Raw genomic sequence first — 144,179 nt, forward strand, 5'->3', positions numbered from 1 at the left:
ACCAGTTTGTGTGTTTTTACATATGATTTTGTCTAAATACACTTGTATAATTATTTTCATGCTAATAGAATTATACCATAAATACTTTATAAATATTTCTAAGCCTACTTGATGTCATCTTCTTCCAGAGAATATTAACAGCCACCTCCAGAGGTGACTAGTAATCACCTAACTCTGGTGACAAGGATTGAAAAGATTTGAAACCAGACTTCCATCTAATGACTGAACTATTTCTTTTCCTAGGGTGAAGCCCCTGAAATTTCAAACAAGAGAACATTATTTAATTAGAATAAATCGTGTCCACTTTTTGTCTCCCTAAACTTGTGAGGGTAGGAAAGCTACCACTCAGCTTCTCAGATGTTCTTTCTGAATGGGAAGATGCCGCTTGCAGAAAAAACTGAGTGGATGCCTCCTCATCTCTTTGTTTTCTTCTCCCAAATCTTTGTTTTGCAATTTTTCACTGAATGGCAAACAGATTGAAAAAGTTTTATAACTTTAGTAGCTGTTATTAGTAGTAGTGTTCATCTTTTTTACCTCATAGTTGGTTTTTGAAGCAAAGAACCTGGACAGGAACAACAGTATCATCACAGTAAAAGGTTAGCTCCATTTGTTTTCCTCTCTTGTCCCTAGACATCAGAGTAGAAATTCTAGGACATATTCTATTCTATACCCATTCTTACTTTCAGTGCCATAGACATTATTGTCTTGCTTTCACTCCTTAAATGCCTTAGTTATCACTTGCCAGTGTAAATCTTTCCTACATATCAAGTCCCTATCCTTCCAGAGCTGGAATTATGGATTCGTGTTCAACAGTGGATGCAACCTTGAGTGGTATTAAAATGTTGGGTCTGAGGAAATACTTTCCCATCCTGATTTTTGGCTTCATGCAGAGGACAATGAGGTGAGTACACCCAAGCCCTGACTTGAGGTCTCATAAACTTTCAGATTATTTTATTCATCCTCAGAATACAAAAATACTAACACATTTCTTGGCCCTTGAGGGTTGTTCAAGTTCATCTCTAAGTAGTTCTCCAGGAAGTTCATTACTGCTAATGATTCCACAGTATTGCCTGCAATAGGAAAAATGTTAGGATAACTTTAAAAGTCAATAGGAAAATTGTTATGTACTTTATAGTATAGCCACATGATGCCCATTTTGAAGCTATAGTTTTCAAAATTTTTAATGACATTTTATCAAGAACAATGCTTAATCCTTAGCAGGTTCTTATTTTTTGATCAAATGTGCCCATAGGCAGATATGATTACGACAAAAACAAATAAATTTCTACTTCCTTATACTCATTGAGGAGGAACAGAAGTCTAGGAAAGAGTGAGGATGATACTTTTCCCATGTAAGACAGAGTATTGCTTTTGATGATGGGCAAATGCATGGTCTCCATGTGTGTGCACATGTGTATGTTTAGGAGGGGATGAATAGGGAGAGGGCAATGATCCATACTAACTTGAAGCTGTGTGTCTCCAGGGTAACCTGTTGAGTCACATCCAACTGGAGATGGAACAGAAATTTGTTGTTTGACTCAGATACTTCTGACAGCAAATGTAAAACAAAGTCCTCTGTGTCTTATTCCTCCTTGGTCATGCAGCAGAGTTAAGACTCTTACAGGTATTACTGAGATTTGCCTCATGTTCATGAGTAACTCGAACAAATATCAAATGGCACCATTGGAAACCAATCATATTCTTAAACACAAAACTTAGCATTTGGCCTAAGTTCAAACCATTTTCTTATTTAAAATCTTCGCATCATATTAAACATAATCAAATGTTTGTTTATTTGATTTTAATGTGAAATGACACTACTGTGGTTCCACAATATTAATTTTCTTTTAAAGAGAGAAATGATGTGTGTAATCAAAATACACTGGTAACCATTAATTAATCCAAGATACTAATTCTTTAGTTACAAAATTACTTGCAAAAATATCATTGGTGAGGCATGATGGGGGAGAAGGATAGAAACAATTCATAATAACTGGAATTCCATGAGTGAGTATTCTAAATCATATGGGGCTATTTTTTAAAATTTAAGATTTTTTACTCTCCAAAACTATAGTTTTTTCTTTGACTTTTTTCTCTCAAAGTATAGTAGTATGAAATATAAACAAGCTCTTATAAGTATATAATTAAAATATTATGTAGTTCTCTACATACTGAAAAATTCTATGAAATCTGGGATAATTCGATAATATACAAAATATCAGGATACAAAAAGAACTAAAACTAGCTTCTATAGTTACACATAAGATTCAAATATTCAGTGTAAAGAACAGCATTTAATCATACTGACTTCTCCTACATCTCCATGTTTATATACTTATGACACTATAGATATAAATTCATGTTTCTGTCTTACTGTTTCAAGCCAGATTCAAAACTTCAAAAAGAGTAATTGAAACAAAATAGGTAATCAGAAAGATTATTTCTTTTCTGCCTCTCTAATCTCAATGACTACGAAGACAATTTTTGCTATGACTTCAAACACTGGATTTTGAAAACAAATACTAGGTCCATTTTTATAATCTCTCCGTGTGTCAGAATCAAGCATCAATACTCCAAACTACCATATAAATTCTTACCAAATCAGCTAGAGTAACCATATTCACATCAGACAATAGACTTTAAACAGAAAGTATTATTACGTATAGAGGTGTCATAGTTCATTTTCTGTCACTATTATAATAAAATACCTGAGACCAAGCACTTCATTAAGTTCATTTGTTTCATTAAATTGGCTTGTTTGTTTGTTTTGTATCTCACATTTCTGTGACACATGACAACAGAATCTATGTCACAATACAGCTGGTGGCATTATGGTGGGAAGTGCAGGTAAGAAGGAGAGGTCAGATATTGAAACCAAAAACAATAGTGATATGGGAGCCATGCTCACTCTTTTTAAAATGACTCACTCTCAGGAATACTAACCAGTGTCCTGTGAGGACTATGTTAATTCCTTCTTTTTGTTTGTTTGTTTGTTTATTGATTGGTACCAGGAATTGAACCTAGGAGCATTCAATCACTGAGCCACACCCCCAGCCCTATTTTGTATTTTATTTAGAGACAGGGTCTCATGGAATTTCTTAGGGCCTCACTAAGTTGCTGCAGCTGGCTTTGAACTTGTGATCCTCCTGCTTCACACTCCTGAGTTGCTGGGATTACAGGTGTGCACATCTGTGCCCGGCTACATTAATTCCTTCTAAAGCCAACACCTACAGTGACCTAGTAACCTCTAATTGGGCTCCACCTCTTAAAGATTTCACCACCTCAACTTTACCACACCAAGGACCAAGCTTTCAGGGCATGCAACTCATATCCAAACTATAGAAAGAGGATTACTAATAATAATGAAAATTCATGAGAAAAATACAAGAATTTTAGGCATGAATGTTCCTAAAAAATCATGCTTAAAATATATAATGCAAATATTTGCATAACCATATGTATAAAGAAACAAATAGAAATACTTTTTGCTTGAGAAAAGTTTGTTCTATTTTTAAATATGGAGATATGATTCATATACTATACAATATATGAATTCATATACATTTGTGAATTGTAAACTTTTAAAGCTTATTATTTGGTAGTTTTTAATACAGTACATTCACAAAGTTCTACAACCATCATTACTATCCAATTCCAAAACATTTTTATCACTCCAAAAGAAACCCATAATTCTAGCAATCACTTTTCATCTCTTCTTTCCCCTAAGCCCTGGCAACCACTAGTCTACTTATTATCTCAATGGAGTTGCTCTTCTAAACACTTTGTGTGCACGAAATCATGTAAGATATGGCTCTTTGGATGTGGCTTCTTTCACTTAGAATAATGTTTTCAAGGTTTATCAGTGTCGTAGCATGCATCAGCACTTCATTCCTTTTTTTAGCTGAATAATGTTCTATGTATGGATATACATTCTGTTTATGTATTCATTGGTTGATGGATTTTTCAGCTGTTTTTACTTTCTGATTATTATGAATAATGCTACCATGAACATTCAATGCACAAGTTTTTGTGTGGACATGTTTTTCAAAAAATTTTTCCAGTTAATCTATTTACATTTATTAACAATGCAAAAACAAAGTGGAACACAAGTTATTGTATTCCTAACTGGCCAAAGGAAAATAAAATGTTACATCTCCTTAAAAATCAAGACCAACTCTTGTATTTCTTACAGTATTTCTTAACATCTTACACATATGGATATCTGAGTTGAATTTCTCATATTTTCAATTCTATTGAGTATATACCTGGAAGAGGAATTGCTGGGCCATATGACAACGCTGTGTTTAACTTTCTGAGGAACCATCACACTATTTCCAAAGTGGCTATACCACTTTCTATTCCTACCAACAAGGCCATGAGTGTTCCATTCCTACATTCTCATTAGCACTTGTTTTTAATATTTCTCTCTCTGTATATATCTGTTTCTCGGCACTGTGAATCAAATCCAGGGCCTTATTACCACTGAGCTACCTACATCTGCAACCCTAATCTCTGTTTTTTATTATAGCCATCTTAATGAATGTGAAATGCTATCTCTAGGAGGTTTAGATTTGTATTCTCCTGAAAATATGTTCTCTTGAACATTGAATCTAAAAATATAGTAATGGAGTAATGTAATTGGATTTTAGGATACCAAAAATCATCCTAAGATTTCATGTGCATGTCAACTTTCATTTCCACCAAAGAGTGGTAGTGACTTTCATCAGGATTCATGGAAGGGTAGCTTTGTATCTCAATGTGTTTTCTTCTCCAGAAGGTTCAAGCAACTAAACCATTAGTAGCTTCTTAGGCCTTAATGTTATTATTATCTGCAAAGTATGGTGTTAATACTTTCTTTTTCTGAGGCTTTTTAAAAAAAATGTATTAGTCGTCATTCAATATTTAAGAACATTTTAGAAAAATCTGAAAGGACAGGAGAGTTCAAAAATATCTTATAGGTCACAGGTTTTTTGTTGTTTTTGTTTGTTTGTTGTTTGTTTTTAAGTGCAAGTGCTTACCTTATGCTGTGCTGAAATTACTTTCAAATACAGAACCAAAGATACCAAGTAAAGTATTTTACGTTTGTAATTCCTATACCACTTTATGACTTTAGCCATATTTATTTTTCACCAATGCAAATTGAATGGCACCTTTATTTTCTAAGTTATTGTTTTATAAATATTTCTTAATTGTCTGCATTTGACCAAAAAATCATGGCAACAAAATAATGCAGAAGCAGCATAGTTAAATTCATCATTAACCTGCCATACCATCAATTTTTAAGGTAACTTTTTTCTTTCTGCATGTTCATATATCTGATATAAAAGTTCATATACCTGATATTGGCCCACTGATAAGCCCAAAGGAAAACAGTTTTAGCAATGTGCCTTGTAGAAGAAATTTTGCACTGGAATTCATAGCTTTGGAAGATTTTTAAAATTCTTCAACTGCATCCCCCCTCCCTGAAAAAAAAAAAAAAAAAAGAAAGAAAAGGAAAGAAAAAAAATACCAAAAATGGGATATAGTGATTATGATTACTTGGTTAAACTTATTTTTATTTAGTCTTCACAGACTCAAAGTTACATTGTCTTCTCAAAGAGTTATTATGTCTGTCCTTTGACATTTGATTCCAGAGAATACAGTGTGTTTAATTTCTGTCTAATGATTTCATCTTTTCTTCATATATTGTCTATTATTTATTCTATCTGGATAATGGTTTATCAAAGATGTAGCTGAACATAGTTTTGATTTTTATATATGAAATGTTATGGTGGCAAAAAATAATTCTTGGAAGACTCATGACTTGAGTGAAATTAAATGACAAAAAATTACATTCAGTTTTATAAAAACATGTTGTTTACTGTTATGAATGGTAGGAGACAGTTTTCCATCACTACAATGAAATATGTGAGGTAATTAACTCAATGAAGAGAAAGGTTTATTTGGTTCACAATTTTGAAGATTCAAAGTCCAAATAGCCTAGCATATGCTCAGCAGTCCCCTTTGGCTCCATCATCTCACGCCACAGATGCCAATGGTAGGGTGTGTGCTGGGAGCAAACAAATGATTACATCACAAACCTAAGCAGAGAGAGCTCGGCTCTTTTGAGAACTACCCTTGGAGAACATGTCCCCACAGACCAATGACCCTCCCCAGGGGTCCTCACTCTCTCTCTCTCTCTTTTTTTTTTTTTTTTTTTTGGTACCAGGGTTTGAACCTCAGGGGCACTCAACCACTGAGCCACATCCCCAGCCCTTTTTTGTATTTTTTAATTCAGAGACAGCGTCTCACTGAGTTCTTTAGTGCCTCACTGTTGCTGAGGGTTGCTTTTTGAACACAAGATCCTCCTGCCTCAGCCTGTATAGCCACTGGGATTATAAATGGTGCCACTGCAATCGGCCCTGCCTCTTAAAGGTCCAATAGCATCTCTTAATAGTTTCACCCTGGGGAGCAAGTCTTTAACATATGGACTTCGGGGACATTACCTATTCAAACAATAGCAAATAGTATACATCAAATAATTCTAAAATAATAAAAAATCTGACATAACACAATCTTTACTAATATACTTTCATTAGTATTTATATTTTAAAATTTATGGATTATACAATATATAATTTCTACATACTTTTATACTTTCGTGTTTGTGTGTGTGTGTGTGTGTGTGTGTATGTGTGTGTGTGGTACTGGGGATTGAGTCCAGGACCTTGCGCATGGCAGGCAGTGGGTGCTATACCATTGAGCTACATACCCAACCCTTTTCATTTTTTATTTTGATACAAAGTCTTGGCAACTTGCCCATGCTGGCTTCCAACTTGCAATCCCCTGCCTTAGTCTTCTGAGTAGCTAGGATTATAGGCGTGCACTACCATACCCAGCCTACAATACACATTCTATAGTTTTAACATTAAATATTTTATATGCATTGTTTTGTTCAAAGAGGATATAGAAGTCTTCCTGAAGTTATAAAACTATCATACTCTCCTAATAATCATATAAACTGTCAGTCTATTTCTCTGTGTGTTTAAGTATTTGGAAGTTTTTAATAATAGTTTTGGAAATTGCATTAACAGTTTTCATAATGATCATTAATCATCATAGTCTGCCAATAAAATTAGCATATTTTGCCAGGCACGGTGCCTGCAGTCTCAGCAGCTCAGGAGACTGAGGCAGGAGGATTGAAAGTTCAAAGCCAGCCTCAGCAAAGGTGAGGCACTAAGCAACTCAGTGAGACCTGTCTCTAAATCAAATACAAAGTAGGACTGGGGATCTGGCTCAGTGGTTGAGTGCCCCTGAGTTCAATCCCCAGTACTCCATCAAAAAAAATTAGCATGTTTTATTTATAATCACATCCCAAATTCATGCCTGTTTGAAAGTGAATATACAGATATTAAAAACATATTCCAATGATGTGTACTTTTCATTTCTGAATTACTCTATCATTCAAAATGCAGTAATGCCCTAAATGGTCCCAAGTGCTTCCCCTAAAGTTTTTTGCTTTGCTTATCACCAGGTTGCCTCCATTTCTCCTTAAGTTTATTTAGAAGTTCTCCACAGTCTCTCCTACCTCAATTATTTTCACTCTACTAATCAAGATCACTATCAGCATGCTAGCATGGTATAGTTCCTCCCGTATAAACAAAAATGAAAATAGAACACTGTTCTTGGCTCAGTTTCCTCTTCCACCCCCACCCACCATCCCACGTCTTTGTTTCCTTTTTGAGGCCACAGATCCTTGAATGAATAATCTATATTTGTCATTTTAGTTTCCTCTTCACCCTTCATTTCTAAACCCATTCCACTCTGCTTCCCTAACTCCATAACCCCTATTCCACCAAAACTATCAATGTCCAATTCACTACTATATGCTACATCCATTGGTCCATTCTCATTCTTTCTTTAACTTGGCTCTCCAGAGGAATTAACTGTCGAATGTTGTTTCTTCCTTCCTGTAACTTTCTCTCTTGATGTTCAGGTTATCCCAATTTCTGAGTGTTCTCTCTCTCTCACTGCTGTTCCATGCAGCCCATCCACCAGTCCCTCCTCTTTAATCACCAGGTGTGCCAGGGCTTGATGCTCACTCTCTATCACACTGAGTTCATGGGCGATCTCATTCAGGGTATTGCCTTATATACCAAATCTCTGAGAGGTCCTGAATTGATATCTCCATCCTAGACTCTTTTCTGATCATCAGGCTTATATATTTGATAGCCTATGTGATAGCCCCACTTGAATGCCCCATACCCATCTTAAATTTAGCAAATCCATAAACCCAGTCCTGACACTCCCATACAAACCCTTTTCCCTCACAGCCTTCCCCACTTCGATTAATGACAACTCCAATTGTCATTTTGGTTTTTAAGGCCCAACATTATATAGTCACTTTTGAGACCTTTATTTCTCTCACCCCACAAACGATGCATGAATTATAACAATCCTCTTGTCTCTGCTTTCCAAATATTTCCAGGAGTGTAACACTTCACACTACCTCACCACCTCCTCTTTGAGTCAGCATCATTTCTCACATGGTGCTATAATCTGTATTTTTAATGTCCTCCAAGGGCCCATGTGTTTAAAGTCTTGGTCTCAGGATGGTTCTATTGGGAGGTGGTGCAACTTTCCAATACTGGGTCTTCGCCGGAAGTCTTTAAGTCATCGGAAGCACACCTTCAGAGGGGATTGAGGGATAGTGGCCCTTCCTCATTCTGTTTTACTTTCTCGCCATGAGATGAGTGGTTTTGTCCTGCCACACACTCCCTGCCATGAATGTTTCTTCTCCATAGACTCAAAGAAAGTATCATGGTATGGTACTTTCAAAATTGTGAGCCAAAATAAATTTTTTTGTCTTATAAGTTGATTATCTAAGGTATTTGGTCATTATATCAGGAAACTGACTAACATACATACATTACTGCAATTGTCTCCTAAGTGATCTTTTTTCCACTCTCGCCCACTCCTGGAAATTCTTAAATCAGCAGTTGGAGTGATCCTTCTAAGTCATACCTATATCATATCCAAAGCCTGCCATGACTCCCATTTCATTCAGAGTCAAAGCCCTACTCCTAAACGTCCCGCATGACCAGGCCCCTATATTTCTCTGATCTCATCTCCTCCCTCCTGGCCATCACCCTTCTCCTCCCACACTGACCTCCTTGTGTTTTCTGGAACACCTGTTCATGTTCCTTTGTACTGACTGTTCTCTCTGCTTGGGCAGTCTCTCTTCCAAGTGACAACAGCTAAATGCCACCACTTTCAGATCTTTGCTGAGTTGGCATTTTCCCTGGGAGACTTCTATGTGCCCCTCCTACCACACTCCCAATCCTCCTTCCCTTATCTACTTTTCATTTTTGCTATGGAGTTTATTACCATTGAATGTATTCTACAGTTTATTTATTCGTTATTTTTAATTTTTGTTGTTTTTCTTCTCTGGCTAGAATAAGTTTCAAAGGGAAGGGATCTTTGCTTGTTTTGTTTACCAATATATCTCAAGCACCTATGGCAGTGTTTGGTACATTACACAAGGTCATTTCTTAATCAATAAGATGGCATTGAACTGGATCTTTGATTATATGGTCATTCAAAGACTGAGTCTACAAAGTGTTACTTTTGGACTACTGAAAGTAGTTCAGACCATCCTTACAGAATGTATGCTGGTCCCTTCCAGTCCCACTAAGACATATTTTGGACTTTGAAGCTTTGTCTACCTCTGTTAACTTAGATCTGTCCTCCCTTTTCCTTTTCTAAGACCAAAATCTGAGTCCTGGGATTTTCTACTTCCTTTTTGAAATGGTCTTCATTTATTCACAGAAAATTCCCCCATAGTCTTAATTTCTTTGCTCAAGACCCCTCACAACTTGATCTCATAACTGGACTTTGCTCCCCTGAGCAAAGGAGTTAATAGGAAGGGTGGGAAAAATTGACCAGAGGTATCTGTTTATAGGACAAGGGTGTTACATCTTGGTCAAGGGCCCAAATGACTGAGCTATTAAACAAACCAAATTTTGTGTCTTATCTTTATGTCTGTAAGAGAGACCTTGTCAAGTGTTTTCCTTAAGTTTAGATATACTATATTTAAATCATTATCACAGTATTCTAAAAAGGCAATTATGTGAATGAATGAATAACCAATCTATACATGTTACCTACCAAATATCTAAAATAAAACAGTAAATGAAATTAGTTTAATATGTTTTTTTCTCTTTTATGACTCCATGCTACTATCCTGTGTTACCACAACTTTTATTATCCTGTGTGCTGCTCTGTGTATATTTATATTTCCCATTGATTATGTGGAACGTGGGGATTCTCAATGAGGGTGCTGTGCTCCCTGGGTCTGGTATGTTGGAGCAATGAATTAGAAAAGTGAACTGAGAATACCAATAGGACTTCATTTTTTTTAAAGTATTTCTTATATTTTCTTAATACTTGACACAAGAAAGATAGCTTGAGAAGATTATGATTTCTGTGTATCGAGGATTCATTACAACCCAAGCACCTTACCAGACCTCTTGTTCATATCACTCTCATGCCAATCAATTGATACTGTAGACTATATCCCTAGAGAACTAAATTTAACTATTTTAATTGTCAGTTTTGAGCCAAGATCATTAGACATTTTGGAAAGGGGAAACTAAAGCAGTAACATACTAATATTTTATAAAACAAAAGTCTTGGTCCCTCAGCAAAACAGCAAAACACTTCTTAGGTTAGTGCTATTTTTGTAGCATTCCGTTATAATTAAATTAGGTAAAATTGTTCTTAAACTGTGTGTAGGGTGTGTCTGTAGTTCTGGACTTGGGAATTTCCATAGGGCTAAGGGGTGATTATTTTTAAGCAATGAGTTGTATACTTTTGTTTGTTTGTTTCTCACAAAAATAAAAACCAGAGGAACAGGGGTGGGTTAAGAAGTCCAGGCTTATTATTATTATTATTTTTTTTGACGCTGCTGGTCTCAAACCCAGGGTTTTGCACAAGTGTTCTACCCCTGAGCTGCACCCCTAGCCTGAGTTCAAGGTTTCTATAGCTCATGATAACAATATTTTACTAATATCTAGAAAAATTAGAGATGATGGTATTGTTTAAACAACTTGAGAATATCCCAGTGTTTAATAGGTTCTGCTACTGCTCAGTAACATGAGGGAATGAATGTGGGGTGGGCATCTTTGGGAAGGTTTTCTGTAGGTAAAAGGGGCTAATCTTGGACATTTTCTCCATGTGCTATTATCCCCATTAAACCAAAATGTTTTTATTATAGTCTTAACAAGCATCAAAAATCACATACTTTAAAAATGGAGAAAAGGCATTGATTTTAGAGTGTGTTTAGGGTATCTCCTGTCCTCCTCACATGCATGTAGGGATGATCCTACATCCCTACAGTTATTGTCATAACTGTGGTACTCAAAGCCCAATCTATCTTCTCTAGTTCTGGCAGCTCCCCCACCTTATTTATTGGTTTGTTTTTGCCTTTCCTCTGTTTAACTTTTGTTACTAGACTAAAACATTTGCTCAATGTTCAAAAACAACCTTTCACACCAAACTGTCTTTGTAATAAAAACTGAAATGTCATTTTGTTCTTCTCAGATTTACAAGTTAAAATATGTAATATATAGGAAATGAATTTGAAACACCCAACAGGGGAAGATATTTTAGAATCCTTGATGCACTGAAAAATCATTTTCCTCCCTAGAATTTCCTCCAGTAAAATCTGAATTTTGTTTATGGAAGCCTTGGTTTGTGATTGTTAGAAAGCAGAAATTTCACCCAAATATTACATAATGTCCTTTGGAACATGATTTTGTGCCACGATAGTTATAATTGTCCTTTCCTAAAACGTAAGCATCTTAAAAAATTAAAATTTAAAAAAGTTTTTAAAAAATTTTAAATTTAAAATTAAAAAAAGTCTTAAAAATATTTTAAATTTAAAATAAAAAAAAAATGAAGTGCTAGGAGTTAGGTAAGAATCAACCCATGGAAATGAAAGCTAGAATATTTTTTTCTCTCTGGTCAACTCACAGCTATTCCAACATGAACCATATTAAACCATAAAATATGTATTAAAAACATTCTACAATGTCCTGGCTTTTCACATAATGAATTATTACTTAAACATTTTTTTTTTCTTCCAAGTTTGAATTGTTGGTTGTCCCTCTTGGCAGGAGCCTTTAATACATGCTTTCTAGGGCTGGGGAGATGGCTCAGTCGGTAGAGTGCTTGCCTTGCAAGCACAAGGCCATGGGTTTGATACCCAGCACCTTAAAAAAATAAAATAAACAAATAAGAAAATAAATGCATGCTTTCTAGTGCCGCGCTGTGGGAGGGCCTTTATTCCAGTGCCAAAGGTATTCAGAACCCGGCTACACTTGCCCAGTATTTCCGCTCCTGCATTTCACGTGCAGGCAAAGACCTTTTGAAACTGCCTTCGGTGGCTCGGTGGGAGACCCAGAGGTCGTCACCTGAACCTCTCGGGAGCAGGGGACACCCTGGGTCCCGCCTCCTCCCTCCGTAGCCCCGCCCCGCTCACGCGTGCCTGTCGCACCGGGGCGGGGCCGCGGACTGCAGCCAACAGGCAGCCCTGGGCCCCGCGGGCTGCGGCCGGTTGCCCAGGCTGCCAGGGCGCGGCTGCTCCCTCAGTTCCAAGGCTCCCGCGCGCCGCAGTGCTGGCCGAGTGGGACCTGCTCCGGGTTTGCAGCATGAGAGCAAAGACCACGTGGATCCTCCGGCGGAAGCCTGGCCGCACGCTGGGATTCCTGGTACTGGTCATCTTGAGCTTCCTGGTGCTCCGCAGGTGAGAGAGAGTCCCGCCCAGCACCTGCGGAACTGCGTTCATCCCAGCCCTCTACACCTCGGGTTCTCGCCTCCTGCAAAGCGCGAATCCCGATCTCCCATGGAAGCGTGCCTTGACTCCTGTTTCTTGGAGCTCAATATCCTGGAGTCCCTCTGCGCCTCTAGGCGCTCCGATTCTGCCTGAAGATTCAGGTCTCTGGGCAACACCAGGCGCTGCCCTCTTATTCCCCAGGCGCCTGTGCATTGAGCTTCTCATCCCCTCACAAATTTGCGGGGTTCTGCTCCGCGTGGTCGTTCCCATCAGCAGAACTAGTCTACATACCTCTCAGATGTTCTGCACCACTGCTCCACCCAAACCCTCCAACTCTTCCCCAATTCCCCACATTTCCATTTAAGCCTGCGGGGAGTCTCCTCTGTTCCCAGAGGCTAGCGCCACGATGCCAACAGCATAGCAAGATTTAGCTCAGTCAGCACAGTCATAAGGACGTTTCCCACTGTGCCTCCTAGATCCTCGGATCATATCTACAGGTGACTCTCCCACTTTCCTTCGTTCACCAGCTAACTCCCCCTCCCTTCCCATTTAGAAAGTGTTTGTGGCTTGGACTCACTGATAGAATCACTCACCCAGCATCTGTGTAAAATTTTTCTGCGTTCTCTACCCCCAAATTTTTCTAAACTGTATTTGCTCATGGGCTTGGCCATCTTTCAGGTCTTGCCAGCCACTTTCCATATTCAAAACCCTCCGTGTGCCATGGTTTGGCACTGGAGGTTGGTGACTATTTTCTGAGCTGAGGGATATCATAATGATGTTTGAAATCAGAAAACAGCTGTACGCGGGCGCGGAGAACACTCAAAAGGCATTTCATTTCACCATTTGTTCCAAGACTTTTCCCATGTTGGCCGCGATCACTCAGTCATCCTCTCTGAAGATTGGCCCTGGCTTTTGAAGGATGTTCAGGCTTTCCTGCAGGTGCCGAGGCTGATGCAACCCCCAGAGGAATTGCTCAGAACAGTGGCAGCAGGAGTGTCTTATATACAGCATGTGTCAAGGGTCCTGGGCTCCAGAGAGAATGGGTTAGCTGTGTGCATATAGCCTGTTGTTGATCAGGAGTACAGTCGTCTTTGCATCAGATCCAAGTAGGGAGAGCACTAAAGGGCTTGAGACAGGTCATACAGCATACTAATAGCCTCCAGGAAAGGGTATAAGGAGACTGGGCATTTATTGTATCCTGGCTAGAGAGGTGTCAGGCAGCTGACTGGACTGTGAGGAAGCCTGACCTCACAGGTGTGTTAACCATGTTCCCGCCCACATGGGGTGGTGAAAGAAGAAGTCAGGCTGGGGCCTATGGTGTGGCCTCGGAATGGCAATAGAGAATAAATAGCTGTGACTCAAGCCTGGGGAATAGTTTGAGATGCTTAGGAAACATGTTGTTTCTGCTACCCCCTCTTACTTAGTAGGTAAGACAGGCCAGAGAAGCTCTGAACTGTGTTCAAGACCATCTCTTAGGATCCTTTAGAATACTCAACTTGTTTATCTCTTTGATTGTCTCACCCTCCTAGACACTTCCTGCCCAATTCCTTTTGTCTGACTTGGGCTGGATATCAGTGATTGCGAATTACTCTCCTAGCCCTGGAGGCTGGAGGAGAATAGACTCTTTGTCTCTGTCTCTTCCTGCCTTATCCCAGCTTTGACTGGGTCATTAAATGAGTGGGAGGTGGGGGCCTCTCCCAGCTGTTAATGGGGAATGTTGGTGTGGCCAGTGGAATACAGGTCACATGGAAACTGGCTTCTTGGTTCTCAGCATTGTGGAGCCCAGCTGTCAGGATACTCCCTTTTCCTGGACCCCAGAAGGCAGGTATGTGGATGGCAGTGGTGATAATGGCAGCAGAAAAGAGTTTAATGGCAGTATTTCTTTTCTTTTTTTTTTTTTTTTTACCCCCACAGACTTTTCCTTGGTTTGGTTCTTGGTTAATCATAGTTTTTTTTAATTACATGATACCTAAGAAATAGGAGGACTGTATTGACTTGAGGAGGATTTAAACCTTAGGTTTGTTTTTTTTTTTTTTTTTTTTTTTTTTTAGCTTGAACAATGGTCATTCTTAAAAACTATCTTTATTGAAGTATAATTGTCATGCAACAAGGTGGATGTAGTTAGCATATAGTTTGATAAACTGATATATGTATATATCTCCATCTCTATATGTATGTGAGTATATATATGTGCACATATATATGTGCATATATATAAATAAATATATTATGGAGATATGTATGTTCACCCATTTGGGAAAATACCATAACAATTGAGAAAGTAAAAATATCCCTCACCCCTCAAAATGTCTTAGTACCCCTTTGTTATCCTTCTCCCCAGCCCTAAGCACCATATATTGGTTTGCATTTTCTAGAGTTTTATAGAAATGTAATGCAGAATGCATACCCTTTTGTTGCTTGGTTCTTTTTACTTAGCTTATTATCTTGAGATCTACGATGCTGTATCACTGTGAACCGGGCCTTTGAGCCAATTGCCTTCCTCTTTCTTCCATTCTTTTTGTGAACATAAGAATGCCTACTTGATATGGTCAAGGTATGGTTCCCACTAAGATTGGTTTTTCCTTAATATAAAAGCATTACTGAACAATAACAATGATTACAATTACTGAACAATAATTCAATCAACTCTATATATCTCATACCTTTTAGCTAGCAAAGATTCAGAGAAAGGAAAGCTTCCAGTAGGTAGCCAGCACTGGGCTCCTGAAAGATGTTGATTTCTCCTCTCATCCCTATCATTCACTGTTCCTGCACTGTCATTATTTGGATTCTGGACATCAAGCACTTCCTGTAAAAAAGAATAGGGGTGAGGGAAGCTCATTCAACTCCTTCCCCTTGGTAAAGGTGTACAACTTAGTTATGTAGGTCACTTTCTTTGATCCAAATGATAGCCTGTCTCCAAAGGTATGTGAATAGATTGTGTCTCTTCCTGTGCTTCCGTGAGGTCATTGATTTTATGAGCTTTGCCTAGTCTAGGACTCAACTCTGCTGGAGGCCTGACTCAGAGTCCCTGGAATATTCAAACCTTTGAATTCTGTCCCTTTCATCCCTAGAGGTAAAGTTTTCAGCATTTGGGAAGTGTCTCTCTCAGCAGGTAATCACCTGTTTGACACAGGAGGTGAAGCAAAGCTACCTGTGCAGTATCTATCTCATAGTGCAGGAGAGGTGGGATATTTGAGTCACCTTGTGCTGGCAAGATGGCACCAGGATTCTTGCAGGACCATGCTAGCTAATGACTGAAGGAGGCCAGAGTTTTCTTGGAGCATTGACATCATCAGTGATTTTGTGATTTAGGAGTTGGGGATATCTAGAAAAGAGGGGGCAAAGAGCTAGGCATCAGAAATATCAAGAAGCAGAATTATCTGAAAGGTTCTCCCCCACCAGGAAGGAGCAAATGAAATAATGCATCATGCCACCTCAAATGCTCCCCTAGAGAAGAATTCAGGAGATTCTGGAGCTTGAAGATAAAGAGTTTTCAAAACATCTAGTACCTGAAAAGGACCCTGGAGCCTGGTTGCTCCCTCCCACCCTTCTAACCTGCCATCTCCAGCAAAAGCAGTGTTCTTTTGATGTGGGGATATTTACTGCTTCCTCTCTACTCAGTTTTAACTTCTCTTAAATCAATTTCTCTGAATATTAAAGACCATTTTTAAAAACAGTGCTCCTGTATGGGACTTCTTCTGGGATGAAAGGGGATGGGTTGTGTTTAGAGACTTATGGTAAGGAAGCAAATATTTTTTGACTGGTGTTTGTTTATTGGAGACTGTTGGTGTATACTCACTCTTCTGTACTCTGACACTTAATAGAATTTTTTACTTCTAGTAACAAATTGTGTTTATCTTAAAATTTCTATTTATGGGTAGATAATAAATAAATATGGTGACTATTCGGAGGATGAAGGGGACTCATGAAAGGAAGCTCCCATTCTTGTCCCTTAGAGACCCTTTCCCTTCCCTCCCACCAGAGACTATTTCTGAAAATGTTTTTTCTTGGAGGTATTGTATGCTTATATAAGAAGATATCTATCTATCTATCTATCTATCTATCTATACTTCAATTTGTTCATTGGACACATAATTTATTTAAATAGTTCTTTATTGATGAATATTGATTGTGATATTTTATTTATTTATTAATATTGTTTGTAATATTTTGGCTACTAAAGTAAACCAAGTTGCAACAAATATCTGTTCAATACATTTCTATAAGTAGAACTGTTGACCAAAACATTCATTTTAAATCTTCATAGTCATTTACAAAATAGTACATGTCATTTCTCTTGGATTAGTGTAAAGGAGATGCTAAGCTCAACCCTACAGCCTAAGGGGAGGAAATTCTGTTTAATGTATGTGTGGAAGACAATGTGGATTCCTTGGGTCTTATAAGAACTAACCCATCTTTTATGGATCTTTTTCAGTAAGTACCATGTGATAGATTTAAAAAAAATATTTAACACATTTGTGTTGTTTCCTATTTCATGAGGTCATTGCATTTAGATTCTTAGTCCAACTCTAGCTGCTCAGAACTTTTCTCTGCTGTGTCTAATTGTATGGATCCTGGCTCATTCATGTCTGATCAGACTCTGCATACCGAACAGATGCCTAAAGGAGATGACCGTGATTCAAGTGAGGCCTCTCAATTCCAATAAGTGAGGCTTATTATTGACAGTAGAGTCCTTTTGAGTTTTCTAATAGAATTTTCACTTCTCTCTAGGCTGAGATAATTTACACACACACACACACACATACACATATATATATATATTTTTTTTGGTGGGGCTGGAGATTGAACTCAGGGCCTTGTGCTTATAAGTCAAGCACTCTACCGACTGAGCTATCTCCCCAGCCCTAATATACCTATTTTATTTTATCTATCTATGAAAAAAAATTCTCACAGCTAATGTAGAGTGTCAGCTAACACTAGGGCAACTTATTGCTGTTATTATGTGGTAGGTTACTAATGGACGTTTTTGTTATATTGGATCTCAAGGTTTTGGTTTAGCACACACTTCATTTTGAAAATCTTGCTCTCCAAACCACAGTATTATTTCTGGTCAGGTCAGTCACCTGGTGTGATTTGCAGGAGCCTGGGTATCAGCCAGTCCTGGCTCCCTGAACCTCATCAGGGAGAAGGGCAGAGGTAATGGGATTGCATTCATGCCTTGGACCTTGTGTCCCTGCATAATGCACATACTTGCTTTGGGTTTGGCATTGTCCAAGTCCTTTGGAGTATTTGATTCTTCTCCTAGCAAAACAAGAACCCAAAGTATTGGACTCAGATCACATCTAAGTTGGCCAGGCACAGGGAGTGAATTCTATTTCCCTAGGGCTACAATGTTTCATGCCCCAAGGATTGATTCAAGAGGCAGTATTTTGGTAAAAACTCCCTTCCTTACATCCTTGAACTTTACTGCTGAGGGCAGAGAGAACAGAGTTGATATCTGTTGGGGACAAATGGACAGTTTAGAGGAACAGGATGGCCAAGGAAAGTGGACCTCATGGGAGCCTATAACTGAAGCAGATTCTTGACAGTGATAAAGAGAAATTAAAAATTTTCATTGTAGACTCAAGTGAGGAAATTTCTACAGGTCATGATGTCTTTGGGGCAGTTTAACATGCATACCATCTAAAATCACAGTCTCTGGCTTGAATGAATGAAAAAGGGAGTGTTTTCTTTGTTAACATGTAAATATGATGCCCTGAACTCAGTGTCAGTTGAATTTGTTTCAGGAGGACCAAGTAGGGGCATAGAGCATCTGGAAATTGAACTTATAAGCCATTATCTCAGATAACCAAGTGCATACTTTTTATATCAAAATAATCAGTAGTTGGGATCAGCAAAGATGTGCTTTCTGGGAATCGAAGGACTGTTATTGCAGACACCTTGCTGCAGGTGTCCAGCTTGGCCATGCCCTTGGCCAGCCTCAGACTGCTCATGCCCCTGATCTCTGCCTCAAGCCATCCAACTCTAGCTGCTCAGAACTTTTCTTTGCTGTGTCTAATAGTTTGGATCCTGGCTCATTCAGGATCAGATTCTGCATACTGAACAGATGCCAAAAGGAGATGACCGTGATTCAAGTGAGGCCTCCCTGTCCTATCACTAGCCTGGGTACTGATCAAAGTTTATAGGATTTATGAGTGACTTGGGGATGTGCACTGGGATGACAAGAAGCATTTCAAGATTGTCCTCATTAGCATGCCTCATTCAAGGAGATTGTTCCAAGGAGTTGACTGGATCTGGCTATCTTCTTACTGCAGCCACCCTGCAAGACCTGCTTTGAAAACTTGAGAATCCATTCATGGTTGCATTCAAAGTGAAAGAGGTGGAAACCTGTCCACCTGTTTCTCAGCCCTTTTCTATTCAAACTCATTAACCCAGCACTTCTTCTCATTCCCAGGAACACCTTACCTGCTAGAGCCTGCCCTGTACCTTTTGTCCTCGTGTCTCAATTCAATGATTCAGAATGAAGTATCTACTCTGCTTTCTCACCAGGAACAGTCTGATGAGAATTCTCCTTCCTAGGGTGTAGCAGAACTCAATCAACTTCATGTGCTCTTCATGTCTCATGACTCCATCAAGAATACTGACACACCATGCAATCTTCCAGGGACCTGGCTTTAGACTATGAACATGGCCACCCCCTTTTATAGGTGGAAAAACAGAACATGACTGAGTGAAAACTCAAGGGCAGATTGCAGGGTGGAAGCTGAAGCCTACTATCTGGTGTCTGGTGTGTTCTAGGACTGAAAAGTGGCTTCCCTAAAATGAAGCCAAGATACTAAAGCAGCAGAAATCCCAGAAGAAAGTATCACTATAAGCTCTAGCTACAAAGAATGCAAGTGCCTTTGGTTTTGTTACTGGCAGCTAAGCCAGGGAGCCTGCCTGGATTCCAGCTGGCCCAATTCACCTACCCACTCATAAGCAAATGATGTAAAAAGGAAACATGAACTTAATGCAATCTGATGGAACTGGGGAGGAGCAGCTAGATTGTTTCTCTGTAGGTCTTACAGAGGGGTTACAATTTTTAGAAACAAAAGCCAGGCAACATACATACCTATATCTAGGTAAGCAGTGCTAGCCAGGGAACATGTCAATTTTAGTTTCATTGGTGCCAGCCTGGTCAGGTGATAGTTGTTTAGTTTGCAATATCAGCACAAGGATGCTCTCTTTTTCAGTTTCTGCCAAGAAATTTTTTTCATGAATTTCCAACTCACTAGGAAAAGCAATAGAAATAGGGCTTCCTCAGGATTTGGTTAGCTCCTTGGTAATAAGCCTAACTTTAAATTCACTCTGCCCTTTAAATCAGCCAGACATAACCACACGGTTGATACTTCCTTTATTATCACAGAGTTAATTGCTTAGGAAATTATGGGGCTATTCTTAATATGATGATCATTAGTATTAATGATCATGATTAGTGTTAATTACCACTTGCATGGTGCTTTCTCGTTTGATACATGACACTGTGAATTGTATCATCCATTTTCTCATAGTGAATTCCTTTGAGAAACCCAACATTTATCATCCTCATTTTCTCACTGAATACATTTTTGTTTTTTAGAAAGGAGTTGAGGACCTACTAGTTACCTATCAGAAAATTTCCAGGGGAAAAATAGTTGAATTCTCTGGAATTTGAAATTTGGTATCAGCTAGCTTTTTTTTGCATGTGATGTTTATTTCCTACTTTTTGATAAGAACTTGAGAAGAATTTTTTTTTTAACAAAGTCTAGAATGGCAGAACATAAACACAGAAGCAAAGGAGAAGCTCTAGCTAGAGAGAAACTGTGTGTGTACACACACACACACACACACACACACACACACACACACACACACACACATACACACACACACATACACACACACATACACACACACACATACACACACACACATACACACACACACACACACATACACACACATACACACACACACATACATACACACACACACACATACACACACACATACATACACACACACACACATATAATATATACATATATACATATATGTAATATATACATATATATATTTCTCAAAGGAGAAAGTGTTAGATTGGTACTTTTCAAGCTTTAACTGTAGGATCTGGTTCAAATGCAGATTTTGATTCAGCAGTTCTCAGATAAAGCACAATTTTGGACTTTTCTAACAAGCTGCAGTTGAAGATACTCTGCTATCTACAGACCACACCTGGCTAAGTCAGCTGATTGGTCATCCACAAGGTCATAGATTTAGGATGTTTGGTTTTGGCAGGGCCTATATTAAAAGTGTAAAGTTTGAAAAGAGCCCACCTCCAACCTTATTGACTTCTCTGCACTTAACAGGGTAGGAAGGGGAGGTTCTCAAGCCTGTAAACAAACTTTAGAATCAGTGATACTTTAGTGTGCTTTAGTTAAGAATTGACTAAAGCGAGTAAGTTCTGGCCAGAGAATAAGTTTGCTCCCTGCTGAAGTGATTGCTAAATTGTATCATCCTTATCTTTGAAAACAATGACATTGCAAGTGTAGGGCCATTTTTCCTAACAGACTGTAGGAACCCTGCCCAGCAATATGTCAAGAACTGTACTGAAAAGAGAAAGCACACTAGTTACAATTTGCTTTCACCTAAAACTCACTTTTGTTTTCTGTCCCCTACTTTTCTAAAATTCACAGCCACACATTTCTGGCTTCTCAGGTGCTCTGACCAGCTTCCTCTCCTGGTCTCTAGGAGTCTAGGTGGAGGAAAGGGGAAATTCTAAGAACTTTGGTGTCACTGGGAGTAATTGAAAGAACTCCTTTTGGCCAACCCCAGAGATACCAAGAGGTGCTTTTCCATGGACTGTAACGGTCCAATAGTCTTCCAGGTAGGACTGTGTTGTACTGGATTGTTTCTTGACTGATGCTTCATCTTCAAAAAGTAACTTAACACCTAAAGTCTGATGGATAAATAGATGCTGTTTAACGCGGATGCCTCTTTCCAGGTATCTGCACCTCGAGTCAGGTGGCGGTGGCTGTGAGGAGGCTCAGAGGACTGTTTCTCGTAGCTGCTGCTTCACTTTAGTCAGGTGGCCTAGAACAGCTGGCCGTGGTAGGAGCCTGTGAGCTACAACTGCTCTCTAGTCCCTGATGCTAGAGAGCAGCCCCTTCCTATGTAGCATGACCCTGCTTCGTCCTCTCTCCTTCTAGCTACACATCTTCATGTTGAACATTGTGTTTGCCTTGTTCCTGACTGCAGTGTCACCTTGCTCTCCTGCAGTGGGGCCCAGCCCTGTGAGTGTTGCGGAAGAAAGACGCCTTCCAAGGTTTGACCAAGTTGGAGGGTGGGAGCGTGGCCTGAGTCCCTGGGAGCAGGCCGTTTTCAGAGAGAGGCTGAGGGCCTGTGAAAGAGGCAAGGAAGCCAGTTGCCTCTCTGCATTCCTCCTCACTGCTGCTAGTGAGCTCTAAGTCTCCATCAGAGGATTTTCTCTTTCCAGGTTGGAATGGAGTACTCTGATCCCTGCATGGCTCCAACATCGGCAGTTAGGGCTGCAGGCAAAAGGCAAACACTTTATGCTGGAGGATTCCATCTTCTGGATCTTTGGAGGCTCCATACACTATTTTCGTGTGCCCAGGGAATACTGGAGGGACCGCTTGCTCAAGATGAAAGCCTGTGGCTTGAATACCCTCACCACGTGAGTGCTATGCCCCATCCCCTGCCACCAAGCCTGGTTACCAAATAAGGATTCCTAAGAGAAGGATTCAGTCCAAGCCCTCTACTTAGGTCTATAGGGAAGGAGTCTCCCTTCTTCTTAATCTCTACAGAACTCCAGGCACAAAAAGTTGTGAAATGAATACAAAGTCTAGAATGACAAGGTAGCAATGTTGAACAAAAGAATATAGTGAGAAAGGTAGGTAAGTTTATATGTAGGATGTTATTTTTTCCTTTTTTTTTCTTGTGTGTGTGGGGAGTGTTGATGGGGGACAGGGAGAGGGGATAGTTGAACAACTGAAATTTATTTTCTCACAGTTTTGGATGCTAGAAGTCCAAGATCAAGGTGTTAACATGTTTGGCTTAGCCTGTGGCCATCTCCTTGGCTTGTAGAGAGCCTTCTTCTTGTGTCCTTGCATGTCCTTTCCTCTGTGGGTACACACTTTGGGTGTCTCTTCCTCTTCTTATAAGGACACAATAAATAATTTTTTAAGGAAGCAAACTACCTATCCTCAATTCGTACAGCAAACGAACAGAGTCTTCTTCAGGGGAGCTATCTGAGAAGCAATTTCCAACATTCTTCTTTAGGAATGATCCTGATGGCTGCCATTTGTGTATGGAGTGTGATGATTGACACATGGCAGGCATGTAATACAATGCTGAATGTGAAAATCATTTTAAAAATACTTCATTTGTGAATAATCTTCATCTTTTCATGGATTTTTTCCCCAAACTTCCAACAGATACTTGAATGTATGTCTATAAATAAAGTGAGTTGATCAGGCTGAATTGTTCCATTTTCAGGGAAAAATATGTTTTTGTAAATAAAAAAGATGGATTTTCTTGGATGGTTTATGAACTGGCTTTGAAGATAATTCCTAAGAGTTGTAGGAGTGTTCTGAGATGTGACAGCATTGTTGAAAGAAATGTGAATAGCTTCTCAGAACTCCAGAAGATTATGGGAATACTGCAGGGTAAGCATTTTGCTTTACCAGAGCAGGACAATCTACATTTGCTGCAACATGAAACTCTTGAGAATGAATAGGAAGCCACAAAGCCTCTCTTTCCTTTGCCTGTGAACATTTTTTGCAATGGGAGAGGGTTCTGCTAGGCCAGTGATGGGATATAGGTCAAGGAGGAGAGTGGCTTTCATAACTATTATCATACGTGATTCCTACCTCCCATCTCTTGAGTTGGCCTCCTTTAACAGCTTATGGAGTGTCCTTATCTTCCCATTAGAAGCCCCATTTTGTGGCAAGTTTTGGGAACATGGATGCTTCAGTTAAATAGGACTAATAAGTGATGTTTCTTCCTGCCCTACTTTTATCTCTTTTTCCAATGAACTTCTTTCTTTCTTACTGACAAGGGGTGGGGATGGGAAGCTGACCTGTGCTCATTGAACCTGACCTTTTACTCTGCATGTCTCATGCTTTACCTAAATCTTGTTGAACTCTTTCTTCTCCTAAGGAGATGCAGTGTCGGTCCCCTGGGGCTTGCCTTGGATTTTCTTCTGTCCCCAGATCTGTTCAATTAGTTCTTGGTTCTGGTCCTGAATCCATTAAGAAGCATATCTTCAACCATTATAAAAGAAGCATATCTTCTTTTAGGACAAGAAAGGTAATCTAGGAGGTGAAGTGGAATGATTGACAAACTCTTTTCTATAATTATCTTTTCTATTACAGCTATGTTCCATGGAACCTTCATGAGCCAGAAAGAGGCAAATTCAACTTCTCTGGGAATCTGGACCTGGAGTATGTGGTATTGCTGCTTCTGTGGCCTGGCGCAGAGTGGGTGACAGAGACATGGCCCCTTAGACTGGGAACCCTAGTGTTATCTGGGCTGTGCTTTGAGAACTAAAGAGGAACCAAGGTCTGGAATCTTGTTCTTAGGATGTTATGAGCGGCTCTGTACCCAGGACCCAATTGTGACTCAGCAGACCTGTTACCTGGGGGGACTGGGCTGCAGCCTTCAACCCTCCTCTCCATTGTAGCCCAGAGGGGCCAAGATCCTTGGTGATGACTCTAAGTGGGGTCCAGCCACCTAACTGGGGTCAGGGCTGCTCTTTGAGTTCACAGGGGTGTTGCTGGGTTAGAGTCCCTGCACCTTGATGCCTTTATCCTTATGTTCCCAGTGGGGCAGAGCTGATCCTGATGCTGGGAGCCAGCACAAATGTAGTTCCCAGGCCACTGGCCTCTGACATGGTGTAGGGATTTCCTTCCTCTGCTGGGCTGGGCTGACCCCTTCTCACCCCTTAACCACTTCCTGGGTAAGAGAAGAAAGGGAACAAGAATGAAGATAACTCTGACACACTGTCCGGAGTGAGGACTCCCTCTTCATGCAGCCTCCCTTCTGCACTGTCATGACTTTGTTTATCTTCCCAGGGCCTTTGTCCTGATGGCTGCAGAGATTGGGCTGTGGGTGATTTTGCGTCCGGGCCCCTACATCTGCAGTGAGATTGACCTCGGAGGCTTGCCCAGGTAAGCCTGACTGTGAGAGGCCAATGTGACTTGAGCTATCTCTGTGCTGATGCAAAATACTCATAGATATGATTTCATTTTGTTTTTAAAGTATAGTTTCTATTCTGTGCTGAATATTCTTTTCAGGATAAGTAGCATCCACAAGGGGTCATTTTGAATGACGTTGCAGTTATTGACTTTGTAAAATTGGATCATGTTATGTGGCAAACAGCAGCAAGATGATTGGACATTCTGGAGCTTTTCATTCTTCTGGGCCTAACTGTGAAGTTAAAACCCAAGCAGATCATTTGTCTGCTCTGGACCTTACATTCCCTCACTACAAATGGAAAAATCAAATCTGCTCTATTTTTTAAGGATATTACCAATCATTTGTAAAAGTTCAGTATTTTGGTGAAGTATAAGAGAAGCTTTTGTTTCTGTTTTGTCTTCAAGTTTCCTAGTGTCTGGTCTTGCTAAGTGTTACCTCTGCTGAAGCTAGTAGAGTATTCTGTAGTTGAACTACAAATCTGGACAGGAATCAGCTGGGATCCCATTTATTACTTATTCTAGTCATTATTGCCATTATTTTCCAGTAAAAAGATTTTCTTTGTTATAATATCCATAATTGTTCCTAGCCTCATACTGTACCAGATGGTTAGACTTAGGCTCCCCGACCCCGCGTGCTGCCCCAAGGGAAAAGGCTGATCTCATTTTCCAAAGTCTCCTGGGGAACTTTTCTTCCCACAGCACAAGCCCCAAGGCCCCACTTTGTTTTCTCTCTAGTTTCCAGCTCGGCCAGCCATTCCCTCAGGGGTTCAGCCTTTGTCTCCTTCTCTCTATTACTCAGGCTCACTTCTCCGTCTCTGAGTTGGCATTCTGAGCAAGGCTGTGAACACAACCAGAGTGGAGTCCCAAGTCCCTGTGGACTACAGAGCTGTATGCCATGGTCAACAATTTCCTGGGGCTCAGCTGGAGGAGCATAGGGTTTAGCATTCTTAACTTAGAAGCAGCAGAAAGCTCTGGCCCTCAGACCTCCTGACAGCCCCTATGTGGCACTTCTCCATTCACTAGGGTGTCCCTTGGGGCACAGCAGGGGAGTGTGGAGCCCTAGTGCAGATGATAAACTAGACCTTCTTTGATGTGGCAGAAAATGTGGAGGTTAGGCACTAGGAGATCCCTGTCTCCATTTTTTAACCAACATTAACTGATACTTTTCTGACCTTATTCAGGGCTTTGGAATCAGGACAAGGGATGCCTCAGAGCCTTTTATTAGAAAAAATGTTTTTTTCAGAACTTCAAATGGGAGGGAAGTACTTTGACTCCTGTTTTGGAACCAAGCCATAGTGCTGCATTCCTCAGGGGAATCTGTCATCACAGCAGTCAGGTTACAGAAAGAAATTGGATCTACTGCTGCTGCCACTGGCCAAGATCTGCAGGGTTGATGTGGCTTATGCAAAGGAGTCTGTGGTTAGCAGGGACACAGCCAAACGGCAGTCACCTTTCACAGGCTATGCTGATTCATTTTCCTGGATGACCCTGGAAGACTGCAGGTGTGTCCTTCTCTGGCTCCAGTGATTCCTACCCCTTTTGACTTCATCTTTTTGTTGGGGGATAATAATGGAAATGCTTGAAACCTGGGTCTTGGGTCCCATGAAAAGCTTTTCTCACTGTGTGGTGGTGATAGGTAGAGGCCTGTAGCTGGAAAGCTGGAAATGACCTTCCTCTAGGTTGTGCTGGTTAGGGAAACAGTGGAGGGTGCAGGCCGACTTTGTTGCTCGCCCCTGAATCTGCCTGCATAGTCTCCTAATATCCTGACTGAGTGAAGTGATGAGATAGGAATGCATTTCAGCTCATCCTGGTCTCCAGAATCATCCCTGAGCTCTCTGAAGCTACTACTACTGTCAGCTTGCCCCAGGAAAACTCACAGATCCAGATTCTAATGATCCACTCCTTTCCCTTTTCTTCCTAAGCTGGCTACTCCAGGACTCTGGCATGAAACTGAGAACAACTTACAGGGGCTTCACCCAGGCAGTGGACCTTTATTTTGATCACCTAATGTCCAGGGTGGTGCCACTCCAGGTAAAAGCAAACAGACTCTTTGATCTTTTGCCTGTCTTTCTTCTAGGTAGTAGATTAGTTCAAAGACCAAGTTCTTTGCAATACAGGAACACACTCTTGCTGACTACCTGAGATGTAGAATCAGAAGAACTCATGATAGTTGTCTTTTCAAAGAACTGTGTGTTTCAGTGTGGTCTCAGACAAAGCTAAATGGACAGACAGGTGTTAGGACTCACATTTCTCTGTATAGTGCCAGAGTCAAGACTCATGATGGGTAAGTAGGATGTCTTAATAGCTGAAAACACCCGTCTTCCAGTGTCCCAATAGCACTATGGCTCAATTCTGCAAGAGGAGCACACATGAATAGGCCCTTGAATACTAGACAACAGATTTTTTGGAATTTAAAAATTTTAAGTACTTTTCAAGGTATTTCCCTCTGCTAACCAAAAACATACTGCTTGGGACACATTTACTATTTAAACAAATATGTTAAAATGAGTCTTGGAGGGGAAATATTTTAATATTTTATGTAATAATTAGAAGCAATAAAAAAGGAGAATGGGAATAATTAAAGTTGCTTATGTAAAACCATGAAGAATGACATTGAGAAATTAGTACATCAATAAGAAATTAGTGTATCAATAGAAATTTGCTCTTGAGTTAATCATTTGGAATGTTCACAGCACACATAAATCAAAGGGAACAGCCAGCTAAAAAAACAGGATGTCAATTAAATATGAATTTCAGGGAAGCAAGGAATTTTTTCCTAGTGAAATATACCCCAAATAGCATATAAGTTTTTACATTAAAAAAACTTGTTGTTAATATGAAAAAGTCTCATTTTAAAATGCATCGTATACTTTTATTTACTAAATCTGGCAGCCCTAATCATGAAAGAAGGAAGAAACTTGGAAATTATTAGCCTAGATTTTTGCAGGAAAATGGAGTTACTGAGGAGATTCAGCAGGTGGTGCTAATAGATTGTGTTGTAGAGGAGGGTGGGGCTACTAGCAAAGGCCATTCTGGGAACATAGTTCAGAGGCATTCATGGAAGTGACATAACCAAGGTGTTTTTTTTCCCCTGGTTACAGTTGTTTTATTCCTTTTTTATTGTGGCAAATGTATATAATAAAATTTTCCATTCTAGCCATTTTTAAATGTATTAGTTCAATGGCATTAAATATATAATGGTTCCCTCTTATAAAAGTGAGGGGTTTATCTCAAGATCCCCCAATGATGCCTAAAACCACAGGAAGGATCAAACCCTATATATAGTATTTTTTCCTGTACATACATACCTACAATAAAGTGTAATTTATAAATCAGGTATAGTGGAAAATCACACAATAGCAACTGATCATAATCGCCAAACTTACTAATCTTGTACTTGAGTCCTTTTTTTTTTTGCAGTACTGGGGATTGAACCCAGGGCCTTGTGCTTGCAAGGCAAGCACTCTACCAACTGAGCCATATCCCCAGCCCACTTGTGTCCATTTTTAAGTAAAGTCAGGGTTACTTGAACAAAACATGTGATACCATGACAAGTTGATTTGATAACTGCAATGACTACTAAAAGAGGCACATAGCATGCATAAACCCTATGAGTACACTGGACCATCCGATTTATGTCCTGCACTGGACAGGGTGGGATGTGTGAGTATCACACTACTTATGCTAAACTGTATGCAATTTAAATCTTTTGAATTGTTTACTTATGGAATTTTTCAGTTAATATTTTCATATCATAATTGGTCATGGGTAACTGAAACCCAGAAAGCAAAACTGCAGATAAGAGGGAACTATTTGCATTTCCCTTATTGTGTAACTATCATCACTATCTTAATTGAGGTTTCTAAAACAAAGTACCTCAAATGGATGGCTTAAAAACAACAGGAATTTATTTCTCACGGTTCTGGAAGCTGGCAGTCTAAGATCAGGATGTCAGCATTGTCGTGTTCTTTTGTGGGTCCTCTTCCATGTTGCAGACACAGGGCCGAAAGAGAGTGAGGGAGCTTGCTGGGATCTTTTTATGAGATTACTAATCCTACTCCTGAGGGCTCCATCCTTATGACCTAATTGGTTTCACTTTTTAATACCATTGCATTGGGGGTAGCATTTCAATATATGAATTTGGGGGTAACACAAACATTTAAGACGTTGGAGCCGTTGTCCAATTCCAGAACTTTCTCATCTTGATCAAATGAAACTCTACACCCAACTGTCATTCTACTATGTCTCTACAAATATGTTTATTCTATCTTTGTAAGTAGAATCATTCAGTATTATGACTGACTTATTTCAATTAACATAATGTTCTCAAGATTCATTCATGTTGTAGCATGTGTCATAATTTCCTTCCTTTCTAAGGCTAAATAGTATTCCATTGTATGAATGTACTGTTTTGTTTATTCATTCATCCATTGATGAATATTTGGATTGTTTTCACATTTTGGCTACTGTGAATGATGTTGATTTAAATGTGGGTGTACAAATATTGTTTTTGAGTACATGCTTTCGCTTCTTTGGGGTTTACGTTTAATAGTGACATTTATGGGTTGAATTACAATTCTGTTTCTTTCATTTTTGTTTTGTTTTGTTCTGCCCTACTGGGGATTGAACCCAGGGCTTCATGCTTGCTAGAGTATAGACTCCTAGCTCCTCTGTTTATTTTTTGAGTAACTGCCATACTGTTTTCCATGGAAACTTCACCATGTTATGTTCCCACCATCAATGTACAAGCATTTGTTTCTCCGTATCCTCGCCCACACTTGTTATTTTCTGTTTATTTGGTAAGAGGCATCCTAATGAATGAGAAGAGCTATCTCTTTGTAGTTTTGAGTCATATTTGTCTAATGATGCCTATTGATGTTGAACATCTTTTCATTTGCTCATTGACCATTTGTTGCCTTTGAAGAAATGTTTATTCAAGTTCCTTGCCCATTTTTTAATCCAGTCGTTTGGGTTTTTTTGTTGTTATTGTTGTTGAGTTGTGATGTTCATATATTCTGGATATCAGTTCACTGTTAGATATATGATTTGCAATATTTTCTTCCATATCACAATGTAACCTTTTTACTCTGTAGATGGTGTCCTTTTACTCACAAAAGCTTTGTGCTGAGGTTATAGCTTAGTGGAAGAGCAGTTGCTAAGCCAGCTTGAGGCTCAGGTTAGATCCCCAGCACCAAAAAACAAAACAAATGAGAGAGAGAGAGAGAGAGAGAGAGAGAGAGAGAGAGAGAGAGAGAGAGAGAGAGAGAGAGAAAAAAAGAAAGAAAAAAATTTTAAAACATTTGGTAGAGGGCAACTAGGGAGTAAATCCAGGGTGCTTTACCACTGAACCATATCCCCTTTTTATATTTGATTTTGAAACAGGGTCTCACCAAGTTGCTTAGGGCGTTAGATTGCTGAAGCTGACCTTGAACTTGGAATCCTCCTGCCTCAGTCTCCCAAGTCACTAGGATTACAAGTGTGTACCATCGCACCCAGCTAAAAATTTTAAATTTTACTTCCAAATTTTATGTTGTTTTGTTGTGCCTTTGCTTTTGCTCTTGCTATATCTAAGAACTCATTGCCAAATCCAGTGTCGAGGATTTCCTTTTATGTTTTCTTCTATTGCTTTCAAATCTTACATTTAGATTTTTGGTTCATTTGAGTTAACTTTTGTATATGGTGTAAGGTAAGGGTCTAAATTTCACTATTTTGCATGTGGATATTCCATTTTCTCACCATTTGTTGAAAAGACTGTCCTTTCCCAATTGAAAAGGGAACTCTTTTCAAAAATCAAATGCTTTTTGTTTTTTTTTTTTTTTTTTGACAGACCATGTCTTTATGCCATGTTTTGATTACTGTGACTCTTTGGGATAAGTTTTGAAATCAGAAACTGTGAGATCACTAACTTCTCAACATTGTTTTGGCTATTTGCTGTTTCTTAAGAGCCCATATACATTTTAGGATGTCTTTTTCTATTTCATAAAAAAAAAAAAAAAAAAAGAAAGAAAAAACCATGAGATTTTGATAGGGATTGTATTGAGTATGTAAATCATGTTAGGTGATAGTAACATCTTAATAATGTTGAGTCTTCCAATACCTAAATAGAAAAATGTATTTATTTCACTAATTTTTGTTTTTACTTTCTTAAGCATCATTTTGTAATTTTCAGAGTCCGAGTATTTTACTTCCTTGATTAAATGTATTCCTATTCTTTTCTGTTTGATGGTACTATAAATGGAGTTGTTTGTTCATTGGTAACATAAAAATAGAAGAGATTTTTGTGCTTTGATCTTGTACCCTGAAAATCTGTGTATTTGTTATTAGTTGCAGTGGGGGTTTTATGGAATCTATATGAATTTCTACCTTAAAGGTGATGTTATCTATGAACAGAGATAATTTTACTTTCTCCTTTTCAATTTGGATGCCTTTCATTTCTTTTTCTTGACCAATTGCTATGCTAGGATTTGTAGTACTATGTTGAATAGAAGTGGTGGAAGCAAAAGTAATTGTCTTTTCCGAGATCTTAGAGGAAAAGCTTTTGGCTATTCACTATTGAGTGTATTTCTTTGGGCCTTTCATATTTGGCCTTTATTATATTGAGGTAGTCTCTTACTGTTTCTAGTTTCTTGAGTGATTTTATAACTAAAGTATATTGAATTTTTAAAAATGGTTTTTCTACATATTTGAAATTATGATTTTTTTCCCCTTAAGTTTTAAGATGTGGTGTATTACATTGATTATTATATGTAGGCTCCTCCTTGAATTCCAAGAATAAATTCCTGGTCCATGCCCCTTTTTAAATGCTGCTGAATTTAATTTTATAGTATTTTGTTGGGGAATTTTGCATAAATTCAGATTGGGGATATTAGTTTGTAGTTTTCTTTTTCTTTGCCTTTTTTTTTTTTTTTTCTTGTAGTGTCTTTGGTTTGGTAATACTGACTTTACAGAATAGGTTAAGAAGTAGTCTCTCCTCTTCAATTACTGGGATGAGTTTGACAAAAATCGTTGTTAATTATTTTTGTGAATATTTGGTGGAACTCATTCATGAAGCCATATGGTCCTGAGTTTTTCTGTTTAAATCACTGATTTAATCTCCTTACTACTTATAGGTCTATTCTGATTTTCTTTTTCTTTATGGTACAAACTTGGCCCATTATATGTTTCTAGTAATTCATCTGTTTCATCTAGGTTATTCAGTTTGTTGATGTACAGTTGTTCAAATTATATTTGGTATATATATGTTTGTAATTGTTATGTCTTCTTGGTGAATTAATTCTGTCCTCCTTTATTTCTTGTAACATTTTTTGACATGAAAATCTATTTTGTTTGTTATTGGTAAGGCCGCCCTACTCTCTTTTGGTTACTATTTGTATTGAATATTTTTCCATCCTTTTGCTTTAAGCCTGTGTATATATAGTTTTTGATCTACAGTGAGCATTTTATAGACTTCATCTACTTGAGTATATTTTATACATTTTGCCAATGTGTGTCTTTTAATTGAGGAGTTTACCTTTACATTTAAAGTAATGACTGATGAGAAACACTTTTGTCTTTTTGTTGTGTTCTGTGTATCTTGGAGTTTTTTTTTGGCCCTCATTTCCTCCACTACTGTCTTCCTTTGTGTCTGGTTGATTTTTTATAGTGATACCTGTTTATGGTGATTTTTGTTCTCATTTTATTTTGTACGTATTCTACAGATTTTTCATGGTTACCACAGGATTATATCTAAAATCCTAAAGTTATGATATTTGATCTTAAAATGATAATGACTGAACTTTAATTACATACAAAAACTACTTTTTTTTTTTTTTTTTTTTTTTTTTGTGGTGCTGGGAATTGAACCTAGGTCCTCATCCTTGTGACGCCAGCACTCTACCAACTGAGCTGTCTCCCCAGCCCTCAAAAACTACTTCTTCATATTTCTATTCCCCCACTTAATCGAGATTACAAATTATATCTTTAAATATGTTGTACTCATTAATTCATATTATTTTTATGTTTTAAAACTTGTAGAAAATAAAGTGTCATTGTAAACTAAAATCACAATAATATCACTTTACTTTTTTTTCACATTTTTACCTTTCTGGCAAACATTCTATTTTTATATGACTTCAAGTTATAGTCTAATATCCTTTTATTTCAATTTGTGGCATTTATCACAGAAAAAGTTCAGTGGTAGTGAACTCCCTCAGCTTTTCTTTGTCTGGGAATGTCTTAATTTCTCTCTCATTTTTGAAAAATATTATCTCAAATACAAAATTTTAAGTTGAAACTTTTTTTTTTTTTTCCAACACTGAATATAACATTCCTTCAAGGTTTCTGCTGAGATGTACCTGATAATATTATTCAGGATCTCTTCTATGTGACAAGTCACTTTTCTCTTTCTGCGTTCAAGAATCTTTGTCTTTGTATTTTAACAATTTTGTTATATAAAATGTCTCTGTGTAGTTTTCTGGGTTAACCTATTTGGAATTTATTGAGCTTCTTGAATTTGCATATTCATGTCTCTTCCTGGATTTGAGAAATTTTTATCCATTATTTCTTTCAAATGCTCTGTTTTCAAGTTCATTTAATTATTTCTGCTGCCTGTGTGAATATGCTGTTAAACTTCTCTAGTGAATTTTTTGTTAGATACTGAATTTTTCAGCACCAGAATTTCTGTTTTATTTCTTTTAAAAAATTTCCATTTCTTTATTTATATTCTTATTTTGTTCATATGTCATTTTCTTTATTTCCTTTGGTTCTTTGTCTAGTTTTTCTTTAGGTCTTTAAATGTATTTTTGACAGTTCTTAAAACATCTTTATCTAGTATATCTAGTTGTGTGTGCTTAGAAGCTATTCTAGAGTTTTACTTTGTTCCTTTGAATAAGCCACCTTTCTCTGTAATTTTTTTATAAGCCTGTTTTTTTGTGAATCACTGGGCATTTGAAAAAAAAACTCATCTCACCCTGTCTTTGCAAACTGGTTAGGAAGATTTTCACTAATTAATGGGCTACTGAACCTGGAGATCAGGCCAGATCGAAGACACAAGATTCCAGATATTTTCTGAGAATATCTTCTGTTTGCACCTGTGTATACACTTTCCCCACACCCTGATTCTTTTCACTTTTACATGTCTTCATTTCCCAAAGAGTCTCATCATAGTTTCTTGGGTGTTCTGTCATATCCTTATGCCCATAACTCCTTGTCCACGGGCATTCCACAAGTTTGTAGTCTTCTGCAGTTTTCACATGCTGTAGTATCTCACGCTGCCTTCTGAAGCTTCCAGACTATGCTGATGTTTCCTGTCTTTGAGACAGAAACCAGGCCCCTGAGCAGCCCCCAGACAAGCCAGAGAATTACAAACAAGTTCCCTTCTTCCCCCTCCATCCTAGTAGAGGGAACTGGAAATTTGGGACACTTTATCCCCTCCACATTATGTTACACTGAGAGGGGTGGGATGAGGGGGCAAGGTTTACTAAAAACATCACAAAATATCCTATTCTTTTGCATGTGACCGTATCTTCATTGGTTGGTCACTTGCTTGCTTTGACATTTGACTATAAACTTATTTGGTCAGTCTGTAGTTATTTGATGTTTGCATGGAGAACAAGGGCCTGATGCTTCTTCTACCATCTTGATTACATCACTCTTAATTACATTCCAAACCTTTTGAGACTTTTGCTTTTAAATGGGATACATTGCTAGTAATTGGAGATAGGTATGATGAAGTTAAATTATATGATTCTTGCTACAAACTCAGCTTCTGATTATCTCTTTTTCCCAGTATAAGCATGGAGGACCCATCATTGCTGTGCAAGTAGAAAATGAATATGGTTCCTATTACAGAGACCCTGCTTACATGCCTTACATCAAGAAGGTAAGAGTCAGCTTGGTTCACTTCTTCATGTTCCTTCCTCTGGAATGTCTTACGAGCTGTGGTGTTTGTATCTAATATTTTCCTCAGATTAGTACTCTGTCACCTAATTCCATTTATCAATTAATGAATTTGTCTTCCTTGTTTTTTTTCAACAGGGTTGTCACTTATTTCCCCTTTATTGAGTAAGATTTATTTGGGGATTGTGGTACATACATGTGCTGCAGGAGCTGAGAATAATGGAATTGATTTAATTGTGTAGTGGTGATTAGGGAAGGTTTCCTCAAGAGACTGCCTTCATTCCAGTGCTCAAAGCCATGGCTCCTAGCCCTAGCTACAGATTGGCTTTATCTTGGGAGTTTTTGAATACCCCAGTCACATATATAAGAACCTCTGAGGTGATTCTCCGATATCTGATCCCATTGTATGGGGGAGGATAAGAACTACTGATTTAATACACAGCAGATCAGGAAAGGGAAGGACTAAGGTAACATAAAATAACAGGCTAATATTAAAATCCAGTTTCTGTCAAATAGTAGCTGAGACCTTGAGCAAATGCCTTCATTTTTCTAGACCTCTTTTTTCTCTTATATAAAGTAGGAATACAAAGAGTGTCTGCCTCTTAATTGTATTATCTGAGATCATACAGCTCAGTGCTGTTCTCAGCAAACAGTAAATTGTCAGTAAATAAGACTTAGATGGGATCTTTGGCATTTGTTTCAGAGTACTTTGAAGGGTCAGTCATGTGTGACTTGAAATGTTAAATGGCCTCTGTGCATCTAATTGAAAGCTGGATGGCTTTGGCCTTTGATGGACTCTGCAGCGTCTCTTCTGCTGTCACACACAGATTCACTTTTTATCTGGGTCCCCTGTAGCGTGGGGACCAAGGCTTAAGCACCTCAGCTTGTAGATTCTTACAGACTTCCACTTCTTGCCTTCAGAAAGCTGTCTTAGTAGAGTCCAAGCCTGTCCAGGAAGGGCAACATTTCTCAAGATGGAAAGGGGCAAGTTCGGATCTGATGGTCAAGGCCAGTCACAACTCGAAATAGAGTCACAGATAGCTTCCTTTTCACCTTTGAATTACCTAGGAAGATCCTACTCCAAACACAGGCTTTGAGAGCTTTCTCTGCTTCTCCTCATTCCCTTAGACTTCCTCTTACAACACGCGGCTTCTCTGCAATTGTTTACTTGATTCAGCTGCAGAGAAGCAGCATTCCGTGAGCCGCAAGACAGTGTAGCTTCCTCAGGGACTGCATCTGTTCAGTCGTGCTTTACTGGTGCACAGCACCCAGCCTCTGTCATCCTAAAGCTCTTGGGAAGATCCCCTTCTGAACTGCCATGCAACTTTCCCTTGGGGGAGGTGTGGGAGGCAATTGCTGAGGTGTGGATATTGCCAACATCGCTTGACTGTGGGTGAGACCCTTTTCTCCTTTCTGAGTCTCTTTTCATCATGTGCAAAATGGAGACATAAATGGCTGTTGTATGGGGACTCTGACCCAGGAAACAGAATCGGGATTCAGCAGGTGGAAAAGATGCAGTTAGTATAGTAGATATGCATTCTTTAGTAGCCATTAGGCAGCCCCCAACCTCAGCTCCAGCCCCCAGCCAGTTTTTTGTTTTTTTGTTTTTTTTTTTAGCTCCTCCCTTTTGCCTATTTCCTTAGGCCCTTTTTATATGCAGGGCAAACAAAGAAGGTTATATAAAGAGAGGGCACATGCTCACAAGTTAATGTTTATGACCTTGAATCCATACGTGTTTCTGACCTTGACCAATCATAACATAGCCAGTTCCAACCTCTGGCTACACACTAAAAACACAACATAGCTGGCTGGAAGTCTTGGCAAGGGAGCCTGACTATAGCCATTTTGGGGCCTGCCCCCTGCACCGCTTTTTCTAAGACTGAGTTCTTTCTCTAAGAATCTGGGAGAAGACCAAAGCTCCTCACTACATGGCCTATGACTGGTGTCAGGAAATTAAAATCATATTTTACTAGGTAAAGTCAATAAATTAATGACCATGAAAAGTTAAGCTTGTACATATTGTGGAACTTTGAGTAAATGTTTGTTGTATACAGTGAATGACTGAGTGGATAATTGAAGGTGGTTGATCCAGTGTTTTTGGTAAAGATCCCACCTGGCTTCATGGATTAAACTCTTCAGCTTTTTTTTTTTTTTTTTTTTTGGTGGGGCTGGGGATTAGAACCCAGGGTCTTGTGCACCCAAGGTAAGCACTCTACCAACTGAGCTATATCCCCAGCCCAAACTCTTCAACTTGTGTCATCCCTGAGAACTGTATCCCTGTTCTGTTCTTTCCTTACCAGCCTGTGGGATTTGACCTTGGAGGTCAGATCCACTTTATTCACTGACTAGATAATTTCTCTGCCTCCCCTACTTAAAAAAAATCAGTTGAAATATACAGTCTTGTTATACTGTAGATAAAATGATAGGAAGATCACCTTTTTTACATTGGTTTCTGGTCCCAGTGAACCCAGAATCCCAGAGGAGAATCTTTGAAAGTGGGCAGATTCTGGGTTTAGCCATACTCTTTCATTATAGTTTATTCAGTCTATGTGAGTCTCTTGGTCTCTACTGCTAAGATATTAATTCTGAAGAAATTACAAAGTGCTTAACAGAAGGCCCAGTACAATAATAAATACTGTGTAAATGTTAGCAGTTGTCTGAGTGGTAACAATCCTTATTGTCCCTCACTGCGTCCTCTTATCTCCACTTCGTCATTCTCTGGTCTATAAACTCCAGGACTGCTTCCTGCTGTGCTCAGTGTAGGCAGTGCACCACAGGCGTATCACTGAGGCACTGCTGGGCCATCATGCTCTCGCTTTTGATCACACCCACACTGGCTCAGTATGGGAAAGAGACAGGATGCTTGTTCATGGTGTGGGTGAAGTAAAAGACATAGCGTTGTCCTGGGGGTCTGATCTACTTGCTGGAGCCCCACAGGTTCCCAAGCCATAGCCGGCCCCTGAGTAGGTCCATCTGAGAACCTACTCAGCAAACTGGCCAGACCTTCAGAAACATCTGAGGGCTGCCAAAGATCAACAGCCCTGTCCTCTGCTACAATTGGAAGTCAAGTTTATTGGAACTTTGCTGAATCTGACAGGTGTAGACAAAATGGACTTTCCTCTGTTTTCTGTAGAGAAATGCTCCTTTAAATTTTTCCCTCTTGCTCTTCAGGCTACCTCGTCCTCAGCGGTGTTAGACTGCAGAAGCTTTGAAGAATGAGGATAGACTTTGACTTTTCCTTTATTCCCAACAGGCCTTAGAGGACCGTGGTATCATAGAACTGCTCTTGACGTCAGACAACAAAGAGGGCCTGAAGAAGGGAATGGTCCATGGAGGTACTTGCAAGAAGGCTGTGTGGGTGGCCCTACTATTCATATTCTTCCAGGCAAGACTGAGACACAAGCAGGAGTTTTTCTGCCGAGACATGGTGTATCCCTCCTTCCAGTTGTGGTGGGACCCTTTCTCTAGGCCCCTACAACTGTGCTTACCTTTGCTATGTATAGCTTGTACTCCACTATTTTTTTTTTTTTGCATTTTCTTCCATAGGCTGATCGTTTGAAGGTAGGGATTTTTATCTCTGTATCACTCCAGTAGCACCTGGAAGGTGTTGAGCTCAGGGTATGACTACTTAGCTGCATGGAGAGGAGAGTGAGTAGGTAAGAGAGGTCCTGAGCCCTGGGTGTGACCAGGATCCGTAGCGATTCCCGCTGTTTCCACGCGGTGGCGCTGTCTCCTCATGTCTGCTGCTGGGGTCCCCAGGGCTTCTTGTGATCTGATCACTGTCCCTGGGAGGAGCTCTGGTTCCTCTGATGCTTCTCAGTCTACGATTGAAGGTCTTGGGAAGACGATGGGGAATCAGTGCTCTCTCCATTTCCTCCCTTTGCAGGCCCCATCCCTCATGCCCCTAGCGACTCTTGCTACCAGGAAAGATGCTTTTTAGTTTAAAAAAATGAATTAAAACAATTCTTTCACACAGGCTAAAAGTTAAAATAATAGAAAATGTTTATCTAAAAATACAGCATTGCCTGCTTTCCCATCCTGTTCCCCAGAAATGTCCATTTTGAACTCTTCAGTTTTTTTCTTCCAGTACATTTCTTCCTGTGCCTAAATAACATGTATATGGAACTCTATATTAATTGACTTAAGATTCTGTCTCTCACCTCTTGTTCTAGTGGATGACTGAGTTTTCTCCGCCTCTTTCACCCAGTTTTGATTGTGTCATGGGTATGCAGGCCCCTTCCTGCGTGCCTGCTGGGCTGGTATTGTGCTGCTCCACATAATCTGTGAATTCTTCAGTTGTGAATCAACTGGCTGTTCAATGTACTTAGTTTTCACTGTCAAGGGTGTACTTATCCTATTTGTCTTTTCATTTCATTTTTCTCTTTTATTCCTTCTGCCATCCCCAACCCCTGCACCCTTTTTATTTTTATTTTTTTTAACAAAGTCTTTATCTAAAATCTTCCAGACACCTATCACTGGTGTTTTTCAAATGCCTGTGCATAGCGGATCCCACATCAGGGCCAGTATGGCTGTCTGGAGGCCTGGCTCTGTGTTTCTCATCTGCCGGTAGCCTACGCTACAGCTTTTATCTGAGACTCTGACCTGTGTTCTCTCTTGTGTCTTGATCACTGGAGTTCTGGATACTGTTCTATCATTTTCTAGCAACCACTGCTGCACTGAAGCCCAGGAACATTCTGGCTAATGATCTTTTAGTATATCCCATTTCCTTTCTCACCCCCCATTTCTAAAACATTTTAGAATTTTCTTTTTATTTTTGCTATTCTGGTATTTCATAATAATGCTTTTGGTTGTGACATTTATTTTTGTGGCATTTCTAAAGCATATTTGAATGAGCACAGTTACATCCATCGAGCTTGAGACATTCATTCGGGTATTGTGTTTCTTTGATAATGCTTTACCATCTTTTTTCCTGATCTTTTGTTGATTCCTGTTGTTTCTACATGAACTCTCATTTTGACCCTCTCTGTCTTGATCTTTTCCATTTCTTGTCTCTTTATTTAGTTCTACTTCTTTCTAGTTATGGGTATTTCCTCAACATTTTTTTTCCTTTTCCCAATCCTTGTATTACTTCCTAGATCACATTTTCTCTTAGCATACTTTAAAAATGCTTACTGTCTTTCTTGACTGTTTCTGAGAATATTTTCCTCTTTTTATTTTTAAACATTTTATTTGTTTCTTTTCTTGGTTCTGCTTACCCTGATTTCCTTTTATCTGCTCTGCCCAGTCTTCCGGGTGAGGGGAGGTTCTCAATTATCTGGCTCTTACAGAGAGAGAGAGAAAAAAAAAAGAAGGCCCTAAACAGCCTCTTGGAGCTCAGAGGGTGGGGAGAGACTTCAGACACACATCTTCCCTACAGGGCAATGATGGGGCTGTAGTGGCCTGTTCAAAAGACCATGGCTCTGTCTTTTGTACTCTTGGTGTTTCTACAGAAGCAACCTTTGGTCCTCCCTTCTACCTCTCACCGCCCCCAACCCTTGAGAACAGTTTTCCAAGAGCACATGAGCCCCACTGAGCTCATGGGCATGGGTGCTCCAGCAGACTTGAGGACAAGGATGTGGTGTTGCAATGTTTCAGACAGGGCTTTTTTCCCCCTGCATGGAACTTAAGACTTGGGGCTCAGTGGGGTGAGACCTGAGGAACTGGTGGAAATTCCTTCCATTCTCCTGGGCCATTTACTGTTCCACTGTCCTTTTTCAGTTTTCCAAGATTTTATTGGCACTTTCCATCTACTAATATTTCTGCATTTTTTTTTTTAAGTACTAGGGATTGAACCAAAGGTTTTTACCACCAAGCTACAACTCCAGCCCTTTTTACATTTTTATTTTTTTGAGGCAGAGTTTCACTAAATTGCCAAGGCTCGTCTCAAAATAGTGATCCTCCTGCCTCAGCCTCTGGAGTCACTGGGATTACAGGTGTGCAACACTATGCCTGGCTTCCTCTATATTCTTAGTCTTTGTGGTCATCTATCTGTTCATTGCTTTACTTATATTCAGTGAGGGTCTGGAAAATAGGACCCAGCTGCTTGGGTATTAGCTGTGTGCATCTCAGTGACTTTTGAGAGTTCTGCCTCAGTAGTTGGAGACAGGCCGCCTAGAGAGAGATTGTAACTTTAGATGAGGAGAGACTTGGGTGTGCAGTCTTACCCAGTGGTTGTCCCATGACATCACAAGGCAATAGATTGGTGTCAGAGGGGCTTGAGTTTGCAGCCCTATTCTTCTGCTCACTGATTGTGTGACCTTGAGGTAAGTTATTATACCTCCCAGAGCTGCAGCTTTTGTCCTGCAGGAGAGACTTGGGTGTGCAGTCTTACCCAGTGGTTGTCCCATGACATCACAAGGCAATAGATTGGTGTCAGAGGGGCTTGAGTTTGCAGCCCTATTCTTCTGCTCACTGATTGTGTGACCTTGAGGTAAGTTATTATACCTCCCAGAGCTGCAGCTTTTGTCCTGCAGGAGAGACTTGGGTGTGCAGTCTTACCCAGTGGTTGTCCCATGACATCACAAGGCAATAGATTGGTGTCAGAGGGGCTTGAGTTTGCAGCCCTATTCTTCTGCTCACTGATTGTGTGACCTTGAGGTAAGTTATTATACCTCCCAGAGCTGCAGCTTTTGTCCTGCAGGATGGCTGTTCTTGATAGGACACCTCAGGCTATACTATCATCAATGCTGAGCCTTCTGGAGTCCAGGCCACAGTTCATGCATGAGGCCAACTATGCAGGCAGACAGCAAGCAGGCAGGAACCCTCAGAGTGAAGTTCTGCAATGGGTGTAGGTCAAGGGATTCCATGGCCATCAGCCAGCTATAGTGCATCTTTCTAGAACATATATTTCATGGATGGAAAACCATATAACATGTCATTTAAAAATTTTAAATGAACACATTGTGGACTAGAATAGAAAATGAGGCAGCATCAAAAAATAAAGCAAGAGTCTTTGTTAAGATCATTACCCTGCACTACATGTTTTGGGTGTAAAGTTCAGACTGTGGTTCCTACAAAAGAATATTAACAGAAGTGAATAACTCTGGTTGTAAGAATCACAGTTAATCAAGAGTGGATGTCTAGAGTGTTACTACTATGTCAGCTTATGCTGAATGGAAGAACTTCCAAGATAAAAGAGCTAGGTCTCCTGCCATCAGAGGAGCTAACTTCTAATTGGAGATGGGAAACAATGTCCAGACTAGTTAATTTGTTGTTCTGGTAGATGAAGAAGGGTCTGGAGTAATTCAGAAAATCTTCCTGACTTTAAGAATGTTTTCTCCCTTCTCCTTTCCCTTCACAGTGCTGGCCACCATTAACGTACAGACACGACAGGAGCTGCATTTACTGAACACCTTTCTTTTGAGTGTCCAGGTAAGCCTAGCCCAGGGAAAGCTGTACAGACTGCTCAGCAAGTTCAGGGATTCTGTGCCTGCCACTTTTCTCAGGCTGCCCTGAAGTGGGGAGAAGGACCTGGACTGTCCCAGTCTTTCAGCTTATGGCTCTGCTGCTGCACACTTTAGGGGAAGTAGCTTAGAAGCTACTCCAAAGTGTTGCTGTGCAGATAGATAAGGCATGAGTGAGATCTGCTGCCTTAAGAAAGGGAACTTTGTGAAGCCCTTGAATTTGTGGACTCTGTGAGCCCCAGACTGCTCTAGTTAAGGGGGAAGAGAAACTTTTTCCCATGCTGTGACATATGAGGTGTCTGACCTTAACCTAGAAAGATTATTGTCATTTACAAGGGAGGAAGCCTGATCCATTCCAGGTAGGGAAGAGAGAGAGGAGTTTCTGGCAGTATCTGAGCATCATCAGATTGATGGGCACGTACAGCTCAATCTGGTACAGTTGCTCTCTCAAGTTTGTCTCTCCCCTAAGGAGACAGATGTGATCCTGTCCAAAGCATAGCCTGTCTCTAAAATTGAGAGGCTGCGTCTTTCACTCCGACCTACTAGAAGTTGTGAATACCCCCATCTGTTGCATATCCACATTGATCCCCAGACTTAGAGTGGAGCTATTGGAGTGTTTGTATCAACACTGAGGAGATGTGAAACATTTTCAATTTCAGCTGATCAAGCACATTCACATGACATGGTGATGGCAGGGTGAGCCCTGTAGGATGAGGACCACATATGTGTGTAGTATGGCTATTCTGGAGCATAAATGATAGCCAGAATGGGTGAGAAGTTTCCTTGGGGGAGATGGATGATCCCAGGTGGACTTCTGCTGGGAGAAATAATGGATGAAAGATGGGTTCAGGTCAGATTCCTTCCTTCCTTCAGTGTTTCCTAAGTGCCTGCTCTGTGCTTGGGATGTTGTTAGGGTTTATTGCACTCTGTGACAGACAACAGGGTCTTTTCTCATGGAATTTACACTTTGGAGGAGAGAGATATATGAAATACACAATCTCATGATGACTGAGTAGAAGTGTTCTTGAGTGCAGGGTACTGTGAGCTACTTGCCTACTTGGCCATTCTAATATGTGACTTTGGGCAAGTCACTTAACCTCTGTGCTTCTCTTTCTTCTTTGGTTAAGTAGGAATAATTAGAGTCCCAACTCACAGGGTTGTTTGTGGATTCAGTGAGATTGTTTTTGAAAAGTACCTCATACGGCAGCTGCTGGAAGTGTGCACCTTCTGCCAGTCATCCTGGAAATGTAGGCATGCCTGTGCCATTCACACCAAGTTGTCCTGTCAACAGAATGGCACTGCTAATGAACTTTGTTCTGCATATTTGAAAGGAAGTGGTCTTGGGTGCTTTCTTGTTTAAGTCAAGGGCTCCCTTGAATGAACACCAGCTCTGTCTATCTGGAGCATACAGTAGCATTTCAATCATCTCATAGGTTCATGGCCACTGATGAAGGTATTTAAAATGTTTCTTGAACATTTCCTATTGTTCCAGGCACTGTGTACTAAGGACTTTATGTGTGCTGTCTCTTTCAGTTCTCCTAAAAGTCATAGGTGGTAGTTGCTATTATTACTGTTTTATGGTTAAGGAGATAGAACTAGAATGAATAAAAAAAAAAAAACCCTATTAAATGATTGGTTAGGGGTTACACCATGGTCTGATGAAGATCTCTAGCTCTTAACTACATTTACAGTATAGTGACCTGCGTCATGCTGGATCCCTCCCTCCTTGCCCCTAGCACTTGCGAATCAAGGAGGCTACTCTTGACACTAGAGACTCCTGAGTTGTAGAACTTAGAATCTGCTTATTCCTTTTGGGTAACTTAAATATAGTACAGTATATGTTCTCTTCTTGGGAGGTAGATGGCTTATAAAGAAACCAAGTCAGCAATCTTGCTTTAAAAAAATGAATAAATAAATAATGTGACTACTTTGGCTTTTATCTGGGAATGGCTGTTATCTTGTGTACAGTGGATTGTAAGTTTGCTTCGTTGCCCTGGATCCGATTTCATTGCTCTAAAACTCCCGTGCCATCACTGACAGAGAGGATACTTGATCAGTTGTCACTGAATGAGTAATGAGGGCTCCTTAGTACAGAGCCTAAAATCCTAGCAAATCAGTCCTTATATCTCCCCTGGGCACTCCAGGGTTTCTGCAAACATGGCAGAGTACAGCATGGTCCTGGGAAAGATCTCTGCATGCTTAAGGCAATCAGATGTCAAAGTCAGTATTCTAAAATAATATTTAAGACTTGCTGAATGTCCCACCCAAGGTATGAATATACACTGTGACTTGTACCATGACTAGCTATGCTGTAAGGCTCTAATTTTCTGATCTAGCTTTGCCAACTACTGTTTAAATAAGCTAAACCTTAAAGAGTGCTCACACTGCAGCCCCCTGACTCTTCTGGCTAAAAAGTAGCAGCAACACAGAGGGGTCTGGACTCATGGTGTGCCTCTCAGATATGAAGTCATAATGGATACAACATTCTTCTTTCCTGGAAGGGGATGGGCAAAGATTGGCATGATCCAGAAAGCAACCCCAAGCTCTTCTTTTTTTTCTTTGGTTAAGTAGGCTTCCAAAACAAATGCTGAATTCTAATGAGACTTAATTTGAACATATACCAATGTTTTCTTACTGGATCCACTGTACGCATCATCCTAAGCACATTAAGTACTGTATCAACTTTGGTTGTCTATTCTACTCTACAAAAGTGTGGAGGCCAGATATGGTGGGTGAATAACCCTCATCTGTGCTGTGCTACAACTGGCTTCTCAGGCAAGGGGTGTGAAGCCAGGGAAGAGGTGGGAGGACAGAGGTCCTGGGCTCCTCTCCAGGAATGATGTTTCTCTTTTCCTTTTGGCCTGCTTGCTTGGCTAACTCTCATTTTGTGGTGCCCAGGGGATTCAGCCTAAGATGGTGATGGAATACTGGACAGGGTGGTTTGACTCATGGGGAGACCCACACAATATCTTGGATTCCTCTGGTGAGTACTTGGCATTGCCTATGTCCAACATGTTTGTTAACCTAAGAAGGAAGAATGAGTTTTAAATAAACTGCTAGTTGATGTATGGAGCTGTCGTGTGCAAGGTTCCTAGGATCACTTGTGTTAATAGTCAGCTATTGATATTTCAGTCTTGACATCTAAAATCAAAAGTAGGACTTTCAACATTGCTTTTGTATGTTTTATGTTTTTGTACTTAGAAAAATAATGCATACTTATTTCAAACATGCAGAAACTATAGAAAAGTAATAAAGAAGTAAAAGTCCCAGAGCCCAGAGAAAACATTGTGATGTATACATTGCAGTGGTTTTTTAGTCGATTGAGCTTTAAGACAATGCAGTCAGATCCTGCTGACCCTGTCACCTACTTATGCCAGTTAATGACACAAATTGACAGCTTTCTATAATACTGAACGTAGATTTACATCACTATCTTAAAGAATGCAAAGAACCCTGTTGCATTAATAACTGTACAACCATTTATTGACCTAGTCTCTTATGGATACACCCTAGGTTGTTTTCAGTGCCTTTGGTTAATTGAACACTATATCATTGATCATCCTTGAACATACAGTTTTGTATACCTAGTATATTATTTCCCTATGATAATCAATAGATTTATTATATTAATGCAGTTTTAATGTGTATTTGTCAAACTGACTTGAAGAGTAGCAATTTTTACTCGCCATTATTAAATGATAGTACTTATTTCCTACAGATTCATCAATATTCATATTAAAATAATTTTTAGTATTTGCCAGTCTGACATGTTGGTTTGCATTTCTTTTATTTATATTAATAAAATATATATTAATCATTTATTTGTTTTCTTCCAATATTATCTCTTTATGTCACTGGTTCATTTCCTAATTAGGGTAGGATTGGGGGATGTGGTCATAACTGTATCTCTGATGATAAGCACCATCATTTTGCATTTTACCAAAAGAGTAACTTCTGGGAAGCATGCCGGCTGGCAAGGGATGCAGGCCTGTGTTATAAGTTGTTGATGTGGTAGTTCATAGACTTGACTAGAAATTAAATACAAATAGAAGCCCGAACTCTGGGCTATGAATTCAGGCCCACTTCTCTTCCTCGTTTCCTGATCTTCTGTAGTTGGAGTTTTAGTGAAAACTAAAGGACAGAGTGATGAAATGGACTTTGAGGAGGCCTTGGGAGTAAGAGTACCAAAGGGAGTACTTAGGACTTGTCTTACATTCTAACTCACACATCCCTCTTTCTCTCTCCTTTTGTAGAGGTCCTAGAAACAGTGTCTGCCATCGTTGACGCTGGCTCGTCCTTCAACCTCTACATGTTCCATGGAGGCACCAATTTTGGCTTCATAAATGGAGCCATGCATTTTCATGAATATAAGTCTGATGTCACCAGCTATGGCAAGTGTTCTCGAATACTGGTCCTCTCCAGCATCTTCAGGGCTGGGGCTTTTTATGCAGAGTCCTTTAGGGACAACATCTGGCACCTTTAATGGTTTTGATTATAAAGTGCCTGGGGAAGGTAGAGGCATTGTTCAAATTGTCACTTTTAAGGTTCCAGAGCAGCAGGAGACTCAAGATGCTTGGTGCTTGTGAGCCAGCTAATCTGCTGAGAGAGCTCTTTGGAGGAAATGTACTAGAGGAAGGGAAGGGATGGTATACCTGTGATGATGGGCAGCCTCTCCTCACTACTCAGGCTTTTGAGAATGTGTAACTGAAGTATCCCCCCTTTAGATTGAGAGTCCCCAAAGGACAGGAAAGATGCCTCATTTTTATCTACCTGCAATTAGAAATTTAGGTTCATGCTGTGATAATGGGAAATTTTTGTATTGTTTTATAAGGTGTAGAATTTATAGTATTTTGACTGAGTAATTCATACTAAAGGTGATTGCCTTCAAAATTGCTGGGCCAAGGAGCCTACTACCCTATCCCAACCTCTCCCTTCTTTGCTGCTGTGTGTATTGTTCCAGGGACTGAAATAAGCATGACCAGTTCATGAATGTCTTTCAGACTATGATGCTGTGCTGACAGAAGCCGGAGATTACACAGCCAAATATTCAAAGCTTCGAGAATTCTTTGGCTCCCTCTCAGGTACCAGCTTACAGTTCAATACCAGCAAGAAGCAGAATGAAGTATCCACTTAGCAAATTGCTTTTGTTCTTGTTACCCTCTCACAATCCCATCTCAATCCTAGTTGTCCTATATGCAAGAACATTCTAGACAAAGAGAATTTGAGAGGCTGTTTTCATATAATGTGCATCTTGCCAGTTTCGCCTTTGTATTGTAGAGACATTAAGACTCCTTATCTAATATGGAGGACATAAGAAAGCCCCACCCTGCCCCTAGGCATTGCCTCCTAGAATGATCTAAGCATATGCTGAAATTAGCCTGTTATTCCTACTGGTACCAGGATAAAGGAGCATATCGGACACATGGATAGAAGACCGTAGGATGCAGTGACAATATGGGTCTTTTAGGGATGGCTGTGTTGTCTGTCTGTTGTAGATGCCCCTCTACCTCCCCCTCCTAAACCTCTTCCCAAGATGACCTTTGAGCCATTGATGCCGTCTTTCTACGTATCACTGTGGGATGTCCTCAGTTTCATAGGGGAGGTGAGTACTGCAAGCCACGGAAGCAGGGACAATCACTGGGAAGGTGAGCAGGACCCAGAAACTCTCCAGAGGGGTTGGGGGTTGCTGGGAAGAGCAAAGCCAATTCTAGATGGCTTTGAGGTCTGTTCTCCAACTCCAGAACTCAGAGTAAAGAAAACAAACTGGTGCTAGAGTGTGCAGGGGGAAGGAACAAAAGAAATTGAAAACAATGGGGGTCTTCCTCCAGCCTGGGGCTAGAGCTGCCTTTCCCTGGGGCAGGAGGAGGGGGAAGAGGCAGAGGAATAGACTGACCCCTCCTTTGTGAAGAGGTGTCACCTCCTGCAGCTTACTAAGGGATGCTGTAATGCAAAAATGACAGTGTGTCTAACTAGATTGCAAGGCTCCTTTCTCTTATGGCATTCCCTTTCCTTGTTTTCTCATCCCTATAACTCTAGAGAGCTATAGGTTTAATGCAATAAGTCCAAATGGAAAAAGGGGGTTAGAGCTCCCCTTACCGCTCCACCTTCAGTGTGCTCCCTCCCAGGCCGGACCTGTCTGCTACTCCATGTGCCAGGTGGTTCAGGGTGAGGCAGTGAGCCTGGCCCCTGTGCTTTTCCCCTATTTTCTGTTGTAGCCAATCGAGTCTGAAAAACCCATCAACATGGAGAACCTTCCAGTAAATGATGGAAATGGACAGGCCTTTGGGTACATTCTGTATGAGACCATCATTGCTTCATCTGGCACCCTTAGTGGTCTTGTACGTGATCGGGGGCAGGTAGGAGCATCTCTTCTTGATTTCTGGACCTTTTTAGTGACCAAGCTCTACATTATACATCTTATTCTCTCTGCCCTCAGAATTAGCTATTGCCAATATGTAAAGTTGCCCATCCCTGTCATCTCAGTGACACTTTCCAGCTGTGACCATGTGCATTCATTCTTCCATGCCCTCCTAAGCATCCACATACATAGTGTTAACTCTTTGTTTCATAGCAAGGCCCCTCTCATACTCCCTTCTGTTGACCATGGATGCTTTTCATCTGCTCTCTTTGGCAGGTATTTTTGGACACAGTATCCATAGGATTCATGGACTATAAAACAACAAAGATTGTTATCCCCTTGATTCAGGTTTGTTATCCTAGGGAGTTGTGTGATGGCTAGCCCCAGCTGCTTCCAAGGAAGTTTTGTGGGAGTCAAAGAGGAAGACCTGGAAGACAGTAGCCTCCTTAACCACAAGCTGCGGATGGAGGGGGCAAATATGTCTTTCTTACCAGCTGGGGCTCTCACTCCCATACTCAGAGCATAGGGAAGAAATGTGGTCCACAAACAGCCCCAGGTGCAGCAGTGACCTCATAGCTGGGTATCAGGTGATTATCATCAGCCACTATGTTCCTGGCAGGGTTACACCTTACTGAGGATCTTGGTGGAGAATCGTGGGCGAGTCAACTACGGGAATAATATTGATGATCAGCGCAAAGGTGGGTCATGGAAGCCCATTGCAGGGAAGTGGGTAATGGAGGCACCCTGCAGGGAGGCGGGTCATGGAGAGCCATTGCAGAGAAGTGGGCAGTGGAGGCCCATTGCAGGGAGCAGGGCCATGGAGGCACACTGCAGGGAGGTGGGTCATGGAAGCCCTTTGAAGGGAAGTGGATCATGGAGGCACACTTCAGGGAGGTGAAGACTAAGTTGACGTACACGAGACCAGATGAGTGGGCCAGAGAAGACTAGCTGCACTGACCTCTTCCCCTATAGCACTGCATGCTTGTACTTTCTGTGTGCTCATGAAGAAACCACATGAACTGTGAGCTAACCTTAGTCTCTCCCTGGGCTGAAGTCTGCTTTTGCATGGGATCATCTGCTTGTTTGGGTGGGTGAGGAGCAAGGAAAGAGATTTCCAGGAATCCAAAGGACAATATAGGACCAGTACCTTCTTAGATTTCCACACTGAATTTCTTTTCTTCTTCCATCTCAGAGAAATCCATAGTTTCCTGTGGTGAGGAGGAGGAAGCAGCATATAGAATAAACCAAATGCCTTTTGTCCACATGTCCCTCCAGGAATATCCCACTAATTCACTCTCTTTTTCTAGCCTTCTAATCTTTTATGCCTTAATTTAGATCTTTCTTTTTATCTGTCTAAATGTTGGTGCTTTTAAGTAAGTTATAAAAAAAGAACTCAGATAAAATAAATCCTGCTGTAGTGAGGAAAACTGATGACCTTCCAATTCTGTCACAGCTGTTTGCATTTGTAGTGGAGGAAATTTGTGCATCTCTCCCTTGGTCAGATTTTCAGCAGAGAACCTTCTGGTAGCCTACCAAGTATGTGATGTGTCTGTAAGACATTGGGGCTTCTCCTCTGGAAGGGCCTCAGAGTAGCTTCTAGAACCATCCAGGCCTGCTTTGCCTTCCTTTTCCTGAACTAGTTCCCCAGCTTTCCTCTCAGAATCTCAGCGCCTTCCCTGGCATTTCATCTCTGGGCCCATCACACTTTCTTTGTTCTCCTGGTTTGGAAGGACCTTCCACTCTGACCCTTGTTGCCAGTCTTTGCTTCTCATTGTGGAGTCGTAGCCTCTGGATCACATCCAATATTTATAAGCCACAGACCTTCCCTCCAAAAATGTGCATGTACACACACCTTTCTGCACCATTGAAGAGTATCTGCAGTCCCTGTGAAGCCTATTCAACTTTCCCAGTTTCTCAAATTCTCACCCTATCTTCTCAGCAGCTCCACTATCCTTGGGGCCACTCCAGGATCAACAGAGCTGTCCCAAGGTGCTAATCAGTCACTATGAGGTTGTATATAGTTCTTCAACGTTGGATACCCAAGTGATATTACCATCTGCTCACAATTCCAATACTTGTAAACCCTGTCTTTAAATCTAGGTTCTGTAGAAAATTTCCGATTAAATTGTTTCTTGGATCCTACTTGATACCAACCTTAAAGCTAGGCCCAAACCTCTGTCACTTTTGTTCATGCAGGTCTTCCCTCAGAGGCAGGTCAGAGTTTGTTTTCACCCCTGTGAGATCTCAACTTTGTCGCTGTCCTCAGATGTATTACTCTTCCATGGCAAATTCTAGTACCTGCCAAATAATGGTCTTTTCATTATCATGTTCCTTGGCATCTCTAGGGAGGTTATCTTTAAGTGCAGAGCTTCTTAGGTAGTATATGTTTCAGGAGAAATCTCCCCTTGAACTTTCTATGCATGGCCCTGGTCGTAACTAGGTTACCTGTCCCCTGCCTTTGGACTTGCTCATGTTTCTTTGCCTCCTTCCCACAGGCTTAATTGGAAATCTCTATCTAAATGATTCTGCCCTGAAAAAATTCAGAATCTACAGCTTAGACATGAAAAAGAACTTCTTTCAGAGGTAGGTCCTTGCCCCATGTCAGTGTATGAGCTCATAATAATTTGTAGCAGGAGCCAGCACAGCCTACCCTCACCCCACCAGGATCTGCTAATGCCAGGACCCAGAGGCCAAGGTGGTTTATCCAAGGTGAGGGACAGTACCAGCATTAGAACCTGCACTTGCAGACTAGGGAATGTTCATTGTACTTCCTTGCTGCCCTTCTTGTGTCTTGGTTAAGAAGTGTGGAACTTGAAGGCTTTAAACAGGGAAAGGACATATCTTAGGAACTAGGTACAGGACTGGAACTGATCTAAGAAAGCCCCTTCCTCTTTTTCTTGCCCTGTTCTGTCCTTAGGTTCAGCACTGACAAATGGAATAATATCCCTGATGTACCAACATTCCCTGCTTTCTTCTTCAGTGGCTTGAGCATTGACTCTTCCCCTTCTGACACATTTTTGAAACTGGAGGTTTGTAAGCCCCCTTTCCCTTTCCCTGTTCTTTCATCTCTTCTCTCAGAGTGCTGATTCAGAAACCATTGATGCTTAGCCTTGATGGAGCACTCTATAACACCTGGTCCCAGAGTTCCCCCTGTTTTTCCATTGTCCTATCTGAAAGGGTTCCTGGGGCCTTCCAGGGCAGCAGAGGGAGCTCAAAGCAGAATCACCTGATGGCCCTTCTCAGGGCCCAGGCTCCCATGTCCATCCTGGGACTGGGTGCTCTGCCTAGAAGGCTCAGAGCTAGTGGGGATGAGGGGGAACATGCCACCTGTTAGTCTCCATGGCTATTGAAACACTGACTCCCTTTGGTCTTTTGGAAACTGAGTGAAGAACAGATCTTTTTCTGGGTGGGGTGGGCGGATACCAGGAATTGAACTCAGGGCCACTTGGCCAACTGAGCCACATCCCCTGCCCTACTTTTGTATTTTATTTTAGATACAGGGTCTCACTAAGTTGCTTAGAGCCTTGCTTTTGCTGAGGCTGACCTTGAACTTAGGATCCTCCTGCCTCAGCTTCCTGAGCTGCTAGGATTATAGGCCTGTGCTGCTGCACCTGGCATAAGGTGTCTTCTCTGCTTTCTGGTGTGACTTCATCATCCGTGCCTCTTATGGTAGACTAATACCCTCCCTACTCTGTTTGAAGGGTTGGGAGAAGGGAGTTGTATTTGTCAATGGCCAAAACCTTGGACGTTACTGGAACATTGGACCCCAGGAAACCCTCTACCTACCAGGTCCCTGGCTGTACAGAAAATACAACCAGGTGGGCACACCTCCAGCTTCCTTCTGTTTTCCTGGTGACTCCCTTCCCATCCTTGCACCTGGCATCAGGTTGCCTCCCTGGGAGCCTTTGGGAGAGGGCAGAAGTTTCAGTTGACCCATTCCTTCCTATTTCTTGGTGCAGAGTCGTTGTCCCTGTTCCTTTCAGCCTACTCCCAGACCCTTCCCTTACAACCCCCTGGCCCCCTCATCTGGCTCCAGGACAAGCCTCATAGCCCAATCCTTCTTCTTCCCACAGATCATCATTTTTGAGGAGGTGATGGCAGGCCCTGTGATACAGTTCACTGACACCCCTTACCTGGGCAGAAACCAGTACATTCACTGAGTAGCAGCCCCTGGCACCCCTGCCTGGTGAGCTGCTGTGTTCTCCACTCCCCTACAGGACAGTCTCTTTAGAGCAACCCCAGGGAGCCCAGAGATAGTTTATTCCCTGCTTCAGTCTGAAATTCTAATCCTGGGAGTACTGAAAAGAAAGGTGGAAAGCACTGGGGCCCTCAGACCTTCTCGGCCTGGTTCTGCGAATGGCACCTTTCATACTCCCTGCTTTTCTGGGAGAGGCCCGAGGGATGTCTCTGAGGGATGGTCGTGTTTAAAAGTCAGATCACCAAGTGATGAATACTCGGACCCTCAGGAAAGGAACTGGTGGTGGGAGGGCATTGTCCCCTGCTCCAAAGTCCTGCTGCTCAGTCTGCTGGACGCAGGAATGCTCTTCTAATGTTCCCTGTGGAGCTTGGCCACATCCTGGATGGCCCCATTCTGTTCCTGAAATCATGGGTTCGTTGCTGTTTGTAGAGAAGGAAGAAGGGGCATTTCACCTAAGTCAGCTTTATTCTTTCTTTATTGCCCTCTCTAAGCTGCCACTGGGATTCTGGAAGGAACTGTTTAAGAAATAACATATATTTTTTTTTTTTTTTTCCCTTTCCACAACAAATTGAGCATAAGAGAAAAGGAAATACTCAGCCACTGATTTTCCTGAATTAGACAGCATTTCCAGTTGTACTCGATGGGAGAAGCATTAGTTGAGGTGGAAATGTAGATCCCAGCAGAAACCACAGCCTGAATCTGAACTTCCAAGGAGGGAAAGGACAGAAGGTCCAGTTAAGTGGCATAGGCTAGGTGACCCCCACACCCCAGGCCATTTTGGGGTAGCCATGAAACTCCCAGGCCTAGCCCAAGTCTTAAATGCAACTTGGTAAACTCTCTGCCACTGTAACTAACCAGTAGCAGGGGAGGAAACCTTCATAGTTATGTCCATATCCAAATTAGAGGTTCTTGTTTTAGAGATTCTAGAATTCAGTGGTTTGACTCAGGTTCACTCTGCTGGTTTGCAATAAAGCAATAGATTTGAATCAAGTTCTTTGCCAATGTCTCTGGTCTCATCTCTGCCACTCTAAGCCAGTGGAGGAGGCAGTCTGGGATTAGGAACATAGTTAGCCTCCTGGCCTTCAGGAATCCGGACTCTGACCATACCCAACTGTTAGTTGATCCACACCCTTGTCTGCTTACTGCCTTAACCTTGATTCTGCTTGAAATGTGGCTGGATTGGAAGTGCCCCTCAAGAGGAGAGGTCAAGTACAAATCCATTCTTGTGCTGGTGGGCAGGGATAAGAATCTGCCAGATGGCCAAGAGTGTTGCATATGAATTAGCTGAGGGGTAGGGAGGGGCAGGGCAATTTTTCTTCATAAACCACATCTGGCATGTACAGCACCAAACTAATTATCTTCACTAATAGAAAGTCAACTAGCACCAAACTTCTGAGCACAGCACCCACACAGGAGTCCAGTGAAAATGGTTATGGCTGATCCACAAGATCTGCACTGATGGGTACTGCTGGTGGTATGCAGCCATGGAGCCAAGAGCCCAGCAGATCAGTGGCAGTCAGTGTGGTCCACATGTCCCACTCAGAGGAGAGGTGGAGTTTATTAACACTGAGGTTCCAGACAGTGACTGGAGAGCAAGACAGGAGCAGAGTCTTTAATTTTGTCTAAGCTCACCAGTTCCTTATGTGATGCCTTGAAATAGCAAGCTTTGAAGTAAGATGTGTACAAACTCAGGGCCACTTGGTATGGCCAGAGGCATGGGGCAATGTCACAGTGTCACTTTATCTTATATTACATAAGAGTGGATTTCTGCAAAGCTTGACACTGTTGGAGTTGTGACAGCAGATTGCAATTAAGGAACTCTTACAGAAAACTCTTTTGGAAAGTGAAGAATTCCCTGAATTACACTTTTATGCACACCTATGCATTAGCCTTTTCTTAAAAAGAGCTCTTGCTGTAGTAATTTCATATTCTTGACTTTATCTGTTTCCCTATCAAAGCACCTCCAGAATTGACTAAAAATTTTTCCAGATCTCTTTATGGACTCTTCTCATTCTTTTTGGAAGACCTAATCTCTTACCCCAGCCTAAATGCCAGGACTCACTCATTGGATTCCATCTTTCTTCCATCCACACTTACTGCATGGGGTCTCAACCTGTGAGACCTATGTCATCATAAACAACCTCGACACCAGTAGCCTCAAATGTCCATCCATGCCCACAGTCCAGGTACATAGGCAACTGTCCTCTCACTGTCCCCTGCATATGTCCAAAAAGCATCTGCAACAGAATTCTGATTTGCCCCAGGTGGCCCTTCCTACACTCTTTCTTATATCAAAAAATGGCAATTCTATTCCATGGCTCAGATTATTTTTGGCTCCTATTTATATCCCACATCCAATCCCTCAGAAAATATTGTTGGCTCTGCATCCTAAAACAAATTCAGAATTTAGTCACTTCTCTCTGTCCCAAAGCTTGCACCCTTATCCAACCCACCATTATCTCATACCCAAATTGTTGCAGAAGCTACCTCCCTGGCCAGCTCCTGCCTTCTCCATTTGTCATCAACACAGAAAGCAGAATGGTTCTTAAAGAAGTTTGGTTAGATCATGTAGGTTGTCTGCTCCAAACCCTCCAATGCCTTCTTGTTTTACTCGGTAGAAACTGAAAGCTTTGTGCTGAATCTTGAAGCTAACATGTTCTGGGCATCCCCCTCACATGCCTGTTACACCTATTCTACCCACTTCCCTTGCCCTGCCTGTTGCAACCACATGATATGCTTAGCTATGAATATGTTTGTCCTCGTGTTCATAGCTAAGCACTCGCCCTCCTAGGGAGAGCTCTTTCTTCTTAGAATGCTGCATGTTGGGGTATTACTGCTTTACTCAAAATTGCCTTATCAGGAACAAATTATATTCAATGCATGTCAAAATAGTTATTATGTATAACTGTAGTTATGTATAACTATAAAATGCACTAATAAAAATGGTTATAAATAAATAGGGAAAAAAGAAGCGCCTTTTCACAGAGACCTTTTTGACTGCCCTATAAAGAACCCAAGCCTTTCTTCCTGCTATTCTCAATCTCCCCCAATTGGCTTTGTTCTTCTCCTTTGAGCTGATTCCATCTCTGAAATGTGATTCTTCTGCTATGATCCATCTCCTCTCAGTAGAGGATAAGTTCCATGAAGACAGGGGCCTTTTTTTCTTTTTTCCACTGCCATGTTCTGACAGGTAGCCACCTGATAAATATTTGTTGGATAGTTACGGTAATAAATAAGAATAAAAATAAGGCAGGGCTAAAGAGAATTAGGACTGTTAAAAACCATATTTGACTTTTAATTTTGAAAACAAATTAAATACAGTTAAATTAAAAGAGATCGGATGGTGCAGCTGCCTGGGCTCCCCCTCCCCCCAGCCACTGCCCTGGAAACTCCTAACCCCTGGCTTCACTTCTTTATGGTGGGGCTTGCCAGCAATGGAGCAGGGAACAGACTGGGTTTGGAAAACAAATTGTCATCATGGACCCAATTCTGACTTATAACAAACTCATTCCCAACAAAGATGAAGGCTGCAGTCCACCAGGGTTATAATTATAAATAAATATACATGCAGCTAAGAGAGGATATTAGGTGAAAACAACTGAACTAGCAATCTGCCAAAAAAAAAAAAAAAAATCCTCATTTTGTTGTTCATTATTAATTTCCTGAAAATAAGCCCTCGGATTTTGGCTAAGAAGGTGGCCTCATACCAGCCAATTTGACCTTGATATTCAGGGCTAGTTTTCATGAGGCAGTAGAGTGCCCAGACATAAATTCACTTATCTATGGATACCCTGTGCCCACCTCCTTCCTCTGCCCCATGCCATCACACTTGATGCCAAGGGTTCAGTTTCCAAAGCAACATCCAAAGTGTAAGAGGTTGGGGAAAATATCCTGCAAGGTGGTTCAGGGATCTGATTCCATCAGATGGTTTCATGAATACAGTGGGAAGTTATATTCATTTCAAAATAGGCAGCCAAAGCTATACTCTGAATGTTAGGTCTCTGGACTGAGTCCCACCCACCCATCAAGGAGTAGGTTCTGCATGGCCCTCAGACCTGTCCTATGAATTTTAATGGAGTGAGGGGAGGGGTTGTTAGCAGTTAAAAAATAAACACCTCTTCAGTAGGCACAGGCCCTTTCCTTTTCCTCCACTTGGGAAGAAAATTGTGCTTCCAACTTGCAGGAGCATGAGATTACCACCAGAGGGGCCATCCTGGTCAGAGTGCCAGGGACCTCTCCAGAGGCCTGGGAGACCCAGGGGGCCACTACTTCCTGGGTGGAGACAACAGTTTGCAGCTCTGTTCTCTCTCTGGAGTGGAGAGCGGGGCAGCTGGACATGAGGTGGGCTGGCTCTGCATCTCTGCTTCAAGAGAAGTGAGATTTTCTTTTCCCTTTTTTATTTAAAATTATGATTTCCAAAGCAGTGTGCGCTCAGGTCTCCTTTCCTCTTAGTGTCCAACTGATCCCTGCCCCTCTTCCCTAAATCTCTCCAATCCAATTTCCCATCCCTCAAAACAGGAGCAGGAAGGAATTGGCGACGTCCCTGGATCCCCCTACTCTCCAGGATGGAGAAGCTGTCTGCCTTACCCACCACTGCTCACTCCAGCCCTGAGGCCTGCAGTTTTCAGTAGCCACAGGAAGAGGGTTTCTCCCCTCCCCAGCCCAGGCCAGGCGAGGGGCAGGGCAGGGTGGGGAGGCAGTGTGTGGACAGTGGGGGTCATGTGGTTCTTGGTCCAGGTCAGTCAGTGACCTGTGCTGGCTCTAGGCCCACCTCCTTGCCAGTGCTGGAGGAGAAGGCTTGGGGAAAGTGGACAAGAGGAAGGGAGTCCATTCCCACCACAGCTGAGGTACAGGGGGTCCATTGGCAGGTCCATGCTCCCCCCACGCAGGGCCGGGCACCTGTTGAGATAGAAGACAGCCTTATTATGCTCTGTAAACATGAACCAGAGGAGAGCCAGAGGTATGTCTGATTTGGGAGCAGTGCTCAGGAAGAGCAGATGCCAAGGAGTAGGGCATTCATGATGCTTGGGGTTGCTCTGTCTTCAGAATTCCCTGCTGGGCATCCTGTGTGGTCGTGCTGGGCCCAGGAGCAGGGAGCCAGAGATGGCCATGCTCCACCTGACTGCAGGGTCTTCTCACTTCTCTCCCAGCCCCAGCATCATTCCAGGGCAGGCAGGTGTGCCCACAGCACTTGCTTGTGTAGAGGTGAGCTGAGCACTGGCTTTGCTGGCAACCAGACCCCTCACCCTCAGGTCTTTCAGGCTCCCTGGTCATGCTGGATGGAGAGAAAAACAGGTCTGGGATTTCTGTGCTTAAATTCTGTCCTTTGTCCTGTCATCGAGCTGGGCTCTCTTGAAAGCCCCCACAATAGATAGGAGGTGATGGTGGTTCCTTAGGAGTCTGCTGTGGAGGGACCGTCAGCTGTGGGGAGAGGATGGAGGCCCAAGAACAGGGTCTGAGAAGGAGGCTCCTGTGAAGGGAGAGGAGGAACAAAAGAGGTGTCAGCTCAGGGTGGAATCGGAGAGGGAACAGCTAGTGTGACCAGCTGCTCAAAGTTGAGTGCCTAATGGAGGACTTCAGGAGCTCTTGAGAGACCTTTCTGAGGAGCAGGTGGAGAAGGTGCTTCCAATAACACAAGGACACAGAGAATGAATCCTATACTGTGCTCTGTACTGATTCATTCTAAGTGACACTGGCCAAGGTGACTTTTTAAGGTCAAGGGACAAAACTGGCAGTGATACCCTGAAGTCCCTGTGGGCATGGTGCCTACAAATGTCCTGAGGCCAGAGGACAGATGTCTGTCTACTGCCTGAGCTCCCACCTCTGAATGACATGACCTAAAATAGGGAGTCCCAAGTAAGAAGTGCTTTCAAGAAACAGTAGGATCATGAAAAGTCCCTCGAAAATTCTTGGCATGGCCAATTACCCCGTACAGTTCACATTGTGCCATTGTGTCACCTTGGACAAGTTACTTTGCTTTTCTGAAATCATTTCTGTACCTCTAAATTGTAGGTAGATCTTGTAAGCCTACCTCAATAGAGGGATTTTAAAGAACCAGATCAACATCAGTGACACATATTGTATTTATTATGTGCCGCAGACTGTTCTTAGTACTCTTGGCAACTCATTTTATAGATGACGAAACTGATGCACAGAGAAGCAAAGTTAGGTCAAACATAAAAGTCCTGGGTGCTAAAGCAAGTTTTGGGGTATATGCTTTCACTGTGTACTACACCTGACTACAGAACCAGGGTGCCACTGACATAGAGCAGTTGAACCCAAAGGGGAAAATATAACCTTAAGAGGATAGAATCCAGTGAGGAAGTCTAAGCAGCAGTCCTTGCTGTGTCGTGGCCAGCATAACGTGACAGAGAAATGTCATGAGAAAGTGTCTCCGTGGACACTGCCTGGAGTGTCTGGTGGTAGAAGGACCCAGCTATGTGGGTGTAAGCTGGCACCTGTTAACCTTCAGGTGGCAAAAAAGAAAGGAGATTTTGGCCACACCTCTTCCTCTCTTGTCCGCATTTGCCCCATCTACCCATGATGAAGGACCGAGCGGAAAGTCCTTGGAGATCGATGCTGCGTCCAAACCTGGTTCTGTGCTGTGTGCTTCAGTGCCCTCCCTGGTCTGCCGCCTACCTTCATCCTGAGGCTTAGACCTCCACCGAGGGGTCAGTGAAGCCCTTCTTCCCCTCATTCACCAACACTGGTTTCTCTGTCCGTGTGTGCCAAACCAGGATCTGTATGTCCAGAGACAAAACAAAGTAGGGTGAGGTCTCTGACCTCACCCTGCCACCTCCCTGCTCCCTCCCATACCCCACAAGTATTTCTCCTGCCCCTCCCTTTCCACCTGCTCCATCAAGACTTTCCACCTGTTCTTTATTTCTACCTACCCCCTCATTCTTGCTGTTTGTACATGTGATGCATTCAAAATATCTTTTGGAAATGAGATGTATAGAACTACAGAAAATAGACAAGTCCCAAAACTTCCCAAATGTGCATGCACACGTGTGTGTGCACATGTATGTATGTATGTGTGCATACACGTGTGTGTGCATCTGATGGTATGTGCATTTTTGTGTGCAGGGGGCTAGAGAGCACATTTGTTCAGATAACAGGGCTAATAATTCTTGGTTATGACCCTATGACCATGCCTCCCCTGTCCCTCCTACTTTCAGTATGGAAGATAAACTACCTTCCTTGGTAGAGGTTTCAAATGGGCAAGATCATTTTGAGGTCTCTGTTTCCTGGCCCCGATCTGTGGAGAGGCTCTGAATGGTCATGGAAATACTTGCACTACAGTCATCAATTCTGCAAAGGGTCCTACCTTGGTACAGTTGGATGCCTTGGGCTCCAGATCATTGAGGGTGACAAGTTCTCGAAGGAGACTGCTTTCTTGGTAGCCTCCCTTCACACCACGCAGCTTGAAGTAAGCCTGGCTTCTCTGTAGAATGAGCCGCAGGTTGACAGCAAATCCAGCCATGTCTATTGCAAATGGTCGATGGGGGTCGAACACTGTCTTCCAGCCAACCACCTTCCCTGCCCCGTTCACCCGTGGGGCCTCATAACGAAGGCCGCCAACGAAGGCCACAGGCCACACGGACACCCTCCTGGTGCTGCGCATCTACAAGGGGGGAGCCAGAGTCAGGACACCTGGGTCTAATGATAGGAGTGGCACCCATCCCCAAGGGAGGTGAAATCAATTATACGTGTGGGGTCCATTTAAAGTCATGGGGGGACGGAGGTACAGTCCAGCCCTGCCTCTACATGCCATCCTATAGATGGCAACTAATGGGCACCTGCAGAGGAATCTCCTCTAAGCTGCAGGCAGGACCCAACTCCCAATCCAGTTGTCACCTTCTCAATGTGACCCAGTTGCTGATTTCCTCCCTTGCAGAAAACATCTCAATCTTGCCACTTATCTGTCAGAAATGATGACTCCCCCTCCCCCCAGGCTTGCATGGCCCAGGACTCCAAAGAAGCTCAAACTGTTCCACTGGAATGGTTTCTGGTTTTCATACAAAATGGCCCCACTCAAAAGATCTCAAACAGCTCTTTTAAGGGCAAAGCTTTTAGGAGGACACCACCATTCTTGCCTTTAACAGGTGGAGGATGCTTTTGTCAGCAGTATGGTATTTTCCATGCTTTTCCCTGGTCCTCTACTGTTCACCCATTCTAGTCTGACAATCCCCTTCCCTGGGTTTCCTTATGCTTTTGTACCTACACCCATAACTCCCCGGCATCTCTATTTTCGCTAGAGTCCCCATATCCATCAGCATCTCCAATCTCTGCTTCCACTCTCCTTCCTCTCAGTCCCTCCCGCACCTCCTCAAAGAGCTCCAGGCTGTAAGTATTGTCGTCGTCAGCGAAGTACACCACGCCAGGCTGGGTGGAGTTACGTGGGAAAGTCTCTCGCAGCCAGCGTAGGGCCAGGTTGCGCTGCATGGTGCCCCGTGGGATGCGCGGGTCACGGGCATCCCCTCGCAACTTGTAGTTGCGGGGCGTCTCCACGTGCAGGTGAGTGTAATTGAGGCCCGTGTCGCGCAGCAGGCGCGCAGTAAGCGGCGTACGACGAGGCGCATCCTCCACCACTAGCCAATGCAGGTTGGGAACATGCAGCAGCGTGTTGGCCATGCGTGTCAGCTCGGCCTTTTGAACTGGGCGGCTGTAGGTGGGCGTCACGACGTGGATGGTGGGTAGTGTGTCGGACCATGGCGGGGGCCTAGTGTATACGTATTCCGTGCGCACCACCTCCACGATGTCACGGTCGGACATGCAGTACTCCCTTGAGTCTGCGCCTGGCACCGCATCCCGTCGTGGATCACTGCCCTCATCTGCAGAGTTGGGAGAAAGGCGGTGTGGGGGACAAATGGTGACCTGACTCTGTCCCCATTACAGGGTACCGAGTCCAACTACCCTTTCTAAGATAGGCCCCTCCTCTACCTCTCTGCAGGAACAGCAAGAGCCCTGCTTCATCTGCTCAACCTGTTAAAGCTAAGGTTGAGATCTACATCCCTGGAATTCTCACAGGGATTTCCTTGGTTCTGACTTCCTGGATGAAACAGAAATAATCCCTTCCTTATTCTTACATTTGACAGCCCTGTAGTCTTTTGAGTGCACCTGGCCATATTCCAAGCTTGCACTCTCAGTTCCTAAACACACTGGGTTTTACACTGTAGTCTTCCAACCCTCCCTTCCCTAGTGCCCTCCTTATGTGGTGTAAGTAACCACATAGCAGATTGACCGTGCTGCATTCTGTGGTGGGGATGTCACAAAACACAAGGGCAGCATTAATCTCATGGCTGCAACACACTGGATCCTGAAGGATCCAAAGATTAGCTTTCCTCAAATTTTTTTTTTTTCAAATCCTCTAGTCAAATGGGGCCTCTTCCTTCTTAGCCCTATGTAATCAATTCTTTGAATCTTGGTGCAGAACTTAATAATTATTGTATTGGATTTTAGTGAGTTTTACCCACACTCATAAAAATGATTTTGTAACCTGAAAGTCATTCCTGATTTTGTATATTCCTCCATTTTGGTATTTTAGGAAAGGACAAACACGACCTGTTTAACCTCTTCCAAGGATTTGATGTCAATCTCCTAACCCATACCTTCTAGGCACACTGGGCTATATGGGACACTAACTGCACACTACTGTCCTAGCACCCTATTAGTGTTACTGTCTCCACTCCAAGGATGCCATGAGGGACACTAACACTTGCAGATCCTGATCTCTGAGCAAACACTCCTAGGAATGGGGCTATCATTACTTCCTGCAGGCAACTTGCTCCAAGTACAGGAAGCCCTAGTGACCTAGGTATTTCTTATATGCTGGACATCCTCCTCCATGGAGAATCTAGCAGTCTTATTAAGAGGAGATTCAAGATCACTAGCATTCCTGTTGTCAATGAGTTTCTATTTTCCAAATTATGTCATTCTGTTTGAAAAACTCATGTAGCAATGATAGTGTAGCTCACATACTCTCAGTGGAAGGATCATGGTCAGAGGGCAGGCCTAGGAACCTGAATGCCTGGGTTTAGACCCTGTCTTTCTGTTCAACTAAATGCCCTTGAACAGGTTACTTAGCTTTTGGTGCCTTGATTTCAGTGACTGTAAAATGGAACTAATAATAGCATCTACTTTATTGAGTTATTATGTAGATTAATGAGTCGAGACACTTGAAGGACTTAGAGCTCTTTTGTTGTCATTTCCTGGTATGTAGAAGGACATGAGCTGCCCCACTTCCTCATGGCTCCATACAGTTACCATAAAGATGAAATGAGCAAGTCACATGAAAGGGCTGGAGCCAGGTCAAAGAGAAGATGCTGGCATCAGCCATTTTGGTCCCTCCCTCTATTCAACTTTCACCATCATTAGCAGCTTGCAAACTGTATGGGTGCTGGTGTGGAGTCCCATACAGATGAACCTAGAAAAGGACCTGCTGCAGGCTCTTAGTGCTCACAAGCTAATGGCACAAGACACATAGCAGGAGCTGGAAGTCTATTAACCAGGCTACAGAGAAGATGTTGTGGGGGTTGGGGAGACTAGCACAGGTACAGCTCTTCAAAGATGGCTTTTTTGGAGGAGTTTTGGGTCAAATTGTGAAAAGAACCAGCTTGAACTAAGAGGGATAGGTTTTCAGGATTCTGACAAAAATATTAGATTTAATTCATCCTGTGATCTATAAAGTCTTAGAAACTGTGGTCTAGAAAGGAGATTTAGGACCGTTTTGGCTAGTGTACTGCTACCCAGATTATCCCAAATATTTGCCATGGGAAAGTTCTCTACGAATTGGGATTCCATACCTACACTCTGCCCTTCCCACTGACTTGAGGGCTTCTGCACTTCTGAGTCCTTGTGACCCTAACTTCATTTAACCACAGAGTTCACTCAGTCCCTCTTGGCATGTTCAGAGAAGACAGAATGTCAAGTTGCCATCGTTGGGCAATAACATCAGTACTTAGAAAAACGCCTGATGTTTCCAACCCTAGCTCTGCTAGGAATGCAATGGGACATGCTATCATCATTTTCTACATGGTAGTTTCAACCATTCTGGAATGATGTATTGGCAGGATAATGATGATTCTAAACTGACAAGTACCAAACAGACATTTGGGTTAGGAGCAGAAGATGACAGCAGGCAGAGAAGCCAAAGTGTCCAGCACAGGCAGTGAGGCTACAGCAATCTTAAGCTTAGCTTGTTCTTCTGGAATCTTTGGGAACCTACAGGAGTTTATCTGTGTAGAGCAACACAGAATAGGCCATGATTTGTGGATATGGCCTTCATCTGAGTCACTTGAGGGTTACAGGCTACAGTGGAAACCCAGATCCTAATTCAGTGTCACTATCTCCATCCCTGAAATGGGTTTGGGTACCTTCCTGTTTTATCATGCTCCCAGGTAAGATAATTCACATTGGACTGGGGGGAGGGGATAGTTCAGTAATAGAGTGCCTGTCTAGTATGTGAACATGGGTAAAGACCTGGAGACCATTCTTAGCACCATGAGGGGTCGGGGGAGACACTTTGCTTTAGGAGAATTGCTGCTTTCCCCAAAGTGTTGCATCTATGTGTATATTGGGGACTGGAGTGGAAGGGGACAAGAAAGCATGAGACTAAAGGCTAAGCAATGAGAGCAGCCAAATGTGAAGCACATAGAAGGCTTTGGGGTCTAAAGTGCTTAGATGTGAGAGGGAAAGGTAACCCTGGGACTCAGCCAGGTGAAAGCAGTTCAAATCATAATTCTCCCACTAGCTCCTGATAGATTCTTTCTCTCTCCAGGTCTACGGCCAGTAGGTAGATTAACTAGTTTCCTAAACAGGAAAAGGGGATAAGCAATATATTCTTCTTAAAGGTGTTGTAACACAATACATGATAAGGTTGTTGGTCCAGAGGTAGAGTGCTTACCTAGAGTATACAATACCCCAGATTTGATCTTCAGCAACCCAAAATAAAACAAACAAATAACAACAACAACAAAAAATATGGGCCAGAAATCCTATTCTTTCCTCATGACTTCCTGCTAAGTGATTAGGTTCTTTGCACATGGGATTGGGAAGTAAAGCTGTGTATGCAGTTGTCTCTGCATGCATGTATTAATCATGTTTGTTCTAAAAAATTCTGTATTTGATGGTGCTTTGACTTTTGTGTGTATAGGGGAGGGTTGTTTGTTGTACTGGGGATTGAACCAAGGGACACTCTACTGAGCTATGTCCCTAGCCCTTTTTTATTTTATATTTTGAGTCAGGGTCTCATTAAATGTGAAGACTGACCTTGAACTTGCAATCCTCTTGCCTCGGCCTCCCAAGTAGCTGGGATTACAGGTGTCTGCTATCACACCTAGCTGTTGCTTTGGCTTCTTGGGGCCTTGCAGACCTGAGAAAGGGCTGACCCTCCCAGACTAGCTAGAAATAATAAACAATTGTCTGCAAATACAATTTTCATATGCCAATGAACCAACTCAGAGGCACACCCACCCACCTCCTTTATCAAACACTGCAAGCCAATCTTACGCTGTCCTAAATCACCAAAGTACCAGTACCAGACAATTAAAAACTACCTGTCATATCTTAGAACACACTGAAATTATTCAAACTGTCCACTTCCAAGCCTGCTCAGAGGTTCGCTCAGCTCTTTCTTTCCTGCAAAAATCACAATAGAGGCATATCCACATGCTTGCCTCTCACCCCTTTTGCTTCCTGAGCAACCCCAGTGGCCTTGTGTGGCATGATATGGACCCTTCTCTTGGGAACTGAGGGTAATAAGCTCTTTCAAAGAGTTCTCACTAAGGAGGCCGGGCTGGGGAGTAGGCAGGGAGGGTGGGCAGGGCTCACCCTTGTGCACAGCGAGCAGAGGTGCAAGGGTGCTCTGGTGCCAGACGGTGATAAGCAGAGTCCAGGGCAGCACGATGAGGACGATTGCAAGGATGTCCCGTCTTTTCGGCATCTCCAAAGCTGGCTGCGCCCACAGCTCCTCATTACCTGAGTGGTGGTAAGGTCAGGAGAGGGGTGGCCACAGGGCAGCGGCAGCACAGGGGAGAAAAGAAAAGGCATGGGCTGGCCGGCCAGGCATGGAGAGAACAGAGAAGCCGAACGCTGGCTAGCAGGTCTTACCAGCACTCACAACCCACCCATTGCGGAAGCAGGTTTGCAGAGTCCAGCCTGACAGGAGCCTGAGAAGGGGCGGTTGTCCAGGGGTGAGGTCAGGAACCCTCAGAGATGGATACCTGTAAAAGAGAGCAGAAGAGGATGGCCAGAGACCGAAGCATGGGAGTGGACACCCAGCAAGAGTCAGGTCCCACTCTGGGACATACAGCATCAGGTTTCTCAATGGAGTCTTCCTTGGTCTTCTCTTTGAAGACCTCATCTTTGCTGAGGGTACATTTATAAGAGTCAATAGGGTATAGGCATTACAGGTACAGCTTCCGGGACACCCGATTGGTTTAAGTCCCGAGTGTTTCATCCATAAGCTGTGATCTTTGCACAATTATATCAACCCTGTACTGCAGTTTAGTTTTTCTCATCTAGAAAATTGGGCACCTCCTTTCCAAGGCTGTTCTCAGAATTATGAGTTAACATTCATGAAGCACTTAGGGTGGTCTCCCATGTAAGTGTACAAGAAATGTTAACTTTTGTGATATCCAAATTTGTGGGCCCAGATTTTATTTTTTCAAACCTGGGTATAGCAGCAGAGTTGGGAAGCTTACTTTGAGAAAAGGAAGAGATCTTTTAGGGTTAGGCTATGGGAAGAAATGTGACAAATGCATTCCTCTGTTAATGTCCCTAGGAAATTGTTTTGGAGCACCTGCTCCATGCAGGATGAGTGCCAGGTGCTGTACTTGGGCATCAGCAGGGAAAAGGGGTGGTCCCTATGGGACTGCTACATCATGGGGAGACATTTCCATAAATGGCAGCAGCAGGACCCCAGGAAAGGCATCCCCATGAAAAGAAAAGGCCTGGTTGAGCTTGTTTTCAGTTGTGGCAAATCTTCTGGCAGCCATCCATTCTGGGACTTATTCCTTCTTAGGACAAGGGGAGTAAATATAGGCACTGCGGAAATTACCACATCCTTTTCCTTTCTTCCTTCCTTCACTTCTGTGCTGAGCATTGCGCAGATGTGCCAGGGGGGAAGAGGGGGAGGGGAGAAAGGGCAGCCTTGGGTGCCCCAGCAAAGCCCTTGATGTACTCATCACCCCCAGAGTCTAGCACTGCATGGTGACCAAGTCTGCTCCAACCCCAGCCCATGTATGCTCTCCATCTCTGGGAGGATTGAGAGATGTGCTGACCAGGACTTCATTGTCCCCCAGTTTTGGAAGTAGTATGCTTTATTCTCAGGTCTTCTCTTAAATATGATGCCATCTGGAAGACCAAATTTTGCCTTCCATTCTGGTTTCCTGGGTCAGTCAGCAGCCCCTGCCTACCTCTTCCCACCAAAGGCCCACTGTCTCCAGAGTCTGTCTACAAGGGCAGATGGCATCACCCTCCCTGCCTTCCTTAGGCGATGGAACACTAGGGTTAAATGAAACAGAGGCCAGTAGTGGGGCATGCAATAGGACCATCATTCTGAGCTGTGTGCTCCATTCCCTACAGCAGGCCTTGGCTGACCCTATAAGTAACAGAGCCCAGTGGCATATAAGAATGCTTATGGGTCTCATGTGAGAAGCAGAGTGACTTATGCCACACCCTCTGGATCAAATTGCAGGCCACCAGGAGGGCTGTACAGGGTTCCACATCAATGCCATATTCCAGCTGATGTGATCTTATGTTACATCTAAAGAAGGATGGGGAGTGCTATGTTTTAATATGGTTTGTCCTCTCTGAAACTTGTGTTGAAATTTGATTGTCATTGTGGCAGTGCAGAGAGGTGGGCCCATTAAGAGGTGATGATATGAGGGATTAATGCCTTTCTCACAAGAGTGGGTTCATCCCTGCAAGAGCAGGTTGTGATAAAGCAAGACTGTCCATCATGTTTTATGTCTTCCATTTGTGTTTGCTTGACCTTCTGCTTTATCATGAGTTGAAGCAGTATGAGGCCCTCACTAGCACCATGCTCTTGGACTTCCTAGACTCCAGAACCATGTGTCAAATGAACTACTTTCCTTTATATATCACCCAGTCTCAGGTATTCTATTACAGTAACAGAAAAAGGACCTAAACTGGGAGGCTAGGCCTGACTGAAGCTCCCAAAACATCTGGAAAGATTGATTCTATGTTCTTAGAGATTCACAAAGAAGCTTTCTTCAATGTCTCCGGTTTTCCAGAAGTTTCTAATTCCAGGATGGAGAGAGCTGAGGAAAGAAAGTGAGCACCATGCCCACTCAGTCCATGTGGGTCTAGCCCCATGTCAGTACTTTCCTGCTTTTAATACTTGTCCCCTCTGGGAAGTCACTTTATCGCACAGCTCTGACACCTGCTCAACCTCCCACTGGTCTGCTTGGGCTGTTGTTAATGACAACACAGCTTCCCATAGCACTCATGATGTACAAAGACTAAGTTCAACACTTAACACACGTCTGCTCCCTGCCGTCCTCACAACCACCCTGTGAGGCAGGTATTATCATGATCCCTGTTTTATAGCTGGATTCATGGAAAGAGAAAGTAAGTAATTTGCCCCTGGTCAATGACTAGGAAATGATGCAGTCAGAGTTAAATCAGGGTGAGGTGGCCACACGCTGTCCGTCAGGAGCATGCCTGAAGTCCTCACAGCCTGGGCCAGGCACAGGGACACACACAGGCCACAGGCTTTCTCTGGCCTGGACAAACACCTGTTCAAGAGCCCCTGTCCTCCGCCCCAGCTGCTTGTGCTTGGGTCCCAGAACCTGCCTAGACAACGGAACAAAAAGGAAAAGGGGAAAGTAGGGACACGGTGCAAGAAGACACAGGGAATCTGATCCCATTTAGTTTTTGGTCAAAATATCTATGAGAGGAAAGGGAGGGAATGAGGGAGAAAAGCTCTAAAAATAAACTTGCAATAAACCCAGTTGTGCATTAATTACTTTGGAAGCCATTACGGCTTGAAAACCCCATAACTTTAATGGAGGCTATTATAAGCATAGTGGCAAAATCGTGGAGCTAATTACCAGGCGGTTATTAAGTAGAACCAAGAGAGCCCTCAGTCTTGGAGAAAGCCATCTGGCCAGCAGGGGGTGGAATCATGGGAAATGATGCCTGAGTATGTGTAGGGGGTGGGGTTGGGTTGGGGAGGGTGCACCTATGCCTGAGTCTAAGACAGGGCTGCAGGGATATCCAGTGTGTGTCACTCCTCTGCAGCCTGCAGTTTCTGCTTAGAGGAAGGATGGTAGTTGCCTGTGGTTGCATGTTGTGTCCACTGTGGAACTCAGAATGGCTTCTGGACCGACCCTTGTTGGGATGGGCAGAAGAATCAACACAAAGGTGGTAGAGAAGCCTGGTCCAGCCAGGAACACCCAGGAAAGCAGAGAGGATAATGATGAGGAAAGCAGGTAAAGGAGGAATGGTTGGGGGGGGTGGGGTTTACAGTGAGAAGGGAAATGTAGGTGTGAGCAAGCGTGAAGACCAGGTCTGCTGTGGCTGTTTCCCCTCCCCTACGCTCATACCCATGCCTGTGACAGACCCTGACTATCACCAGTGTCTCCCTCAGCAAGTGAGGACATGAAGAGGCTCCCCTCTGCTGAGTGTTCTCAAAGCATCCACTGGGCAGAGACAAAGCCTACACTGTGGGTATCATGGTGAGGCCCAGTGGGGGATGGTCACTGGAGGAGGAGGAGTAGCAGCTGGTGGCAGCAGAAGGCAGGACTGTGTCCTGGTCGGCTCCGCATGGGACTGGTTGTGCTGCTTGCCCCTCTTGTCTTCTGCTCTCATCCTTAAAGCACTGAGATCAGTCAGAAGAGTTTTAAAGTATTTTCCATTCTTCCATTTTAACTTCTTGAAGCTAAGATAGTTGGGGCTCTGTGAGAATGAGGAACTGTCCTATGTTATGATTTAGATGTGAGGTGTCCCCCCAAAACTCACGTGAGAGACAATGCAAGAGGATTCAGAGGGGAAATGGTTCTGCTCTGAGAGCCTTAAACTAATCAGTGATTTAATCCCCTGATAAGGATTAATTGGTAACTGAAGTGGTAGAGGGTGGCTGGAGGAGGTGGGAATTGGGTGTGGCTTTGGGGTGTATATTTGTATCTGGCCAGTGGAGACCTCTTTGCTTCCTGACCACCATGCGAGCTGCTTCCCTCTGTCATTCTGCCATGATGTTCTGCTTCATCTTGATGCCCAAGGAATTGAGCTGGTCTTTTATGGACTAAAACCCTGAAACCATGAGCCCTCAAATCAACTTTTCCTTCCCTAAAATTGTTCTGATCAGATCCTTTAGTCACAGTGGCAAAAACAAAACAAAACAAAACAAAACAAACAAACAAACAAAACCAAACTGACTAAAACATCCTGCTTGAAGCAGGTGGTGTCCAGGTGGGCATTTAGGCCAGGGTCAAGGCCAGAGGGACAAAATCACAGCTGCCCATTGGGACTGAAAGAGCATGTAAACTTATGGAGATTCGTCACGTCTGGAAAGAACTATCTACAGCAATTCATTGATTTTAGGGTGCCCTGGTATGGATGAGTGACCAAGACTCAGCTAGAAATGTGGCAAGTCAGGCTGGACAGCCCAAGAATGGCTGGGTCTGAGAAGGTCAGGACAGTGTACAAGGTAGGCTCAAGGCTGGCCAATTCTACAGGCTGGAAAGGCTTTTTTTCTGCACCTGCATTTGTTCAAACAAAAGCCTCAGTAATGCCCCTCATCCCTGAAGATGGGGCTCATTAAATTCCATTTGACAAATATTATGCATATCCATAGTTGAACAAGGCACTGTGGGTGATACAGCAGTGTTGGAAGAAAACAGGGGCTTGCCTCCAAGGTTTCCTAGTCCAGAGCAGGAGACGATACACAGGTCACTCCAAGGCAAGTGATGTGTGAGGTGCACATAATGTTTGAGAGATGTGTGTGCATGTGCACATGTGTGTGTGCTCACATGTGTGACAGAGGCTGGTTACAAACAAGCTCAGGACTTGTCCACACCACTCATCTCTGGAGGATAATCAAAGACTTTTTAACCAATAAGATTAGAAGCAATAGTTAGTTGGTTAATCAAAAGAATGAAAGTGGGGGTCTTTCAGAATGATACATACATACACGTCATACATATTTCAAGGTAAGTAAGTAACTTTTGAAGATCCAGATGTTGATCCTTCCCATGAATGCAAATATGTGATCTTTTTTCCAAAATTCAAACTGCCTATTGCTGGCTGGTTTTTAGCATTTCCACTTTTTCAGCACAGGGCCAGGGCTTCTCCTGTGCCAAGAGGCAGCCAATGGGACATCTGCACTGAACTGGCATTAACCTCACCATAGCAAGTGCTCATTGTAGTTGAAGAAGTGGTTAGAGAACTGAAGGACACTTCGTGAGCAGGCTGAGTGCAATACCCGCTAGAATGCTTATCACTTGTTCCCATCGATCTTCAGCTAATTTGGAGACTGTTTTTCCCACACCCGCCATACAGTCTTTTGAGAGCATTCTATTTCGTTTTCATAGAAAGAACACACTTATTTCAATACACTATTTCAATGGTATCTCTAATGTTCCATAATGATAACAAGCACTATCATCATAAACAGGTTGGGAAAAAATGTTTTGACTCTCAGTAAGCATGTGCTCAGGTGCTGTGAGCCAGGGGTCTCCAACCCCTTCATTCCTCTGGTACTGGCCTGGCTCAGTGTGCTTTATGAACTGAATGGAGTATGTCAGGCAACTTGCTGAGTTAGTTGATCAAACAAAGGTTGGTTCAGAAAGTTCTGCTGGGTTGGGAATGTGGTTCAGTGGTAGAATACTTGTCTAGCATGAGTGAAGCCCTGGGTTCCATCCCAGCACTGCAAAACAAACAAAAAACCCTGCGTTCATGCACAGAAGTACATTAATATCATATCATTCAGGAGTCTGGGTTTTCCAGACAAAGGCAGATGCCGGAGGTTCCTTGCATGGGATTATAACCAGCATCACAGAAGTTGCTGGGGGAACTGGTGTGGTTGGAGAAGGTCCCCAGTCCTCTGGGCATGGGAGTGGGGATGTGACAACAGGAGGAAGATTTTAAAGAAAAATAATGGGAGGGATGCTGGTAAGGCTCCAGCATCTCCCTCAGGCCTACACAGGTCCTTCCCAAATAGAGGGAGACACAGACTTTGTCCCAGAGATCTGCATGAGCCCCTAATGGGATCAAGGGATTAGTATTGATTCTGCAGGCACTGCTCAGAAAAAGCCCAGTGCCAGAGCTAATCAGCTCCCAGCCCAGTCAATCCATACTTCATTAACCTGGCCCTAGCACTCTAGCCAGCAGCACTTGCCCTGGGGCCCACACAGCCCCTGCTATGAGGCAGGACACAGGAATCGACAGAAGCTTAGAGAGACAGCATGATCCGAAGACTCAATGTTCAGGGTAAGCAGAGGCCTAAAACTCTGTATGCAGCTGCCTCCTTTGCTGCCTCCTTTTGCTGACACATCTAGATCTTGCTTCCTGGATGTCCTGGCCCACACATCGGCCTAGCTCTGGGGAAGTCTGCCCCAGGGTCTGATTGATCTGACCTTTCTGTGTCTATCCCCACCCTGATGGTCAGGTCCAGTACCCCCAGAAAGTGTCTATGAGACTCTGAAGGCTGAAGGGCTCCCCTCCCCAACTCCCATGGTGCTGCATGAAGGAGTAGAGGAAGGCCTGAACCTGGGGTTGTCTGTCCTGATTACCAGGCCTGACCTCTGCTGGCTGGCACCTGTGGATGCTCTGGTAGAAAGAGCAGCCTGTATTCCTGATCTTCTGTCATCTCATTCTTTCTAACTGGGAAAAACCAAGCCAAGTAATCAAATAGAAAGGAAGTATTATGTCAATTCAGACATGGTGTAAAGAATACTTTTATGCTTTGATTCCCTTCTAGGCCAAAAATGTCAAAAAATATTATCCATTGAGTTTTTTTTTTTTTTTTTTTTTTTTTTTTTTTTTTTTTTTTAAGGAAATTCCGTTGTTCTTTTTCACTTCTAGAAATAGCCTTCAGATTAGATTTGGATTATGATTCTGTGAAAAATGAAAATTGGGTTTTAGTTTAGTGTGGTTCTCTTCAAGTAAAAGTCCATTCTAGTTCATGGGAAGAATTTGAACAGAATAAATATTGACCCCAGATGATTTTGCTGATCTTCCCTTAGTCATACAGCTAATGGTCTCCAGGTAGAAGTACTTCCACTTGCCCCAGAGTCTCAAGGAGTGAGGACCTGAAAGCAAAAATCAAGTGCTTTGTCCTATGAGAACAGCACATGTTCCTGTCCTCTTTGGAATACACCAGAGCTGGGGTACAAGCAGACAAATGATCTACTGCTTGGCTCTTTAAGAGTAGGAGGAAGTGTCAGCCAATGAAACAGACCTGATAGAGAACTGGGCACAGAAGGATAATGGTCAGCAGGACCATGAAGGACTCCCAGTGAAGAGCCACCATGTAGAGTGAGTGCTCATTCTCAGGGATGGGGGGACACTGTGGCTGAGAAGGTGAATGTATCCAACAGGAATGTGCTAACCACCATAGGACAGCAGTCAGAGGAGCACAGAGCCATTCATCTCTTGCCTGCATGATATGAAAACAGTGACTATCTTTGGGGTTTGAAGGACTGGGAAGAAGTCCCTGCAAAAAAACCAAAAATACAAAAAAACAACAAAAAAACAAAAAACAACAACAAAAACCCTGCTGCCCAACCTGGATCAGAGGAGAGGTTTGATGTTGGAAAGTGCTGGCCTCCCCACCTACTTTACCTTCCTTCCTTGATATCCTCCTGTCCCTTGCTGTAAGCCCATTCTGGAACCGTGTCAGCTTTTGGAAGGGAATGCCACTATTCCCATGACAAGCACATCACATTCACTTTCTATTGATGTCTAACAAATGATCATATTCTTAGAAGCTTAAAATAGCACCCATCTGCTCTCTTCAGTTTCCATGGGTTAGGAGTCCAGGCCTGGCTTCACAGGGTCTCATGAGGCTGCAAAGGAATGACCGGGCCGTGTTCTCATCTAGAGGGTTGACTGGGGAAAGATCCATTTTTAAGCTCACTCATGTCACTGGCAGATTCCACTGCAGTGGGGTGATAAGGTTAAGGGCAATGGCTACTTGCTGGCTGTTGGTTAGGAGTGTGCTTTGCTGCTAGGGGCTGCTCTCCTCACAGTACCTTGCCACGTGGCTCCTTCCCGCATAGACTTTTCCTTTATCAAAGCAGCAATGAGAGAATCCAGAGCAGACTGGAGTTCTACATAACACAAAGTAATCATGTGAGTGATAACTCCCATTTTTGCCATGTTCCACTGGTTAGAGGCTCATAATGGGGGTCTTTCACACCTATAGAGAGGGGATTAGACAGAAGTCAGAGATTGTAAGGAATGTCTTAGAGTCTACCCACCAGAACCAGGCAAATAGGCTACCTTTACCTTTAACTCCTCAGCTCCTGCCCAGCTCCCACAGCTCCTGAGGGTCACAGCAGGGCTCAACCACACCCATTGCCTTCCAACACCTCTCCTCCATCTTCCCTTCACTCTCCTATGCCCAAGAAGAGTGATCCATGCAGGGATAATACTACACTGGGAACAGCCTGGACCCTGGACACCCTCTAAACCTCTCTTCTCTGTATGACTTTGGCAAGGGAACCTCTCTGTGCCTTGGTTTTCTCACTATAAAATGGGAATAAGATAGTGTTTCCCCTCTAGGTTGTTAGGATAATTAGAAAAAGAATAATCCCAAACTATCTGGCATGTGTTTGGTGCCAATAAACAGACAGTCCTGAAGCTGTTATTCTCACAGCTTGGAAAGGGCCTGGCATGGGATTCTTGGCCTTGCTTTCCTCTCCTTCTAGCTAAACTCCTGGCTGCTGAGAGGCAGAAGGAAGCTGCAGATGCTGGGGTTCCCATATCAACATCAAAAGGAGAAGTAAGAAGAAAGAGAGTGGCTGGAATAGTCAGAGATAATTCCATGTCTCAGGGGCTAACCTTGGCTCTACCACCATAGTATGAAGCCACTGACAAGTCCTTTGTGTTCTCCTGGCCCCATTTCCCCCATCTCCTGATGCAGTACTGTTCCTGGCACGCTTCACTGTGACATGCCTAAGATCCAACCACCATCTTTCTTCCAGAGCACCCCTATACAGGGGGATGTTTTTGTCATCATCTTGGAGAACAACATGAGAATCTCAGGGCTGTTCTTGATCTTCCTATAATGGTGGGGCCTCAGCTCCTAGATGTCTGCCTCAGGCCTGAAGCTGCACCCCTCTGACACAGGAAGAGAGTAGCTCCTTGCCTGTAGTAGTCTTCCATTGTGATTTGACTCCTGCCTTTCCTCTTCAATCGAGAATGCACCACCCCCCTGCCTGATCCACCATACAGACTTATTCGTGCTCAGTATCGTTCTGTAACTTTCCTTGGCAGCAACTTACTTAGCCTGGTGTTCAAGGTTCTGTGCCCTCTGCCCAGAGACCCACTGCTCCAACTCCACCCCTTCCTATTCTGTAGATACTGTTGCTCTTCACCCCAGCATCTGCCTCTCTATTCCAACACAGCATACTGCTCTTCTTCCTCAGGCACTGGTGAGAACTCTGGCAGCAGGTGGACCCATCATGGTCCATGTCAGATGGTAATGCCCCACTCCCATCCAAAGCAAGGTTGGGGGCAACCTCAGGGAAAGAATCTTAAATTAAGTTAAGCTGCTCAAAAAGCAGCCAGGATTGGCTTTCACAGGCCAGTTTCCATCCAATGTCCTTCCATCGGCAAGTCTGCCTCCTTTCCTTGGCTTCCAACCTGCCTGCTATTAACCTCTGCCATTGCTCAGTATGCCTGTGGTACCTAGGCCTGAGTGGCTGTCACAGGTCCTTGTCTAGAAATCACAGGATCAGTTTGACCATTCTGCCCTTTTCCCTTCTTACCTAACCCTCCTCTTAAAGCAGATGATGTGGAAAGATGTCAGTCTGGCAAAGGTGACAGGTGCCTGCCCTTCCACTCCAACCTCTTGGATGTGGTATTTGTAATTCAGCTCAGGAAAATGGCTGGGGTCCAGCCTTTCATTCTGACAACTCATAGAGTTGTCTAGGCAAACCACAGAGCCTCACTATTGAGTGATTTTGGAGGATAGGTAGCTCTCTTCTTGACACAAGTGCACAAACATACATGTATGTTAATGGGCATGAGTATGCCTCCTCTTGGCTGTTTCAATTATTGCTTCTGAGCTCTGTCGGAGAATCCTATGATTGCATCCCTGTTCAAATAAAAGACTATCTCATGTGCTCTTGGCACACAACAGCCTCAGGTCCTGGAATATAGATGGGATGATGCCAAGATGTCAATTTGCTTTTTCTGCAGTGCTAGGGTGGGCAGACAGTTCCTGCTGAAATCTGCAGTTAACACAACTGCTCATGCTTAATGGTGATGTGTGGCTTCAAAAATGATTTCCCATTTGTTATCTCAACTAATCATTAAATCCTTATAACACTAAAGCCTTGTTTCTGTTTTACAATTGAGAAATTAAAGCATTAGAGAATTTTATGAATGTTCCAGGCAGTGACCCTGTTGCGTCCCTCTTGGGTTGAAGTCCCCTGCTGGCTCCCTCCAGGGAGTTTCTCACCTGTGGCCAGCCAGCCCTGTGCCTTCAGCTCAGTGGGAATATGGGGTTCCTCTTGGCTGTGTGCTGAAGCTGCATACTCAGCTGGCAACTTAGGTTTCCCTGCCCTTTGTTGATTAGAGTTAGTAAGACCTTATACTATTTTATGCAAACTAGGACACTTTTGAAGATGTAATGTGGTGATAAAACAATTAACAAGAGCCAATGGGTCAACATCTGTTATGGTCTGAGATTGTTCGAGTAAAGTGGGCATCAGGTTCCCCTAACTAGGGCCCACTGCCACCCCACCTGCAGATGCCAGCTATGGGAGCAAATGCAAAATGAAGACGGGGCACTTTTTTCCTCTGCTCACTCCAGTCCTACATGCAGTCCTCCACTGAGCAACCTCTATGAACTAGCACACCCAAATGGCTCCTTTCCCCTCTGCTCCTTTCTCCCTGTGCATTATGAGCTCTGGGAGCAAGTGGTTCTGACTTGTTGCTGGCAGGAGCATCCCCCCATCCTTTGCCTGCCTAACCTCCTCAGGCCTCTCTAGAGACAGGCAGAGAACTGGCAATGCATTTCACCCCAGCTCTAGGAAGAGGCCACACTAGGATTTCGGTCCTGACCCCCAGTTCCACATATGGTTACAGCAAAATGCTCTTGATGTAACCCACCAAACTTCTGTTTTTGGAGACTCTGTCCAGGTTGCTGCAATGCTTAGTGTGCTGTGAGAGGACTGTGAGCCCACTCAGGATGTGTCTACAGCTCTGCCTCCTACTGGCTCACACCTACTGGGTCAGCACCTGCTTAGTGGAGGAGGGGTTCAGTCTATTCTGCTACCAAAGAGGAGGGACTGGTGGGGCAAGAAAATGTCTACAACTATCCATAAACAGAAGCAGAAAGGACCACAGGTGCAACTGGCCAGGATGTCCAACCCTCCCTCTACCACGCTACCATGCACTAGTATTGACAGAGAACGATCCAGAACCCAGAAAGAATGCAATACCCAGGGAATCCTGGCTTGAGAAGGTGGGAGGGGTGCTCCCTCACTTCATCAGACCCTAGAGACAGGACCTGAACAGGGCTGCCCAGGTGCTTAGTACTGGTTGCAACAAAGGTCTCTTAAGGCCAGATGATGGGGGTGCCCACCTGCAGTATGGACCTGGCACAGATATCTGCAGAATCCTTGCAAGACCTAGATACCAGGACCAAGGCCAGGTAAACCAGGTGGATCTAGCCCCAGACCAAGTATCTCAGCCTTGAGTGGGCCAAGACAGTGTCATGGCAGGGCTGAATATCCGGCATATCAGCTGGAGTCTGAGGCTTGGCACGTATTTCCTGCCCTTTCTATCCCGGAAACAGTTTCCGGAAAACCTGATTGTCACCACCTCCAACCTCAGAGGTTTTCCACCTCCCTCTGTTACAACTGCTCTGCCCCTGAGGTCCCTGTTCTGGGGTATCAGTTAAGCCTACTATCTGAATGAGAAAGTGTTAAAGTAAGGGGCTAAAGGTGGTTGTGAGGAGTATAGCCTACAAATGCTTGTGAACCAGAGTGGTACAAGCACAGCAGGTGTGAATGTAATGAATGGAGGGGTCCTTAAATCTCGGTCCTGCCGATGGTAGATTATGCTGACATTATCTATATGTTCTACAGCCATATATTATACAGCAAGCTTCAGGGTGGCTATGGATCATCGATCACTGAGATGGAGCCTGAACACACATCACAAAGGTGCATGTTCAAGGCAGGCTTGCCACATACCCAGGGGGTTCTCCAGGATCTTCTGGGCACCTGCCCTCCAGCAAGGATTCTGGAAATAGTGGTACAGATTTCACTCTCAGGGTCCCAGGAAGGCGGTAGAGAGGGTTTGGCCCAGGACAAACAGTGGCATCGCTCCACTGGTCAATGCGTTAGTCTTACCTCTTTCATTGTCCTCCTCCACCTTCTGAGGCAGGGTACACTCATTCTGAGGGCTGTCACACATGGGCCTGGCACCTGAGAATGTTCAGGCTCACAGGACAGATGAAGGGAGCAACCAGAGGTGCCAATCAGACAACAAATAAAAGTGGCCTCCTTTATGCTCTGTGCTCCCATGACTTCTGGTACAGGGCTTCACTCTAAGCACAAAAGCCTGCACTTAAACATAGGTTTGCCCCTATGTTTAGACATCCCCCAACTGGAAAGGACAAGAGAGACCATTGATTGAACAGTTCTTACTCCATAACTTATCATCAAAGAAACCGTCCACTAGGTGAGTGAATAAACAAAATGTGGTATATACACACGCTATTGTTTATCCTTAAAAAAGGGAAGGAATTCTGACACCTGCTGCAAAATGGATTAACCTTGAGGGCATTATGCTAAGTAAAACAAGCTAGCCATTCTAGACAAATATTGTATGATTCTGTTCTTATGAGCTACCTGGAGTTATCAAGTTCATAGAGAGGGAAACTAGAGCAGTAATTGCCAGGGGCCACAGAAAAGAGTAGTTGGGAAGCTGTTTAAAAAGTACAGTTTCCAATTTGCAAGATGAAAAAGTTCTGGACATCTGTTTTACAACAATGTGAATAGAGTTAATACTACTGAACTGTACACTTAAAATGGTTAGGATGGTAAATTGTATGTTACATATTTTTGACAACTATTAATAACAAAAATGCCTGCCATCCAGAAGATCTATTTAGACAGGGTCAACAATATTTCTCAGGGTCTGGAGATACTTTCCCTGCATAGAGCTGGACTGAATGCCTGTGTGTGGTCATGGGTAGGATGCCTGTGTACCTTTTTGTCACTTGGGAAAATCATTATGAGGAATCAGGCACAGGGTATGCCCCTAGAAAGCACCTTTAGAGGTTCCAGATGTGCCACTAAGAGGAATGTACACCTGCGCAAGGCAGCCTGTGGTTGTCTCCCATACTGGTGCCTGGGCAGCGTCAGAGACAGCAAGCAGCTGGCCTGCTTGCTCTGAGAGAGTGGGAGGGAGATTTATGACTGGGAAAAGAAGTTAATATCGACAAGTGAAGAGTTAGGAGAGTAATACTTCATCTAAGTTCAGAAACTCTCTGACGGTGGGAGAGAATCATACACCAGGCGGCTGTATGTCAACCCGAGCAGCCCGCAGAGCCAGGGTCCTGGGCCAGTGATGTTGATCACAGTGTGGGTGCCACCTGGCCCCATCCCTTGGCTTCTGTAGGGTCAATGTTCTCCCTGTGGAACAAGCAATGTCCCTTCTACTTTGTGGTCTGTGGATAATGGGAAGGTGAAGGATAGAGGGAGAACTGATGGGAGATGAGAAAACAGCAAAGGGCACTGAGTCAGGACAACTAAATACACACCCAGAACAGCCGCTAGCAGGAGACCTCTCTGCAATGACAATGTCCTTGTCCCTACGAAGGCCCCATTATTCCATTCACTGTGCCTCCCAGGGGACGCAGTTTTTACTGACAGCTCTGAAGGCAACACTGATCTGCAAGGGTGTCAGGACAGTGATCATGGGGGAGGTGGCTGAGGATTGTCCCCAGATTTTCTCAGGTTCACGAAGACACGACCCCCAATCAGAGGACTTCAGGTCTAGGCTAAGTAGGAACCAGATAGCCCAGAACCCAAGTCTTAAGCCACTGAGGGCCCCCAACAGCCTATCCAACCTGACTCTTTCAGACCAACCTTATTCCCTTAATAGTGTTCATGGATATTCTATAGCAGACTAGAGATTCACTGACTTAATTGAAGTTTTGTATGTATTTTTGATTCACTGTCTGTGGCCTAAAGGAACTGATCTTCCCAAGGGCCCTGTCAGAGTTTACACCATATCCTGATCCTCTCTTGCCCCTAAACTATCCCTGGACAAAAGGGGACCCAACTCTAGCAGAAGAGAACAGGGTCCCTGTTAGAGAGGGAGTTGGGAATCTTAGGGCACAGGGTGGGTGCTGTGTGGCACACTCTGGGCATCTATTCCCTAATCTATAAAAATAAGGGAGCAGCTTAGAGTCACAGACTATGACTTCTGGGAAAAGTCTGGCAGACCAGTTACTCTGGTGACTATTCCCCAGTCCGTGGCTCCCTATGACCAGGACCTGCTCCTCACATCCATTTTTGTCTTCCCTTTCACCTCTGGCAGCTTGTCTCTTGCTTCTTGCTCCTGAGGTGTTTTATGGAGAGGTTCATTGGTATAAGTTATTTGGGTGGGGAATTATTCATTCGTCCACGTTCTCCATATTTTAGATGAGGGAACCAAAGCTTCAAAAGTTCTGTCACACAATGTGCTGCTGACACAGGAGGGACCATAACCTGGGGCTCCAGCTGCACAATCAGCTGGGCGTGTGACAGCTCTAAGTTCTGTCTAGCCAAGGGCCTCCCCCTGCTGCTTCCCTCTGCTGAGCTTAGGGCCATAGCCTCCTGGCTTTCTTCCCCTCAAGACCAAAGAGGGGTGAGCCTAAGCAGTGCCCTCAAATCCCTTCCTTCATCTCCACTCAGCAAAAAGTCATGGGATCTGACTGGCACTTACCTCGCATCTTTTATTTTTGACTCTGGGACTTAAATGCTTTTGGATGAGAGCATTTCCAATAAAATACAATTTCCATTGTGTCTACCTTCAAATGATCAGCCCCTTTCATTTACAAATGAGGACACAATTCCTGTCTTATTTTATTTGTCTGGGGTGCATGGTACATGGGTTATTATCTGGTCACATTCTTGTCATGGGTAGGAGAAACTGAGATTCAGTAATGGGCAGAGTTATAAGAAACAAGGTCACATGCTGATGGAAGACAGCCTGGCACAGGGTAGGCTATTCAGTAAGTCAGTGAACTGTTAAATAAATGAATAATACAAACTGCTTTCTATTTTCAAATAAAAAATTAAAAAGCATCTGCTATTACATGTTCTGAGCGATTAGCATGATTAACTGTAATGACTCATTCCCTCCTCATCAACATCCTATTATTATCCCCATTTTAGAGATGAGAAATTGGAGGCAGAGTTTAAGCAAGTCTCAAAGTCACACAGTAAGCAGCAGAGTGGGGATTTGAGTCCAGTCAGGATAGCTTCAATGGCTAAACTCTTAGCCACCTTGCCAAACCATCTATGAAGACAGGGGGCTATAGCAGGTCCATGCAGGAGAACTTTCTGCACCGTTTGGAATGTTCTATGCCTTGTTGTTCAAAATGAACACTGCTTAGAGTATGGGGGAAGTAGCCTAGTGTTAAGCTTCTAACAGGTTCTGTACCATGGTCAAATGAATAGCCCAGAGCTCAAAGCCAAGAGCTAAAAGGGTGACTCCTGGCCTCAGAAGGAAGCAAAATGGGAAGAGGTGAAGGAGCCCAACCTGCTCCATGTAGCAAGCCAGCAGGGGAGAGCAAAGCCTGGTCTCCACCATGGTCACACTCATTCCATCACCACACCTTCTTGTCTCTGCTCTCTCTTCTCCCCCATCCTTTCCCCCTCTCTTTCGTGTGCACAGATGAGGGCTCATATCAGAAACTCATATCCTGACATGGCTCTGTACACTGAGCTGTGGGACCCACAAGCCCTCGGGCAAGGATAGTCCTTAAATCCAGTCAACTCTTGATCCAGACTTCAATTCTCTACTCTGGGGCTTATCAGTGGTAGCAAAGCCTTAATTCCTGCCAGGCACTTGGCGGGGAGGCTGCCTCCTGCCCTGCTGTCAGCTGGTGTGTGCGCAAGGAGCACAGACTCATTTTAATATTGGCTGGAGCCAAACCTCATTAGAAAAGTAAATTTGCTATAGCTGCGGGGGGGGGGGGGATGGGGAGAGAGAGAGAGAGAGAGAGAGAGAGAGAGAAATTCATATGACCCTTCCAAAGCTACATAGAAAATGCTAATTTTGGATGACTTGATGCTTTATGTACCCAGAACCAGATGTGGAAGCCAGAACATAGAAGATGTTCAATCAGTGTCAGTGAAAGTGGACAGTTTTGAGTGATCCCTGACTATCCTTTCGCCTGTAAGCATGTATGATAAGCTGTCACAGATTTGGAGTTTTTGTAAGTTTTGTGAAATGTTCTTTTAAGATAAGCATTGGCTGATAAAGTGAATTACACTTAATTATTAGACACAAAAATAATATCATTGTTGTTATTTACCCAAGAAATGTTGGGGGTTCTTTGTTCCTACATAATGAAGGGCTGGGTTCAGCCCACATCCTGGAGGTATGTATGGCCAGTCAAATGTGGTCAGGACTGGATGTGGGACAGAATGTATCTATTCCTTGGAACGCCAGTTCCAGGGCTGGTCTGGCCAGAGAATTGCTACTCCAAATTCTAGAGCTATCCAGATCCTAAGAAAGTGGGGGGCAAGCAAGAAAGTGTGTAAAATGAATGAATATTTGTCTAGTACTTCCTGTAAAAACTGGTGAGAAAAGGGTTCCTCAATTTACAGATATTCAGAAACCTTATAGGGCTCAATTTTTTCTAAAGTCCACTTCACTGGTCAGAGATAGACTGAGTGAGATGCCAGATAGCCTGCTGGGGGCTGTCCCTTCTGCTCTACGTGCACTTCCCCTTGGCCTTCAGAGACCTTCTTTCCTGGAGGACTGGGTGGGAAGACTCATACACTAAGGAGGCTTCCCTTTCTCCTCCCCTGGTGTCAGGCTTGCCCAGACCTGCATCATTTCCCCCATCATCCTGTATTCCAAGACCAGAAAGGGTGGGCAGGGCCAAAAGGTGGAGAACAGCACTCAGCACTGGGAGATGGCACAGCTGCAGAGTCTCCTTGAAGGTTTGTGTACACTGTCAATGCTCCTGGCCTCACAGCTGGTTTCCTCTCTGCCTTTGAGCCTCCCTCTGAACCCCTGTATTCATCAGAACCTTCTGCAGTGGAATGTCCCTGGGTCTACTCTGAGGGACCTCCTGCAGGAGAGGATGACTGCCAATGTTAGGATGTTGGGAGTTTGGGAAGGAGGAACTGTGCCTGTCCCAACCCACTCCCCAGTTTGCAAGCCCTGCCTTCTGCGGATGTGCCTCTCTCTGGTCTTTGTTTGTGGTCTCACTCTGCCTCCTTCCCTCTACCTCTCTCAGACTCAGATTTGTTCTATTCTTCAGGCAATTCTCAGCAGAAAGAAGCACCCAGACATCTCTGTACCAGCTCATTCTTTCTTTCAGCCATACTGGACCACCAGGTTTCCCCAGAGCCCAGGCTTCCCAGTCAGGAAAGCAAAGCTCCTGATCTGCCTCATCAGCCTGTGCCCCACAATTAGGAAAAGCATAGCTGACTTGTCTCCTCTCCTTTAAAAACTACTGTGGGAAAATCCGACTATCCAGAGAGCTGAAAGGAAGAAAAGGGCTTCTTTTGGAGTCCTTGGTCTCTGCCATGGGCTTGCATTCTTCACTGGAGCTGTTCCCCCTCAGTGATTTACCTGCCCCAAACTTCAGGTGGAACACTTAGTCCCTGCTCACCTTGGAACATACATGCACATATTCAACCCAGCACATAGGAGCTTTTAACATGCTTGAACACAGCTAATTCCCAAACACCTAGGGTTCAGCTACAGAAATGGGAACAAGGCATTGGCTTCAGTGCTGAATGGGGCACAAATATATTAATTTTACTTCTTCAGCTAATCCTAGCAAGCATTTTTCTCTCATCAAAAGGAGCAAAGGGAAATGGCATGCAGGTCCATAACATTTGGGAGTGCTGGGCATGAACTTGGAAGAGTGGGAAGTCTTCCTGTGGATCTCATGGCGAAGGGTCTTTATTCCAAAAGAAGACAGGGAAGGCTTAATATTTGGTTCAATAAGGTCAATAATAGTCACCAACTAAACAGGTTAAAGGAGAAAATGTGTCAACTGTGTGGTGGCTCTTGACAGAAGCAGGGAGATATAAGGGCAGAAAACAACTATTAGAAAACCTTAGGGCTAAAGTCTTGCACAGCCCCAGGCTTCCTTGAGTCCAGTAACTTATGAAACTGTGTGCCTGCCATTTTCATACAGATACACACAGTAATGTCACAATGCTATGCACTCGTACATCCACCCCCAAATATTTTAAACAGTGCATACCATGTACCCCAGGTTCAAGTTCCAACTGGGTACTACAACCAGACTGGCAGGCATGCAGACTGAGTTACCCCCACCGGCATGGGCTAGCCACTGTCAGCAAAAGGCCTTGTCCAGGGTACTGTGTAATAGATAGCTCAGGAGTCACTCAGCTCGTTTCTACAACAGACCATCCAGCTAGTGTACGGTTGAGATTAGGTCTCGGGGAGAGGGGGTGAAGACCGGGTTTATGCATGTGGGGTGGGGGAGGGGCTGGTCCCTTGACCTTTGCTGCTCGGTAGAAAGCAGTCACTCTCTTTCCCTGGCACTGCTGAATCTGGTGGCTTCCTTCTTTCTTCCTGCCTCAACTCTCAGTTTCCTTTTTTGAAGTTATATGTTCTGGCTCTGGAGGATCAGGACATCAGGTCTGAGCCCAGGTGCAGTGGACTAGTGATGAACTAGTCCTTCCTCCTTCCTGCTTGCTAAATAGAGGGTCTTAAGGACCCTTTGCCACCTTTGCCATTTCTCAGCCCCTCACTATCCCCAGCAAAGCTGCCAGCTCCAGTCCTCTGAAAAGAGTTAACTTGTCAATGCCAGGGAGCTGCAGAGCGGGTGTGAGTGACTGTTGGGGAGCAGGGGTGGGGTGGAGGGTGGCGGGTGTTGGCTACTGACTTCTCCCGGTCACCGGGAACCACCTGCTGAGATGGCAAGGGATCAATGGGCTAAGAGCAGGTCCAATTGTTAGAAGCTGTTGAAAACCAGATTTTCCCTTTATTCGGGTCCGATGAGGGCAAGCAGTACCCAGGTTTTGTTTCGCAGCCCTTGGGCGCAGGCCTTCCAGTCCCAACCCCCTTTCCAGCAGCCCACCTGGGCACACCACACACACACACACACACACACACACACACACACACACACACACACCACTGCGCGCACCCGGGAGGACATGGCGTGGGTACAGATGGGGACGCATAAAGGGGCTCTGTGAGCGGCAGCGGCTCCCGCGGGAGCGCAGGGCTCTGGGGATACTGACCTGCGGCGACGAGTCGGGATCGTCCCCGGCGCGTTCCATCCCGGGCGGCGGCCCCTACGCCCCGGCCCCGGCGCCCTCAGGCTGCTGCCTTGGGCCCCGCGCTCCTCCCTCTCCGGGAGCACTCGCGCTTCGGGCCCCCGGGGGCCACTTCATAGCCTCAGGGTCCGCGCGCTCGCCTGCAGCCCGGCTCTAGTCCCGCCGCCCTGGCCCGGCTCCTTCTGGGCTCGGCGAGGCGGCGGCCGGAGCCTGGGAGCGCGCGGGAGGGCGCAGGCAGGGAGGCGCGGTGGGGGGCGGGGAACCGGAGACAGAGGCGGGAGGAGAGTGGAGGGGAACGGAGCGGAGGCCCAGGGGACGGAGGGGGAAGCGCGGGGTGGCCGGGCGCGCGGCCGGAGCCGAGCCGACCGGGCCGGCGCGCAGTCCCCTCGGCGGCGGTGGCGGTGGCGGATGCGCCGGTGCAGCCACGGCTCTGACAGCGCCTCCCGCCCCGCCTCCACCCCTCCTCCCCTCCCCCACTCCCCCCGCCCCCAGCGAGCCGGTGGGACCCGCGCCACTAATGGTCCGTACCAACCTCGCCAGCTGAGGCGGGGGCGCGAGGAGGGGCCGACGAGGAGACCCCCACCCCCCGAGATTGGTCTCACCTACCCCCATCCCCTACCCACGACACACACACCCTTCCCAGCGGAGGCGGCTCCAGTTTTAGGCGCTTGGAGCAGGGGCTGCGGGAGGGGCCCAACGCACCCGGGGTCTCGGCTCTCTAGAGTTAAAGCGCGCCGGGTCCCCTGCTTGTACCCCCATCCCACCCCGCCTCCATCCTGGCTGCTCCTGGCGCCCAGCTTGGCAGCCTTTCTCAAAGGGTGATTGTTTCCGGGCTGGGCTGTTGGGGGGCGGTTCTCTAGGACCAAGAGGCAGAGCTGGAGAGCAGGGAGGGTGAGGATCCCTCCTTGGTTTTGGGCGCCTGGGAGTGGAAGGAGTCTGGTGGGATGGGTGATATCTTGCCAGGACACGGGACCACTTTTATGAGGTGAAAGTGGGGGTCCTCAGGCGCCTGCCAGTCGGGCGACCCCACCTGTGGGCACAGCTCACTAGTCGAAGGGCATGTCAAACTACTGAGTGTCCACGTCCCCCACTCTCGCCCAGAGCAGTGCATCAGACATTACAAAGAGAAGATAGGGAGGTACTGCAGGGGTGCAAGGAACCAAGAACTGAGGAGGAGGGGGAGAGGCGGGAAGGGCAGGCCATCTAGGAATTTCCCAGGCTTTCCTTGCTGGTACAAGCTGGTGGACCAGGGGATTGTGTGGCCAATGAGTCAGCGTGTACGTGTGCAAAAGTGTGCATGTATGGAGGAAGCAGCATGTAGCTGTCTGTGGAGAGGTTTCCAAAAGGTCTTTTGTCTACTTGCCAGAGATTTAGGAGCTATCCTTGGACTCTGAAGAATCATATTCCCTGCTAGTCTTCCTGAACACCTGTAGTCAGGGCTGTTTTTTGTTTGTTCCTTTTTTGTTTTTTTCCCTGGCTCCTGTAGGAAGTCAGTGCTTACCCTCAGGATCTGCCACCTCCCTTACTAATCCAGTGACCCACAGCTAGGCTTTACTGCATTCAAGTTGTACTGCCCAATGACTGTGAACCCAGGCTGAAATCACAGGCATCCTTTCCATTCATATTCTTTGCCAGAGCTTGGTCCTTCCACTGGGTATGTGCAGTAGGAGGGGAAGGGTAGGGGCTCCAGAATCATTCACTTTGGTCAAGACCTGGATGGAGGAAGGGGTCCCACCATCCAAACCATCCCACAAACGTTAGAATATAATCAGCTACTGTCTCTAGGGAAAGCTGACCATCCCTCTCACTCCTTTGTCCATTACCATACTCAACTGTCCTCCTTGCACAACTGCCTTCCTTGCCAGCGAGAATGTTCCAGCAAATCTAACCTGAGTACCCCTTGCTGTAGTGAAGGATCATTACCACAAACACTGCTGTGCTTTTCTATTCCCTATTAGAATGACCCTTGGTCCCTTCGGCCTTTCTAAGAAGCTTTCCCAGGATGATATTTACTTTCTAACACCTCCACACCCTGCTTTTCCCCTGACCCCACACCTACTAGAGGGCAGTTGTAGAAGCCCAAAGAGGAGCACAGGCAGGGCATACTTCTGCTCTTCCTCTTAGAGCCAACTGGAACCAGTCACAGAATCACCAAATAGTAGGAGAAATGACCTTAGAGATTATCTAGCTCCAGTCCTGCATTTTACCAATGGGGAAATAGAGAGCCACAGAAGAACTCTATTTCATCAGTGTGTGGGCTCACAACCACTTCTTCTCTCTTCCCCCGGGACAGGTCCCAGCCCCCAAGTGCTAAGTTCAGGACAATGGCAATGAGGAGGCCTGAGTTTCAGGCCAGTTCTAAAGGCACTAGTCAAGTGACCTGGCAAACGACTCTCTTCTTTTCAGTAATAAAACAAGGAGTTATATTAAGTGGTCAGAAGTCCCATCTGGTCCTGAGAGCCTATAGCCAGTTGGATGCTCTCTGCAGGTGTTCTTCAGGGTGCCCTCCCTCTAGCTCATGGGAACTCAACCAGATGGAACAAGAAGGATGACAAGCTTTATCTCACCATTCTTATAAGAACAGTAGTGATAATAAAACACCTTTCTAGGGACCTGTCTTGCAATTTAGCCCTAGGCTATGTTTATGGAATTTTTAATATTAATTTTTAAAGCCAACTTAAAGCGATAACATTAGATTAAAATTAGCACAAGAAGACTTGGTGAAGAGGCAACAGCCTGACATTCTTTTTAATAGGAAGTTTTAACACTGCATGTGCATGGACACACAAATACACTAACATCTGTATAGATACAAATCATGCACATAGAGGCAGATACACATATGCATGCACCAAAATGAACACACAAACATCCTCTCATACCTCACATGCACATATAAATGAATGCATATATGCATACTACACCTGCTCAGACACCAGTCCCCACCAATTCGTATGAGCCCTAGGTGCCACCTTCCTACAACTGTTCTCTGTCTTCCTGCTTGGCCTCTGAGGGTCTGTGGAAATCCTTCCATTCTACAGCTGGATTTAGTGCATCCCTGCATCTTGGCCCTTGCTCCAAACATCTGGAGCAGCATCCAGGTCTCCCTGAATGACTTATTTTTTCCTCCTTTTTCCTGAGCCCCTCTTCTCAGATGACCCCAAAGCTTAGCACCAGCATGCTTAGTATGCAAAGCCCAGATCTGTCCTGTGGGACAAGCCTTTATTGTGTAGTTAAGCAGGTCAGGAGTCTGCCCCTGCTCTGGTCCTGGCCCAGTTCCCATAATCTGCATCCCTGAAGGGTCCCTAAAAGCATCATCTGCAATGCAAAATCCGCAAACATCTGGGAGGGTCTGTAGGTTTTCTTCAAATCACCTGTGCCCTAATTTAATATGAATAACAATTAGTTTACGATTATCAGTTAATTGTTTCCCTAGTGGGCTCTCTCTCCCTTGTCCTCTCTTTTATCCCGTGCTTTGGTCTGCTCCAGACTTGTCACCAAAGCTTTCTTTTCCGTCCAGTCTTCCCTTTTCAGCTAAGTACTCCAGAGAGCTAACTCATCTGAACTGCTTTTTGCCCTTACAGCAGCCCCAGGCCCTGGCTCTGCCATCTTGTTTGTCTAATCGCTGGCTCTCCATTTTGGGGGAGCCATCCAATACTCTCTCTTTTTCATTGGGAATCTACAACTGTGATTTTGTAGTTGTGAGTGGTAAAGCCCAATGAGGAGTCCCATATCCCACTTAACTGTCATTGCTCAGGCAAGGGGCATAGGGCACATGCATTTGCATGTGAACATCTAGGTTCCATGAGGGAGTGATGGGAATGAGAGGCAGAAAGTCTGCCCTTTGCTTCAGCAGGCAGGGTGAGTTCCGCAGGAAACCACCCCCCCCCCCCCCCCCATGCCTTACTGAGTGTGGCAGGCTCATGAAATGCCCCCTAGTGCCTCCACACTGGTTGTGGATATGTGCTCTTTGGATTAATCGAATTCATGGCTCAAAAGGGGAGTAGTCCTTTTAACTTTTCCATTTTATTATGCGTTCTTTGGTCCCAGCTTTGGATCTTGCATATCCTTGTTTCCCCATAGCAAATTGGAAATGATCTTTGATCACAAGGACTTTCAGGTCTCCCTCTTCTTCCTTTCCTGCCGCCTCTCAAATTCCTGTATCCATGGCAAGGGTGCCACAGCATGGCTTTGGAATGCTTCTGTTATTCAACATTTGTTGTGCTTTGGTTTCTTCTGTGGCTGAGGGAGCCCTGAGAGTCAATGTGAGCAGAGCCCTGCGCTTTGTGGGAGCATCTTTCTGAAGTGAGCATGGACTCTGTTCTCTTGGGGAGGCAAGAAGAGAACCTAGGTTGCCCCTTGATTCACCCAAATATTCTGCAGAACTGCTCTTTCCACTACTTGAAACTCCTCCAAATGTGAACTTGGAGGCTATCACTTTTTTCCCACAGCCTGTCCTGATTCTGAGAGACCTCAGGTCATGAACTGCCCTTCCTCTGAGTCCTGTAGCACTTTTTCCAGGACTTCCCTGGAGACTCTTATTTCTGTGTACATGCTTTTATTTGTTCCTTTAATATTTTTTTGAGCTCCTGTCATATGTCAGAAAACAGAGGTAGAGTGGTGAATGATAGTCACTAGAAAAGTTGACTTTTATTAGGTCATCTATAAATACCAGGTAAGGTTCTAAGTATTCATATGCCTTAACTAATTTCATGACATTAGGTGTTATTTATGAGGTGCCATTTATGATGAGGTTCTGTTGGAGTTTCCAATTTATAGGTCAGCAATCTGAAGCATAGTATTTAGGTAATTTAATCAAATATCACATGCTCGGTAAGTGACAAAATTGACCTTTGATCAGGTGGTTAAGTTGCAGGACTGTGTTAGTCTGTTTTTCATCACAATGACCAAAATACCTGACAAGAACAACTTAGAAGAGGAAACATTTATTTTAGGCTCACAGTTTCAGAGGTTTCAGTACTTGGTTGACCAATTCTATTGCTCTGGGCCTGAGGTGAGGCAGACCATCATGGCAGAAGGCTGTAGCAGAGGGAAATGACTCATCTCATGGTATCTAGGAAGAAGAAGCAGGAGGAGCCAGGGTTCAAAATATAAACTCCAAAGTCATATCCCCAGTGACCTACTTCCTCCAGTCACCCCCTACCTGCCTATAGTTACTACACAGTAGCCTGTTCAAATTTTTAATCCATCAAATGGATTAATCCACTGATTTAGGTTATGGCTTTCATAATCTGATCATTTCACCTTTTGCTTTAACACAAGAACTTTTAGGGAACTCTTCTTATCCAAATCATAAATCATAACTAAGACTCAGCTCTTCATGAAAGTGTACATCAAGAGCTTATGTGCTGGTGGGTGCCAAAAACAAACACTCAAAATATTCACATATGGACAGGATCACTGGCTAGAGAGGATCCTGGGAAAGGAGGATCAGGGAAAACCTCCTGAGAGAGGTTGGAGAAGGGCCATCAGTGTACAGCACTGGAAGAATGGGGACCCAGCCAGGGGGAACAGTGATAATCCAAACCAAGTTTTGGAAGAGGTTTGGTGTATTTAGGGAACAAACGAAGTAAGGCAATCTAAATCGGAGCATGGTGAGCAAGGAAAGAGAGAGTCCTGTGAGGCAAGAAGGATACTCTCCTTTTGGAGTTTAAGGATTCGAGTGCTTGATTGACCTCCCACACTGGTGTCTTCCAGAGAGAAGCTGTTCAATAAATATGATGGATGTAGTTGTTTAATTTCCTGCCTAAGCTTCTCTCCACAGCTGGGGTGATGGGCAAACATCCTAGATCTTTGAGTATTATCAGAGCTTCTGCAGAAATTACTCCTCATACTGTCATTTTGGGATTTGGAAGACATAAAGAAGGAACTCTATGGGTGCTTTGATTTCATTCATTCATTCATCCCAGTACCAGCTACTTTCTCTGCTTTTACTAGGTGCTGAAAACATATAAATTAAAGACCAGCTTTTGTTTCCAGTCTGGTGGTTCTCGCGAGTCTGAGGTTTTTCTATTTCAGTTTCACCATCTGTCTTTCCCCATGTGCTGTACCCCTGGATTATTCTGAAGGAAGAGGAGGGCAGAGTGCAGGGAATTTTTTTTTTTTTTTTTGGTGGAGGTGATGGAGACCTGGGCAGGGGTCATGCAGCAAGCAGTGGGAGGTTGTCTCCCAGTTCTTTCTGTGATTTTCAGGGCACAATGACTTTGGGGGATGAGAGGAGGAGGAGAGACCCATAGCAGTCATAGGTGAGTTTCAGACATTAGTAATGACTTTTGTGGGTGTGATGCCAGGGATCAAATCCAGGGCTTCATACATACTATGCAAGCACCCTACCAACTGAATTATATCCCCTGCCTACCCAGGAGTGATTTTTGACTAGGAATATCAAAAATCCCAAAGGTTTGGGAGAAAAACAATGTGTCAAAAGCAAATCTCTCTTCTCTCTCTCTCAAGGTTCTTTTTTTCCTGGACATGAGAGAGGGGCAGAAGATAGGGAGAAGAATACTCAGAATTAGTGGAACTTAATGTTCTTTAAATTTTTTTAAAATTTTTATTTGTTCTAATTAATTATACATAATAGTAGAATACCTTAATGTTCTTTATGCAAATTGCATGCAGCCTGAACTATGTGTTATGCCAGGTAGAAAGAGAGAGAACTCACACTAAATACTCCCTTAAAGGCTCTCTGATCATGGAAAACTGTCCAAACTGAAGAACATCTATTTCTCTGTCAACTTTACAAGACAAATCTGAGTCTGTCAGGATTTCTTGGAAATAAGAAAGAGGAAATATGGACCCATAAAGGAAAAAACATGTTGAATACTAGGGGAAAACCTTTTTTGGTCCCTCAGATATCAGGAAGGCATGATGAGACAAGGCCACTTGATAGTCTGAACACTACTCCGAACAAATTATGTAGCTATTGACTTTCACTGGGTTTCCAAAGATAGTAGCCCTGGGTTGACCACCAGACTATCTCTGTGGCTACACCTATGCCTGGAACTGGGCAAAGTGTATTTTGTCTGATGGCTACTTCTTGGTCAAAAGGATTTGGAGTTTCAGGGAAACTGATGATCTGTCCACACATGGCCTAGAGAGAGATAAAGGATCTGAGGAGTTAGGAATAACTTTAATAGGGCCCCCTGAGTTTGAACATGCATCTAACAGTTCAAATTCTCTAGCTCTGTTTTCAGCAAACTGATGGTCATTTTGGGCTTTCTGGTCTCTAATCCCTCATTCAGCAAAGCAAACACCCTAAATCCTCAATCATGTAGGTTTTACAGTCTCATATATACATGTCTGTTTCAGCACCGAGGCCAGCACCACTCATGAGAGGCATATGTTCTTACATCTGGACAGAAGCAGTGTCAGGACTCTGGAAGCCCTGTTTGAGTTTGGCAGAAGGGCATCGCATTATGGAAGCCAGGCTGACATCCACATGGAGCCTATTTCCAGGGTGGGAGGTGCATTTCTTCAAAAAAAGAATCTTCTTTAAGGTGACAGCTAAACAAGACATAGAGAAAAGGGATATTCAGGGGAGGTTTGGAGAAGGCTAAGAGGGCCTATATTCCAAATGAGGGGACTGAACAAGATCAGGAATAGCAAATCAATTTTATCTTGCTTGCCAATTTCAGGAAATTGTTTGTGAATGTGTGAAGTGCTGTGAAATGTTCTGAAGCTGCATTTTTGGACAGATTGCCATGACCAGTTAGTGATGTCTGCCTTGAGTGGGTGGTAGAATAGCAGGGTAATTTGTGTGTATGTCTGTACGCATGTGTGTGTTCAAAGAGAGACGGAGCCTTTTCGTAACTAGGTGATATCTAAATATCTAAGATTCCTTTAATATCTACAATTACATCTTTAAAAATCACCAGTTCTAAATAGTCTCTCAGTTCTTCCTCCTTTTGTTCACTCAGTCATTTAATTAGCATTTGTGGAGTGCTTGCTAAGTGTTTGTTACTAGGCAGTAGATTTTACTTATGTTCAGGGAACTTATAGTCTAATAGGGAAAGGGAACAAATGCAAAACAGTGGGATAAAGACAATGTTCTGTGGGATTGATGGCATATCTTTGCAGGTAGAGAAGGTATGATAAAGTCCTGGCACAAAGTGTTCCAAACATCACATTATGATGATCTCAATGTGATGGCAGCCCAAATAGCAGAACTTGAGAATGGGATTTTCCATTAAACTCCAGAAAGAAGGACCTGGGCTCTGGGTAACCAATGTTTCAATAAGGACTTTCTTAGGTGTCATTTATCAACTAGTGCAGCCTGGGTGGTCATAAAGCCCTCTCCTAGGCCTACCTAGATGAGGACACAAACAGACACCCCTCCCCCAGTAGAGCTCCATGGTTGCTGTATGAGAAGGTCCCCAATTTTAAACCAACTTTGAACTGCCAATATCTGGGGGATGAAAAGGGTAGCTGGAATATTCATATTCTAAATTAAGACTTAAGAGGAATAATGGGAGTGTCTTGGCATGTGAGCACTTGGAGATGCTTCTAGAAAGTCATCATGGGTTACTCCTTCATGTCTCTAGGAGCTGTTTCCAATAATTTTCTCTTCAGTCTCTGGTACTAAAACATCATCTTTGTGGACCTTGGCAGATTTATTTGTAATAAAGCAGTCTTGAGAAATTTTAAGCAATGGGAGAGTGGATACTTTATCTCCACAGCTAGACACACTGAGGCTCAGAGAGGAAAGTAAGCTCCCTGGGTCACATTACACAAACAATCCCTTCTGCAGGCACTGACCCAGCAGGCCTGGAGCCAGGCCATGACAGTGGTCAGAAGCCTCCCAGGACTGAGGCTGAAGCCCTGTTCATTTATCCCAGTGGTGAATGGTGAATCTCACTGCCTCTTGAAGATCTCACAATTAAACAGGCAGAGAAATGCATTTCATAAAATATACATATTGTTTGCTTCATACAAAAGCATTTTAATCTTTGTTAGCTCATAGCCCAGATGAGCCAAGGGAGGAACAATCTTTCCTTGCACATTAAAAACAGTTGTCAGACAGCAGTGGTGAATGCCTATCACCATCGTCATTGTTATCACCACCCGCATCACAACCATCAGCATCCCCATTGTTTCTAATAGTGATGGTCAGTGTATAATTTCACATAAATTTTATGGAAGTTCAGACTCTATTTTGTTCAGCAAATCAGCTCTTTCACCTATCACAATGTTGGGTACATGCCTGATATTAAATGAATATCTGATATTATAAATATTTATTGAAAATAATGAGTGAATGAATGCAGTTGCACATAAGTTGCATTATATTTCTTCCTAAGTATAACCTCATTGAAATGAGCAGGAAGGTATCAATACCACCTGATTATACCTTAGGAAACAGAAGCACAGATAGGTCACAGAGTCTTATGACCTAACCTGATTAAGTTGATTTAACCTGATTAAGTTTTCCTTCATAGGCAGAACTGGATCACAGTTTTCCCTTCCCCTCCCCACTTCTGGTCCTGGTCTGGGTGCCTGTCCTTAGGGCTGAAAAGGCCCTCCACCCATTTGTCCCCCGTGTTCTATCAGACTAATCTTACTCCCATGGATAATGGCTCCTTGTCAGCACTACAGCCTGAGGAGCAAATTCTTCATTATTGGATGGAGCTGACATGCAAGAACAATTGGACTAAATTGATTGTATTTTCCAAATCATCGCCCAGCTTCTAATTCTATCTGTGAGATGGACTAATTTGAACGAGAATTAGCTTCTAAATTGAGAATCCAGGCCCTTGACCAGGAAGGGAGAAAGGGCCCTTGTGCAGTCGAGTGGGAGAGGTGGGTTCCAGGACTGCAATAAGCTCAATGGCCTTCTCAGAAACAGCCTCTGGGTGAAGAGAAAGCAATATAACCCATCAGACTGTTATGTATTACTCTGCCCACTTCTGCCATTACATCTGTACTTGGCAATGATATCTCAAAACCAGCCATTATACTAGTGACCATATATTGTGACTCCAGTGCCACCCTGGATGAGACCAAGGCAATGGTCACAGAATTAAATAAACTTCATGTCTCGGAGTTAGAAGGGTAGCACAGGTTATTGTTTTCAAATCCCTAAAGACTGCTCCATCCTCCAAATACAGCATCCCTCAGAAATGCCATTTCCAACTCTGTTTCGGCCCAATGACAGAGACCCCATTTCCTTATATACACCTCATTCCATCAGTCTGCTCCCTAAAACTGAAACTGAAACCTGCCTCCATTGGGGGATTCATATTCTCAGGCAGGTGCCCCTCAAACTTTAAAGCACTTTGAAATATATTGATTCTGACCAGAATCTAACCAAAGTATAGATCCTAGTCCAGTAGTCCTGGATGTTGTATTTCCAAGAAGTGCTCAGGACGTGTGGCCCATGAAGCTTACTCTGAGTAGCAAAGATTATCTGCTATAGTCAGAACATACTCGATGGCAGCAGTAACGTTCAATTTTTGATATCTTTATCATGACAAAAGTCCTACATTCCATTAAGTATATAATAAAACAAGTTTTGTAAGTTCATAGACTCTCAAGTCTAGATGACACCTTCTCCTCCAAAAGGGATGTTGTCTAATTTTATTTATTTTACACAAGAAGATTGAATGAGAACTGGCTTCTAAATTGAGAATCTCCAGACCTTTGCTTACAGTCATACAGTTGGCTAAAAATCAAGGTATGCCAAGGTAGGATATTTTCCTCTTAAAATGTTTTGCCTTCAGATATTGAAAGTAGAAGAGAAGATAAGAGAGAGTGATAAAATGTGACCTTGAGGCTGCTGTGGGAGGAAGGAGTGGGGGGACGGTCCTTTCAGTGATGTTCCATAGGGCTGAATAGTTCTCGCTACAAATGGAGCTGGACGGATGTGTGAGAGGAGCAGCCATCAGGAGAGATGGAGAGTACTGACAGGATGGATGCAACGTCACAGGAACTCCTGTAAAGAAGAAGAGACAAGGAAAGTGGAGAGAAGAAAAGAGGAATTGGATAGCTTCATGTGTGGTAGAGAAAATGGGCAACTATCTTTCCTGTTCACACAGTATTTGGTCCTTAACCCCACATGGTACTTAGCCCTCTGTGAAACCTTTCCTGTTCACTTATGTTTTCTCATCCCTATGCAATAAGCATCCTGCAGGAAAGAAGCACAGTCTGCTCACCATTACTTCTCAAGCACTTATCCCAGGACCTGGCACACTGCAGGTACTTAATAAATGTTTGTTGCATGCAGGAATAATTAGAAACAGGGAGTCAAAATCCAGGATTATACATTCTAAAAAAGAAAACCTTCTTCTGTAAACACAGCACTCATCTTGGTGAGGGGTACAGCAGTTAGACCCAGGATGACCAAGAAAATGGGATAGATTTGGGGTGGGCACAATGAAGAAAGCTGAGACAAGGACACCTCCTCGGTCAGGGATCACAGAAGGACTGGGATAGTGGAGGTGAGAAACATCTTTCTTTGGAAAAACTAAGAGTTCTGTTTTGGACATTAGGCTTGAGGTCAAGGGAATAAGAGATCAGTCAGTTGGAGACAGCTGGTCTCCCTGGGTCTAGAAAAGCTGCTGGAGGATATGAGAGAGGGCTGAGTCAGTCCCTCCCCACCCCTGAAACTAAGAGAATACCAGCTCCATTGGCAAGTGGGTAGAAGCAGAGTGGCTTCCTGCTGGAGTCTGGTGTAGGGTTGGCAGTTTACCACCAGGACTCGTGAGCATCAGGGTTTCCCACTGCTCATGGAAACCCAGTGGCTTATCAGGGCTTGCAAGATACATATGGGGTAGCAATGAAACTTTAAAACATACCTAGGGAAACCCTTCAGCTTGAGAGAAGCACATTCAGAACACCCAGAATTCACTGGCGCTATTCAAAGACACAGTCAGAAAACTTCACCTATGGTAACTATAAAACTAATAATATGTACAATCAGAAAAATGAGAAATTACACTCCATTTATGTATGATCTATCAAAATGTATAAATACGGGGTTTTCAAGATGGCGGCCTAGAGGGTGGCTGCATTACGTGTTGCTCCAGAACTCAGGATTCAAGAGAGGAGATATTGAGACGCTTGGGACCAACTCAAAGTAGCCGGGTGACTCTCACCCCCTGGGGGGGCATCCCGGATGGGACGGGGGTCCTGGAACGCAGGAAACTTTGTGAAGTAGAACTGCCGGCGAGACGCCCCTCCCCCCGCTGGAGCGCCATAGAGGAGGCCCCTCGGCACAGCGCTGGGACTCGGAGCAGCCACTGGGGCTCCGGCGGCTGCCCGGGGGAGGAGTGGCGGGGAGAACTGTGTGGACTCAGGACACCGGGGCCTGCCCTGAGGAGGAGGAGAGGAGCGTGGCCACTTGGATTCGGAGAGACTGCACCAGAGCTGCAGGCGGTTGCCAGAGGAGAAGCCGCGCAGCGAGCTGTTTGGAATCAGAACGACGCTTCTGAACCCCGGGGCCTGCCCTGAGGACAAGGAGGAAGAGGAGCAGCCGCTTGCATTCGGGTGACTATACGGGAACTACAGGCGGTTGCCAGAGAAGGGGCTGCGTGGCGAGCTGTTTGGACCCTGACCACTTCTGAACCCCGGGGCCTGCCCGGAGGAGTAGGAGAAGGAGGAGAAGGAGCGCGGCGGGTCCTTTGGACTCGCAGTGACTGCATTAGCGCTCCAGGCAGCTGCTCAGAGGAGAAGGCGAGTGGTGAGTTGTTTGGTCTTAAAGTGACAGCTCCTGAACACAGGGGGGCTGCCTGGAGGAGAAGCGTGGTGGGACGCTTGGTCTTGAGGGACCACACCAGAGCTCCGGGCGGTTGCCCAGAGGACCCGTGCAGCGGGTCACGTGGATTCAGAGCCACTCAGAGGGACTGCTCCTGAACACCCGGGGGGTTATCTGGAGAAGGAGGAGGAACGGGCAGGGTCACTTCGACTCGGAGTGATTGATTGCCCCGGGCTACGGGTGGTTGGTGGGAGGAGGAGGCACGAAGTGAGTTTCTTGGACTCCTAGTGACCGCACCGGCATACTGGGCGGCTGTCTGGAGGAAGAGGCCTGTGGCGGGTCTCTGGGACTCAGAGCGATTGTTCGGGGCCACAGGTGGCTGCTCAGAGGAGGGGCCACGCAGCCAGGCGATTAGGTGCAGAACAGGGTCCCAGGATCTAGGAGGCTTCTGGGTGGAAGAGCCGCACAGAGACAGGCTTAGGGCGGAGCGAAGGTTCCAGGCCTATGGGCAAATTCTCTGAGGAGGGGCAGCCTAAGGAGATTCATCTGCAAAGGGTGAGGCTCCCAGGCCCAGGAGGTAGGGCTGGGCCCGTGGAAACTTTGCAGAGGAAGGCAGCCCAGCCCAGGCAGTAGCTGTAAATTGAGGGGAACCTCTAGGAGGAAACTGACCAGCGAGACCTCCCCACCGGGTGAGTCTTCCCTGCTGGGTGAGGTTTCCCACAAGGACGGTAAAACCAGAGGCTCAGGCCCAAACAGGCCTTGCCTCAGCCCACAGCCTAGGTCCCCTTTGGATGACCATTGGTCAACAAGTGGAGGCACCTCTGCCCACTAGCAGGGAATATACCCCACCTGAAGGCCACCACTCCTAGAGAGGCAGCTTCCTTGTGGAGCACCGCATTATCAACCTCCTCCAAGACTTCAGCCTACTGCAGGCTAAGAGGGGATATATATAGAAATCTTCAGGGTCATTGTAAATCAACAGAGGAAATCTGCAATATCTCAGCGGTCCACTGATATCTGAACAACATGAGAAAACAAGGAAAGAAAATGCTGCAAACAAATCTAGATGTTACATCAATAAAACCCAATGACAGCATGGCAGAAGAAATGACAGAAAAGGAGTTCAGAATGTACATAATTAAAATGATCAGAGAAGCAAACGAGGAGATGAAAGAGCAAATGCAAGCATTGAATGATGAGATGAAAGAGCAAATGCAAGCATTGATTGATCGCACCAATCGACAGTTAAAAGAGCAAATACAGGAAGCAAAAGATCATTTCAATAAAGAGTTAGAGATATTGAAAAAAAACCAAACAGAAATCCTTGACATGAAGGAAACAATAAACCAAATTAAGAACTCCATAGAAAGCATATCCAATAGGATAGAACACCTGGAAGACAGAACCTCAGACATTGAAGACAAAATATTTAACCTTGAAAACAAAGCTGAACAAACAGAGAAGATGGTAAGAAATCATGAACAGAATCTACAAGAACTATGGGATATCATGAAAAGGCCAAATTTAAGAATTATTGGGATTGAGGAAGGCCTAGAGAAACAAGCCAAAGGAATGAACAACCTATTCAATGAAATAATATCAGAAAATTTCCCAAATCTGAAGAATGAAATGGAAAATCAAGTTCAAGAGGCTTACAGGACTCCAAATACACAAAATTACAACAGACCCACACCAAGGCACATTATAATGAAAATACCTAACATACAAAATAAAGACAGAATTTTAAAGGCTGTGAGAGAAAAGAACCAAATTACATTCAGGGGGAAACCAATACGCATATCAGCAGATTTTTCAATCCAGACCCTAAAAGCTAGAAGGTCCTGGAACAACATTTTTCAAGCCCTGAAAGAAAATGGATGCCAACCAAGAATCTTATACCCAGCAAAACTTACCTTCAAATTTGACGATGAAATAAAATCCTTCCATGATAAACAAAAGCTAAAAGAATTTACAAAAAGAAAGCCAGCATTACAGAACATTCTCAACAAAATATTCCATGAGGAAGAGATGAAAAACAAAGAAGCAAATCAGCAAAGGGAGGAATTATCCTAAAGGAATTGTCAAATAAAGGAGGAAACAAGTTGTGTCAAACAAATAAATAAACAAAATTTTAAAAATGAACCAAATGACCGGGAAACCAAATCATTTCTCTATAATAACCCTGAACGTTAATGGCCTGAATTCATCAATCAAAAGACATAGACTGGCAGACTGGATTAAAAAGAAAGATCCAACAATATGTTGCCTGCAAGAGACTCACCTCATAGAAAAAGATACCCATAGATTAAAGGTGAAAGGATGGGGAAAAACATACCATGCACATGGACTCAGCAAAAAAGCTGGAGTATCCATCCTCATTTCCGATAATGTGGACTTCAAGCCAAAGTTAGTCAGAAGGGATAAAGAAGGTCATTTCATACTGCTTAAGGGAAGCATAAATCAGCAAGATATAACAATCATAAACATCTATGCCCCAAACAGTGGCTCATCTATGTATGTCAAACAAATCCTTCTCAATTTCAGAAACCAAATAGACCACAACACAATAATACTAGGTGATTTTAACACGCCGCTCTCACCACTGGACAGATCTTCCAGACAAAAATTGAGCAAAGAAACCATAGATCTCAACAACACAATCAATAATTTAGACTTAACGGACATTTATAGAATATTCCATCCAACCAAGAGTGAATACACTTTCTTCTCAGCAGCACATGGATCCTTCTCTAAAATAGACCATATATTATGCCACAAAGCTAATGTTAGCAAATACAAGAAGATAGAGACACTACCATGTATTCTATCAGATCATAATGGATTGAAGTTAGAAATAAATGAAAGAGTAAAACACAGAAAGTATTCCAACATCTGGAGATTAAACAATATGCTATTATATGATGAATGGATAACAGAAGATATTAGGAAGGAAATTAAAAAATTCTTAGAGGTAAATGAGAACAAAGAAACATCATATCAAAACCTCTGGGACACTATGAAAGCAGTACTTAGAGGGAAATTTATTTCATGGAGCGCATTTAATAAAAGAAGTAAAACTCAACAAATAAACAACCTAACACTACAGCTCAAAGCCTTAGAAAAAGAAGAACAGAACAGCACCAAAAGTAGTAGAAGACAGGAAATAGTTAAACTCAGAGCTGAAATCAATGAAATTGAAACAAAAGAAACAATACAAAAAATTGACAAAATAAATAGTTGGTTCTTCGAAAAAATAAACAAAATTGATAAACCTTTAGCCACACTAACAAAGAGAAGACGAGAGAAAACCCAAATCACTAAAATTCGGAATGAACAAGGAAATATCACTACAGACAGGATGGAAATACAAAACATAATTAGAAGCTATTTTGAAAATCTATACTCCAACAAAATAGAAAATTTCGAAGACATCAACAGGTTTCTAGAGACATATGAATTGCCTAAACTGAATGAGGAGGACATAAACAATTTAAATAGACCAATTTCAAGTACTGAAATAGAAGAAGTCATCAAAAGCCTACCAACAAAGAAAAGTCCGGGACCAGATGGGTTCTCAGCGGAGTTCTACAAAACCTTTAAGGAAGAGCTCATTCCAATACTTCTCAAAGTATTCCATAAAATAGAAGAGGAGGGAACCCTCCCAAACTCATTCTATGAAGCCAATATCACACTGATACCTAAACCAGACAGAGACTCATCAAGGAAAGAAAATTTCAGACCAATATCCTTAATGAACATCGACGCAAAAATTCTCAACAAAATTTTAGCAAATCGCATACAAAAACATATTAAAAAGATAGTGCACCATGATCAAGTGGGTTTCATCCCAGGGATGCAAGGTTGGTTCAACATCAGGAAATCAATAAACGTAATTCACCATATTAATAGACTTAAAGTGAAGAATCACATGATTATTTCAATAGATGCAGAAAAAGCATTTGATAAAATACAGCACCCCTTCATGCTCAAAACACTAGAAAAAATAGGGATAGTGGGAACATTCCTTAACATTGTAAAGGCCATTTATGCTAAGCCCATGGCTAATATCATTCTAAATGGTGAAAAACTGAAAGCATTCCCCCTAAAAACTGGAACAAGGCAGGGATGCCCTCTTTCACCACTTCTATTCAACATCGTTCTTGAGACTCTGGCCAGAGCAATTAGACAAACCAAAGAAATTAAAGGGATACGAATTGGAAAAGAAGAACTCAAACTATCCCTGTTCGCTGATGACATGATTATATATTTAGAGGAACCTGGAAATTCCACCAGAAAACTCTTAGAACTCATAAGTGATTTCAGTAAAGTAGCAGGTTACAAGATCAATGCCCATAAATCCAACGCATTTTTATACATAAGTGATGAATCTTCAGAAAGAGAAATTAGGAAAAGTACCCCATTCACAATAGCCTCGAAAAAAAAAAAATACTTGGGAATCAATCTCACAAAAGAGGTGAAAGACCTCTACAATGAGAACTATACAACACTAAAGAAAGAAATTAAAGAACACCTTAGAAGATGGAAAGATCTTCCATGTTCTTGGATAGGAAGAATTAATATTGTCAAAATGGCCATACTACCTAAAGTGCTATACAAATTCAATGCAATTCCAATTAAAATCCCAATGACGTACCTTACAGAAATAGAGCAGGCAATTATGAAATTCATCTGGAAGAATAAGAAACCCAGAATAGCTAAAGCAATCCTTAGCAGGAAGAGTGAAACAGGGGGTATTGCAATACCAGATCTTCAACTCTACTACAAAGCAATAGTAACAAAAACGGCATGGTATTGGTACCAAAATAGAAAGGTAGATCAATGGTACAGAATAGAGGACACGGACACAAACCCAAAGAAATACAATTTTCTCATACTAGACAAAGGGGCCAAAAATATGCAATGGAGAAAAGATAGCCTCTTCAACAAATGGTGCTGGGAGAATTGGAAATCCATATGCAACAGAATGAAACTAAACCCATATCTCTCACCATGCACGAAACTCAACTCAAAATGGATTAAGTACCTCGGAATCAGACCAGAGACCCTGCAGATTATAGAAGAAAAAGTAGGTCCAAATCTTCACCTTGTTGGTCTAGGACCAGACTTCCTTAACAGGACTCCCATAGCACAAGAAATAAAAGCTAGAATCAACCACTGGGATAGATTCAAACTAAAAAGCTTTCTCTCAGCAAAGGAAACTATCAGCAATGCGAAGAAAGAGCCTACAGAGTGGGAGAATATCTTTGCCAATCATACTTCAGATAGAGCACTAATCTCCAGAATCTATAAAGAACTCAAAAAACTCTACTCCAAGAATTCAAACAGTCCAGTCAACAAATGGGCTAAGGAAATGAATAGACACTTCACAGAAGAAGATCTACAAGCAATCAACAAACATATGGAAAAATGTTCAACATCTCTAGTAATAAGAGAAATGCAAATCAAAACCACCCTAAGGTTCCATCTCACCCCAATTAGAATGGCGATTATCAAGAATACGAGCAACAACAGGTGTTGGCGAGGATGTGGGGAGAAAGGTACACTCATACACTGCTGGTGGGGCTGCAAATTAGTGCAGCCGCTATGGAAAGCAGTGTGGAGATTCCTTAGAAAACTTGGAATGGAACCACCATTTGACCCAGCTATCCCACTCCTTGGCCTATACCCAAAGGACTTAAAATCTGCATACTACAGAAATACAGCCACATCAATGTTCATAGCTGCTCAATTCACAATAGCCAGACTGTGGAACCAACCTAGATGCCCTTCAATTGATGAGTGGATAAAGAAACTGTGGTATATATATACTATGGAATATTACTCAGCCATAAAGAATGATAAAATTATGACATTTGCAGGCAAATGGATGAAATTGGAGAATATCATGCTAAGTGAGATAAGCCAATCTCAAAAAGCCAAAGGACGAATGATATCGCTAATAAGTGGAGGTTGACACATAATGGGGGGGAGGGAAGGGTTAGAGTTAGGGTTAGGGAGGGGGGCAAATATGGAGGAAGGAAGTACTGTATAGAGGGTAAAGAGGAGTGGGAGGGGTGGGGGGAAGGGAAAAAAATAACAGAATGAATCAAACAACATTGCTCTATGTAAATTTATGATTACACAAATGGTATGCCTTTACGCCATGTACAAACAGAGAAACAACATGTATCCCATTTGTTTACAATAAAAAAAATGTATAAATACAGTCTACTGTTAGGTACAATTAATTAGAATAAACAAAAATTAATAAAAACAAGTCAGTGTGTATAAAATGTACATGGGTAAACAAACTATGGATAATAAAATTATGTTAAGGATTAAAAAAAACTAAAGCTCTGATGAAGATTAATTCACAGCATAATGAATACTTTCTGAAACTAAGTCCTACTTTTCGAGTTGGAAAACTCAACTGAATTAAAGGAGATGGTAACTAGTGAAAAGTAAATTAGTGGAGTCTAAGATCAAGTGAAAGAAATAAGTTCCAATATAGAACAAAAAAAAAAGAGCGAGAGAGGGAGAGTTGGAAATTATAAGGAGAAATGGGATATTTTGAAGACAGATTCTGCAGACTTCACTTGTAAATAACAGGAGAAAAATGAACAGATGGAGAAGTAACAAATAAAGAAATGGGATGGGAAATTTTTCTTGGTGTGCCAAATTCTTGAGTCTGGAGATTGAAAGATTCCTGAAGTTCTAGATGACACTGGCAAAAACATTCCACCTAGGCATATATTGGGAAAAGCCCAAAAGGTGTGTCATCTTTGTTACACCTCCCTCAATCACAGAGATGAGTCTCTTTAAGCATGCCAGTACTATTAATACCTATCCTAAGGGGGGATTTGGGAGGGGTTCAACAGTTCTCATCCTAAGGATGAACAGATGCTAAGGAGAAGGACTTTAGTGACGCATCATTGGGGCCTGATATTCACATATCCACATTAACACATGAAAAGTCAAATCTCTGGTGCATGTTGGGGGAAGAAGTAAGCTTGGGAGCCAGAGTCTGGGTTAAATCAAGTGAGTCGAACTGAGATATGCAGGTGTATTTCAGACACCTGGGGTTCTCTTTGTCAGAGCACACACTCCCTTTCAGGTGCATGGGAGCCAGTGTCCCTGAGTGGCCCAGTAACTTATCACCATGCTTGGAACAAGGGATGGTTAAGAACTGAGCTGTGATTCTTCACTGCTGCCCTATCATTGTTCAGGTATTGAGACAGATATAACACAGCATTCATTTGTGTCTTTCCTGTTATTAAGGCACCACACAGAGCTCTTTAGAGCAAAATGCATGGGATCACAACAAATTTATCAAACACATAGGGTTTTACAAAGAACACTAGTCATTTGGATATCCTGAGAGGGATGTAACTGCTAGTCAGTCAGGATCCATACATTGCTCCAGCCCAAAATGATCCAAAATAATTTAAGGTATCTAAGAGTAGGGGTGTAAATGGGGATAGATGAGCCACAAGTACACCAAACATTGGGCCTTTTTTTTTTTTTTTTTTTTTTTTTTTTTTTGCTACAGCAAAAGGATCACTTATCTGGGCCATTTAGAAATGTCACTGTTGTCTCTCTAACAGGAAGGCTTTAGTCTAGCAAAGGGTGACCTCCTATTGTGTTCTTCAAAAGTATGCTAAAAACTTGTGAGCAGGGAGTGAGATTCAGTGAATAACAATGTACAGTGGCGTACAGTCTGGCCTCACTACATAGATTTGGAGAGCCTGGCAGAACATAGAGATCACCTTTTAGGACTCATGTTACAGTAATGAGAGTCATGTCAGCTAATGGACACATGACTCATACTGTTTAGAAATTACTATCAAGTGCATGAACTCATTACATGCTTGGAATACTTCCATGAGATAGGGGCAGGGCTTACTATGTACCCACTTTGCAATGAAGCTCTTTTGTTAATGAAGAAAATAACAAACTATGAGAACTGGTTGACCCCTCCATGAATCCGTACTCTTATCACAGAATTGTTGTAGATGGGGTGTTGTTGCATCCTTTGACTCTGGCCCTATGTAACTTCCTTTGGTGGTTGGAATGGGTGGAAGTGGCCATAAGCCAGATCCAATACTGTATCTCAAGAGACTTCATGGGTTTCCTATTGCCTTCTTCCAGCTTTGCCATGGTTACAAGAATTGATGTACCCTCAACCTGAGTCCCAGAATAAATATGTGTGGAGCAAACCCCCAAACTCTCCCTACCCCTAGCACTCCTAGGTCTACACATGGAAGCAGAGTTGCTTCTGCCAACCTGCTGATCTATGAGAATGAATGACTGTTGTTTCACACCACTGAGATTTTGTCAGTTTATCCTTGCTATGCAGAATTGCAGTTTTTATGGTTTTTATTGGTGCAGTATAATTATACATAATAATAGGATTCTTTGTGACATATTTGTATATGCACATAATATAATTTGATCAATTTCATACCCTAGAATCTCCCTTTTATCTCTCCTTCTCCTTCCTCCTGATCCCCTTCCTCTACTGGTTTCATTATGCAGAATTATTAGGGTAATATCTAATATGTCTAATAATATCTTTGAGGCAATGCTACCAATACTTCAACTTTCATACTCAGAAGAATCAGCTGTGGTTCCTGTTGAGACACAGACTCACAGGGCACTCAGAGATTCTAATCTACTAAGTCTAAAGAGGAACCCTTATTACAAGTTGGTGCTTTGTGGTTCTGTTTGCCCACTACATTGTTTGTCTCACGTTCACCTGAGGTTTGTGGGTGTATGGGGCATTTTCAAGACCAGGACTTGTGGTTCTCAGAGCACAAATATTTCCCTCTAGAGCCCAGCTACAACAGGTGGAATGTGAGTATGAGGGGGGCAAAGGCGTGGGTGCAGCCTATTAGCACTGAAACTTGGCCCACGTCTGTGTGCTGTGAATGGTGTAGTTCTAATCCAGCAAATTGTTCCAGGAACTTGGTTAATGCTGTGCTCTAAACTGCTCACAGCTGCAGCTTCTTGAAGCGCACTGCCCCTCCCAACACATAGGCATGCGCAGGCGCAAACACACACATGCAAGATGGCACTTTTCTTTCTGCAAGGATCAAATTGGCCTCCTTGTTGCCTGCTCAAAGCAGCTGTTTATTTGTTGTTTTCGTGTTTTCAACTGTTGTGATGAGGTTTGCTTCCTTCTCCTTTAACTGAATTACGTGCCATTTAGCTTTTCAGCACAAGCTGCAGATTGAGCTGAATCCTTCTGTCACGTGGGGCTCCAGATCCCTCCTAGTTCTACAACCCAACTAGACAAATACAGTATCAAGTGCTTAGAATCTGAGGCCCCACACATGGAAAAAGTCAAAGACACAGGTATTTCTTGGGCTAAGCCTGTCATTTCCTCTCATCTTAAATGTGGAAAAGACAGGTAACTTCATTGCTGAGAGTATAGTCTCTCTCCCCAACTTGTCCTCAGGCCCACATTCTAACTGTCTTCAGGAATTCAAAAACCCAGATCTGGTTTGCTTCATTTATGGGTTTGTTGGTGTCAATTAGTTGACCCATGGTAGTTGAGTGCATGGGAAATGGGTTAGAAACAGGATTGCAAGAGACTTGGAAGATACAGGGATGGCTGGAGAAAATGGCATGGACCAAATATTCAGAAACTTCCTTTTATCTCTTGGGCCCTAAGTTCCAGGAACACAGACCACAGAGGGGCTAGAGAAGCTGCCATCAACCAAGTGTTCCTTTTATTTTCTTGCTGCTGAGCCCCTGACTTTTTAATTCTTTTCTTGTCTTCCAACAGGACAAGATCACCTTCATCTCCCTGTTGGGCACAGTGGAATCAATAATGCTTTCATGTTGGACATGGTGGTGCATGCCTGTAATCCCAGTGGTTTGGGAGGCTGAGACAGTAGGATCACAAGTTCAAATTCAGCCTCAGCAACTTAGCAAGACCCAAAGTCACTTATCAAGACCCTGTCTCAAAATAAAAAATAAAAAGGGATGGGGATGTAACTCAGTGGTTAAGCACTCCTGGGTTCAATCCCTGATATAATAATAATAATAATAATAACAATAATAATTTCATAAGTGATTGCCTTGCTGTGTGACCACTAGCAACCATTTCCCCTTTCTGAGCTTGAGTCTTCTTAACATCAAAATGAGGTGGTTGCATGATCTAAGTTCCTTGCTAACTCTAAATGTCTGTGATTTGCATGTATAACTGTACCTGAACTTCTTTATTTCTTACTAATTATGCAGTGTCAGTTTAGCATCAGTGTGATAAAGAACCTTGATCTTAAAGAAAATTAGGCATGGTTATGGGTTTGATAACATTCAAAAAGAATTGAGCAGACTCCGGAACAGAGGTCTCTAGAACTGAGATTTCCTTGGCAGCAGATGCACCTAGGTATGGGGTGTTAAGAGACTAGGCCTCAAAGGGCAGCTGTCAGAGCAAGTTTTAGCAACAGGGAAAACAGCCAGGTGGATCACAGATGTCATGGAAAGTTGGGGTGGGCTGAAAGTGCAGCCGATGGGGGCAACGAGGCACAGAGAAACCTAGAGGTCGGACTGGCAGGCTGCTGATGCAGGGAGGCCTGGCAATTGGGAACCAGGCCTGCTCTAGGGACTGAAGTTTCCAAGTTTCTGAAGAAGAGGTGAGGGCAATGGAAGGGTGCCAGTTCTAGAGAAAAGCGAATGCTGAGCTAGGATCAGAAACAGGGACTCACACAGGAAGATGAGACATGAGCTGTTGCTAAGTCTGCAATATGCAGGATCTGTAGATACTCATACAACCCTCCCAAGCCTCATATGAGGCATGGACATCTTTAGCTATGGGCATCTCATACACTTTAAGTCAAACATTGTGAGTCTAGGAGCAGGTCCCTTCTCTTTCCTGGGTAGTTGTTAGAACGAGAGTAGCTCTGCATGAGGCAGGCTGGCACTCATCTAGGATGAGAACAAGGATCTGCAGGGGGCAAGGGACATTCTCCTTCCTGCCCTCCCTACACCAAGCATGTCAGCAGGACAGTGAAGTGGCCTGCTAGGAGCCAGGAGGCATGATTTTATTCCTCCTGAAACCTTTCCAAGTAAATTGCAGCTCTTCACAGCAGGATTAACTAATGCTTTTAATAATAAAGCAAGAAGATTATATACTTTTTTTTCCCCAGTCAAATCACTATGAAGAAATAAACTCCAAACAGAATTCTAAACAAAGTCATGCTATTTCTCAAAGCAGAAAGCTAATGTCCTCTATTTGTTGGAAAGCAAGTAAGTTTTCAGAATAGTTCACGTGTCTGCTGATCCCATGGGTTCGACCTGAAGCTCACACACTTACTGCAACCTTTCAGGAAGGTCCTTCAGTTAGTGAAACAGATAGGTTCAGCTAATCAGGGTGGGACCTGAGGAACAGAAAAGACATTTCCTCTCTCTGCAGAACTTCTGGGGAGTTGCAAAGGGTTCCTGATAAGTTTGTAGCCCTTTGCAGCCTCCACTGCCATAGGGACAGGCTGCAGTGTTATCCAGAACCCCAGCCCAGCTGTCCTTTGGTTACTGTATAGTAGATGAAACTTCAGAGCACTTTGTCAGCTTTGTTTGGGAGTGGCACTTTACAACCTGACCCAAAGTACCATGTAATTAATTGACCGCCCCCCACACTTACATATGGTGAAGTTATAGATGTCAGATTTTATAAGGTTCTGTTGATTTCTCATGACTGTATTCATTCCAAGAAAAAATTTCCTTCAGTGGGACACCACTTTTCAAATTTTGATTTAGAAAATATAGTCACTCTAGGTGGGAGTGTGCAAAGCTCAGGAGTGTCCTGATCCAAGCAGAGCCTCTGTCCCCACATGGGGTTGCACCACCCGGTAAGGCCTGGTACTCCCAGCTATGCTCTCTTGCACTGCCCTCCTCACCCCTCAGGCTGCTCTGTATCCTCAGCACATGACCATTTGTTGGAGATCAGGTCTGTTTGAATTTGTTTTTAACTGAGCATCTACTATAAACCTGGCACTGAAGCTATAGACAGAAATAAGATGTGGTGTTTGATCTCAGGAGCGTACAAACAATTATGTGGGGAAGAGTAGGCAGAGTATATGACCTGGTGAATTCTGTGGAAGAGGATTGTAGGCTTTTGGACTGAGATTTACAGGAGGACAAGAAACTGTAAATAAAGACCCAGACATAAAGACCCAGAGACTCGATGGGCATGTTTCCTACACTGAATCTTTGGTTTACCGTTTTTTTTTTTTGGTTTTTTTTTTTGTTTTGTTTTTTTTTTTAAATCAGGGAGTGTGTCTGCAACCTCTGACCTTATTTTCCTGGAAAATAGCATTGCAGTGAAAGAAAATCACTCTAAAACAGTCCCCTGGTTCTTGCCCAGAGGCAGCTGCCCAGCTGTGCAGGCAAAGCCAAGCCAGGAAATTGCTCATCTTCTGGCTGCCGGGTGATGGAGAACACCCGGGGGGAAGGTTAACACACGAACATCATCATTAGCATCAGCAGACAGAAGGCTCCTCTCCAGACCCAGGCAGCCTGCGGAATCAGCTTTAATGATGAGAATTGGGCACTAATTACCATGGAGTGACCCTACACACTGTCACACTGCAATAGCAGGCTCCATGGGATCAACAGACAGGTTCTCTTCTCTTCTATTTAAAAACTGCAGTCTTACCTTCTCATGAATTTTCATTTGATGAAGAATGTTCAAATCCACCCATGTCTTATTTGCTGTCAGTATTTTTCTTCCCATTTCGCTTGTAAGAAGAGCAAGGTTTGAGAGAGGATCACATTTACCTTGTTAATAGGTGAGGGCTGGGATTTGATATTGTGTTTGGACCATATATCTCTTTCTGGTTTATATCTGCTTTTGGAGGGGAGAAAGAAAAAAAAAAACACTTCCTGTTTACTTTCCATGTATGAGACACTTTTCTTTCACAAAGTCATTTAACTAAGAATACCCAATTTATAGGTGAAGAAACTGACTCAGAGAAGTCAAATAACATGTCCAATGTTGCACAGCTGGTGAGTGGTGAGCTGAGATTTGGCTTCAGAGTTGACTTACTACATTTTTCCTTGTTCTATCATGTCCTCAGATCCTTCTAGCCTTGGTACAGGGGTGAGTTCTTTAGCAATCACATCCTGCATAACATTATGTAGCTCCATTAATTCTGTTCACCTGGGCCTTGTAGGGAAGTCAGTGACCATTTTAGCCAGTTCTGAGTTTCTACTGGCTGATTTTAGTGAGCCCTCTGCAAAACCTGGTCTACTTGGGTTGGTGGATGTTTCAGAATTAGAACTCACCTCTGCAGCAGTGAGGGCCTGGAAATGGCCTGTCCACCACCAGTCATTGTGAACCTGACTATAGGACTCATAGGGTGTACAAATTACCCCCAGAGGCCATGAAACTCCCTGTGGGGTGCAGGCCAGTGCCATTGCTGTCCAGCCTTGATCCCAAAGTCCAGTAGCCAACAGGGAGAAATGGGGTCTTCAGCTTCTCCCTGTCCCTTTGTCCTCCTTCAGTATTGGGGGAAAGCCATAGAATTCAATTTATTATCCTGTAGGGTCTTACCTTCTGGATGTCTGGAATTTTGACTTATCCTTTAAAGTCACAGATAGTAATGCAGAATTTCAATTATATTTTACATAACTTGTAGTCAGGGCCAGTGAATGAGATCTTCCAAAATCAGAAAGTAAATGTAAGCATGGACAGTTTATAAATTGTCCAGTAGAAACTCAGAAAACAAAAGAAATTTCAGGACTGACTGGTCCAACCTATTCACTTCCCAGATGCAAAAACTAGGACCCAGAGAGAGGAAGCAATATCTCTGCTTAAACAGCTGCTAGGAGGGCCAGCTGAGCAGAGGACTCATGTTTACAGGGCTTTCTTTTTTCTTTCTTCTTCTTTTTTTTTTTATAATTATGCCATGATATTACTACTTTCTATATCCTATTTTCATCTTCATTTTGGCCGAATTTGCCAAATGAATTCAAATCAAAATGTTCATTTAGGCTGTAAATTAGCTGAATAATTGCTGTAGAATTTCTCACAAGCAGCTCCCTCAGAGAGACACAGCTTGAAGAGAGCCCTAAACCCTGTCTGGACATAACTCTGTGTCCAGGGGAGATCCCTGCTGAGAAGGCAGAGCCCTTGCTGGGAGTTGGAGTACGGCTGTCCCCCCACATCCCATCTAAACAACACCTGGCACAGGCAGAAAGAGTCTCATGAAAGGCCAACAAGAAAACTGGGTTTCATAAAGACACTGATTCTTTCCATATTAACATATAAGTTTAAATTTTCCTCAAACTCGGAGTTTTTTCATGAAGAGGGGAAGACGTGGCAAAAACAATTTTTATATTTATCTGAAAAAAGTGTATAGGTTAAAGTAGCTAAGAATTATGACAGAGAAGTTGAATGAGGGGGTTTGTTTTACTATATATTAGAACATATCATAAACCATTACTGAATGAAATAATACAACACTTAAAGAAGAATGGACAGACCTATTGCACAGGATAACCCAAATAAAGATCCTTAACATAGGCAGGATAGCAACTCAGAGAGGGAGAGACCAGTCACTGAATAAATACCATTGGGATAAATGGTTTGTTCTTTGGGAAAAAATAAAGTTTGGAACTTCATTTCATACCATACAGCAAAAGGGATACATATTAATGAAAGAAAATCAAGCCATATTAAAATTAGAAGAAAATTTAAGTGCGGTAAGTGAAAAATGTTATTCTAGGCATAAAAGTGATAGAATAAATAACAATAGATTTGACTGTGTTATTAATAAAAACACTTCACTACATCAAAATGAGTCTACAACAAAAAAGCAAATGTTAACAACTATCAAAGGCAAAGAATAAATTATGTGAAGAACTTATATTTAGATTGATTAGAAAAATATTAAGACCCTACTAGGAATATATGCAAAGATCATAAACACATAATTTGAAATATCAACAATGAAGAACCATATAAAAAATGTTGAGTCTTTTTAAAAACCAAATAAGCACAAATTAACAAAAATGAGATTTTATTTTTACTTACCTTAATGGCAAAGTTTTAAACAATTTTTTAAATGTGCTGCAACATGTTAAGAATGCAGCAATAATCTTCTGATATGGTGGTTGTTGGTGGAAGGATAAATTGGTACTTTCTTTAACTATGACAATATGCATCTATGCATTAGGAGTTTTTATGTATGCTGAAATAATGCGATTAAATCATTTTTTTTGTGTTTGAGATTCATGCACAATAATGTTTATCACAGTGTTATCGATGCTGGCAATACACTGAAAATAATCCACAAGTTCATTCATTCCTTAAATCATTTTTTCAATAAATATTAAGATGTGTTAAGTCTTTCAGATGTTCTAAATGTTGAGGATACTTCAGTGAATGGAAAGTACAGGGTTTCTGCTCTTTTTTGGAACTTAAGAAACCAGTTCCTACTCCCCAGTTTAGTGTGTAGGAGGAGATAAGGAACAAACAAGTTAAGCAACAACTAGCAAATGTTCAATAGTTATGATTGAACAGTGGTGTTATTCAGTGAGTTAATTTATGGTGTATCCTTGTAAGAGAATATTATGTGACCATTAAAATAATGTATATAAAGAATCATGTCCCTCTCTCCTTTTTTCCTCATCTACCTCCATCCATTTTCGAACAGACGCAATTCTTGTACGCGTCACCCTCACATAATGAAATATGACAGTATTGATTAGGACTGTGACAGAAGTACAGGATGAGGGAAGCCTGTAAGAGATGCCTGGGTGACTTGGTGCTCAAGAACACCAAGAAGAGTATCTCTTCCTGGAAGAGATATCATCTATGTGAAGCTGATTCTGTTACTATAACAATAACCGAAGCTGGGTGCTTATGAAGAAAGGAGGTTTATTTGGCTCAGAGTTTTGAAGTCTGAAAGTTCAAGATTGAGCAGACCTTTGGTTTGGCTTCTGGGAAGAGCCAAATGATAGGTGGCATCATGGTAGGAGCAACTTCCGGAAGTAGAGATCACATGACAAGACAGGAAGGCAGAGACTGGAGAGGGGCCAGTCTTGTGCTTTTGTAAAATAGGCTTTTACAAGAGCTCCCTCCCTGTTAGACCAGTGCTAATTCCTTGTGAAAGCAGCTCCTGCCCAGAATGAGCTGATAACCTTCCTCTAGGCCCCGCCTCTTAAAGGCCCCGCCACATTCCAACACAGCCATCCTAGGGATCATGCTTCCAATGCATGAATCTATGGGGGACAAACCACATCAAAATCTTAGCATGGTCTAAAGTGAATCACAAGGACAAGTAGGAGTGAGCCACATTAAAAAAAAGGGAGGGAGAAAAAAGGGATGGGGAATTGGCTCAGTGGCAAAGTACTTGCTAGCATGCCCAGGCCCTTGGTTTGATCCCCAGTGTGGTATCAAAAAAAAAAAAAAAAAAAAAGCAGGGAGATAGAATAGTACTAAAGTATAAAATGAGATACCAGACAGTGTGTAAAAAGGAAGGACACACAGCTGTATGTACATTGGAATATCAATGGCATAAAAACTGAAAAAGCTACAAGAAGACAATACATGAAAACATTGACAGTGGCTGGTGGGGTTATATATGATTCATTTCCTGTTTTTCTTTCTTTTTTGTGTAGTTAGGCCACTGATTTTTTGAATGTTGCTTTCTTGCCCCAGCTACTACTGTTGAGTGGTTCTCAGGGCTCTGCCACTGGCAGCCCTGCTGTGGAAACACAGAGCACAGGAGGTGGTCATCTGGGTTCCAAGGCTTCAAGTGAAACTACATATCTTGTTAGGAAAGTACCCAGAGCAATGAGGGAATGAGTAGGAAGCCCTTGCCACCCACAGAGACAAAGTAGAAAATGATATTTTCAAGATAAGCTGTATGCAGGAGACTTTGATATTTCCATTTTGTTTTTGATAGGAAAAAGCTCTCTTTGAATAAAGAGCAGAAAGTGAATAAAGAGCAGAGAGTGTCCTCCAAGTGGTGAGAGTGACGTTGGATGCTGTGGGTGGGAAGGGGTGGGAGGGCTCTGAGCCAGTGAAGGGAGATGAGGGAATACTGTCGGCCTAAGGCGGGGCAGGTACACCTGACCTGATTTCCCTCCCAGCCTCCTGAACGTGCCCTGATTCTGGCACCTTCTCTAAATAGAGAAAACACTCCTTTCTTGTGGTCCTGCCCTAGAACCTAAACCATCTCAATACCATCTGTTCCAAGAGTAAATGCCTAAGTCTTGGCCATGGGTTCCAAGTGTCCTAAAGTTTGGACCTTGTTGACCTGGTCTTTTATCTGGATCTACAACTGCTCAAGTCTACTCATTTTGTAGGTTCCTGATAAAAACCTCCTCTTCTCTGTGTGTCTCTCCTGATCATCCCAACTTAAACAGGCATCTTTCTCTGACTTTCTGGCGTTTACTGTCAGAAACACCCGTGACATTCATCATATTCTCTCCTTTATTGCCAGTTGTTTGTTACTGTTTACAGTTCTTCTCCGTGTGATTATGATATTGTTCTCTTTACTTAGAAGGCTATTCATTCCTTTTTCCATCTGTTGAACTCTGTTGAACACCCTGAGGTGTGTTCACCTCTTGCCCTGGTCCTCCACTATGTCTTTTTAAGAATCACAATTCAGGGTAGAGCGCTTGCCTAGCACAAATGAGGCACTGGGTTGGATCCTCAGCAACACATAAATAAATAAATAAAATAAAGGTATTGTGTCCATCTACAACTGAAAAACATATTTAAAAAAGAATCACAATTCATGTTTATTCACCAGAATGTATTTCTTATAAGGGAAGAAGCTATATCTAACTTGTTTAAGTGTCTCTTAAGGTGCTCAGCTTAGTGCTATAGCACTAAGCAATTCAATGCTGTCAATGAGAAAATGAATGAAAATGACTGGAGAGTTTTTGGAGGTCTGTTTGGATGTGTTACAGGTTATAAGTAGTCTCTGTTGTGTTTTTTATTCCACACTGTGAAGTGAGTATTATGCACATAGTAAATGCTTAACAAATATGAACTGCTTTATTATTCTATACTGCCATCTCTAGGCAAAATCTGTTAGTTTGGTGGTGCTTCAGTCATTGCCCTCTCATCTTTGAGTAGGAGAACTTCCTTCTGGAGCTAGTTTGATCCATAGAAGAAGACCCTTGTGCTAATTACATGAGACATGCAGATTTCTGGGTGGAGTCCCTTAACTGTGTCCAGCAGCTATCTCCAGGCATGGAGGTAAGACTTCCATCCATGTGCCACACTGTGCCAATTGGGGGCTCCAGGTGGCAGCAGCAGATACCTGGGGGCTTCTTCCAGTCTAGTCACCTCTATGACACGTACATCTGTGGCCTTTGGAAATGGGATTAGAATAGCAGTCAAAATACCTATGTGACCCCAGGGGGGTGTATAACCCTTTAACAATTGGCAGTGCACACTTACCCTCTGATTTACTTGTTGAGACAGGAGGTCTGAGCTCTGGGCTCAAATTCAATTTAAGTGGTTTATACTGACACTCATTTAGCAGGAAGCCAGTGGTTCTTCCCTCCCTTCTACAGAGAGGAGCTGACTGTGCCCTACAGTTGTTTCACTAAGCATCTTAGGAAAGAGAAAAGAAACTAAACAAAACAAAACTCAAAAAACTCCCGCTCAGCAGAGACATGCTGTCTAACCAACTGGATTTATCTTGACAATTTCTGTCCCTTGTTTTTTCCCCCCTGAGTAAAGCTATTCTTTTGATCCCAATGACTCTCTGAGAGAAGCAGTGCACAGAGATAATTATTTTCTGAAGTTGCTGAGGCATCACAGCTTTGGAGAACTCCCCACATCTGAGAAAGTGCAGATTCTGCTGAGAGGAAGTCTTCGGGACTGTACCTTGATCCTTGGGGCATGGTCCTATGGCTGTGTACCTGATGGTACCACAGTGGTCCCAGCCCCCAGAGTGCCCCAGTCCTTGGGATGAACATGACATGGGTTTGAGTCAGTCTGTTCCTGACTTGTAAAGATCCTAAGGGTAGAACTAGGGCCATATGGAGAAGAGAATTAAGTGGAGTTAGAGAGATGAAAAGACAGAGTGGGAGATTGGCATCTTTCATTCTTATATCAGATCTACCCTCTTGGACATTGAAGTGCACGGCAAAGTTCATTTGGTGTCAGGGAAGATTCTAAGCAGTCCAAATGTAGCATGGATCCCCTTCTTTCTTAGGCCAGGCTGATTCTGGAACCAGGCTTATGGTAGTGATGGGAGGTTTAACTTCCTTAGCTCTAAAGGGACTTGGTTGCCAGGGCCTGTACTTGAGTGGGAAGAATTCTGTACCTTCCATCATGGTCCTGAGACCATACTAATTCTTTGGGATTCCTCTGTCTGAGGTGCACCCTTTATCTTTGCCCAAGATTCCCCTCTCTATGCAGGTTTTAATGGGATATAGAGCTACAGTAGAATAGGGCCTACCCCTCATGTCTTTGGCCACCTCTCTGAGCTTCTGTTTCCTTGTCTGTTAAGTAAGAGTGTAGTTAGGTGGTCCGAGCAGGTAACTAGGTAAGCCTCTTACACTCTGTTGGCTGTAGAGGGTCATTGTGCCTTCAGAGGTTCATGGTGTTGGGACCACTGACTCCTGTTGCTGTCCCTACTGGCCAGTTAAGGAGCATTGCACCCACTGGTTGTTGGGAAGTAAAGGTGGCATCTGAAGTGACTTTTCCCTCTCATGCTTTCTGATTCACCTCTGTGTTTCTGTGCCTTGTCTTGCTGATCTGGAATCAGGGTGGAAAAACTTCCACCCCAGTCACTCTTCAACTCAATAATTGGAATTTCCCAGGGGTTCCAGCCCCTAAAGTGCCAAGGATTCGAAATTTTACCCATAAGCTGGCAGCAGCCTTTTCCAATCACCAGAGATAATCTCCCTCTGAATTTTCTCTGAGACTTTTTGCTGCTCTTTGCTATAGTTCCAAAGTCGCATTAATGAGAGCCAAAGCTCCTTTTTAAATGGTCTGTGACTTTAGAGGTCTGCTTCCTAAGCAGCCATCTATCTGGGTGATCGAACATGGAGGGGGCATCTTAGAAGCTTCTGGAAAATTGATGATGTGATTGTGTGGGTCCTATCTCTACACTCTCATCAATGGATCAGACAGCTCATAATCAGGGGCCAAGAAACCACCGAAGGATGCAGTTTTCTGATGGCTCGTCCAGTTGTCCAGTTCACAGCCTTTACTGTGCAATCGGTGCTCTCAAACCTGGATGAACCTCAAGAGCCGACTTAGGGGCGTACTGAGGGAATCTTTAGGTCTTCAGCAGCCGTTCATGGATCCCACCTCCACTTTCCTTTTTTCTTTCTCCTCCTCCTCCTTCTTCTTCTTTTTTTTTTTTTTTTTTTGGTACTGGGGGCATTGAACCCAGAGCCACTCTATCACTGAGCTATATGCCCAGTTCTCTTTTTTATTTTAGGACAGGATCTTGCTGGTTGCTGAGACTGACCTTAAACGTGCAGTCCTTCTGCCGCAACCTCTTGAGTCCCTGGGATTATAGGTGTGTGCCACTACGCCCGGTCTCCACTTGGTTTTGAAAAGATGCTCCATGCCTACTGTTACCACTCCCCACTTAGACCTATTTGCAGTTTGCCTTAGGACTGATTCTTATTTCCCTTTCTGAGTAAAGAGAGGGTTGATGGTAGATGTGATTGCTCTGAAGTATTTAAGGAAAGAATGAAAAACAAACAAACAAATAGAGATCACATATGCTTCACAGGCAGACCCCATCTTTAGAAGGCCAAATAAACAGGGACCTATGGGTAGGGATTAAGACTGCCTAGAGGGAGGACAGGCACCAGTCACAGGCCCATGCCTGTCCCTGTCTATTTGGACAGGAACATACGAATAAGAGAGGAGGAATGGGTTCATTCATTTCTGATTGAAAAGGAGCTGTTCTGCCAAGCTGTGGTCAGTGTGTTGGGCTGGGCTGGCTCCGTCTATCTTGAGAAGCTCACAGAAGGTGATTTGCAACAGACAGCAATTCTTGATTCTCTCCTTCCTCCCCCGACACATCTTCCTTTGGTCCCCTTTTTCCCTTCTGTCTTTTAGGGATGGGCAGCCTCAAAGACCTCTTCTGATCACCCAGTCTTTTCAGTGGGAGTTTGCACAGGATGCTCATCCCTCTTCCTGAAATTTCAGACATCTTTTAGTATCAGAATAGCTTCTAGAATAGTACAATGTACAAAGCATGAACCATATCCTCAGGCTAAATCACAAGTGCTGGCTCTTCCTTCTGTTCTAAGAGCCAGGTTGACCTCTGCCTGCAATCAACATTTTCAAAATAAAGCCCATGTTTTCCATTTTCCTGCAACTTTTCTTACCCCAAGTCCATTTAGTCTTGTGTCCAACTGCTGCCTCCTCATCTCTTGCCAAGACCACTGCTGCCCTGACTCAAGGCCCAATCATACCTCTGGACCTGGGCAATAATCCTTTCCTGGACTCCTTGAAGATGGAAGTCTGATTAATTGTCCCAAGGCTTTGCTTTGATGATATCACTTTTATAGACACATAAAAAGAAGCATTTAGGCAGTCAGTCATATTAAATCTTAACCATCTTTACAGATTTTTTAGTGTATCCCATCAAAATTGTCACCAGCCCTGAAGGTCTCACATTTACTGTGTCTATGATATTCACTCCTAGGAAGGAGTTAGCAGGCATGTGGAAATGTAGGGTGATGAGGGTGCACTGCAAGGGATACCTCGCCTAGATCTGCTCTCATGTAGCCAGGGCTAACTCTGACTTATACCCAGTCTGCATTCCTCCTTTCCTCCTGGGTGCTGTCTGGAGCACAAAGCTGCCTCCTGTTTATCCCATCAGCAATCACTCCCTGTATGACATCATTAGCACTCATATGCCAGTGACCCTAGATCACAGCAGTAGAGGTGTGGACTGTCAGGTATCAACTTGTTAGTTGATAGATGAGAGGAGGCCCAGCGTTTTAGGCAGGAACTAGGATGAGTGGAGTTGTCAGCCTTAAACAGCATGTATGGACAAATAATCCAGGATGTAACCCCAAACGTTTACTGGCTGTATGGTCTTGGCCCACTCACTTAACCTCTTTGGGCCTCAGTTTTCTCATGTATCAAATGGGTATAAAATGGTATCAAGTACGTGGGAGTGTTGTTTTGAATAAGTAACATAGGAACTGGGCAAAGCTTAGACAGTAATTGAAGCTTGGTGAGTGTTCCAGATTGGTTGGTCACTAGGTTTCCCGACATGAATGCTTAGAGGCACATGAAGGTGTGGTGGTGAAAACTTTGATGTGGTGTGGATGGTCAGGATGGGAATGCCGACCCTCTGGCCCTTTAGTATGTCTTGCTGTGAATCTGCCCCTTGCCCTTGGTTTACACTAGCCTGCCATTCCTCCTGCTGGTTATCCACCTGGCTCACTATATCCACACCTCGCTTGGGCATGTGTCACCCCTTTTCTTGCACTCACAGGAATGCCTTGCAAAATCCTGATTATCCAGCAAACCTCACCTCACCTACATATCCCCCAGGAAGTTTCTTCCTGATTGCCTCAGCACACCATCACCTCTGTGTCCTTGGGTTCCTAAGAACTTACCTGTAGAATGACATACTCAGTGCTTTGAATATGATTCTTCTAAAACTATTACTAAATATAGCATTAACATCAATTTTGTTGTGTATGTATTCACATGTGCAATATATGCTTTCCCAACTGGTCCAAAAGCTCTTGAGTACATGAACTCCATTCAAATTCTTTCTTGACCCTGAAGTGTGCATTGAGATTATAGTTATCCAAGAATTCTGTCTAATTGGTGCAAATTTACTCACCTGGCAGCTGTTATGATTTGAATGTGAGATGTCCCTCAACAGCTTATGTGTGAGACAGTGCAAGAAGATTCAGAGGAAGGTGAACCCAATCAGTGAATTAATCCCCTGATAGGGGTTAACTGGGTGGTAACTGAAGGGTGTGGCTGGAAGAGGTGGGAATTTGGGGTGTGGCTTGGGGTATATATTTGTATCTGGCAAGTGGAGACCTCTCTCTGCTTCCTGGTCATCATCGCGTGAACAGCTTCCCTTTGCCATACTCTTGCGCCTCGATGGAGCTGGCTGTTTATGGACCGAGACCTCTGAAATTATGAGCGCTTACATAAACTTTTCCTCCTCTACAAATTTCCTGGTCCAGTCTTTAAGTCACAGCAGTGAAAAAGCTGATTAAAACAATGGCCAGTGGGGTCTGGAATGATGCTGTTGCAACTGGGGCAGTGACCATCAACTTGACATCAGCCCTGCCTTTGTTCTCTTATTAACCCCCCTAAAATCACTCCCATTTGTGGCAGGATCCAAGTAAGCAGAGTCCAGAAGGGCTCTTCTGTCCTTAACCTCCTGAATTATAGAGGAAGAAGGGCTCCCTGCCTTATCAATATCATGGGGAAACCAAATTGATCAGGTAATCTGAGCAGAGTTGGAAGCGCTCCTTGATGCACGGAGGCAAGATGATGGCTGCAGGAGGCATGAGCTTCTCTCGATTTGTACTTGGCCTCCACATTTTCAAAGGCAATGACAGTGTGGTCTGTAGCTACCTCACCTCTGAGGGGCACTTGAGAAGAAACTGGGTCTGCCATACAATTCAGCCTCAGCCTGTGCAGGCAACTGGCATTTCTTTGCTATTAAGTAATTAACTTGGTGCTATGTGAAGTAAAACGTGCATTGGTCTTGGTAAAAGGCCTCAATCAGTTGCTTTCATTTCAGCTGTGCATCTCCAGAAGATAACAGAGATGCAACGTGGGTTTTGAAACCAAGCTGAGAGACATTCCATAAAAGGTGACATCAAGTTGGATATGCTGAATTGCACAGTACAGGTGGTGAGGGCTACGACCCATCCTGGGCTTAGATCATCTTCTGCTAACTCTGGTGAACTGGCCAGGGGATCAGCAACATTTAACTCCTTTTTATGGGTGGTATGTGACTGACTGCCTCTGATGGGCTGACCCAATTCTGTGACAGAATAGGCAGCAACAGAAAAGCAATTGGGCTGCTTTTCTGATGCTGTGATTGAAAAAAAAAAAAAAAAAAAAAAACATAAAACAAAACCTGATCACATCCTTCTTTGTGGGCATTGAAGAAGAGTCTTGGTGTTTACTGTATGAGATTGTCAAGGCCAGGGACATTCATGTTGGCCCATTATATCACCAAATACATAAGATAATGAGGCAGGGGATATAGTCTCAAAAATATTGTGCTGTGTGGTTTAGGACCTACTTGACCTTGCAGCATTTATTTGCTGTTGTCGTCCCCACAGAACTGACTACTCTTTGAGGATGGAGACTCTCCTTTTTCTGTGTTCTTCCTGCATAGACCATGAGGTGAACAGAGCCTCCTGGAGTTGTGGTCTTGACAGTATCTGCTTAAAGAATTATTTTAAGTAAATGATGACAATAAAATCATCAGGGGACGTGGCAGATATTAATTACTAGAGGTTAGACCAGGATGGATGAATCTCTAACAGGGCTCTCAGTATTAACTTTAGGTGTTGATGGCTTTCCCCTGGGGGGACTGGGGGTCACTCAGGTTTTCTCTGGAATTCTGGGCATCCTTATGAGGGCTCAGAAAAATTGTTTCTCCTCATTGCCTCTTCTACCCATCCATATGGCCTGGACTTACTTGATCAGTAGTCCCAACTCTATAAATAGTGGCTTCTTTAATATGAAGTGTGTGTTCTTTTCTACCATCCAACACTGAGTTCATCTTCCAAATCTTCCCTCCTAAAAGGCTTTCAAGACTGATGGAGTGAAAATTAATAGCTTTCCTGGCTCCATTGTCTCTTGGGCATGTCTTTATAACCCTCCTCATTCAGTATGTTTTTCCCAGTGTGGTTTTAATATTAAATGAGCCACTGTTAAGTTACTTTGGCATAGTAGACTGGTCCCACTTCCCGTGGACTACCGATTTTGTTTTCAAATAAGTAAGCTTTATGATATATTTAATAGAGACTTTGACTTTAATATGTCCCTAGAAGTCTGTCCACCCATCCATCTACTTATTCACCTCCCACTCATTCACCCATCCATTTTCCCATCCACCAATCCATCCATCCATCTAATAAGTATTGATCTCCCACTACATATCAGGATCTGTTCTCAGCAGGAGGGATATAACTGTGAGCCATGTGGGCATAGCTCCAATCTTCAGGGTAATTGCATTTTAGTGATTTCAAGCCAGCGAGGAACCAACAGGATGTTGGCTACCTCGGAAATGAAAAATGTCAGGGCCAGAGGACACTTAAGGTCATGTAAGAAAATGCTCTCAATTTACTTTTCTTGAACCAGGAAAGAAACATGTAACAAGATGTCTCCCAGCTGGACAATGGTCAAAACAAGATGGAGCCCAAGCCTCTGTTTAGAGTGCTTCCCACTGTGTAGGGTCACCCACCCTGTGATTTCTGGGTTTAGGTTCAATGTCTGTGGGCAGATGGTTTATGAAGCTGATATCTATACATGGTGATTGTGATTGTAATAGGGCATACAGCAATAATCCAGGTAACTGAAATCTGGTATAAGAGAGAGCACTTCTGAAATGAAAACCCTTCACATCTGGGAGATGCACAGGCATGGCTGAGAGGTGCATGTCTCTGCAAAAGCCTGGGACGCCTGTCCAGACAGGAAAGGAGAGACAGATAAATGCCGGTTATGTAGATGTTCACTGAGATTGGATTTGATCCCCAGTCCAGATTTCCTGGCAGGGGAAATGAACGCCAATCTAGCCAGGATGTGCTGTGCTGCCTGTAACTGCACCTCAAGGTCTGTACCCTGCAGACTTTCTTTGGACACACCATGCTATTCCCACTTGGAGGTCTGTTCCTTGAACACAGAGCTTTGCTGAGCAGGGGTACTAAATCACAGCTGGCCTGGTCTGCCACAGCTACATCATCTTCTATTGATTTCTCTCTGATTCCTTTTCCACATTGCTTTACATTGCTTTTTTTTTCATGTCATGATATACATAGAAAATAGTACTTGAATGGAGTGCTGGAGTAAACTGTAGGGGATTTGGGGGCATCTATATGAGGTTTTTATTTTGCATCACTTAATAAGAAATGATGAAATACATAATTAGATAATAAATGATATTAAGTAAATAAAAATTAAAAAGATGTATGAAGTAATAAATTGATATAAAATTTATGTAAATCCATAAAATCTGTTAAATGAAAAAACTGAGCTGGCTTTCCTGAGTATATATGTATATATATATATATATATATATATATATATATATATATTGATTTTTGGGGGGTTACTGGGGATTGAACCCAGGGGCACTTAACCACTGAGCCACATCCCCAGCCCTTTTTCTGTATATTATTTGGAGATAGGGTCATGCTGAGTTCCTTAGATCTTTGCTAAGTTGCTGAGGCTGGTTTTGAACCAGTGATCCTCCTGCCTCAGCCTCCAGAACCACTGGTATAGTTGTGTGCCACCTTGTCCAGCTCAATGTTGATTCTTTAAAGAATTGCTATGCAATTTAAAACTCAGACTTAGTGAACATTTATTCAAATTTCTGATAGGCACCATTGACTAGAGACTTTGTTCATACAAGTAGGTGATAAAAGTTTTAAAATCATTTTTTTACAGCCATTCAGAAATTTATAACAGTTGAAATTATATTTCAAGCTTCAAACAGTCCTTCCTTTTATTTCAATGACAAAAATAATATTGAAATTTCTTGTAATAATATAAATGGATTTCTTATTGTACTTTTTCATAACAAGTATTTTGAAATAACGAGTATGCATGCACTGTTAAAGAAGTGAGAACATTCCTGGCAGCCAGCTTGGAAACTGCTGAAGGGCACATCCAACAGACACAAATGTATAGATAGTTTCAGGACAGGTATTTAGACATCTTCCTGCAGTTTCACCTGCAAGAAGCCTCTGCCCAGCACCTCATGAAGGTCATGCCGTCTGGTGTGTGGGCTCAGGATCCTCTTGCATTAGCCAGGAAAAGTAACTGATGAAGCAGAGGTTCAGGGGTGGGGTCAGAGCCCTTTCTTGGCCACACTCCAAGGATCACACTGAACCCCTATTCCTGCTATGCTTAAGCCACCCAGGGGAAGTCAAGAAAATGCAGGGGGCTGCTTCAACTGTGGCAGCTAATCTGGCCTTCTGTCTTCAGGGTTGGTGCCTGACAGTGTCCTGACTCACTGACCCATCCCAGGTCCTTGTTGGGAAGCTCCGTTTGGCATATTGCATATCCACGCCCTCTCCATGTCACTTAATCCTCCAACACTTCACCCATCTGCTGCATTTTGAGCAGATAACATTTTTCTCCTGTACCATTGAGAATGTTGAGATTACTTGTTCCTTCACTTCTTCAATTTCTTTCTTTCTTCCTTTCTCTCTTTCATACTACCCTTATTTGCAAATGTGTGCATTTCACCCAGTAGTGTTTGGACACACTGGTAAGTGGTGGATATAGGTAGTGTGAATGAAGAACAAGACAGGTCTTCTGCTGGGGGTTGTCAGGCCCAGTGTGGAAGCAAGCAAGGCCTCAGTTGACTTTCCTTAGATAGGTCCTCTCTCTATAGCTATCTTCACTTTTCCTTTTTATTGCATCCTTTAACACATTCCCTCTTATCTGTAAAATCTCTGCTACCCTCTTTTATTACCACGTTGCCACTCTTTCTCACCTAATGCCTAGCTTATCTGAGATTGGGCTGCTGGGGCTCCTTCTAGTCCTCTCTGCCCCCTCAGTCTTCAACTTTATACCATCTGGATCCTGCGCTCACCACATGACAGAAATTGCTTTCTCAAAGGTCACCAGAGACAGAAATGCCAAACCCAATGGCATTTCCTTAGCCCCACTCCCTCTCCCTCAACCACTCTGCATGATCAGACACTGATGATCGCCTTTTATTCTTGTAGCTCTCCTCCCTGTCTCAGTGACACCACAGTTCCCTGGCTCCCTCCTGCTTCCCTGGGGCTCCTTTTTAACATTGCTGGAAAGAGAAGCCTTAATAATCAAAGGCATTTGTGGTAGAAAAGAAAGATGGGGGCTTAGTAAGAGAGGCTAGGGTTCAAGTCTTTCACGCACACAGGATTTAAGGACTTCTACCTTTGGTGTTTACTTCTTGCCATTACTGGTAGTGAGCATTCCCAGGTAGCAGATATTAGCTTTGTGTTTGTTTAAAAAACAGTAGGGAACAGGTTAGTGACCAGATCCTGTTTTCCAGTTCAGTAATTTGGATCAAATGCAAATCTCCAGAAACAGCTCACAGCTTGGGCTACCCCTGGAGCCTCCCAGGCAGAGAAGCTGCACTAATCTGTCTGGCACCTATGGACTAACATCCTCTCTTGAAGGTTACTCACTGGCTTCCTCTGCACTAGAGCAAGTCTCTTTTCCCCACTGAATAAATGAGACTTTCTCTAAAGAATCTGTGCGAACCCTTTCCCTTCTGCTCTCTATTCTCTCTGACAATGGCTTGAGTCTTCTCTGTACTTGGAATCCATATTTAGAATACACTGGTCCTTATCTTACCTATGTTTCCCTCAATATAGGGCCTAAAGAAAAGGCTTGGGTGCAGTTTATTTGAAAAATGATAGTGAGCTACCAGAATTGAGACCTAGGGGGCAAGTAAGAATGGAAAGAAGGAGATTCTCCAAGTGCACTTTATTGAGGCAATCTCCTGGGGAGAGCTCTGTGTAGAATGCACCCCTAAATGTCCACTGAAGGAGTGGGGGAGATAGTGAAGAATTGCCCCATTGTGCCAGGGTGGTGGCACATGCCTGTAATTCCAGCAGCTTGGGAGGCTGAGGCAGGAGACTCACAACTTCAAAGCCAGCCTCAGCAATTTAGCAAGCCCCTAAGCAATTCAGTAAGACCCTGTCTCTAAACAAAATATAAAAAAGGGCTGGGGATGTAGTTCTGGGTTCAATATCTGGTACAAAAAAAGAAAAATAAGGATTGCCCCATGGGCATTTTTGTGCTGCCTGAGTGATCAGAAGTAGAGACTTTTAACTCTAATCATTGGCTTCTGGGAAGAGAAGGGGAGAAGGGGATTGCAGAGTAAGTTCCACAAAAACTCTTGAACAACAAGATTTAAGGAAGGGATTGTGAGAGTTCTAATTTATAGATGGGTCCCAGGTATGAAGTCTAAGTGGCAACGTGGGACTTGGGATTGGCACGTGCAGCAAGTGAGGCAGTGTTGGGAACTGAGCTTTCAACCTGCAGAATCTGACACTACTTCTAGGTAGAGAGGATCACAAATGAATTACTGGACTCCAGTTAGTGTCTTCTGAAGAACTGTTTGGTGTGTGGGGAAAACCCTCCACATACCAGGTCACAGAAGTAGTCTAGGTTTAAAGCAAGAGTAGAGAGAACTATATTTTTCTTAACATAAAGTGATATGCTCAAAACCCCATTTCCTGGAGTCAAAATCAGGTCTTCTGAGCCTATTCCAGAAGTCCTTGAATCAGTAAGGGGTAGTGTTATGGTTCGGATATGAGGTGTCCGCCAAAGTTTCATATGAGAGATGATGTAGGAAGGTTTAAAAGAGAAATGATTGGGTTATGATACCCTTAACCCAATTAGTGAATTAATCCCTTGATAGGGATTAACTGGGTGGTAACTGAGAGCAGGTAGTGTGTGGATAGAGGAGGTGGGTCTTGGGGGTGTGCCTTCGTGGTATATATTTTGTATCTGGCAAGTGGAGTCTCTCTTCCTGCTTTCTGATCACCATGTGAACTGCTTCCCTCCATCACATTCTTCTACCATGATGTTCTGTTTCAACTTGAGCCCCGAGGAATGGAGCCTGCTGCCTACGGATTGAGACCTCTAAAACCATGAGTCCCTAAATAAACTTTCTTCCTCTACAATTGTGCTGGTTGGGTCTCATAGTCACAGCAGCAAAAAAAAAAAAAAAAAAAAAAAAAAAAACAAAAAAAACAAAAAAAACAAAACAAAACAAAAAAAACCCGACTAAAATAGGTAGGCAATGAAAAAAGGGAGGTTGTGGGTGGTGGTGGCAGTAGTTGGGGTGATTCTCACTAAGGTGTGATGAGACCACAGGACTACATTCAGAGTGCTTCATCCAGACAGACAAAAACCAAAGCAATGGCTGGACAAGGGCATGGGCTCAGCCTTTGAGGAACAACAGGTAGCAAGCTGTAGTGTCTCCCAACTGTGCTTTTATTTTGTGAGCTGAGGAAGACAGGGAAAGAGTAGCAGCCAGCAGAGTACAGACTGCCCTGGGATCCCCGAAGAGGTTCAGATGAGATCAGAGATGATGCTGCCAAACACAGGGCCACAAGGGAGTTTTTAATAAATGTAAAAGGAGCATTCCACCTAGTCTTCTGTATTAGGGAGAACTGGAGGCTGGCACCAAAACCACTGTGTATCCTTATAGTTGCTGTAGACCTGTAGAATAAACCAGATATTTCCCATTACAGAAGAAGGACTTGAGAGCATGCTGAATAACTACTTTTACTGTCTTCCTAAGGTCTTGAGTTAAACAATCCCTCTAGTTATTATTATGTACATAACTGGGTTTGAGACTATTGGAAGGAGTCGATCAATAGGGAAAAAAGTACTCAGAATTTTAAAGCTATTTGTGAAGGACTTCATTTGAAGAAGGAAGCAGGGGCATCCTTCCCAGAGTCTTGGGATTGCCAGATACTGGTTTTTGAACACATGACCATTATAGGCTTTTTGTTTTTCATGAGATGCTTCCTGGTATCCTCTAGAGTTTAGCTAGGGGGAAGGACCTTGAAATCTTCAGACTGGGGAAAGGAGACCTAGAGATACTCATCAGGTGAGAAAGAGATAATTAGTGAAATTTTAAAAGGACACTTGAAAACCTTTTAAAAAGATGTATTTGTCCAGAAACATGTTTAAGATCAATAGAGGTTTCATGGTGTTTAGTTAGGGGAATAAAACATTTATATATTTTTTTTTATTTGAGGCTTTGGTTTTCTTTCTCTACTACTGATATGAAATACTGCCCTCATGAGATGTTAGGGTTGTGTGTGCGTGTGTGCGTGTGTGTGTGTGTGCACACACACATGCATGCACACATACCGATTTCTTCATCAAAACACTTCTAGAGAAGTGAAAATCAGAGAAGGAAAATCAGAAGGAGTTGCCTCTAGAGTTCTCTGCACATGATGTTAACACAGCTTGTTTCAGGGAGGTGTGCAAGGTACTCTTTCACACCTGCCTCTTGTTTCACCCTCCTGTGGAGTGACAACAGTAGAGACCTGACATGCCGCTCACTGTCCTTAGATTGGTTATCCCATTGTAAGGTCCCTGTCCCCAGGTTCTAGTAGTTTTCCATATCAATTTTCCAGAATTACCAGAACTCTTCCCAAGGGACCTCTGGAGATGTTTGCAGGTTACTAATGCCCAGTGGCTCCATTAAATGTGACCAGTATTCCCTTGGTCAGTCATTCACTTGCTTACTAAAACTGGTGCAACTTGCCAGTCTTCTCTAGAAGTCTGTAGGATGGGAAGTATAGTATAGCAGTGCCCCCTCAATATGGCTGTCATGCAGTAATGTTAAATATAGTCGTGTGTGGCACTCCAAGTCTGGTATAACCACATTGCCAGGGTTCAATAATTATTTGATATAAATGTGTTTCATTGATTTGAAATACACATTTCCTCTCCGAATTTCAGTACATCTGTGATAGGAATACGACATGATTTCTTACAGTGGCTTCAGCTGAGTGTTGACCATGACAGTGCTCATTGTTTGCATATGCACCAACATCAAAAACTCCAGCCTTAACACTTGCAGACTGGGCATTGGTGACCTACTAAGCCACAAGGAGATAATAGAGGTGGATTTCCTAAGCCTGTAGGAATCAGGTAGTTGTGAGGAATAGTGAATTAGGCATGTTTAGTACAATTCCTGAAATAAGAGTCAAAAGTGGGCTAGCTCTGCATAATTGCAAAATCCACTTAAGAATTCCCAATGACTTTAGTTCTTATACAATTTCTTATAAAAATGTTTCATCAGACAAGCTTGTAATGCACAGAAACCATTATGTTGAAAATTCTGTACATCACCAGTTCTGAATGAAGAAGTAATACTGCATCCTCAGTATATATCTAAAGAAGTTAAAATCAGTATACTACAGTGATACAGCCACATCTATGTTTATAAGTAGTTCAAATCACAATAGCTAAGCTATGGAACCAACCTAGGTGCCATTCAACAGATGAATGGATAAATAAAATGTGGTATATATACACAATGGGATATTATTCAGCCATAAAAAAGAATGACTTTATGACTTTATAACTTTTGCCAGTAAGTGGATGGATCTAAACACTATTGTGCTAAGTGAAATAAGTCAATCCCCAAAAAACAAAGATTGAGTGTGGGGGAAGGGGAAAACAGAAGTTCAGTGGATTAGACAAAGGGGAATGAAGGGAAGGGAGGGGGGATAGGACTATGAAAGACAGTAAAATGAATTGGATATAACTTTCCTATGGACATATATGAATGAATTACAGTGAATCTCCACATCATGTAAAACCACAAGACTTAAATCCTAATTAGAATAAGTTATACTCCATGTCAGAATAGACTCTACTGTCATGTATATTTAAACTGAACAAATAAAACAACAACAAAAGTGATATTACAGACTTGGACTCTGTATGTGAAGAGATTTTAAGAATAGCTTCATTTATTTTAATTTTTTTCTTTTTGTAATGTATAATGTATACTAAAAACATCACCAAAATAAGCCCCAACAGCTCTTTGAATAAATATAAAATATTTATATAAAATATTTATGGAAATATAAATATAAAAATCATAGGAGCAGTCTTTCTTCATCCACAATATGTAAAAACATTAAATGTAATACCATTATAACTGTCTTAAATTCTGTGAGACACAGTATTAAGTGAGGCACAGCTAACTGTTTCTTTAAATACTTCTTATATGACATGGACATATGACTGTTTTTCTCTCCTCTGAATGATCTCCAGTGGTGTGCCAGTTTTTTGTGTGTGATGGTTAATTCTTTGTGTCAACTTGGTGAGACTAAGGAGCACAATGGTTTGGTCAGACACTAGTCTAGATGTTTCTGTGGAGGTATTTGGTAGATGTGATCTACACTCACAAACAGTTGACTGTAAGCAGAATAGATTAGCTTTCATGATGTGGGGTGGGGGATCATCCAATCAGTTGAAGACCTTGAGATCAAAAGCCAAAGTTTCCCAAAGAAGAATTTCTAGTTTACCATCCTGTCCCACAGATTTCCTGCTTACCAGACCCTACAATAGCTTGAACCAATTCCTTAAAATAATTCAACCTCTGGCAAACTCTAACTAATATAATCTTTTAAAGTATGTTAAGTAGAATTGAACAGAATGAACAATGTAAAACAAAGGGAGAGAGTAGTATTTTAGGACTATACAGAGAGACTACCTGATTTTTTTTTAAAGCAAATTCTTTCTGTACCAGCTTTTTGGGAGAATTGTTTGCTCCAATCAAGTGACTCTTATTGTGATCCCCTCATCTTCCCCCAGACTCATGTGATTCATTTTGGTAGACCACATACAGGACCTTATATCTATTCTAAGTAACTTTCATTTTACTAAATTTGACCTGTTGCTGTAGGTATCATTTATTACTCATTGGGGTGTCACCTGATCAAGAGTAACCTGTTTGGTGCACTGCACGCACTCAGTATCTCTGGAGTCAATAGTTCTGGGCTTGGACTACACATGGGCAGAAGTGAATGAATTATATTAATAGTTTCCCCAGCATAATCCATCATCCCCTCAACAATGCATTTCTGGCAGTTAATTAGAATCCACACAGTGGAATAAAGAACATCGTGTTTAGAATTACAATCTATGTCTAAACAACGGATCAGACAGCCTGACGTCTCCCATCACCCCAGATGTCTTAAGTGTCTGGCTTCCACATCCTGTTTAGCAAAATCTTTAGCCAATAGTTCTGTGGAATGGTTTCAGATGACTTAATCATATCCATGGGGTGGAACTTCTACCTGTCTGTGAGCATGAGCTAAAAGAAGAGAGGAGCTCAGCATTTAGAGAAGGGAGGCTACCTTGCTTATTCACTACTGCTCATGTGTGCAGCCCAAACACAGAGCACTTGACTCCAGAAATGCTGAGCTGCAGTGAAAGGACCTGAGATGAGGTTTCATGCCTGGAGATGAGAACACAATTTTTGTCACACATGTAAGGGCAAGAGTTCCAATATTCCGGGTCACACAATTGCAAAAAACAGGTTGCTGATGTTAGTGGAATCAGGTAACACCTTACTGAATAGTAGATGATACCCAGAGCAATTAATGAAAACTGGTCTAGGACCCCGTCTCTGGAGTCTGCCAGTAAGGAAAGAAGAAGGAAATGTTTGAGTTAGAAGGGGCCCCAAACATACCAGTCTGATCTTCTCTCCATTCAGAGGCTTAATGAAGATGAAAATACCACTTTTCAACTTCAGCCTGCTATTCTTTATGTTGCTCCCTGTGGGGACATTGCTGCAGCAGGACATAGGCGGCTGTCAATGACTCTGGCTGATCATAACAGTTCCTTTGCTGGCTGTGGAGAGATGCTTTGTGTCCGTGACCTTAGTATAGCCAGATGATGGGCAAGTTCAGAGTTTTCCAGTCTGTCTGCCCTTATGATTGGTTTCCAGCCCATGAGATATCTGTAGAAGGAGGCAGCAGACCCAAGAGTAGTGTTCTTGGTTCTGACATGGTGATCTGAACAAGGTAGGGCATTGCTCTGAGGATGGCCTTTTCACACTCCAGGGACTAAGAGGAGTCTGTCTGTAGGGCAAGATGTTCTTAAGGATCTGGCTCTGGGATACAAAGTGTAGTTCGACAACCTGATATCTGCAGGTTCTAAAAGAAATATCCTGCATGCTTTGGTTTGAATGTGTCCCCCATAGTTCATGCGTTGGAAGCTTAATCCCCAATGCAACATTGTTGAGAAATGGGATCTTTCAGTGACAATCAGGTCATGAGATTTCTGCCCACATGAATGGATTTATGTTATTATGGGAGTGGTTTAGTTATAGAAGCATGTTTGGCCTTCTCTTGCTCTCTCACCATGTGATACACTCTACCATGTTATGATGCAGCAAGAAGACCTTCTTCCCTAATTGCAACACCTCTGTCTTGAATTTCTCAGTTGTCAGAACTGAGAACTGTGAGTCAATAAATTTCTGTTAATTATAAATTATTCACTCTGTGTTTTTCTGTTATGGCAGCATAACAAAGACTGAGACATTGCCACATTCTTGTTTGTGTATGCCCAGCCCTGTTCTCCTGTGTATATCTATAGACTGTTGTGCTCTTGAGTCCCTCTGGATCCCTGAGAGATGATTCCAAGGGAGTCCCCAAGATTGAAATCCGGCTCCACGCATTGAATGATCCCAGCTATTACTTACCATAAAGCAAACCAGCATACTTAGGATCTCTGAGATTCAGTTTCCTCATCTATGAGTTTCCTCACCTATAATATCTATTTCTTTGATTTCTAGACAGAATAAATAATACTGTAAAGTTTTGATCAATTGTGTAAAGCATTCTACTGTTTTACATATAGTAAATGCTGTGTGTGTGCATGAGAGAGAGAGAGAGAGAGAGAGAGAGAGAGAGAGAGAGAGAGAGAGAGAGAGAGAGAAAAGAAGAGAGTGTGAGTGTTTACTTTTGTGATCACTCATATTTATTTTGTATTACCCCAGCACAGTCACATACTTGGAAAACATGGCATCTTCCTTTATGTCTTGGAGGTAGATGGCATAGATATCTAAGACCCTCTTTGATTTGAGACTTTTTACTTACCTAAAGACATGATGCATCAGAATCAGTTTAAGATTAGGCAGGAGACATTAGAATTCATTTTATTCTAACCATTCAGAATTGGGGGTGAAGGTTGTGGTGTGCTGGTAAATGTTTACCAACTGGCAAGAAATAAAGAAAACCCTTCTTTTGTAGTTATCTTAGTCTGTGTTCTGGTGCTATAACAGAATACCATAGACTGGGTTATTTATAAACAATTGAGATATATTCAGCTCATGGTTATGGAGTCTGGGAAGTGCAAGATGGTGGGGTTACATTTGGTGAGGGCCTTCATCCTGTCTTATAACACTGTGGAAAAGCAAGTGGGCCTGTTTAAGACAGGCAGCCCTGTCTTTTATAACAAAACCACTTCCACAATAATGACATTAATCCATTCATGAGGATGGAACCTTTATGACTTAGTTATCCCTTAAATATCCCACCTCCCTATACTGTCACAGTGGCAATTAAATTTTCTCATGAGTTTTGGAGGGGACAATCAAACTAAAGTAGTAGTGTTTGTTGGTTTTAGTGATATAAATACTCTCCCTATGGCTAATTTTGAGATCTCAGAGTTGAGGAGAGATGTGTACAAATGGCTCTTGTGAATGCATCAGAGTCTGCTCCTGACACTGCTGGGGAGGGACAGAAAAAAGATACATGGCATTTAGGCTGCTTAGACTGGTTGGCTGAGTGTTTCCTTATAAGACATGTCTCATGTCATCCCAAGCAGTCAAATCATGATGAAATTAAGGATGGCCCTGCTGTTTTTATGTATCTGGCACCAGGTCTGGAATGGGCACTGGCACGTGTTGCTTTCTGGGCCCATGCTTCATTCAGTCCCAGATTCTCTGAGTGCCTGCATGGCTAAGCTGTCACATTGTCCCTTGCAGGATGGCATTTTACCCACCTTTGTAACTGCATTCCCCACCCTCCCACCCTTTTCTTGTCTACGGCCTGGCATGGAGTAGGCGTTTTATGAATGTCTGTTTAGTGCAGATATTTTCAATCACAAGTCACACGTGGGCACAGGCCAAGAAAATTAAAGAGCCTTTGAAACTTCCCTTTGCCTGAGTGCTGGAGTAGTTGACAAAAGCCTTTGTCTTTCAGCATTTGTGGATCCTCAGGTGGTCTGCTTGGTCCTCTTCTGCTCTTACTAACAAAGCACAAGGCTGCCCCTCTGCTCATGGCAAGCAGGGTCTAGAGTGGTTGTGGGCACCTACCCTCCTACCCATCTGATAGGGAATGATTCAAGGTACAGTCTCAACTCACTCCACCAGGGCTGGACACAGAGAAGCCTGCCAAATGGATGAGGCTCCTTCCCTCGGCTCCTGGCTCTGTGAGGCTAGAGGAAGACACACTTGAATGACTCACAGTTGCAATGCCTTGCTACGGCTTTATGAATAAATTGGGTGCCCTGTGGAAAGATCACCGTATCTTCGATGCAAATCCCCACAAGACAATAAATATAGATTCCTCTGTCATAATCACAGCAGCATCTTGATCAGCCTCCAGTGATTAAAGTGCAACCAAACTACCATTTAATTTCATTCCAAATTGTGTTGTATAAAGATGTCTTGATGCAGAAATACTCCCTGCAGCCTGGGCCCTGTAGTGTGAGATTCCGTGTTGAAAATTATGGCTTCTTCTGAGGAATAAGCTCAGATTTGGCTACATAGGTTGCATGTAAACATCAACAACCTCCATTTCCTTGTTTTTGGCTCTCTCTGAAGAGGACATTTTTGTTCTGCCTTTTGGAAGCCTCCTTCATCTTCCTATGTGTTGATGAAGAACCTCAACCTGCTGCTCAGAGAAGGAGAACTCCTCACTGGGTCCACTTAGTGAGTGCTTTTAAACCTGCTTTTAGAAAGGGCCCACCTTCTTTGCCCTGGTTGACCACTCCTGTGAAGATGGCTACTTCTAGGGATGCCATGTGTCTACACAGATCTCTCAAGCACCACAGGGCTTACTTATGCCAAAGGGAGAAGGGCAGAGGATCTCCACAGAAATTTTAGGCTTGAGCTGGGAGAGATGCAGAAAGGAAAGTGTGGCAGGAGGGGACCGGAGTGGCTGATGAGGGTGAACCATAATCTGTTCCAGTCAATTGGCAGGCTGGCTCCTGTGAGTTTGCTGGAGTAGCTGTCAGCCAAGCAGCATGATTAGTCGGATTTCCCTGCAGCAATTTATCCAAGGGCATGAGAGCCCATCTGCATGGGATTCTGTGGCCAGCACTGTGCCTGGGTGAAACTGGGGAGGGGCCCCAGTGACCATGTGTCTACAGGTTGACCTGACACCATCAGTAGAGAATCCCTGGAAACATCTTTCCATGCTATTGGTTCCTGGAAAAGACAAACGTAAGTATGGTCTCTGAGGTGGAGAAGTACTTGGAGGCAGGGGTGGAGCATGGTGTACTTGAGCATCTGCATGCCCACTTAGAAGAAAGAGGTCGTATGGAATACACAGGGTACAAATCTGTGCTTTCATTATTTTAACTTCCTAACTGCCCCCTATCTCTTGTTCTGCTCTTCTCTAATCCCTTCTCTACATTGCATGTTTGATATATTTAAGATTGTAAATCCGTTCCTATCATCCCTCTACTATGTAAATCCGTTCCTATCATCCCTCTACTAAAATCCTTTCATGGCTTCATGTTGTCTGCAGGATGAAGTCCCAGGCAAACTTCTGGGTCTTTCATGATCTAAAATTTACTTATATCTTCAACATCATTCCTTTCTCCCCCACCACCCAGACATCCAGACAAATGACACTTCTAGTTTTTCCAGAGTAGTATACATTCTTTTCTGCTAGGATATTTGTGTCCACTATTTCCCTGGTCTATGATTCCCCAGACTCCCCATCTTGGCCAGCTCCTTGTCTTTCAAGCATTGCTTGAACACCGACTTTCCCTTACAAGGCACTCTGTCCTCGCAGGCATTCCTGAAGACACCTGTGTATCGCTTGCTCTTGCCACACTGCTCATCAATGAATTGCTTATTCTCTGTTCCCTTCCACTGGCCTGTCAGTTCCCTAAGGAGGAGAACCATGACTGTTTCTGGTGCCTGGCCCAGACTGGAAGACATACCATCTACTTGCCTTTTAGTAGAAAACAGTGCCACATTAAATGTGTGTCAAACGATTTTTTGATTGGTAAGATAGTATGCATTTATCCAAGTCATTTCTATTTCAATAAAGATCAGGGTTAATGTATAGTTCTACCTTCTCTATATTAGGAGTGAAAACTCTTCTCCACCATGATATTGAAGAAGCAGTTCTGCAGCCTCAGAATGGCCTTGGTCCTCAGAGCGATCTTGCTCTGGACCTCAAGCACATTATAATTTCAAGAATATTGAAAGATGACATGATATTTCTGCTTCTGTTATATGATTAAACTAATTTTTTCCATATCGATTTATATTTTGCTTATGGTAAAACAAACCATCTTTAGAATCAGTGAGTGTGAAACCTTTGACAGATGCAGCTCTTTTGAGTGACAGTCCCTTAAGATGTATAAACTGACCCTGCCTCTCTTACCTTTGAAAATGCTATGTCCTATGCCAGAGGCCAGGCATCTTCTGGTGCCTGTCATTGTGTAACTGGCAATTGGCTACCCCAGGATGCATGGTTATTTTTTCTTCTAATGATCTCTCATAGAAGATTTTTTTAAAGACACTCTAGGGAAATCTATGGATTCACATGGAAGGGCAAACTCCACTTATGTGATACTACCAAAGTTTATAACCAGTTGAAGCAATTACCCTCCAATATACACCGGCAAAGGCAAGTGTGTTCAGACTTTGTTCTCCACCTGCTTCTGGCAAGTTTCTTTATATCTCAATCATAGAACACATTTCATTCTATAAACATTCATCAGTGAAGCTCAATCAGATATGACTTGAGAGGGGAGGAATAAGGTGAATGAAGGAAAAGGAATCTATTTCTTTTTATTTATGTCTGGCAGAGTGCATTACACTCAGGAATGGCTGGGTCATTGTCTCTTCAGTTTTGTGCTTCCTCTTATGAGTTTTATGTTTTTTCCCATATCCTTATGCAAACAAGGAGCTCCCCAGAGTGTGAGGTCTGACTTCTTCCTACATTCCAGCTCTTATTCAGCAATGCTCTGGGGGTTTCTGGGAAGAGGTGTATATTGTGAAGGAAGGTACCAGAAGTTTTAGTTTCTGAGCCTCATTCTCTTCTCAGGGTGAAGAAACTTTCTTATTCTGCAACTTAATTCCTTTGGTTCCCATCAGGAAGCTTCCATCTATCAAGAGATCAAATTTTACTGTCTCTGTGTGTTTGTTAGTTCTCTATCACTATAACAATGACCTAAAATAATCAACTTATAAAGAGGAAAGGTTCATTTTGAATCAGAGCAGTTTTTGTAGTTTTTATTTCATGACCAGCTGGCACTATTGCTGTGGGAGCATGTGACAAAACTGCTGATATCATGGCTGCAAAGTGAAAGAGAGGAAGAGAAAGGAGATAGGGTCCCACTGTTTCCTTCAAGGGCACTCCCCAGTGCCCAGCTCTCCCTTCACTGGGTCCTATCTCTGACACTTTCTACCATCTTCCAATTGTTCTAAGCTGGGGCCTTTAGTACATAGGCCTTTGGGGAGCATTTAAGATCCAAACTATAGCAACCTGCATCTTCTTCCATCTATTCACATACTATCTAATTTTTCAATAGCAATGTATATAGGTTAGAGTTGATTTTCAAAGAATGTTGGTAAAAGAAGGGAGTGGGGAATTCAGAGTCCTTCCATTAGTGCACAAGGGAAGGGACTGTATTTTTAAGGACTAAATCTGATGCAAAGCATCAGAATTATTTGTAAAGAACAGGAATTAGTCTACTAATACACAGGGGCATATGAGGATGGGGTGATGAAGCTAAAAAGTTCTTTTGGGAACTAAGAGGATGAAGGTTTTGAAATACCAGGCTAGGAATAATATACCATACTTGATAGCAATGGGGAGCCTGAAAGAATTGTAAGCAGGCAGTGAGAGGCCTCCCCAAGCCTGGTAGGGCCTGGGCCTGCCCGGATTGCCAGTTCTTGATGGGCTCATTCCTTCTTCAGGGACAAAGGGAAGCCTGGAGGTTGAGAGAAGGAATCCCTAGCTGCTTAGTTCTGGAGTACTTGCCCTGCTGCTTATTTCATTTCTTTGTCATGTCTGATTTCTCTGAGGTGACAGCTTTGACTTCAGATCTCCTTCTTTAATTGAGTCCTTGTCACTTCAGTGAGGGTAATTTACACATTCAATAATTATAGCTAAAGTGGGATGGAGGCACAGGTAACTTAGCTTGGGTGAGGGAGCTGCAGATACCAATGCCTCATGGGAAAAGTCATCTCCCAACAGTTGACAGCCAGGAGCCCTGGGAGCTGGAATTTCCTGATGCTGTGCTATCTTAGGTTCAGGCTAGGATGCCAGAGACTTCCTTTTTTAATTTGCAAACATTTCTGAGCTTAAACTCAGCTTAAGGAGGATAAGGATATAACAATGAATGATAGATGGTCCTTGATTTCCAGAAGATTCATGTCTAAAGAGGGAAGAAGACACAGATGCAAATAATTATTCTTCAAGACTGCATAGGTCAGTCATGAGAATGCTCTGTGTTCTGAGATCAGAGAGGCAAACAGGCACCTTCCACTCAACTGCATTCAACTAAATTCTGCCATTTGTGCTGAGAAAGCACTGTGGGGAGATGGGCTGTGGGTGTGGAATAGCCGAGCCTGCAAAGACTATGAAATACAGGCTGGGTCTTTCATCATTTCTCATACACTCTCTCTCTGCTTTTGCTCTCTTTTTTCACTCACTCATTCAACAAATATCTGTAATGCTTTTATATACTTTAGGCCCTGTGTTTGTTTCTGGAGAATGGGATGGTGAGCTGAACACAAACTCTGTCTTTGTCCTCATGGAATTTACTGAAATATATGAGAGGGACAACCACTAGTTAAATAAACACCCAAGTATGTAATGGGGGACTGAGAACAGGAAGAATACAGGGAGCTGTAAGAGTGATCAGTGGGGCGCAGTCCCATTGGATAGGTCAGAGAGCACTGGGTATGTCTCACACAGCTCTGTGTGTGTGTGTGTGTGTGTGTGTGTGTGTGTGTGTGTGTGTGTATGTGTGCGTGCATACATGTGTATTACACTGTAACAAAGAGAATCTGATTGGGGCAATGAGAATGGTTTTATTTAAAAGAGCAGACATCAGCAAAAAGTATAAAATCACTCTCCAAGATTTTACATACTAAAAAAGGCCAAGCACTACTGGAAGGAACATGGGTGGATATTTGTATAATCTTTGAGTGGATAAGGCCTTTCAAAAACATGAAGGAAAAGATTGATTATTGTAATCCCATAAAGTTTTAAAGCTTTAGAAAATCGTAAACAAAGCAGAAAGACTAGTGAGAGACTAGCAGTTCTCTGCCTTCCATGTGGCTTGCTGTTAGCATGGCCAGGCCAGTGTAACAAATCCAGTGACCTGCATGTGAGAATACTGACAATCTCCACACTGGCTGGTAAAGAACTACTTCCCTAAGCCTCCGGGTGACACCTACCCTGTCAACAGTTCCCCATGGACCTTCCCATCATTCCACTCTCCAGGAATCCACTGATTAATTAGAATGCTGCCTTTAGGATGCTGCTCCAATGTTACAGTTGATTTCCATTCTAATTGATTGATGCCTATTCCACACAATTGCTAAAATATTTGAATTTAACCTCACCCTTATCATGGTATTACTGAGTGTTTCTATGTGTCAAATGCTGTCTTATAAATGGAACATGGAGTGAGGATGAACTTAGGCAGTTTGATTTTGAACTGATATTCAACCATGGGACATTATTGCATGTTTGAGCCCAATAAGAAAAGATCAAGAACAGACAAATGGAAAAATGGCTGCAAAATTTGAGCAGGTAATTTGCATACATATACCCACAAAGAGATATAAATGCACAATAAACCAATGCAAAGATTTTTCACTTTCACTAACAAAGAACTGCAAGTAACATGATGAGATATTTTTCTATTATCATTTGGAAAATATTTAAAAGATAGACAATAAAACTGTTAGAGATGTTGTGAGGATTTGGAACATCTCACATGTTGTCATAGCGGTTGTATTAACATTTTGGGGGCAGTGTGTTAAAATGTATTAAGTATAAATGTGTTTGCCCTTTGAATCAACAAGTCTACCTCCAAGTTTACTATAAGTAGAAAATTACAGGACACTCAAGGATATTCAAAAAATAATTGTTTAGAACTGTAAAACAATGAGAACAACTAGAATGCCCATTGAGAGTGAATTGGTACAGCAAAATATGGTTGATCATTACACTAAAACATGGTGAATAAAGTGAAAAGACTTGGATGACATTTTCACGAAAGAAGGTCATAAAACAGCTTGTGCCATATTCCACCATTGTACACCTATTGTAGAGCTTGTTACATTTGAACCTGTGTATATACCACACAGTATTGTGGGAGAAAGAGCATCAAAAAGTAAATGGTGAGTATTTTCAGGTATGGAACATTTTTTATTTCCTTTTTGTGGAAAATTGTTATATTGTTTGAATTGTTACATTGAAGAGGTCTTATTTTTCTAAAAAGTAAGGATATCTAACTTAAAAATAATATCATCAGTAAAATATTCATTATGGTTTCTAGTTGAATCTTCTGGAAGGATCTGTACTTCTTTGGGATTTTGTGAACTACAGGTTAATATTGGTACTGGTAGTGAAATCCTTTTGGTAGGTTATACAGAATTAAAAACAAAGCAAGCATTCAAAATTGAGTTTATTTTGTGTAGTAATAATTATTTAGTAACTATAGTCTTTTCTTCATATACACAGTGGATTGATTCAAGGACCCCTGAGGATATTAAAATCTGCAAAAACTCAAGATTCAGTATTTTCATATAACTTATGTGCAACTTCCTGTCTGAATTGTCTCTAAATTACTTATAATACCTAAACAATGTAAATGATATATATATATATATATATATAGTTGTTATACTGTATTATTTAGGAAACAGTGACAAGAAAATATGGACCTGTTCATACAGACACAATTTTTAAGAATATATTTGAGTAATGGTTAGTTGAATCAACAGATGCAGAAACTTTGGATATAAGAGGTGAACTTGTATGTAAAGTGATCCCTGGTTTGTGACATATAATTGCTACCTCTCTTTAAGGTCAAAAGTTGTGATTTGTAAAACACTAAAGATGTGGTTCTGGGGTTCACATACTGACAAAAACCCACTCATACTCCCTAAAGCAAAGAAATGAAGGTCCCATAGAGGAGTGGATTGGCTTTTTGTGTTCTGTGGCACTGAAACCTGACATAGTGCTCTCTCTCACATCTCTTTTCTTTCTTCGTCTAATGAAGGCACTCAATTGACCGTAGGTTTTTTGAAAGTGTGTTTTTCACTAGCAGTGTCAGATCATAGACAAAGCTTTTCCAGAAGCACCAGCTTGCTGAGGGCTGTGCTATGCACATGCAGAATTGCCTGCGGTAAGTGCTTGGAGGAGAGATGCAGGGACTCCTGCTAAGACTTACATGGAGAATACTTTAGTGCTTCCTTTGACTGAATGAAACATCTTGATAATGACCCATAAGAAGGCTGTATACAAAAAGACTGTATATAAATAATAAGACATAATAGCACTCATAAAGCATTTTATAATTCAAACGCAAATGTGACCACTGTAAAGGGTTATATTAAACCTATTTGTTTTTAATTTCTTGTTTTTATGATGCTTTGACACTTTAGGTCTTAGGGACAAGGAACAGATGCCCCCTCCTAGGGTTGGCTTATTCCTGGAGAGCTCAAAAAAATTGCCTGTGAGTAGATCTTTGATATGCAGTTCTGGGTCCATGGTCCCCTTTTTTTCAGGCTCCGGATAGTATCTTCCTATCCTAAATAATTCCAGGGACAGGTGCAGGTGAAGGGATCACCTGCAAAACCCAGAATCTGTTGAAATTGTTTAAATTATCTAATCCTAATCCTGCTCCAATGCTTACTCTGCTTTGTCTGTTTCTTCCCAGGGAAACCACACTAAAAGCTTTTTCCCACACTTTACTCTTGTTCCTTCTGCCCTGACCCACTGGGTGCTTCCCTACTGACCCTGAGTGATATGGTATGCCATACATCATCTACATTATCCTTTTGGTAACTGTGAGTAACAAAGTGTGTTAGTAAGCTTTGCATCACTGTGACCAAAATACCTAACAAGAACAACTTAGACAAGAAATGATTTATATTGGCTCACAGTTTTATGATTGGTCAATTCCAGAAACATCATGGCAGAAGGGCATAGCAGAGTCTAGAAAGGAGAGAAGGAGAGAGAAAGAGAAGGAGAGAGAGGGAAGGGGGGAGGGACCAGGGAAAACACAAACCCTACCAGGGCACCCCCACAGTAACCTACTTCCTCCAAGTCGATCCTACTTCCCAGTAGTCCATTCAGCTATCAATCAAATGAATTAATTCACTGATGAGGTCAGAGCCCTGCGACCCAATCATTTCTTAAAAGCCCTAACTCTAAATCTTACTTCCTTGAGGACCACACTTTCAACACATGAGATTTTGGAGGTACCTTCCAGATCTAAACCATAACACAAGGCATTATTTGAATAGTGATTGTCTCTTCGGCTATTAGATTTGCCATGCTGATTAAAACAACTCCTAGGTACACTTTGAAGCAAGAGTCAATATACTTCAAATAACATAGGCCGTCAAAGTTCCCAGACTGGAGATAGCTCAGTAGTTGAGCACTTGCCAAGCACGAGGCCCTGGGTTCAATCCCCAATACTGCAAATGAATAAATATATATATTCCCAGATTAATAAGAATTTTTTTGTTCTTTTTTCTTTTCTTTCTTTTTTTTTTTTCAGTTCTGGGGATTGAACACAGGGTCTTGTGCATTGCCAGGCAAACACTTTACTACTGAGCTATATATCCCAAGTAATAGTAGGTTCACCTCATTGAATATTTATATCCTCACTTCTATAAGAGATTGAAGAACATATAGAACTTATTCTACGAGCAGAGGAGCCACCTGACAGTGTGAATGACATTTAAATTCCATTAGAATGAAGTCTAGGGAATGGCACAATAATGGCCTT

At 42.9% G+C, this 144,179-nt stretch overlaps 2 protein-coding genes and 1 long non-coding RNA gene across 6 annotated transcripts; 2 read left to right on the plus strand and 1 right to left on the minus strand.

Moving 5' to 3' along the window:
• The first annotated feature begins 12,638 nt into the window (after positions 1-12,638).
• Positions 12,639-52,958, plus strand: LOC306638778 (beta-galactosidase-1-like protein 2). The gene is given in 21 exon segments (XM_079102109.1): positions 12,639-12,784; positions 22,006-22,007; positions 22,010-22,121; positions 22,293-22,490; positions 24,190-24,258; positions 24,889-24,984; positions 26,934-27,042; positions 34,778-34,870; positions 38,141-38,222; positions 42,188-42,258; positions 45,189-45,273; positions 46,544-46,681; positions 47,291-47,371; positions 47,786-47,892; positions 48,506-48,646; positions 48,925-48,996; positions 49,268-49,346; positions 51,144-51,231; positions 51,566-51,677; positions 52,350-52,466; positions 52,722-52,958. Coding segments are annotated over 21 exon segments (2,034 nt in total). The 5' UTR covers positions 12,639-12,689; the 3' UTR covers positions 52,809-52,958.
• Positions 52,959-56,115: 3,157 nt separating this feature from the next.
• B3GAT1 (beta-1,3-glucuronyltransferase 1) lies at positions 56,116-86,000 on the minus strand. 4 transcript variants are annotated; one of them, XM_079102112.1, is made up of 7 exons: positions 85,504-86,000; positions 65,974-66,069; positions 65,678-65,824; positions 61,172-61,680; positions 60,174-60,470; positions 59,486-59,586; positions 56,116-57,745 (listed from the first exon to the last, which is right to left on the minus strand). In XM_079102112.1, exons 2-6 carry the CDS (start codon positions 65,975-65,977, stop codon positions 59,500-59,502), a joined length of 1,044 nt encoding a protein of 347 aa, XP_078958238.1. In that variant the 5' UTR covers positions 65,978-66,069; positions 85,504-86,000; the 3' UTR covers positions 56,116-57,745; positions 59,486-59,499. The 4 variants fall into 4 exon arrangements, with proteins under 4 accessions (XP_078958238.1, XP_078958237.1, XP_078958239.1 ...); XM_079102111.1 differs by having other exon boundaries at positions 56,116-58,316; positions 85,504-85,999; XM_079102113.1 differs by adding an exon at positions 65,404-65,485 and having other exon boundaries at positions 56,116-58,316; positions 65,678-66,069; positions 85,504-85,999.
• Positions 61,688-63,861, plus strand: LOC306638786. Its single transcript, XR_013757560.1, has 2 exons — positions 61,688-63,374; positions 63,741-63,861. It is a non-coding gene; the product is annotated as an uncharacterized lncRNA (long non-coding RNA).
• Positions 86,001-144,179: the final 58,179 nt, after the last annotated feature.

This window comes from Sciurus vulgaris (assembly GCF_902686455.1).
Source record: "Sciurus vulgaris genome assembly, chromosome: 11".
NCBI lineage: Eukaryota > Metazoa > Chordata > Mammalia > Rodentia > Sciuridae > Sciurus > Sciurus vulgaris.

Excerpts from the sequence above, each read along its gene's own strand:
- B3GAT1 (XM_079102112.1), bottom strand. Across the intron at positions 60,471-61,171 it reads GCCTGGAGCTCTTTGAGGAG|ATGCGCAGCACCAGGAGGGT; the intron begins GTGCGGGAGGGA and ends CCCCCCTTGTAG. Across the intron at positions 59,587-60,173 it reads AGGCATCCAACTGTACCAAG|ATCCTGGTTTGGCACACACG; the intron begins GTAGGACCCTTT and ends CTGGACATACAG.